Raw genomic sequence first — 115,164 nt, 5'->3', positions numbered from 1 at the left:
TGATATTTAATTATAATAAAATAAGATGCTTTCTTCAAATATAAAACGCTGGAAACTCCCAGCAGGTCTGACAACATCTGTGGAGAGAGAAACAGAGTTAACGCTTCAAGTCCGTATGACCTTTCATCAGAGCTAAAGAGAAGTAGAAATGTGACGAAATTTATACTGTTTAAGTTGGGGGGATGGTGGTGGAGCAGGTGAAGCTAGATATAAGACCAGCGATAGATGGGGGCTAAGGAGAGATTGACAATGTTAATGTCAATGTTAAATAGTATAAATTTTGTCACATTTCTACTTCTCTTCGGCTCTGAAGAAGAGTCACACAGACTTGAAACCTTAACTCTGTTTCTCTCTCCACAGATGCTGTCTGACCTGCTGAGTTTTTCCAGCATTTTATATTTTATCAGGTTTCCAGCATCTGCAATATTTTGCTTTTATGCTTTCTTCAAATCTGTGTGTTGGGGGGGAGGATAAGAGATGCTGTTTTGTTTGCCAATTAGTTTTTGGTTCTGTCCCGTACACAATTCTGAGTGAGATTAAGCAACCTGAGGGTAATTTTTGTCTGTGTGTAAATATGTATGCCTCCATGGCAGCAGACTTCAGATTAGCCTAACTTTTAGTAACTCGTAATCAATTATTTTAATCTGCATTTGGTACTGTTTCATTTAGATTTGGCCCTCCACACAACTTCCTATATTTATTGTATTTTTGTAACACCTCCATCCTTATGGAAAAATGAACCATCATAATTTTAAAAGACGGCTTCATTTTCTCAACCTACCTTACACTACTTACTATACTTATCTATATACCCAAACCATTACATTACTAGGCGCATGCATTAACATAACAGTATATATACAAATTCTTTGTATCAACAGAGCTCATTTCAGTCCAATGTCCATGTTTTATATGTCCAATTTCCTTTGAGCTTTAAACTCTCAATAATTTATCTGCAATTAGATTTTCTCATCCGGCCACATGTATAATCTGTAAATTAAATGGTTGCAGTAATAAACTCCATCTGAAATGTCTTGCACTTTTGTCTCAAAATTTGTCCATAAATTTTAAAAGATTGGTCTGTATAAACAATACATGTCCACCTAGAAGGACAAGGGCAACAGATAGATGGAAACACCACCACATGCAAGTTCCACTCCAAGTCACTCAGATCCTGACTTGGAAATATATCGCCGTTCCTTCACTGTTGCTGGGTCAAAATCCTGGAACTCCCTACCTAACAGCACTGTCCGTGTACCTACACCGCATGGACTGCAGTTGTTCAAGAAGACAGCTCAACACCATCTTCTCAGTTAAAAACAAAAAACTACTGTGGATGCTGGAAATCCAAAACAAAAACAGAATTACCTGGAAAAACTCAGCAGGTCTGGCAGCATCGGCGGAGAAGAAAAGAATTGACGTTTCGAGTCCTTATGACCCTTCGGCAGAACTGAGTAAAGTTAGGAGAGGGGTGAAATACAAGCTGGTTTAAGGTTGGGTGGGGGGCGTGGTTGTAGGGACAAGCAAGCAGTGATAGGAGCAGATAATCAAAAGATATCACAGACATAAGGAACAAAGGGGTGTTAAAGGTGGTGATATTATCTAAGAAAATGTGCTAATTAAGAATGGATGGCAGGACACTCAAGGTACAGCTCTAGTGGGGGTGGGGTGGAAAGACTGACGACAGGGTATTACAGTTATAGATTTAAAAATAATGGAAATAGGTGGGAAAAAAATCTATATAAATTATTGGAAAAAACAAAAGGGAGGGGGAAGAAACGGGAAGGGGGTGGGGATGGGGGAGGGAGTTTAAGATCTAAAGTTGTTGAATTCAATATATTCAGCCCAGAAGGCTGTAAAGTGCCTAGTCGGAAGATGAGGTGCTGTTCCTCCAGTTTGCATTGGGCTTCACTGTAACAATGCAGCAAGCCAAGGACAGACATGTGGGCAAGAGAGCAGGGTGGCGTGTTAAAATGGCAAACGACAGGGAGGTTTGGGTCTTTCTTGCGGACAGACCGCAGGTGTTCTGCAAAGCGGTCGCCCAGTTTGCGTTTGGTCTCTCCAATGTAGAGGAGACCGCATTGGGAGCAACGAATGCAGTAAACTAAAGTTAGGGGAAATGCAAGTGAAATGCTGCTTCACTTGAAAGGAGTGTTTGAGCCCTTGGACGGTGAGGAAAGAGGAAGTGATGGGGCAGGTGTTGCATCTTTTGCGTGGGCATGGGGAGGTGCCATAGGTGGGGGTTGAGGAGTAGGGGGTGATGGAGGAGTGGACCAGGGTGTGCCGGAGGGAACGATCCCTACGGAATGCCGCCAAGGGGGGTGAAGGGAAGATGTGTTTGGTGGTGGCATCATGCTGGAGTTGGCGGAAATGGCAGAGGATGATCCTTTGAATGCGGAGGCTGGTGGGGTGATAAGTGAGGACAAGGGGGACCCTATCATGTTTCTGGGAGGGAGGAGAAGGCGTGAGGGCGGATGCGCGGGAGATGGGCCGGACACGGTTGAGGGCCCTGTCAACGACCGTGGGTGGAAAACCTCGGTTAAGAAAGAAGGAGGACATGTCAGAGGAACTGTTTTTGAAGGTAGCGTCATCAGAACAGATGCGACGGAGGCGAAGGAAATGAGAGAATGGGATGGAGTCCTTACAGGAAGCGGGGTGTGAGGAGCTGTAGTCGAGGTAGCTGTGGGAGTCGGTAGGCTTGTAATGGATATTGGTGGACAGTCTATCATCAGAAATTGAGACAGAGAGGTCAAGGAAGGGAAGGGAAGTGTCAGAGATGGACCATGTGAAAATGATAGAGGGGTGGAGATTGGAAGCAAAATTAATAAATTTTTCCAGGTCCTGACGAGAGCATGAAGCCGCACCGAAGTAATCATCGATGTACCGGAGAAAGAGTTGTGGGAGGGGGCCGGAGTAGGACTGGAACAAGGAATGTTCCACATACCCCATAAAGAGACAGGCATAGCTGGGGCCCATGCGGGTACCCATAGCCACACCTTTTATTTGGAGGAATTGAGAGGAATTAAAGGAGAAATTGTTCAGTGTGAGAACAAGTTCAGCCAGATGGAGGAGAGTAGTGGTGGATGGGGATTGTTTGGGCCTCTGTTCAAGGAAGAAGCTAAGGGCCCTCAGACCATCCTGGTGGGGGATGGAGGTGTAGAGCGATTGGATGTCCATGGTGAATAGGAAGCGGTTGGGGCCAGGGAACTGGAAATTGTTGATGTTACGTAAGATGTCAGAGGAATCACGGATGTAGGTGGGAAGGGACTGGACAAGGGGAGAGAGAAGGGAGTCAAGATAACAAGAAATGAGTTCCGTGGGGCAGGAACAGGCTGACACGATCGGTCTGCCGGGACAGTTCTGTTTGTGGATTTTGGGTAGGAGGTAGAAGCGGGCCGTCCGAGGTTGGGCGACTATCAGGTTGGAAGCTGTGGGAGGAAGATCTCAGAGGATGATCTGAGGGCCCTTAGCTTCTTCCCCCCCAACCTTAAACCAGCTTATATTTCACTCCTCTCCTAACTTTACTCAGTTCTGCCGAAGGGTCATGAGGACTCGAAACGTCAACTCTTTTCTTCTCCGCCGATGCTGCCAGACCTGCTGAGTTTTTCCAGGTAATTCTGTTTTTGTTTTACCATCTTCTCAATGTTTGAAATGTTGCTGGTGCATTTTTCATACCAATGTATATAACTTTAAACTGGTATACTCCATCTGGCACAAAAAAGCCAATGTCTCCTTTGCTTTCTTTGATAACGGTACTTGCCAATATCCTCTCAGCAAGTCAATCTTTGTAATAAACTTTGATTGTCCCACTTTCTAATGTAATCTTCCAACCATGGTATAGGATATGAATCCGCTTTTGTCACTGCATTCACCTTCCAATAATCCACACACACTCTTTGTGTTCCATCTGGTTTTGGTACCATCATGATAGGCGAACTCCAGTTACTGCAACTAGACTCAATGATGTCATTTTGGAGCATGAATTCAATTTCTTTCTGTACTTGTGATAATTTTGCTGGACTTAATCGATATGTTACCTCATCGAAACTAAATCCTCCACATTTACATCATGTGCAGCTAAGTTTGTCCTCTCCCAAATAGCTTTGTGTGGCTGCAATAGCTTCTCCAAATCACTTTGACACTTGTCTGGAAGGTAACTCAATATTACACTTAAATGTTTAAGTACCCCCTCATTATCTGATTTGATTAGAGGAAATCAGTTTCAGAATCCTTCATTTCTACCTCTTTCTCCTTATCTACCACCTCTAATATCTCCTTTTGTTATCTTTCCTGTCAAAGTACTTTTTAAGCATGTTTACATGACAGACCCTCTGCTTCTTTCTTTTACCTGGAGTATTTATTAAATAATTTACTCTACTTAGTTTCTTTTCAATCTGGTAAGGCCCACTAAACCTTGCCTTTAATGATTCACCCAGTATTGGTAACAAAACTAACACATTTCCCCCAGCAACAAAACTATGAGCTTTGGATCTCCTATCTGCCTTTACTTTCATCACCTGCTGTGATATCTTTAAATGCTCCTTAGCTAACTCATATGCTCTGTTCAATCTTTCTCTGAAGTTTGTTCCATGATCCAGGAAAGTATTTTCAGAATTTTGACCCACTAATTTCTCATGAATCAACCTCAGTTGTCCCCTTACTTCATGACAATAGACTAGCTCAGAAAGACTAAATCTGGTCAATGCATTAGGAGCATCCCTAATAGCAAATAACAAGAATGAAATTCCCCTGGCCCAATCTTGTGGATGGTCTTGACTATAAGCCCTCATCATGGTTTTTAAAGTTTGATGCCACCTTTCCAAAGCACCTTGTGATTCAAGATGGTAAGCTGTTAACTTAAGCTGTTTTAACCCCAAGCTTGAGAGTGTGCAGAGGAGATTTACCAGGATGCTGCCTGGGCTGGAGGGTCTGAACCACGAGGAAAGATTGGATAGGCTGAGGTTGTTTTCATTGAGCAGCGAAATTTGAGAGGAGACCTGATAGAGGTGTATAAGATTATGAGGGCCATAGATAGGGTGAATAGGAAGGCTCTTTTTCCATTAGTAGAGGGGTCAATAACCAGGGGGCATAGATTTAAGGTAAGAGCTAGAAGGCTAAAAGGGGAGTTGAGAATCTTTTCACCCAGGGGCTGGTGGGAGACTGGAACTTACTGCCTGAAAGAGTGGTTGAGTCAGAAACTCTCATAACATTTAAGAATTATTTAGATATTCACTTGCCTTGCCATAGCCTCCAAGGCGATGGGCCAAGTGCTGGAAAATGGGTTTAGTGTAGTCAGATCTTTGTTGACCAGCATGGACACGATGGGCCAATGCTCTCCTTCTGTGATGTAAACGTCTATGAGTCTGTTCATTACCTCCTTAAACAGCTGCAACATGAAATTTGAACCCTTATGTGATTATATTTCTCTTGGCAAACCATATCTTGTAAAAAAATTAGTCAGCTCTTCCAGAATTCTCTTTGCTGTAATATTTCACAAAGGTATCACTTCCGGAAACCTTGTAGACACATCCATTATTGTCAGCAAGTACTGATTTCCACTTTTAGTCTTAGGGAGGGTTCCTATTCAATCAATCAGGACCCTAGTAAAAGGCTCCTCAAATGCTTGATTTGGAATTAAAGGTGCCGGTTTAATCACTGCTTGTTGTTTCCCTGTCAACTGACATGTGTGACACGTTATACAGAATTTGACTACATCTTTATGCAATCCAGGTCAATGGAAATGTTTTTGTATTTTCGCCTAAGTCTTCCTAATTCCTAAATGTCTCCCCATTAGAATTTCATGAGCTATTCTCAATATCTCATTTCTGTATCCAGATGATATAACAACCTGTTGCACTTCCATCCATTTTTCATCTGCTGAAATCTGATACGGCCTCCACTTCCTCATTAACACATTGCCTTTAAGGTAATAACATTCTGGAATGCAGTCTGCCTCTGTTTCTGAGTAAGCTGTCTGGTATAGCTGCTTTATTTGTGGATCCTTTTGTTGTAATTCTACCAACTTCCTTGAGCTAAACACTTCAGCTTCATTCTCCTCCATTCTCTATCCCTGAACAATCTTATCAAAGATAGTGTCAGCTAATTGAACTTCAACAACCTTCTCCGGCCTCTAACTTCCTCCTCTTCCTGTTTCAACCTGTAAGTTTATGGTCTCATTACTACACAACCTGGAAACAATCCAGGATGCTCTTTCTGCAAAACCTTTCTTAAATGCACCTCCAGTGGCTCCTCGACTACCGTAGGCATCATCCACATCTGTGTCCCAGCTGCATCATTACCAAAAATAAATTGAACGCCTGCAATGGGAAATTTTCCACTACTCCAACAATCACCTTACCTGTTTTCCACTTACTCTTTAAATTCACTTTCCACAATGGTTTAGCATGTCCATGAACCCCACGTATTATCAACTTTTCCTGAAATACTCCCTCTGAACAACAAATATCACTATCCCATAACATTAAGGATTGACTAGCCTCTGTGTATCTTAAAATTTTAATATATTTACCTGCTCCACCCTGTATGCATGGAAAGATGCGTACTCCCACTCTGCATACAAAATCTTGAAACTTTTTTGCAAACTGCTCTTCAGAACTCCCTTGGGTAAATTGTGAACACATTCCCACTTCTTTACCTATTACTAATTCTTCCTGCTTTATGTCTATACAAACCATTGTTTTTTTTTCCTGTGTCTGGACTTCAGAACCCAGAGTATTCTTACTTCCAGAACTTTTCAGCATTCCAACTACTGCAACACATTTTCCCTTCACTTCCAACACATTGACTTCATGTGCCCAACTTTATTACAATGAAACATCTTAATTTTCAAGTGTCAATTCTACCCTCAGCACCTTCCTTTTTAGTCTGAGAAAAAAACTTCCTGAGAATTTCCAACTACTCCTTCTCTTCCCTGACTGCCTACCTTCCTTGCGCCTTCCCAATTTCTATCTTTCTCTGATTTAAAAGGCTGATGAAAAAAAGGGTTAGATCTATGAACTAACTCATAATCACCAGCCATCTCTGCTGCTTGGCTTGATGTTTTAACCCTCTGTTCGTCCACATGAATTCTCACCACTGAAGGAACTGGATCTTAAAATTCTTACAAAAGAATTGCTTCTCTAAGAGCTGCATATGTTGTCTCTACCTTCAAAGTCCATATCAACTGGTCAAAATTACTTTGTTTTACTCTCTCAAACTCAATACAAGTTTGCCCAGGCTTTTTCCTTATATTCCTAAACTTCTGCCTGTATGCCTCAGGAACCAACTCATATACACTCAAAATAGCCTTTTTTACTGCATCATAATCCACCAATACTTCTTCTGACAGTGGAGCATAAACCTCATGAGCTCTACCTACTAACTTAGACTAAGCCATGTCCATATTTCTTGTGGCCACTTCTTCTGCTTAGCCACCTTCTCAAAATGAAATAAAGAATGCCTCTATATCCCTTTCTTCAAACTTTGGAGGAGCTTGTACAAACCTAAACATCTCCCCACTGGGCTTTAGACTAGAAGCGTTTGTTTCCACATCAGAACCTTTCTCAGCATCTGAGATCTCTTTTTTAACTTCCAGCTTTCTAAGTTGATAATCTTTCTCTCTCTTCTTTTCTCTTTCCTCCCTTGCTAATTTCTCCAGTTCCAATTCCCTCCCCTGTTTCCTTCCCCTCTCTCCTTCCTTTCTGCTTGCTCCCTTTGAAATGTCCTTTCTCTTTCTTTTTCCTCTGCCTCCAATTCCAGTTTTTTTTCATTCCATTATTTGTTCACTACCTCCAGCTATGAATCACTAGTGTCAGCTATCCCTTTCAACTTCAAATGCTGTGCTATCACTTCAACTATGTAACCTCAACTGCAACTTATCCATCAATTCTGTTAACTGACACTTAGATACTTTTTGTAACCCAACTGGAGTTAAATCTTCTACTTCCAAAAAAGTTTTAGCTATGGATAAAGCCATTTTTGGAGTCTCACCATTATAAAATCCCTCCCACCAACTTGTAAGTTCAATGTGTTTCTCGTACTCATAGCCTTCCGATTCACCAACTCCAAACCAATCAAGGAATTTCAAAATCCCTGCAAAAAGCCCCCAGTTTTACAATAACATGGCAGATGATATGTGCCGGCCAGATTAAATCCACAAGGGAAACTTGGCTACGCTATCACAATGATTTTGCAATTTACATTTATTACAAGAAGATGTGTTCACTGAATTCAAAAGCAATGAGTCCACTAAGTCCTTTAGAGATTTTAAAAATTAAATTAAAATATTTATTAACAGAAGAAAAGATTTCAAGTGCATACATAAGACTACAATTACTTACTACTATATTAATCTTACAACTACCACTAAACTTACTACTATACTAATCTGAAAATTCCTGATTAACTCGACTCCCAGTTTCACACCCCCTTTTAGGCAACAGTCCAAAATAGATTTTAGATTAAAAAAACAGCAAGTTAACACATTACTCACTTGACAGTGGAATTCCAAATGGCTTTCTCCAACTTTAGTTGCTGGACACAACAAACTTATGCACAAATGGCTGGAGGCTTCTTCAAGGCTGTTTCACACATTCCTGTTAGATCTTACATGGCTCCCACCACAAAGCCTTTCATTCTCCTTTATATATGTTTCTCTCTCTTTAATATGTACATTCCATTGTTCCATATATCTTTGGAACTGTACCTTTCCCATAACATAAAAACTTTCATGTTCCCAATATTGTCAGTAACCTTTGGGAAAAATAAACACACTGCTTAGCCTTACTTATCTGGCTAGTTGTAAACAGACTAACATCCCTTTGAAATCCAAGAAAAAACCCTTCACTTAACTAAAAATGCATATTTCCTTCATTCCTTACTTGCTAAGATGGCATCCATGTTTACTCATTAGCATTTCAACATTTCTACACATAGCTTCTTTTGATAATTTCATGCTTGCAGTCTACTTGACTCCAAAAGTAATTAACTCACACAGACAGAACCATCTACACTCACACCCATAACCCTACTTTACAACAAACCAGAATAATATTATGAAAATTATTACATTTTTGTAACAAAGGAGGCATTGGGCATTCCCAATGTCAACAATCCAAATAAAAGAAATCTAATAAAAGTACCCCTTTTAAAAATGAGAAAAACAAATAAAATCCAAGTCTTAAAAAGGCTAACTATGGAAACTTAGCAAATTAAATAATCTTATTCTCTTTATCCACTACACATTTCAGTCCTTGCAGAGCCCACTGAAGGAAGATCATAGAAGTCCTCAAGCATACCTTGTGCTCCTTCTCAAAGGTGTGGACAAAGCTGGCAAAGAAATGCACGCAACAAGTGTGACCACCCCCATAGGCTGTGTCCAGGCTGGGTCTGGTTGGCCACCAGTATCCTGATTTATCAGGTAAATGCATTTAAAATGTATCTATGGCTTTTCAGGTTTATCATGGGTGCCCTTTCTACATACAAAACAAAACTTGATTACTTCACTTACTGAAGAGATTCTCCTTTAAGTGCACTTGGAAGCAATGGACGTTGCTTGAAATTGCTAATGCTGTCCAGACTGGTTCATATTCAAGAAAGAAAAGTGTGATATGGTTTTTAATCGCAACTACTTGATATAATTTTAAAGAATAAGACTGACAGAGCTGTATGTCTCTTTAGTTTGACCATAGGAAGGAGCAACAGAAGTTGACTGTTCAGCCCCTCAAGCATCTTCCATCATTCGGTTAGATCATGGCTGATTTGTATTTTGGGTTTGTCTACCCGACTTAATTCTGAAACTCTGAATATCCTTACCTAACAAAAACATATCAATCTCTGTTTTGAAATTTTCAATTCATCTAGCCTCAGCAGATTTTTGGAGGAGAAAGTTCCAAATTTCCACTACATATTGTGTGAAGAGGTCCTTCTTGATCTCATACCTAAATGGCCTAGTTTTAAGGTTATGCCCCCTTGTTCTGGTGTCTCACCAGAGGAAATAATTTATCTCTGTCTACCCTATGAAATCCTTTAAACATATTAAACACTTCAATTAGATGACCCCTTAATAATCAAGGAAATGCAAGCCTGGTCTATGCAACCTGTCCCTATAACTTAACCGTTTTATAATTGTGGTGAATTTGTGCTGCACCCCTTCCATGGCCAACATATCCTACTGAATGCGGTATTCCAGATGGGGTCAGAACTCCGTATAGTAAGAATAACTTTCAACCCTTTGTATTCCAGCCTTTTTGAGGTAAAGTCCAATATTTTGTTAGTCATTTTAATATTTTTTTGTCCATGGCTGTTTGTGATTTTGCACTTGAACCTTAAATCTTTCTGTTTAGCAACAACTACTTTTGCCAAAAAATCCCTTTTGTCATTTAATCTCTCCTGTTTTCCACCCGATCACAGACCTTCCCTTTCGTTTGTTCCTCCCCCCTTGCTTTCCGTGTCTGTGTTTGCTCAAAACTTGTTATATCTCTAAATGTTTCCAGTTCCAACTGAAGGTCATCTCCCCAAAATGTTAGCTCGATTTCTCTCTCCACAGCTGGGTCTGAGTATTTCCAACATTTCCTGTTTTTATTTTAGATGTCCAGCATCTGCAGTATTTTGATTTTCAACAGTTTGTGGCTATATAGTGTCTTTAATGTAGTAAAGTGGCAGGCCAAGGCACTTTACAGGAGTGTTATCAAATAAAATTTGACCACGGGCCACATAGGAAATATTAGGACAATGGTCAAAAGCTTGGTCAGATAGGTAGGTGGTTAAGGCATGCCTTTTCTCTGGTCTAACTCATTCGAGGTTATCATTACCAGTGTGATGAGGGCAATGACTGCAGGTGGATGAGCAATTGACCATGACACCAAGGTAACAGATAACAAGAGGCCATTCAAGTTGAGGGAGTAAAACAGAATGTGGTAAGGGACGGTATAACAAGGCTAGATACTGTTCTCTGTAGTCATGACTGAGAGTTCCAAAAGCTGTGTTGCCTCCTGCCAGGGTTAAAGATATCTCCTTGCGGCTGAAGAATAATTTGGAATAGATGGGGAAGGATCTAGTTGTCGTGTTTCATGTAGGAACAAAGTCATAGGTAGAACTAGGACTGAGGTTATGCTAAGAGGGCTTGAGGAGCTAGGGTCAAAGTTAAAATGCAGAACCTCACAGTTAATAATCTCTGGATTGTTATGTGAGCCACATGCAAATTAGCCCAGGAACAACAGCTACAATTTGGATTAATATAGTGCATTTAATGTAATAAAACACCCCAAGGTGCTTCACAGGAGCATTTTGGAGCAAAATTGGACACCAAGCCACATCATAGGCAGAATTTTGAGTTCAACAGGCCTGGGAGTGGCTGGGGAAACCAGAAATCGACCCTCAACCGCAATTTCACACTGGCGGGCCAATTAAGGCTGGCCAAGCATGAAATGCTGCTCCTCACAGGTCTGGAAGGGCAGAGTGGAGGCGGGGGCCTGTTGGCCAGCTGAGTCCAATGGCGACCCAGCGGCCAGTTTAAAAAAGACCCAGGCAGCCGCTGGAAGGCTGCCAGTGAAGAAGACATCTACGGTGTTGTCAACAGTAAATTAAGGCTTCCAGTGCAGGAGGGCAGGTCGGGTGGGCACACGGCCCCCCACCCCCGGTTTTCTGATGAGTGCCTCGTAGTCCTCCTGGAGAAGGTGGCTGCCAGGAGGGACACCCCAGGGATGGAAGGAGGAGCACCGCACCTTACAAAAAGAACTTGGGAGGAGGTGACAGCGCTGGTCAGCAGCCATGATGTTGTGTGCTGCACCTGGGTCCAGTGCCACAAGAGCTTTAATTACTTGCTGTCCTCAGGAGGGTTGTGTACCATGTTGGCATGGATCAGTGTGTTGAAGTGTTAAGGTCTTGCCATCCCCCCTTGGAGCTCAGGGGTTTTAGAGTCTGTGTGCCAACCGACAATGACGCCAGAGCTGGCCAAGGGGCTGAGCCCTGGCTGCTTGGACTGAGTGGCTTGAGGGCCACAATTCGGATGTGCCCTGTGTGGTGCTCCTCAGGTCAGGCTGCAATGGCGCTGCAGGTAGAGAGTGGACTAATCAATGCGCCTCTGTCCCTTCAGGAGAAGGCGGCCCATTACAACATTGAAAGGTCACGGACCAGCAGAGACCCCCAAAACCTCCTAATCCTCATGAGGTATGAGCGGGATGCCTTGGAAATGGAGAGCCGGCACGCACCTCGGTCAACCAGCCGCGGAGAGGCTGGGGTGTCAGACGAAGGTAAGAGCGCGGTGCACAGAGGTGAGAGTTTCGAATAGTGCAAACATTCTTGTGTAGTCCCATCATTGATGGGAGCCTCAAAACTGGATTCCTCTTTGATCATTAAATGATGATGTACTATGATGCAGACCTCCATTGTCTCACCAGGATGCCTGGCATGCACAGTGACAGTGTGATGACTTAAATTAATGACATGTTGTTGTTCTCCCCTAGATTTGCCACCATGCACCCAATTGCAGGACCCGAAGATCCACCCTGGACACCAGAAGACCGCCAGGCTCTAGCTGCACCTAGATGCTCTCTGAACCAGGCTCCAGCACAAATAACAGCACCTCGGTGGGCATTAGATTGACGGCTAGAATGTTGGTGCACAGCAGCAGGGGCACCACACTAGCTTGAGGTGCAAGCAAAGGCAGAGAGTTCCCAGGGCACCGGCAGTCAGAGGGCTGCAGGAGACCAGGACAATGCTGAGTCAAAGGCAGATGATGAGCCTCTGGAGTCATCCATTAGGCAGCAGATGCTGGATGTCCAGCAAGATGTGCGGGAGGATCTGGTGGAAATCCATGAGTGTATGTGTGCCATGGTCTCAGTTATGGAGGAGTTGATGTGGACCATCAGCACTCCGTTGACACTCATGGCCAAGCGCACTGCCTCCTCTGTTGAGACAGTGGCGACTCTCATAGAGAGGCAGCTCCAGGAACAGAATCAGGGGTTCTTGGATTTGTGCTCAGACCTGCAAGTCCTCACACAGGTACTGACCTCAGGTGGTCAGTGTCAGTGTGGGAGATGGATGAGTCACCCAGTATCCCAGCTAGGTGCCCGTTCATCAATGTGAGCAGGGAGGTCCAGAGCGACCTCACGTTGGCGCATTAACTGCCTGCCATCTCTGCGGGCTCCTTTCAGGGCACTCTGGATGATGATAGCATCTCCTCCGCCCCTCTGCCAGTGACCGTGGCATCTGATGAGGCTGCGCCGACTGGGGCGATGCCAGCCATGGCACTGGCCGCTCCCTCCAAGATGGGGCCAGCACTGGCTCCACTGGCCAGAGGACAATGGCCAAGGTCATCAAGGCCAACAGGACAGCGAGCTGTCTCCAATGCTGGTGCCAGCGAGATGGGGAATACCAAGACGTCGCACTCGCAAATGTAAGTTTAAGGCACCATGAGCACAAGAGAGACTGGTCAAGGGTGATCTTCTATTGTGCAATGTTTTGTTTATGTGTACTGGTCTGGGGTTGAAGACCAGAGAAGGTTCTGTTAATTTGTTTGGACTGTCAAAATGAGATAAATTTTCTTTTGCCGTAATGATCTGAGTATGCTTCACCTTTTTTATTTAATGTGGTGCAGGGTATGCTGGTATGTAATGCTGGACATGGGTGGCTCTAAACTTTATTGTACAGGCATTGAGTGGATTTTGGGGTCAAAGGAAAGGGTCATTTCAGAGATCCGGGATGGAGGAGGCAGCCTTGGCATGAGATGGTAGCACTTATTTGGCAGCCTAACCAAGGCGTCCCGAGTGTCTCTGCCTCCCTGGATGTTACAGAGGTCTGCCTCCATGCCCTCAGCATTCTCCTCACTGTGTTCCTCTTTGGACTCACTACTGGATTCATCATCTGTGGCCTGTGGAGCTGCGTAAAGATCCTCTTCCTCCAGTGGGTCCCCCCCTTGCCAGTGTCAGATTGTGAAGAATACTGCTTGCAACCACGATCAGTGACACCCGCTCTGGGGAGCGTAATGTAGTGCTCCCCCTGGACGGTCTAGGCATCGGAAGCGAATCTTAAGAAGACCTATGGTTCTCTCTATCACTGCCCTTATGGAGGCATGGCTCCTGTTATACTGCTGCTCTGCCTCTGTTCTGGGGGGAAAGAAAGACGCCATGAGCCACCTTTTCAAGGGATAGCCCTTGTCACTCAGCAGCCATCCATCCAGTTGGAGCACTGAAAAGCCTCAATACCTGGGAGTGTCTCAGGATGTAAGCATCTTGGGAGCTGCCAGGGTACCTTGCACAGACTTGCAGAATCTGCATCCCATGGTCATACACTATCTGCACGTTCATGGAGTGGAATCCCTTATTGTTAATGAAGGCACCCGGTTGACCTTCTGGTGCCTTTATGGCCACGTCTGTGCAGTCGATTGCACCTTGGATGCGGGGGAACCCAGCAAAGCCTCTGGCTCGCTCAGCCTGGCTGGCCTCGTCCATACGGAAATGAATGAAAGTCAATACCCACCTGAACAGAGCTTCTGTCACCGGCTTGATGCAACTGTGGACAGCTGATTGGGAGACTCCACACAGATCCCTCACTGACTCCTGGAAAGAGCCGGAGGCATAGAAGTTGAGGGCTACTGTGACCTTCAGAGCCGCTGGCATGGGCGTCCACCCACACAGTTGGAGGTGGTTTCAGGCCCAATCATCTGCCGAATGGAGGTCACTGTCTCCCTTGAGAGGCAGAGCCTCCTTTGGCATTGCACCTCTGACATATTGAAGGTAGCTGCATCGCCGCCTGTAAACCCTGGCAGCAGGGTAGCGGCATCATCTGTGGCTCCTAATGCCTTGGACTACCTGCTGGCCCTGTGCCCCTTGTGCCTGCACCTCTCCTCCCACAGATCACTCCCCTGCAAGCTGCATTGGGACACCTGGCCTCCTCCCCCTTCTGCCCCTGTCTTCCTCCTCAGAGGAGGTGCCATAATCCCCATTACCCGGGTTACAGAAGGCTGTCTGATACCTGGGAGGGGCCACACAGTCTGAATCCTCCGGGGGTACCTGGAGACACCAAGGAGACCTGAAATGAAGCCCGGAAATGCTAGGAATGAAGCCCCGAACAGAGATGAAGCTGCCAAATACTAATAAGTCACCAGCAGCAAACTATCTACCAAACTCCTCACTACTGGCACTGGGAATGATGCTGACCCTTTTTATTCTGCCTGTGGACTGGCTGCCTGCCCTTTTGCCCATGCGACAAATGCGCAATTGCGCTGGCAATGTAAAATCGGCATCAATTGCCTTTTTAATGGCCTGTACTGGCCTCTTAAATAATGGCAGGCGTGTCTCTGACTCCTGCTCATGCCTGCCGACCAAAATATTGTGCGAGTGCGCGATAACGTCAGAACACTCACCCGATGTTATGATGTGCTATTTTACTCTCAACTGAGTTGGGCTCATACCTGCCCGGTCAGCGAAAAATTCTGCCCTATGAGATATTAAGCCAGATGACCAAAATCTTACAAAAAGAGGTAGGCTTTAAGGAGCAACTTAAAGAAGGCAGAGAGGTTTAGGGAGAGAATTACACAGTGTCAGGCCTATCAGGCCTAGCAACTGAAGTCATTCATGCCAATGGTGGTATGATTAAAATTAGGAATGCTGAATAGACCAGAATTTGTGGAGCACAAAGATCCAGGAAGGTGGGGTGCGTAGGGTTGAAAGAGATTACAGAGATAAGGAGAGGATGAGGCCACAAATCAACTTGAAAACAAGATAAGAATTTTGACATTGAAATGCTGCTTGACCTGGCGTCAGTGCAGGTGTAGGGGTGGAGTCGGGAGATATTACAGAGGTGGGAATAGGTAGTCTTCGTGATGACGCAGATATGTGGTCGAAAGGCCATCTTGGATTCAGATATGATATCAAAGTTGAAACAGTTTTTAGCTTCTCATTTTTTATAAAATACTCTGATCTATTTTTCTTTGGTCCAAAATGGATTACCTCTCACTGTCCCACATTGAACTCAATCTGCCATTGTTCTTCCCATTCACTTCACCTGTCAATGAACCTGATCTCTGAATGATTTGCAAGATTAAATTTACTATTAGTGTTTATTGTGTCTACTCCAAATACTGTGACTAATTTGAATAGCATCTCCTGGAACTAGAGCGTACAGTTATGCATTGTGAACTTGGTAAGCATAAGATCAATTACATATGCAAATTAGTTATCTGCATATATTGATGACTGCATGCTTCTCAATTATTTGAGCCTCAATCAGTCTAGACCTGTTCCCGTGTTCTTTTGCATCGAAGGTCATTGTGTTTAATTCTTGTGAATGTTTTAACATTGACCCATTAAAAGAACATTATTCAGTAGGGATCCTTTCAAAGGTGTTCTATAATTGAATTTTAGATTTGCATTTTAAGTTTTTAATCTTAGCTGGTAGATGTTGTAGATTTATGCTTCTCCTGCTGGGGTTTGATGTTCGACCTATCAACAGGAAACAGTTCCAATGTTGTGGAATGGGACAGTGTATGGTCTGCTTGTGATTAGAGGCAGAGGTTATGATTATGAAGTGTTGGTGGAGAAAATTGGGTGGTGCACTGGGTTAGAGCACTGGACTTTCATCTCTGGGACCTAATTTTGAATCCAACCTATACTGATAGAAGGGAAAAGCCTTTCTAACAGCTGTAAGGAATTCTCATTCCAGTTCTCAGTATCTCAGTAGGTTTACAACATTCAAAGGCTGTAAATTGGCAGTATCATTTGGGAAAATGAATGGCACTGATGCATTAGAGAATTCCTTCTGAAGTTGGGTTAAGCAGAATAATTTAGGGTGAATTTAGGTAGAATGTCTCATCCCTGCTATACTGGACATAGAGATACTAGACCCAACATGGGATCTGAAAAGTGGAAAATGAACGAATGAACCCAGAACTGACTTGTGTCAATGAGTACAAAGCGTCTCAGAAGTTAATGAATAAAGATGGGCCTCTCCACAGTACTAAAATAGCTGAATTATAATTTGATTGGAACATGAACAATTAACACCCTGTTTGCTCTAGTGTAACTATAGCATGTAAAATAGTTGATACATTTGTTTTAAATATAATTTTGACTTTTTTTGTTATAGCATATTACATTTAATTGTTGTGTTGTTGAACTTCAGATGATGGTTTGTTTGATGATAAAATGCAATTGCTGTCTGTGTCAAGGTGACCTTTTGGAATTTTATTTGAGTCATTTTACTTTATGATTTTATGACTTCTGATGAAGCGTATTTATGTATATTTGCGTAGTTAAGTACAATGACTGAAGCTTAATGTCAATGTACTCTCATTGTTCCATGTGACATGCATGGATCCTGCTTCAGAGACTCCTACAGATAGATGTCCCCAGCTTCCATTTAATTTACAGCTGCTTGTCTTCAGGTGAGTAGAATAGTTAAAATTAATTACACTCTCTTCCGAAAGCTACTACTTTTTCAAAATGTTATTGCACAGCACAATGGTTACAGTGTGATTCAGACACTAATAATTGATCATGACAACAAACACCCATTTCAGATTAGTTTCTGTATTATGCTAAATTTTGCTAGCAATTAACTCAACATGATGATGTCTGTAACGCATGTACCAAAATCTTTGGCTGGTCCGAGGAATTAACAGAAGACCCAGTATTTTAAAAACTGCGATAGTGGTTATAACATTACAGTGGAATTTTGATATTAGACACAAAGGAAATCCGTTAGTTCAGAATAATAATGCTTTTAGTATTAGCATTCTAAAATACAGTTATTTTACATGTTAATTTGCTGGATCTGATTGTGAGGAAAATTGAAGCTTTGTCCTACCAGACATGTTTGTATCATAGTACTTTCAATAAAATATGTACAAATATATTCTATTAAAAACCTGGTCTTACTTCCTATTGTCACATTTTTGTCACCTTTTTTTTGCCATTAGAGATTCCTATGCCCACTTTCATAATGAAATTGCCTCACCTATTCCAATGTTTTCCTGCAGCCAGGCTCTAACCCCCTCTGTACGCTTGAGCTCAAACAAAACCCTGCTGCTCGCATCCTAACTGATACCAAGTCCCTTTCACCCATTACTCCTGTGTTCACTGACCTTCAATGGCTCTCAGTCCAGCCCAGCAATGGCACCATTAAAATTCTCATCCTTGTTTTCAAATTCCTTTATCATCAGTTTTTTGTATGTAATTTTGTATACAGTCAAGTCTGTGTTGTCTCAACCTTACCAAAAAAAATTGGTAATATAACGTGAACTAGCATGTGCTGTAAGCGTAGTTTTATATTTAGTGGTATCTTCATATGCTTCTACGGATGCCCGTCTCCACTCAAAGTGGCCTCTGATTGACTGACATATTGAACACACCGTAGATTGCGGTCCTTCCAAAAATAGGGGTCGATGCATATGCTGAATATAAAATGTGAACCATAGGTGTTGGGGCAGGAGGTCGCCATTTTGAAATATGGAAAAAACATAACGCTAGTAATTCAAACTAAATCAATGTGACACATTTATTGACTGAATTCATTATAAAACCAAAAGTTTACCCACAATCAAAACATTTTTAAAACCATCAAATTCATTACTTTCAGCATCCAACGCAATGTGTTTGTCAAATTCACTCTGAGTCACTTTGGCTATGGCATCATCGTAACGATTCCACACTGCATCAAATTTGGCGCTTTCGGTTTCCAGAATCATCCCTCCGCAACAAATCATCTTTCTCTCCATCCATTGAATTTGATTTCCTCATTTTTTTGAATGATCTGATGATAGTTTGTGCACTAACAACATCCCATGATTTGATGACAAAACCACACAAAACATCAAATGGGTGGTGGTTTCTTTTCTCCATCAACCATCCATGTATTCCATTTGGCATGACAACAATCCTGGAATGGCTTTTTGAGACACAAATCGAAACGTTGAACTGTGGATGTTAACCCCCCTGGTACAACTGCAATTTGGAAGTTATTTCTTCACAGGCACCTTGTGATCTGAACATGTCCCACACTAACAAGCTGCCTTATTTGCATAGGCTAATGGGATGCCTCTTCCACATATTATCAATAATCCATAACTTCACTCCATGCATCTCTACACAATCTGGCGCTGGAAAGGAGCGACGCAGTGGATGAAGAAGACATAGATGCAGTTGCTCCGGATGCACACGATGAGTCCAGCGGTGAGTCCAAGGATGAGCACGCACAGGAGAACGCTGAGGGGGTAGAAGCTGACCCGGGCATACTCCAGGAAGGCAGGGACACCAGGGAGGCTTTAATCCAAAGAACCTTTAGCTAGCCCACCACAGATGGACCTTCAACACACGCCACGGCTGCAGGCTCCATACTCAATACCTGAGTGCAAAATAAGCTTGGATACTAACATTAACTAAGGCCCTTGTCAATAAAGCTCAATGTCAAACAACTCACTCATAACATCATGGCTTCCTGTACACATGCAGAAGTAAGGAATCACTCTGAGGCATGGCAACATGTCAAAATTTATTGAGTGAACAAATGTAACTTCATAAAGCAAAACAAAAACGGTGTTGGACATCACACCAAGTCTTCCACAAAGTAATATGGGCCAACATAAAAGCACCAGTGAGAAACCCGTGGTGTGCCTAAGGTGTCTTAAATTTACACTTATGGGTGCTACGTCTAGGTGCTGTCCCCTCACTGGCACTGGCATCTGAGACAGCCTGCTCACTGTGCTGTCCTGTTGGCCTCAATGACCTTGGTGGACGTCCTCTGGCCCGTGGAGCATTTGATGGCCCCGCCTGGGAGGTAGTGGCCAGTTCCACAGTTGACTTCTCCCCAGTCAGCATGGCTTCATCGGATGCCACAGTCACTGGCAGAGGGGCAGAGGAGCTGCGGCCCTCATCCGCAGTGCCCTGAGAGGAGCCCACAGAGTCGACAGGCAGCTGCTGCACCGATGTGAGGTCGCTTTGGACTTCTCTGCTCACCATAGATGGATGGGCACCGAGTTGGGATACTTGATGCCCAAACCATCTCCCACAGCGGCACTGACCAGCTGAGGTCAATGCCGCTGTGAGGGCTTGCAGGTCCGAGCGCAACCCCAGGAGGCCCTGATTGTTCTCCTGGAGGTGCCTCTCCACGAGAGTCGCCACTCTCTCCATGGAGGAAGCATGGCACTCAGCCATGAGGTTCATTGCAACGGTGATGCTCCACGTGGATTTGTCCAGTACAGGTACCATGCCACGCATTGCCTCATGTATCTCCGCCAGATCATCCCGCATACCCTGCTGCACTTCCAGCGTTCGCTGCCTCACGGACGACTCCAGAGGCACATCATAAGCTATTGACTGAGCATGTACCTGGTCCCCAGCAGTCTTCCGACTGCCGGCGCCATGAGCACTCTCTGTCTCTGCCTGCACCTCAAGTGAGTGTGAAGTGCCCTCACCGCCATGCCCCAGGACACTAGCTGAAGATCTAATTCCCGCTGAGGTGCTAGTATCTGCGCTGGTGCCTGCCTGGCAGAGATGGTGTGACACTGGCGAATGCATCTGCTCGGGGGCTTTAGGAGTGAGAGGTGGCCCCTCTACCTCCTTCCCCCAGCTCTGCTCAGGTGATGCTGAAAGGAAGAAAAAGGACATTTGATTAGTTACAGTGCAGACAATGTCAATTTGCATGCCACTCCCCCAGATCACTATGAGCTCATCCTTCCATAATCAACGGTAAACCCATGTTGCTAACTTCAATCACTGAGCATTCAGCAGTGCCATGGCTTCTGTGACACATATGGTGACCTGAGTGCTCGCCAAACATACCACCCCGTGGCACCCCAGCCTCACTGCCACCGGTGGACCTGGGGGCATGGCACCTCTCCAGATATATGGCTTGCTGCTCAAAAGCCGTTAGGGTGGACAACTGGGCCTGCCCTCTGCCAGTCCACATTCGTTCCGACGCATTGTGCGCAGCCTTTTCCTGAAAAGGAGAGAAGAGCATCGATTAATCCAGCCTGCACCTGAATTCCCATCGCACCCCTGCCACCCCAGCCAGAGTGGGACATTGCAGGACTCCAGTTCTTCGTCACCCCGCAGCTGCTGCACACTTACCCAAACAAGCCAGGGCTGACCACCCCCCCCCTCCCCCACCGCCCATTGCCCAAATGCTGTCTCCTTCACGTGGCATCACAAGGTGTCACTTTGCTAGGAGACACAAGCACGTGTAGCGTAAAGACCAGCAGATGGATTTGTGCCCCGCCAACTGGAAGCTCCCCTCCCAGCATGTTAGCACCCTGACTTGGACATACTTTGCAGTTCCAGCACTCTGCCTAGGTGCAGATCCTTCACTTTCAAACCCATTCTATACTCTGGGTGCCAGTGTCACACATGCTGCGGATGCAGAACACATCCGAGCTCAACCCACTTAGGGTCAACTGGGCATGTGCAATCTCTGCTGTCACACCCAGCGAGGGATACATGCCGTGAGGGATTTAATGACGTTACTGTACTCAAGGTTGCCGAGGGTTGGGGGGTGGGGTGGCATTGGTTTGGGGGAAAGGGTGACGGCTGCATTAAGTGACTTGAGGCAACATGGTACACACCCTTCCTGAGCACAGGAGTTCATTGAACCTTTTGCGGCACTGGACCCTTGTGCGCTGCACCACATCATGGGAGCTCACACTGTCAGCCACCTCCTCCCACGCACGTTTGGTCAGGTAGAGAGGCCTCTGCCTCCCGTCCTTCAGAAGAAGGACCTCCCACTGTGGTGCCACCTCCTCCAGGAGGGCAGCTAGGCACTCGTTGGAAAAACGAGGGGCACACTGTCCCAATGGCCTACCTTCCGGACTTGCGTCACCAACATTGCCCCTCTGCTGAGCCCTTCTCCCAGCCATTGTGAGCAGCCTTTCCAAGGCTGCCAGACCTTCATTTATACAGGCCGCTGGATTGCCATTGGACCCAGTGGTCTGAGCCCGCCCGCTGGCACCTGTCCACTCCCACTATCCACGGGAGTCGTGAACTACGCTGGGTGGTACAGGAATCCATTCAAGTGGGAGGAACAAAAAGGAATATTGTGGTAATAGGGGACAGTAGGGGGATTGACACTATGCTCTGCAGCAAAGAGCGAGAGTCCAGACAACTGTGTTGCCTGCCTGGTGTTAGGGTTTGGGACATCTGCTCAGGGCTGGAGAGGAACTTTCAGTGGGAGGGGGAGGATCTAGTTGTCATGGTCCATTTAGGTACCAATGACACATGTAGAACTAGGAAAAAGGTTCTGCATAGAGAGTATGAGGAACTAGGCACTAAATTATAAAGCAGAATCTCAAAGGTAATAATCTCTGGATTATTACCTGAGCCACGTGCACATAGGCAGAAGGTACGTACAGTTAAAGAGATGAATATGTGGCTCAAAGACTGCTGTGGGAGAAGTGGATTCTGGTTTGTGGGGTACAGACACCAGGACTGGGGAAAGTGAGGGCTGTACCTTTGGGATGGTCTACACCTGTACCATGCTGGGACCAGTGTTCTAGCAAGCTGCGTAACTAGGGAAGTAGAGAGGGTTTTAAACTAAATAGGTGGGAGCAAGTGATAAAATTTGTGAAGATATGATAAATCGAAGAATACAGGAAAGGCAAGAGAGAAAGGTATTAATGTGGGAAATGATAAACAGACCATTACAGGAAGGGACAGAGAGTATAAATCAAAGAGTAAATCAGCAGATAAGGCTAGAGGTTGCAAAAATAATACAAGGACAAAACTAAAAGCTCTGTATCTGAATGCATGTGGCATTCAAAACAAAACAGATGAACTGATAGTGCAAATAGAAATAAATAAGTTTGATCTGCTGGTCATTACAGAGACATGGTTGCAGGATGACATAGATTGGGACCTGAATATTGAAGGATACGTGACATTTAGGAAGGACAGAAAGTTGGGAAAAAGTGGAGGGGTGGCTCTATTAGTTAATGATGGCATTAGCACATTGGAGAGAGATGATCTAAGTTCAGGAAACCAGAATGTAGAAACAGTTTGGATAGAGATGAGAAATGATAAAGGCAAGAAGTCACTTGTGGGAGTGGTGTACAGGCCCCCTTACAGTAACCATACAGTAGAAAGGTGTATAAAAGAAGAAATAATGGAAGCTTGTCAGAAAGGTACGGCAATAATCAAGGGGGATTTTAATCTGCATGTAGACCGGGAAAATCAGATGGGCAAAGGTAGCCTAGATGAGGAATTTATAGAATACTTTTGGGATAGTTTCTTAGAACAGCATGTTCTGGCACCAACCAGAGAGTAGGATTAGATACTAGACCTGGTATTGTGCAACAAGATAGGATTAATTAATGACCTCATAGTGAAGGCACCCCTAGGCAGCAGTGATCATAATATGATTGAATTTTACATTCAGTTTGAGGGAGAGGAGTGGATCCAAGACTAATATTTTAAACTTAAATACGGGCAATTATGAGGACATGAAAGCACAGCTAGCTGGACCGGCAAATTAAGTTGAGGGATAGGTCAATAAAGATGCAGTGGCGGACATTTAAGGGGATCTTTCAGAATTCACAGAGTAGATACGTTCTAGTGAGAAAGAAAAACTCCAAAGGCAGGACCCACCATCCGTGGTTAACTAAAAAAAAAGTATCAAACTTAAAGAAAAAGTATATAATTGCACAAGAATGGGTGGCAGGTCAGAAGATTGGACAGAATACAAAAAACAGCAAAGAATTACCAAAAAATTGATAAGGAAGGAAAAATTAGAGTACGAGAAAGCTCGCTAGAAATATAAAGACAGATAGTAAGAGTTTCTATATATATTTTAAAAAGAAAAGAAGTAACAAAGTGAGTGTTGGTCCTATAGAAAGTGAGTCTGGGGCATTAATAATGGAAAATAAGGAGATGGCAGTTGAATTAAACAGATATTTTGCATCAGTCTTCATCATAGAGGATACAATTAACATCACAGAAATAGTTGTAAATCAGGAAATGGAAGGGAGGGCAGAACTCGGGAAGGTTACAATCACCAGGGAAGTGGCACTGAGAAAATAGTTGGAGCTGCAGGCTGACAAGTCGCCAGGTGTGACGGACTTCATCCTAAAGTCTTGAAAGAAGTGGCTAGTGAGATAGTTGGTGCGTTGGTTTTCATTGTACAAAATTCCCTAGATTCGGGGAGGGTTCAAATAGATTGGAAAATAGTGAATGTAACTCCTTTATTCAAAAAGAGAGGGAGACAGAAAGCAGGAAACTAAGGCCAGTTAGCTTAACATCTGTCATAGGGAAAATGTTACAAGTTATTATTAAAGATGTTATAACAGGGCATGTGGAAAAATTCAGGGTAATCAGGCAGAGTCAACATGGTTTTGTGAAAGGGAAATCATGCTCAACCAATTTATTGGAGTTCTTTGAAGAAGTAACATATGCTGTTGATAAAAGGGAACCGGTAGATGTGCAGGAATTTCATAAGGTGCCACATCAAAGTTTATTGCAAAAAGTAAAAGCTCATAGTGTAGGGGGTATCATATTGGCATGGATGGAAGATTGACGCAGTAACAGAAACCAGAGAGTAGGCATAAATGGGTCTTTTTCTGGTTGGCAAGATGTAATGAGTGGTGTGCCATAGGGATCAGCGCTGGGGCCTCAACTTTTTACAATTTATATAATTGATTTGGATGAAGGGACCGAAGGTATGGTTGCTAAATTTGCTGATGACACAAAGATAGTTAGGATAGTAATGTGTAGAGGATACATGGAGGCTACAAAGGGATATAGATAGATTAAATGAGTGGGAAAAGATCTGGCAAATGGAGAATAATGTGGGAAAGTGTGAAATTGTCCATTTTGACTGGAAAAATAAAAAAGAAGCATATTATCTAAATGATGAGAGATTGCAGAGCTCTGAGATGCAGGTGTCCTGATGCATGAATCACAAAAGGTACAGTGAGCAATTAGGAAAGCTTCTTAAGTCTTTTGAGGGCATAGATTACTTTGGGTGGGTGGTTGACCAGCCTGAGACGGATCTGTCCCTTCTCCTGTCATGTCCCAAGTGCTGGCTGATCCTGTAGAATATGGATTGGAAGGTTGTAAGAAATATAAAAACAGATACTAAGATCTCTTATAAGTATTTTAAAAGGAACAGATTAGCAGAAGTAAATGTGGGTCCCTTACAGGTAGAGACAGGAGAAATTTTAATGGGAATAAGGAAATAGCAGAGATGTTAATTTTTTTACCTGTGTTCACAGTAGAAGACAAAAAGAACATACTGGAAATTGTGTCTAATGAATATGAGGAACTTGAGCTGAAAGCTAACAAATCCCCTGGACCCGATGGCCTACATCTCAGGGTTGCAGAAATAGTGGACGCATTGGTTTCGAACCTCTAGAATTCCTTAGATCCTGTGAATTTTAAGGCAGCAAAGGTAATGCTGCTGTTCAAGAAAGGAGGAAGAGAAAGCAGGGAACTATAAGCCGGTTAACCTGACATCAATATACCTATCATGGAAACTGAACAGACTTGGGGCTGTTTTCTCTAGAAAAGAGAACACTGAGGAATGCCCTGACAGAGGTTTTTAAGATTATGAAAGGGTTTGATAGGATAGATGTAAAGAAGATGTTTCCACTTGCAGATGCGACCAGAACAAGGGACCATAAATAGAAGATAGTCACTAATACATCCGATGAAGAATTCAGGAGAAACTTCTTTTCCCAGTGAGTAGATAGACTGTGAAACTCACTACCACAAGGAGTAATTGAGATGAAAAGCATAGATGCATTTAAAGGAAAGCTAGATGAAACACATGAAAAAGATACAAATAATAGGATAAGTTGATGGGGTCAAATGAAAAAGGATAAGAGGAGGCTGGTGTGGGGCACAAACACTAGCAAGGACCTATCGGGCCAAATAGCCCATTCCTGTGCTACAAATTTATAATACTATGTATGTTAAATCACGTGCCTATCTTGCTGATGCCTCCTTTTCACATGGAAAGTAATGTGCATCCCCCTTTGTAAATATTGGATCTGTCATTTTATACGTTGAAGCACTGCAAACTGTCTGATTTGGAAAATGTGCCCTGCAGTGGCTTGGAAGAATCAAATTGCATAAAAGCTTAGTGTTTTGGCAGCCTTTGCTCCTATCGGAACAGTTGGAAATGTAGCTCTAACTGGCAGGATTCAGGAATACTGATTGGTGCAGGAATAATGCCTTGGGTGTCATTGCAGCTAAATTTGATATCTCCTCATGACCTCATCTTTGTCATCTAAATAACCCAATGTTACAGGAACCCCCAAAGCAATTCCCATTCCCTGCACTGTGCTGCAAGTTGAACTACAACATAAGCCAACAATCCTGCAGTTAAGTATAGTAAAATTGGTGCACAACACAGCAACAAGAATAAAATCAAAGGAGAAAAGTACAGCCAAATAGCAATGCTCAGTGAAGATAAAAGCACCCTTGCAATAGTAACCTAGCTTTAAGAATCCAACTTCAGTTTGCCTGATCAAGCTATGCCAGTATCGATTTAAGGTAGTGTAAGAGCTGGTTCAGACCTTGGCAAAAGAATGTGAAATTTGTCAAGGGACCTTATTTGCTTGTGCTAGCCACCCATCCATCTCCTCTATTTAGCTTCCCATTTTGGAACAAAATGAGTAATGACAGCTGTAACACTGGATCTAGTCATTGCTTCCACCACATGCTCTGACTGCATTGCCAGTGGTGGTAAGTGTCACCATTGCCATCAATTTCTTTACTAGAAGGTTATGTCAGCATATCTTTGGGAATATTTCTAATATTAGTCCATAACGATGCACAGATCAAGCAAGTCAAGTTTGCTGAAACTCTTAATTACATTTGCTCCCCCATGATCTTCCACCACAGAATGACACATCTCCATGCTTTGAGTGTATGACAGCATTCCCCCAATGTCTAAGGTGTCATAGGCTGCAGCACATGGCTAACATACATGCAGATTTTCATAATACCATTAACTACCCCCAACAGGAAAGGGTACAATTTGTGCAATTTTCAGTTTATTTCAGATCTTGGAGGTTAATACTTTCTTTCCTGGCAGCTACCATGATCCCTTCATTTTGTGACAGAACAACCCACCACTCTTTGTTTCCTCAATGGCAGGAGGGTATTAACTGCCTGGCTGCAGCATTTCTCCAGGAGTCACTCCAGCAACCAAGACATTGATGGCAACAGCCATAATTCCATGTCAAAAGGTTCAACTTCTCAACTTCTTTGCTGGGGAGGCTTCTTGTGCATATCATTCTAGAATTGGCACATACTCTAGTTGAATGCAGTGCTGCACACATTCATCATGGTATTGCTCGTATAGGTCGTGGACTCCTCCAAATGAGCCACCATCTGCAAAACATTTGGAGCACTTTCTCCAGTCTCTAAATGTTTGATGCTCTACAAGTATCCTTTTTTAAAAATCGGGACCCATAAGGTGTGAATACTAAGGCTTTTCAATTGAGGGTGAACCTTCCTGACAGCAAAGTCTGTTGCCTCATCTTCCATCCCCATTTCCTCTTGTCCACTTTAACCTGTGTGTCACCCTTGGCAATTCCTCAGGCTCACTAACTCTCTGTGTAGCTGTCTCTCAGCTGATGCTTACAGACAAAAATATTAAACAGAATGTTAAAATAATCCATTAATCTATGTCCAAATCATTTGCATTTTGCTTGCTCTCCATTACAAATTACTTTTAAGATTTACTCCTTTTCTAATATTTGGCTTGCTGTTTACTTTTTAACTCAAACTAGTTCTTTGTTCTTGGCTCATTGTATTTTAAAATGTTTATTTGTGCAAAATTAGTTTGCATTTGGCTGTATTTATTTTTAAATTATGTATCTTGCTAATATGAATTGTGACTGTCTTAAATTTTTGTTATTAAGCATTTGTTATTATGTCCAATCTGTATATAGAAAAAAGACAGAAAAGGTGAGCAGGAAAATTGAAGCACACAGAGGAACAGGAAGAAGAGAAAGGAAATGAGAGCATGGCAAAGTTCAGGAAAGGCGTGGGGCCATAGACTGAGGTGGCAGCAATGCTTAGGAATTGTGAGAGGTTTGTAGTCGAGGATGGAACAATGCCTTGAAGGAAAGATGAGAGCACAGTTCATTTAGAGGTGAGAAGGGAACAAACAAGGCCTGTAAATTGAGGGAGCAGGCTTAGGAGTAGGTTGGGTTGAGACTGGGTACTATTTTGGTTGTAGTGAGGTGGGAGAGAGTCGAGAAGTCTAGGGCCTGGGATGTCAAAATTGTTATCTGGTTGCTTGGTTGTGTCACATCAATCTTGTGTTCATTACATTAGCATGGGGATAGGCTTGAGACATTTGGCCTCAATTTACTGGGGTGTAAATTTACCTGAGACCAAGTGTTCCAGGGAACTGATGAGGTGTGATCGGCATGTGCATTGAGAAGAGGGTGAATTTGTTAGTGAAACTAGAAGATTGATGGGTATGTTTGTGGTTTTATTTTGAGTTGCTAAATTTTGTTGCAAAGCCATAAACGTTGGTTTTCGCAAGAGAATTAGAATGGAATTTCCATAATGGCTGTATCTCTGTGAAGTTTATTTTGTTGGAATATAATAGATTTTTTGATTGTATAGATGGGGAGAAATTGAAATCGGGAAGAACTATTTTGTGTCATATATGAATTTTAAAAAAGTATAGGTTCTTCCTGAAAATACATCTTTTGGTGTAATTCACCCAAAATCAGAGTAACCCATGTGAAAGATTGCACATTTTAAGTGCAAAATTGGTTTAGCGCAAGTTACCGTGATTTTTTGCACATGATAAAAAAAATTTTGCTTGAGAACCTGGCTACACCCCTGGAACTGATTAATCAGCATTGGGAGTTTCTAAGAATTATGCCCATTTGCTTCAAGGTCTTCAAGGATCCTTGAAGAAACAGTGTTTAAAAATGTAATCATTCCTCTGCCTCAATATGTTACTAAGAGTCACAGCCCTCAGCTCCTTCACCCACACAAACACTGGAAGCACCTTTGTGCACTTTTAATTAAATATAACCATCTTAATTATGATATATTCACAACATTAAAATATAAGTAAACATAAATATAAATTTATAAATGGAATTATAAAGCAATAAATAATACGGGCACCATTAGATCTATACAGTAGGGAACTGGGAAATAACCTGTTCTGACCAGTTCGTAGCTGGTATTAGTGGCAGTGGCCCAGCCTACCATGCCAGCTGTACTGGTGACATGACCAGTAATACTGGTGCCATGCCCATAGACTCCCTCCGATCAGTACTTCTGGGCCACAGCCATCTAAGACCAGTCCCACTGGTTTGCACCCCCTCTTCCACCAGCTGGGAACTGGTGGCCAAATCCTATGGTATACTGGTCAAACCTGGTACCAGTCTTACTGGTTTCTCCCTTTGCATCAAGTCTGCCTCTGGCTCATTCGCTTGCTCTTCAGCACAGCCACGTCCCCAGCATCCCCCATCCCCACTTCTTCTCCTAAGGATCCAAAGGCCCCAGTTTCAGAACCACTGGTTTAAGTACATAAGTTATATACGTGGAGTTTCTACTTTAGACACAATTAGCAAGCTGAACCCAAATTACAGCCAAAATTGTGCCCATTTTGAGAAATATATTTTCCTTGAGTTTCTGCTCACTTATCTGCATTCTGCTGAAAGCAAAATCAGCCATGAACCAACACAATCAGGTGGTGTTTAAAATGTCCTTCCGCTTCAAAAAACATTTCTTTAGGAGTGGCATCTTGGTGCCTTTGATTCATACAGCTGAAAATAAGCTCAACAAAAAGAATTCATCACGTGTAATCCATCACCTGTGTGTAATCCGATTTTAAATTACTGAAATAAAACAGAAAATGTTAGAAATCCTCAGCAGATCAGGCAGTATCTTTGGAGACAGAAAGGAAGTTGACACATTTCAAGTTGATGACCTTTATTTTGTTTCAGATTTCCAACATCGCAGTTGTTTAAATTATGAAAAAGCCTTAAAAAATATATAGAAGCCTTTCTTGGTTATACTGGAGTACAGTAATCAGTTACTTGTTAAATTAAAAATAAATACACTCAAAAGCTTTTAAAACTTGCCTTGCACCCACAAGAACTAACTTACTTTTAAGAGCCACTGTCTCACAGCAGTCCTAGAAAAGGATTCGTAAAAATCTACTGGCTTTTCTTTCTGTGCACAATCCTGCATTAGCTGAAACTTCCCTGACCAATGATGGATTATGAAACTTGCATAACTTCTGCCATTTTTAACCTGCTAAGTACACTGAGTCCATCAATACAAGGGGGCAATACAACCGTACTTGAAGTGAGTGACAAGATTGCAACATTGAGGAAGAAAATTGAGGTTTGGAAAATTAGACTGAGCAATGGAGTTTGATAGTTTCTGGACGCAAACACAATAACAGTTGAGTGTGTGAAAGAGGAGATCATTATTCATCTTGCAATGTTGGCAGAGCACTTCAGTGTTTATTTTGAAAATATAGCACAGATAAATACGATTGGGTTGGAGATTCATTTTCAACGTTTGCTGCGTCATCTTGCCTCAGTGGAAAAGTACTGTCTGAGGCCAAACAAGACTGTTCACAATCTTGCCGTCCTATTTGACCCTGAGTTGAGCTTCCGACTACATATCCTCTCCAACAACAAGGCCGCCTACTACCACCACCGTAACGTCACTCATCACCGCCTCTACCTCAGCTCATTCTCTGCAAAAACCCTCATTCATGCCTTTATTACCTCTGGATTCGACTATCCCAATGTTCTCCTGGGGCAGGATTTTTCAGTTGGCGTGCAGGGGCGGGCCTGACATGCTGACGCATAAAATGATGAGCGATAATGCTGGGCATGCGTCCCGACATCATCACGCTGTCTCGCGATGTTTCGTTCAGCGGGCACGCTCCGGAGTCGGCTGCACGCCTGCTGATATGTAAATGGCCTATTAAGGTTGGCAGGCAGGCGAAAAGACCAAGCAGCCTTCATGTTCTTTAGGAAACCTCATCCACGAGCAGGATGAGGTTTCCTAAAGCTTTTATTAATTAAATAAAACATGTTTCCTAAATATAAAACATGTCCCGTCTCATGTGACACAATCACATGAGGGGACATGTTTAAGTAAATTTTTAATCCATTTATTCATTAAATACAATAGTGATTCAATACAAATAGCTCTGTGCCTCAGGGAGATTGAAGTGTTCTTTTGCACGCATGTGTGAAACAGTGCTAGCCCCTACTCTCTCTCCTCCTCCCGCCCGCACAGGTAGCACTGAGCGCTACCGCTCATGTATGACGCTGGGCAGTCCTTAATTGGCCTGGCCTGCGTAAAATGGCAGGGCGGAGCTGATCGCCGCCACCTAGCCCACCTGCCATAGGAAAAGTTCAGGCCCTAGTTGATTTCCAACTTCGCACCCTCTGTAAACTTGAACTTATTCAAATCTCTGCTGCCACTTGCATTCCGTCCTGTTCACACATCGTGCCTGTGCTCATTCACTTACATTGATTCCTGGCCCAGCAGCACCTCAATTTTAAAATTCTTATCCTTGTTTCCAAATCCTTCCAAGGCTTTGCAGCTTCCTTTTGGGAGGGGAGGTGAGGATGACATGGAAAAGTTTGGATAGGACAGGCTTGACAGAGAAGCCGACCTTTACCTCTCCTGTTTAATAGGTTTGTATGTATGTCATAATAGTAGCAGTATATGTGTAAATAGAGGCTACGGAGTTTCTGTTTGGAAGTAGGAAGATATTTGGCTGTACCTCTTTTCAGGAGTTGAAATATATGAGTTGAACTGATGACCTACAGAACGATTGGACTTCCATGTCCCTTATAAGTTAGAGGTTCAAACCTATGTCCCCATGATCCATTTTGGTTAATTTGTCAAATCTTCAGTCCAAGGTTTTGAATATTTTAAATTTGTACTGAATCTCTCTCAACTTGGATAGAAGGATTTCTTATCTGCTGTGTTTAGGTCGGTATCATTTAACATGCTTCTCAGAACTGGATCAGGGAAACCTGATCAAAACACCTCAGGGTAGCTCTGTGCCGGGTTGTATTAACACCCTGCTAACTGCTTTCTAGTTTTCCTCCATGTGCTTAGATGGAATATATTTTTATCTAGGCACATTTATTCAACTTAGATCTCAAAGCCAAAAGCAAAAGGAGAAGTGAAGTTCAGATCCCAAGGAGAAGGTACGTTCAAAATCAACATGTTGTCATGAGAAAGTATGCAGCCAACCAAGACCTGTGAAAGTTTCCTCCAAGAAGGTTATAGAAATAGGCTCAACACCAATGTACATTCAGCCCAATCTCCACATATCAATTAATCTGTGTTGTTCCACAGTTTGAACAAATGACAGTTATACTGACTCCTAGTACTAATTTTTCGAACTTGCTCTCCTTCTGTTGACACCTGTGTATTTTTCTCAGGGCTCTTCCTTTATCTGTGTGCCTGAACGGTTGGTATTGGCTGACAATTCAACTGTAATCACAGAATCTTTACAGTGCAGAAGGAGGCCATTCGGCCCATTCAAGTCTGCACTGGCTCTCTGAAAGAGCATTCTATCTGGTCCCACTCCCCTGCCTTATCCACGTAACCTAGCACATTCTCTCTTTTCAGGTAGCAATCCAATTCCTTTCTGAATATACTTTGACTGAACCTGCCTCCAGCACGCTCTTAGGAAGTTCATTCCAGACTCCAACCACCCACTGGGTGAAGAAGAAAATCCTCGGATCAATTTTACTCTTTTTGCCGATTATTTTGAATCTGTGCCCTCTAGTTCTTGATGCTCTCTTGAGTGGGAACAGTTTCTCACTATTTCCCCTGTCCATACCCCTCAGGACCTTGAATACCTCTATCAAGTCTCCTCTCAGCCTTCTTTTCTCCAAGGAAAACAGTCCAAACCGCTTTGGAAGCAGCGAATGCAGTAGACTAAATTGAGGGAAGTGCAAGTGAAATGATGATGCCACTTTCAAAAACAGTTCCTCTGACATGTCTTCCTTCTTCCTTAACAGAGGTTTGCCACCCACGGTGGTTGACAGGGCCCTCAACCGTGTCTGGCCCATCTTCCGCACATCCGCCCTCACACCTTCCTCTTCCTCTCAGAACCATGATAGGGTCCCCCTTGTCCTTACTTATCATCCCACCAGCCTCCGCATTCAAAGGATCATCCTCCACCATTTCCGCCAACTCCAGCATGATGCCACCACCAAACACATCTTCCCTTCACCCCCCCAGCGGCAGGGATCATTCCCTCCGGGATACCCTGGTCCATGCCTCCATTACCCCCAACAACTCAACCCCCTCCCACGGCACCTTCCCATGCAACCACAGAAGGTGCAACACCTGCCCCTTTAATTCCCCTCTCCTCACCGTCCAAGGGCCCAAACACTCTTTTCAAGTGAAGCAGCATTTCACTTGCACTTCCCTCAATTTAGTCTACTGCATTCGCTGCTCCCAATGTGGTTTCCTCTACATTGGAGAGACCAAACGCAGACTGCGTGACCACTTTGCGGAACACCTTCGTTCTGTCCGCAAGCATGACCCAGACCTCCCTGTCGCTTGCCATTTCAACACCCCACCCTGCTCTCATGCCCACATGTCCGTCCTTGGCCTGCTGCAATGTTTCAGTGAAGCTCAGCGCATACTGGAGGAACATCACCTCATCTTCCGACTAGGCACTTTACAGCCTTCCGGACTGAATATTGAGTTCAACAACTTTAGATTATGAGCTCTCTCCTCCATCCCCACCCCCTTTCCGATCCCCCTTTTTTCCAATAATTTATATATATATTTCTTTTCCCACCTATTTCCATTATTTCTAAGTGTATTTCCATCCATTGTTTTATCTCTACCTTTTTGTCTATTTCGATCCCTTCCCCCAACCACCCCCACTAGGGCTATCTGTACCTTGCTTGTCCTGCTTTCTACCCTTAATGTCACCTATAAGCACATTTCTTAGCTAATGTCACCACCATCAACACCTCTTTGTCCTTTTGTCTATGACATCTTTTGACAATCTCCACCTATCACCTATCACTGGCCCTCTATCCAGCTCTACTTGTTCCCGCCCACCCCCGCTTAAACCAGCTTATATTTCACCTCTCTTCTATTTTTCCTTAGTTCTGTTGAAGAGACATATGGACTCAAAACGTTAACTGTATTCCTCTCCGCCGATGCTGTCAGACCTGCTGAGTTTTTCCATGTATTTTTATTTTTGTTTTTGTTTAATATAGCAAATGCATTGTGTCAGTGAGAACTACACACATTTAAAACCAGAGATACATGTTTGTACTGTTTGAATAGATTGAAAATATGAAATGCCGTATTGTGTTAAGATTAAGATTTCACTAAAATATGACAAAAAGTAGAGACGGTGTCCTAGTGTATTTTTATTATAAATATAGACCATAGATCAAATGTCACTAATAATTTGAAGAAGCTAATTTAACAATTAAACCTACTACTAATAATGAAGTGGAAAGAGAGTATGGATTTCGGTAATTTAACTCACATCCTTACTTTACACATACAAGAAATTATTAATGACAGGATTAATTTAGTTTCAATTAAGTCAATGGGATACCACCAGCTGCCCACAGTGTCTATCAAATAAATCAGTTGTATTAAATAAAAGTTATGATTTTTAAAATTTACAACATTTGGGATTACATTTCTTCTATATTTATTCCATGCCCATTTATTCTGTAAGTTATTTCGTGTTAATTTGTACTGTAAAAAGAATGATCGCCCTGAACATCAAGGCAGCATTTAACTGAGTGTGGCAGTAAGGAACCCTAGTAAAATTCAAGTCCATAAGGATTGGGGGAAAAGTCTCCACTGGCTGGAGTCATACCAAGCACGAAGAGAAATGGTTGTAACTGTTGGAGCCTAATCACCTGTCTCAGGATGTTGCTGCACGAGTTTCTTAGGGAACTTGTCCTATACCCATATTCAGGCTCTTTTCAATGTCCTTTCCTTCATCATAAGGTCAGAAGTGGGGCTGATGAGTGACAAGCAATATTTATGCCCCAAAAATTCCAGGCAATGACCATCTTCATTAAGTAAGAGTTTAACCACCACCCCTCGATTTTCAATGGTGCGACCATCATCAAATCCACACCATCAACATCCTGGGGTAATCATTGACCAAAAACTTAACTGAATCAGCCACCTAAATGCTGTGGCTACAAGAGCAGGCCAGAAGCTGGTTATTCTGCAGCGAGTGACTCCTCTCCTAACTCCCGAAGCCTTTCCATCATCTACAAGGCACAAGTCAGGATTATGATGGAATACTCTCCACTTGCCTATATGTGCAGCTCTGACAACACTAAAGAAGCTCAACAAATTCCTGGATAAAGCAGCCCACTCATTTAGCACACTTTCCACCACCTTAAACATTTCCTCTGTCCACCACCATGTATTGTGACTGCAGAATGTAATTCCTACATGATGCATTGGAGCAACTTGCCAATGTTTCTTTGATGGCACCTCGCAAACCCACTTACTACTTAAAAGGACAAGGGCAGCAACTGCATGAGGACACCATCATCTGCAAGTTCTTCTCCAAGTCACACACTACCCTGACTTGGAAATATATTGCCTTTCCTTAATTATCGCTGTGTCTAAGTTCTGGAACACCCTACCGGACACGGACTGCAGTGTTTCAAGAAGGCAGCTCACCATCACCTTCTTAAGGGCCACTAGGGATAAGCAGTAAATGCTGACTTTGCCAGCGATGTTCACATCCCGTGAATGAACAAAAAAAATTACAAAAACACAATGTTGAACAAAGGTAGCAGACAGGTCCCCCCCTAGTGGCCCTTGTGCATGAGAGCGAAAATGTGGCACTACATTCAGTAACATCATATCAATGTTCCATTTGATATTTGGCGAATAAATACTATATTTATTATGCTATATAGTATCCCTATCACTATGGTTCTTATCCACGGCCTTTTCTCTGCCTCATTTCTATTTGGAAGAATTATGAGATGGATATTTGAATTGTCAAATCCTCAGCACAAATAAATTGGACACTTTTTCCATTAGTAAAATTCAAACAGACAGAACAGAACTTAAATTGATGTATACACAAGATAAATTAATAATGTTAATAGAAAATCCAGTTAACCTAATTTCCAGTGTGGCAATAGAAACTAGGACCATGATGCGGCTACAAAATGGATGGCTGTGAAGTGGAATAGATATTTATTAATAATGTACGAGGCAGTTTATTAATCTTCTGCCCCAATGTATGTGGTGGTTAGTGATGAAGGAAAACTTAACAAAATCCAAATAGATCATGAAAATGAACATGCAGGATATATTGGACAGAGAAAGCAGAATCCATGGGCTTCAATGCACAATATTAGTAGTTAGTTTCAGTTTAGCAGTGATCCTTCTAATTGCATAATAAAGTTTATTTTGTTACTTACTCAAGATCTACTTTGAAACAAATTGAAAATCTTATGATAATAAAGATTAGTTGTAGATTTGGGATACCAACTTTAGATATTATTTAACATTCTAAGACAAAACAGGGAACGGTAACATTGTGGTTATGCGACTGTTTGTGTAGTGGTTATGTTGTTAGGACTGGCCTAATGTTCCAGAATTTATCAGAACAAAGTTGGTGAGCTGCCTCTAGGATGCCTATTTCGACAGGCAGCTGGCCAACTGACCGACTGAATGTTAGTGAGGTCCAGCTGTTAAAGTGGACCGTTGCTCTTGCTGTGCTTCCTAGGCAGGCAGCCTGCACTTCCAAGTGTTGTCCTGCCCAAGGGTTCAAATTTCCCTTCATGTTTTTGTTCATTTTGTATAACAATGTGTAACTGACGTGGCAAAGATGATATAACACAGCTGAAAGTGTATTAAAGAACACAGAGTCCTTGACAATAAAGACTGTATTATCAGGACATAAGTAATAACCTATAAAGGGTAATGCACAATGAGAATTGAAATCCTAATTTTTATTTAATGAGTTAATATAGATACAGACGGTGCTATTTCCTGTGATATGCAACGAACAAATGGCTGCTATCAGTGTAGTTTAAGACATTAGGTACTGATTCAAAATCACTTAAGATCCAGTTGTGATACAGTATCACTGTAGTTCAATTCACATTAGGTATTGCCTTAGCAAATCTGTATTCTACCAAATATCACTGCAGTTCAAGTCACATGATTTGACTGCGAAATGTCCATTGGTACTTGTCTGAAGAGTATTACTGAAGACAGAATAAACTTTTTCGTATGTCCATTATATGGATTAACATATGCTGGATGATGTAGCGCATTATTCGCATCTGTCAGCATAACAACGTTGATTACATTTTTTAACGTTATTTATTGACTGCGATACATGCTGTTCTGAAGAACTGAAAACAAGCTGTTTCAGTGGTTTATTATGCTGATTCTCCCACCTTGACTTGTTACTGCCTCGCAACACACTCCAATCCAAGCATTATATTTTTAATAGATGTACCAGAGCCACTTATAGTCATTGGGGTAGACACATAACTTTTTAAATACATTTTCTTTATTATTCTTTGCTCTGGGAGGTTCCAACAGCATTCTGAGAATGTGACAGTGCAGCTCACCAGTGCCACAATGGAGCAGTATTTTCACAAGCATAACCTCCCCATATACATAGACTGAAGTGCTGTATTTGATAAAGGTCTTGCCTATAGGCACTAACCTTTACTTACCTGGAATAACTACATTCATGTCAAAGTTCGCAATGTGACATCCTGCATCAAGAGTTAAACAACACAATCCTTTCATTGTCCCTTTAATTCTTTACATTTCCTGGGTCATTTGTGGTCTTTGTACTTATATTTAAATAAAATTCATCAAATTATCCAATGCACTGATACCCTAGAAGAATAACGTAAATCATTACCCAGTTCCAACTTGTTGCTCAGTAAAGGCTGCCATTAGCCATTTCTAATTGAGTTGAAGTTGTTGATATGAAATTTATTTATTCGCTATTTTAGTGAACACATTAACCAGTTCCTTGTAAATGAGTTAACATCTTCATTATTGTAATGAACAGGGGTACATTAATAACATGGCTTCATCTCTAATATTTGCAAATAGTGATTTGTTTTACTTTATCTTGATGTAACACAAGTATTTAGAGCCAAGTTCTTACAGAGTTTTATATTACAGAAGGGGGCCATTTGTCCCATTACACATGTACTGAAAATACTATATACCTAATTCCATTTCTCCATCCTTAATCCATACTCCTAAATATTTCCTCTTCAAATACTTATTCAACACCTGTTAAACGCTGTTAGAGCTTCTGTTTCTGTTAGGGAAAGCCATGCCCTAACCTGTAACATTAAAAAAAATCCTAATCTCTTCCTTCATTCTGTCAGTGATTATCTTAAATTTATGCACTCTAGATGACTAGTGGAAATAGTTCTCCCTATTTACTGTACCAGAGTCCTTTGTAATTGTGAACATCTCTACTAGATATCCTTTTAACTTATTCTGTTTGTGTGAAAAGAGCCTTAGTCTCTCTAGGATCTCCTCATAACTAAACCTTGTCCCTGGTATCGCCTTAGTAAGTCTGTATTCTCATAGCTTTGATCTGCTTCCTAAATTAGACCACTTAAAACATGTCAGAATACTGCATTCTAACTGCTGCCTAACCAATAATTTGAATATGTTTGACATTATTTCTTTGTCCTTATAAACCATGGATCCCATACAGTGATTTTCTAATATAGTTTTATTAACTCGTTGTCTTACATTTAAAGATTTGTGTATCTCAACCGTCATGTATCTCTGTTTTTCTACTCCTTCTAACATTTTACTATTTAGTCTTCTTCATATTCTTCCCAAAATGTATTACCTCACAGTCCTTCACATTAAATCATTGAATGGTTAAGGCACAGAAGAAGGACCTTCGGACCTTTGTGTTTGTGCTGGTTCTCTGCAACAGCAACTCCCCTTCCCTTTCGTGTATCCTTGCAACATTTTTCTCTCTGGTGCTTATCCAATTCCCTTTTGAAAACCACAACTGAGTCTGTCTCCATAACCCTCCTAGGCAGTGCCTTCCAGATCCTAACTACTTGCTGTATGAAAAACGTTTTTCCTCATTCAGCATTGGTTCTTTTGCCATTCACCTTAAATCAATGTCTTCTGCTCCTTGACCCTTCCATCAGTGGGAACAATTTTTCTCTATCTACTTTGTGGAGACCCATCATGATTTTTAACACTTTTATCAAATCTCCTCTCAACCTTCTCTTCTCTAGGGAGAACAGCCCCAGCTTCTCCAATCTATCTACCTAACTGAAATTCCTCATCCCTGGAACCATTCTTGTAAATCTTTTCTGCACCCTCTCTATAGCCTTCACACCCTACCTGAATTGTGGTGCCCAGATTTGGACAAAATACACCAGTTGAGGCCAAACCAGTGTTTTGTAAAGGATCATAATAGCCCCCTTCTTCTTGTACAACATGCCCCTATTGATAAAGCCCAGGATCCCATAAGCCTTTTTAACCATTTTGTCAACCTGCTCTGCCCAAGTCTCTCTGTGCCTGCACCCTCTTTAGAATTGTATCTTTTATTCTATGATGCATCTCCTCATACTTTCTACCAAAATGTATAAATTTACACTTCTCTGCATTAAATTTCATCTACCATGTGTCTGCCCAGTTCACCGGCCTTTGTATGTCTTCTCGAAGTCTATGTCCTCTTGGAGTTTATCACTCTCCTCTTCACAGTTCACAATACTTCTAAGTGTGTCATCTGGACGTTTTGCAATTGTGCTCTGTACACCCAAATCCTGGCCATTAATATAGATCAAGAAAAGCAATGGTCCTATTACCATTCCCTGGGAACTCAACTGTATACGTTTCTCGAATCCAAGAACCAAACTTTCACTGCTTCTCTTTCTTTCCTGTCACTCAGCCAACTCCTTAACAATGCTGCCTCTGTCCCTTCTATTCCATGGACTTCAACTTTGCTGGCAAGCATACTATGTGACACTTTATCAAATCCTTTTAGAACATCCATGTACATTACATCTACTCCAATTACCCTCATCAACCTTCTCAGTTACCCAATCAAAAAACTCAATCAAGTTAAGTAAATATGACAAAAACAAAATACCGTGGATGCTGGAAATCTGAAATAAAAACAGAAAATGCTGGAAAAACTCAGCAAGTCTGGCAGCATCTGTGGAGAGAGAAACAGAGTTAATGTTGCGAGTCCATATGACTTTTTCACAGCTAAAGAGAAGAAGAAATTAGATGGATTTTATACTGTTTAAGAGGGGTGGAGCAGGTGGAGCAAAATAGAAAGTCAGGGATAAGTGGGAGCTAAGGAGAAATTTGACAAAGATATCATGGACACAAGATAAAGGGAGTGTTAATGGTAGTCCTAAAGACTAAAAGACTAAAGACTATGCTGATAGTGGCATAAAGGTAAGATAGCAGAATGTGTTAATAGCAGAACAAGGGTCATTACTCTGTGAAAGCAAAACATAAGAACAAGTGACAGATGGCCTTGTTGGGAGGGTGGGAGGGGTACAGGTTGGGGAAAATAATAATAAAAAAAAGAAAAAAGAAATTTAAAAAATTATTTTAAAAAATAATTGGATTAAAAAAGGGGTAAAGATGGTGGAGACAGCTTATGGTCTGAAGTTGTTGAATTCAATGTTAAGTCCGGAAGGCTGTAGGGTGCCTAATCTGAAGATGAGGTGCTGTTCCTCCAGTTTGCGTTGTGCTTCACTGGAACATTGCAGCAGGCCAAGGACGGACATGTGGGCATGAGAGCAAGATGGTGAGTTGAAATGGCAAGCAAAAGGAAGGTCTGTGTCATGATTGCGGACTGAGTGAAGGTGTTCAATTAGGTGGTCACCCTGTTAGCTTTTAGTCTCCCCAACGTAGAGGAGACCACACTGGGAGCAGCAAATACAGTAGACCAAATTGAAGGAGATACAAGTGAAGCGCTGCTTCAACTGAAAGGAGTGTTTGGGGCCTTGGACAGAGAGGAGGGAGCTGGCTCCACAGATGCTGCCAGACCTGTTGGGTTTTTCCAGCACTCTCTGTTTTTATTATTTCAAAAAGTTTTCCCAAAAATGAGGTTAAATTTACTGGTTTGTTGTTGCTGGGTTTATCCTCACACCCTTTGTAGAACAAGGGTGTAATATTTGCATTCTCCAGGCCTCTAGCCCCAGGATTGGATGGTTTTGGCCAGTGCCTCTGCAATTTTCACCCTTACTTTCCTCAGCATCTTCAGATGCACTCCATCCAGTCCTGGTGACTTATCAACTTTAAGTATGGTCAGCCTTTCTAATCCTTTGTTTTAGCTCATGCAGTGTCTCAACTACTCCAACTTTGTAGGAAATGTGAATTCTTTTTGTACTTTTTTATACCTTTTAGTCAGAAGCTTCTGTAGCCACTTGAGTCAGTGGGAAGCAAGAACCACCTGATATCGACTGCCTTCTTTTGTTAAGTACAACTTTTGTTGCTTAGTACATTTTCATAAAACCACTACATCAAGTGTCTCCTCATCTGAAATTTATTGTCTGGTCTCTGAACCTCTTACAACTTCAAGTGGTTCATCCTGTTTCATTCTTATTACTTAGTGATTTGGTACAACCAAGTGGCTTGCTGGGCCATTTCAGAGGACAGTTAAGAGTCAATCATGTTGCTGTGGGTCTGGAGTCAAATATAAAACCAGACCAGATAAGGATACAGATTTTCCTCCCTAAAGGACATTAGTGAACCAGATATTTTTATATGACAGTCCAGAGCATTTTCCTTTGTAATGCCAGATGTAAAGTACTCATTTAGTACCTCAGCCAATTCAGCTTCCATGTGACGATCCCTTTCTTTAGTTCCTAATCGGCTTCACCCCTCTTACTACACAAATGCCAGGCAATTACTATTTTTAACAAGAGTCTAACTACATCCTCTTAATGTTCAACAGCACTGCCATCGTCAGTTCCCCAACCATCAACATCCTGTGGGGTCACCATTGACCAGAAACTTAAATGAACCAGCCACATAAATACTATGGCTAAAAAAGCAGGTCAGAAGCTGGATATTCTGCAGTGTGTGACTCACCTTCTGACCCCCCCCCCCCCTCCCCCCTCCCCTCCACCCCCTCCAAAGCATTTCCTCTACCTACAGGGCACAAGTCAAGAGTGTGATCAGATACTCTCCACTTGCGTGGATGAGTGCAGCTCTAACAACACTCAAGTAGCTCAACAAACTCATGACCAAAGCAGCCCATTTGATTAGCACCCCATCCACCTTCTGAAACATCCACTTCCTCCACCATGGGCACACAGTAGATGTGATGTTTAATACCTACAAGATGCCTGCAGCAACTTGCCAAGGCTGCTTTGCAGCACTGTCCAAACCCACAAACTCTACCACCTAGAAGGACAAGCACATGGAAACATGTTTGAAAGCAGGGAAGAGAATTTTTAAATTGAGGTGTTACTGGATGGGGAGCCAATCCTCCTCAGTGAACACAGTGGTGCTGGGTGAATGGGACTAGGTGCAAGTTAGGACATGAGCAACAGAGTTTTATCTGATCTCAAGTGTATGTGGTGAAAGAGGGGAGTTTGATGAGGAGTGCATTGGAATAATCAAATCTCGGGGTAACAAAGACAAGTTGAAGGAGGCAGGGGCAATGTTGCAGAGGTGAAAGTAAGTGGTCTTGGTGATGGAGTGGGTATTAGGTTGGAAACTCACCTGAAGGTCAAACACTATGTTATGGTTGTGAATGGTGAGGGATCTAGAACAAGGGGGTCACAGTCTCAGGATATGGGGTAGGCCATTTAGGACTGAGATGAGGAGAAACTTCTTCACTCAGAGGATGTTGAACCTATAGAATTCTCTACCACAGAAGGCTCTGGAGGCCAAGTCACTGAATATATTTAAGAAGAAAATAGATAGATTTCTGGACTCAAAAGGTGTCAAGGGGTATGGGGAGAGTGCAGGAGCATGGCGTTGAGATAGAGGATCAGCCATGGTCATATTGAATGGCGGAGCAGGCTCGAAGGGCTGAATGACCTACTCCTGCTCCTATTTCTATGTTTCTATGGTGGAATAAATAACCATAATATGCTGAAAAAAATGACACTTATGGAAGGGTTCCAAAAGATGGATATGGGAAAAAAACTTTGCAAGATCATGGGGAAAAGGGCGGGAAATGGGACTAGGTGAGTTGCTCTTGCACAGAGCTGGCATGTACATGCTGTAACCATACTATGAATCTTTAATTCTATGAATGAGTCCAGGCTACAATAGGCTAATTGTAAATATGCTGTCAGCTCTGTGAGCTTTCTATAAAACTAAAAGCCTGTTTCCTATTACTGAGATGGTAAAAAGGGTGTTGTGTAGACTTGAGATCATAAAACCAGGCTATTCGGCCTAACTGACCTGTGAGCCTCCTTTCACCCAGCTTCATCTAATCCTATCTGCATGTCCTTTTTATTCCTTTCTTTTTCATGTATTGATCTAGGTTCCCCTTAAAGGCATTAATGCTATTTGTCTCAATTACTCCATGGGCAGGATTTTCAGCTCGGCATGCAGGCGTGCACCCGACACTCCCAAGCGTGAAATAGCACGCGATGACATCGGGTGAGTGTCTCAACATCATTACGCATTCACTCGATATTTTGGTCGGCAGGCGCGCGAGCGAGAGTCAGCAGCACGCCCGCAACCAATTAAGAGGCCTATTGAGGCCTTGAGTCAATTAATTAAACGGTATTTTCCACTGCCCGTCCAACCTTATGGTTGGCGGGCTGGCGAATAGACCAGGTGGCCTCTGCATTATTGTGAAACCTCATCCATAGGCGGGATGAGATTTCCGACAGTGAATAAAAAAAAATTTTTTAAATTTTAAACTCATTTTTAACATGTCCCTCTTCATGTGACTGAGCCACATGTGTGGCCATGTTTCCCTTATTTTTCAAATCTTTATTTTTCATTTTGAAATCCTTCAGTTCCCTGAGGCAGCTCTGTGCCTCCAGGGAGTTTTCAGTGCATGCTCCCCTGCACATGCGCAATATTCAGCGCTCGCGCTCCTCTCATCCCTACCCCAGCAGCACTGAGGCTCTCAGCGCGCGTTTCATGCTGTTTGGCCAGCCAGCGTGAAATCACAGTCGGGGCCTGATCACGGGCTACAAACCATTTCGCAGCTGCCCCCAGGTCTGCCTGCCGGGCACACCCGACGAGGGGAAAATCCTTTCCCATCTGTACGTTCCACATTCAAACCATGCTCTGGTTAAACAAGTTTCTCTTGAATTCCTTATAGGGTTTATTAGTAACTATTGTATGTTTAGCCCCTAGTTTTGATCTTCCTCACATGTGGAAACATTGCTTCATGGGAGAATAACTTGCATTGATGCAGCTCATTTCAAAACCTCAGGACCTCTCAATGCACTTTACAACAGTTATCTTGTATTTTCAGTTTTTCCAAGTTCAGTGATAGGAAACAGGCCTGAAGTTTGAAAACTTGGGGGAGGAAGGTGCAGGGATTAACAGTGGAAAGTCATGTCCAGTTAAGAATTAAAAACGGGAAGGGGTTGGGAGAATTTTCAGGTGAGTGTGGAGTGAATCGTGAGTAGTGATTCAAGAGAGGGGATGAGATTAAGTTTTCTTGGGGGAGAATTTTCTCCCTGTCGGGGGGGGGTTGGGCGGGAGCATGCGTGGGTGAGTGCGCAGCCGATCGCCACCCACAATTGGCCAGCCCACAAAACCATTTTATGTGGGCTGGCCAATTAAGGCCCGCCCAGCGTGACATGCACCCGGAAGCGCTGAGCGCTCCCAGTGCGGGCGGGGGGAGGAGGGAGAGTCAGGGCCTGCGCTCTTTCACGCATGCGCGCCAAAGAGAGCAGAAATCTCCTTGAGGCGCAGAGCTGCCTCAGAGAGATTAGTGTGATTTTAAAAAATTTTAATAAAGAAAAAATTTTTTTAAGACATGTCCCCTCATGTGACAGTGTCACATGAGCTGGGACATGTCAATGAACTTTAATTTAAAAATTTATTTAATTTATAAACCCTTCATGAAACCTCATCCCATCCGTGGATGAGGTTTCATGATAAATGCGAAGGCCGCCTGGGCTCTTCGCCTGCCCGGCAACCTTAAGGTTGGGTGGGCAACTCAATTAACTACTTTAATTAGTTTTTAAATGATCTTAATAGGCCTTTGTTCGGTGTCTGCTGCGGGCCCGCCGAACTGAGGATCAGGATGACATGCGGTGACATTGGGACGGACGCCCGACGTCACCGCGCGTCATTATACGCCCTTGGGATTCTGCCCTTGGGGTTTGGGCTGACCTCTACCAAAAGCTTTTCTTTTAAGTATATGTTTCTTAAACATCCTCTCCTTATATATTTTTAATTGGTTTTCACATGTACTCTGACTCCACACGCCGCGGCCGCCTCTCTCAGCTCCTCCACTGTTGTTAAATGATCAGACTCCTTATCTGACACCTAGTACTGGATGAACAAAAATTTCCTCCAATAAAATACTGGGAAGACTGAAGCCACTGTTTTCAGTCCCCGCTCCAAACTACATTCCCTAACTACTGACTCCATTCCTCTCCCTGGCAACAGTGAGAGCCAAACCGGATTGTTCACAACCTTGGTGTCATATTCGACCCTGAGATGAGCTCCTGACCACATGCCCATGCAATCCCTAAAACTGCCTATTTCCACCTCTGCAACATTGCCCAGCTTTGCGCTTGCCTCAGCTCATCTTCTGCTGAAATACTCATTCATGCCTTTGTTACCTCTCGACTTGACTTTTCCAAAGCGCTTCCCAAATCCTACCCTCTATAAACATGAGGTCATCCAAAATTCTGCTGCCTGTGTCGTAACTAGCATCAAATCTTATTCCCGTGTCATCCCTTTGCTTACTGACCTACCAGTCAAGTAAGGCCTTGATTTTATAATTCTCATTCTTTTCAAATTCCTCCATGGTCTCATCCCTCCCTATTTCTGTAATCTCCTCCAACCCCATAACCCTCTGAGACACCAAAGTGCTGTAATTCTGGTCTTTTGAGCACCCAATTTTAATTGCTCCACCATTGGCTGCTATGCCTACAGAAGCCTAGGCCCTAAGCTCTGGAATTCCCTCCCAACACCTTTCTAGCTCTTCCACGCACTTTTCTCCTTTAAGACACTCCTTAAAACCTACCCCTTTGACCAAGCTTTTGTCATCTGACCTAATATCTCATGGTTCTGAGTCTTATTTTGTTTTATAATACTCCCGTGAAGCATCATGAGATGTTTATTATGTTAAAGGCACTGTATAAATATAACCTGGGGGTTATTAATCTTATAGTTTAGTTGTGGCATTTTCTGGGCCATTCCTGGTGTTTGTGCTTCTGTTGTCCTGCGCTCGCAGTGTTTGCAATTTTTGTTTAGTCCTGATTCCAAATTTTTTTTGGTACATTTCATAAGTGATTTTGTATGTTTTAGATCCACTGCCAGTGTACATTAATTTAGTTCTTCTCCTGGCATAAACAGTGTAGAATGTAAGATTTACAGCAAGACTTACTGGTAGTTTTAAAAAATGTCCTCATGGGATGTGGGCATCATTGGCTCAGCCAGCATTTATTGCCCATCCTTGATTGCCCTTGTTCAGAGGGCAGTTGAGAGTCAACCACATTGCTGTGGGTTTGGATTCACATGTAGGCCAAACAAGGACAGAAGATTTCCTTCCAGATAGGCTTTTACAACAAGGGTTTTGTGGTCATCATCAGACTTTTAATTCCAGATTTTTATTGAACTGAAATTTTATAATCTGGCATAGTGGAATTCGAACCCTAATCTACAGAGCATTACACTGGGTCTCTAGGATATTAGTTCAATGCTAACACCACTATGCCACCACATCCCCTACCATGAATACCATGTGGTGATGGGTAATTTCTTTCTCTTTTAACTTTTCTCCACCATGACTGCAACTCAAATCCTAATCTAATTGATTCAGGAACCAGGTGATGTGGGAATTTATAGATTGTAACTGAGCTACAGCAAGTGATCGATCCTGAAGATGTGAAATTTGAATGGGGCAGCTCCATAGCCGTGTTGTATTCTCAGGTCACGTGTGTCTTTACATCACACTATGGGCAGTTCGGTTTCCCAATCCCACGTTAACCCTTATTATGCCAGATACCCTTATACTACAAGTCTATTCTCATTTTCATCTGCAAACACCGGCTGTCCTGATAAGCTGTGAATGGCTGTCATCTGTGTTGCTGACCACTGAGAAAATGTCCAAGCACTTTCCCCAATGTTTGAAAGCTGCTGTCAACATAATGTGGAAAAACTTCAGCAGTTGAGGACATTCCCCCTCAGCAAGAGGAAGGTTATAACAACGACCTACTTCTAAATGCATGTATTTTTTTCCAGAGATCCACGCTGGTAGTAAGAGTGGCTAAGAAATGACTACAACCACCACTCACTTTGTATTGCATTGCAATCTGAATCAAAAAACGCCCCAGGAGAGACAAGACCTAGAGTCGCACATGCGCACGAGACAAGCCGCTGATAGCGGAAGCCGGCACTGCGCAGGCGCGTGGGTCTCCGCTGAAAGACGACCCGGGAGCGGGCCGGCGCGTAAAGCCAGAGTTTACCGACCAAACGTGAGACTGCGCAGGCGTCTGAGGCTCAGCTGACCGACCGACCCCGGGACTGCGCAGGCGCGTGGGGCTCAGCTGACTGACCGACCCGGGGACTCGGCCTCTCGAGCGATGTGAGGAGGAGGGAAGCGGGGAACAGTTACAGGAGCACCGGCAATCAGGAGCGGAGCCACCCTGTCTCCCTTTTAATCCGGCCTTTCAATCGGTACGTTCCTGCGGGTCTTCCCGCGGATCTGGGGCATATGAAAGGTGGCGGCTGCCTTGTGTTGTCATGGTTGGGTTTAGTCTGGGAGGTGGTTGTTGTCAGTTAAATGGGAAGAATGATGGAGGAACAAGGCCCCGGGCCCCGCTGGATACTGACCGATCCTCTTCCCCCCCTTTCCCTAGTTGAGGGGCCGGCTGCAATCTGAGGCTGTCCGCTTCACTGCCATTGAAGCGCCCCCCCCCCCCCCCGCCGCCAAGGAGCTGGGTGCCCAGTTGAGGCTGTCAGTGTGCAATGGTCCTCCTTCCTAAATTTGTCGAGGGTGTAAGGTTTGGGGAAGTGTAAGCGTCAGTTGAGCAATCACTGAAATAGTCCACTCTCCTCAAGCTGGGAAAATGTTCAACTGCTATCGTCGGGCATTGGGTGTTTTCTTAAATGCACCCAGGTTGGTGCATGTCTGCTCCACTGTTGTTGAGCTTTGTAGGAGCCGCACTGCGCGTGTGCATGCAACACACTGAGCTTGCAATGTGGTGGCAATATTGTACATTTGCTGGGAGCTGTGACTGACCGAGGTGCTCACATGATCAGTGATTTTTAAGAAGTGCTGGCTCCTCAGAAATGTGACTAAGCGATATGCAAAGCAAATCTTACCAGGAAATTAACTTGGACCTAACTTTCATTATTACGGTGTTAATGTATTGATTAGGGACACATTTTGTACTGTTTGTGTATATGTGAACATACTGCCATCTTACTGTTTATTATTGATAATCATATTGCTTTCTTGGTTGTAAAGCTATCATGAAATCCTTTAACCTTGACTGATTCAGAAAAGATTCCTTTTTTGTTGTTGCTTTCAATCAAAAGAGAACTTAAGTTGTGAAGCACAGGTCTGTGCAGCAAGCCTGTTGTCAAAATAGAGGATGCCAGTAAGATTAATCAAATCACTAAACTTGTACTTGGTATAAACTTTTGGACCCAACTTAACATTTCTTAATAATTAACTAACTGTACAGTAAATTTCAACAACTTAAGTATGGATAAAACTTGTTTCCCCACCATTTCAGACACTGACATTGACTATTCATTTGGTATTGGTGAAGTATGCGGAAAGATTGGTGATGAGATGAAGCAATAATTATTAGATTCATTGTCAGATTATGAATCTTAATAATGAACTGATGTCTAAAAAATAAGACTGTTGTGATGATCACTACTAATCGACATAATGATGCTACAATATCCCATATTCCTGTAACCATTTTGTGATTAAAAGGTGTATCCATTTTCCCCTTTATTGAAAAAGCAATGCTCTTCTACTATTCACTGAGGCCAATTATTACATCCTGCAACAAACTGCTTTGTAACTGAATATCTCCTAACCCTTTGCATTTCTTAGAGACAAAGTGCCACATCAAAGGTTATTGCAGAAAATAAAAGCTCATGGTTTAGGGGGTAACATATTGGCATTGATAGAAGATTGACTGGCTAACAGGTAGCAGAGAGTAGGCATAAATGGGTCTTTTCAGGTTGGTAGGATGTAACGAGTGGTGTGCCACAGGGATCAGTGCTGAGACCTCAACTGTTTACAATTTATATAAATAACTGGATGGTTTCCAAATTTGCTGATCGCCCAAAGATAGGTAGGAAAGTAAGTTGTGAAGAGGACATAAGGAGGCTGCAAAAAAAATACATAGGTTAAGTGAGTGGGCAAATGGAGTATAATGTTGGAAAATGTAACATTAAAGGATGGTTACTCAGACTGACTGAGGTTGAAAAGTGATGAGCACTGATAGGATCACTGTTGTTCACAATTGATATTAATGATTTGGACTTTGGAATTAAAACCACAATTTCTAAATTTGTGGATGACTTAAAATTGGGGGGCTAGTCAATACTGAGGAAGACTGAAACAAATTACAAGAAAATGTTGAACTTGCGGAGTGAACACATAATTGGCAAATTAGTAGATTAATAGATCTTGCATTTTGGGAAGAAAAATAAGAAGGGTGCATATCACTTGGGACAACAAATATGCAAGTCACGAAAGTGGTGACACAGGTTAACCAGGCCAGAATAAAAGCAAATTGAACACTATGGATTATTTCTAGAAGGATAGAATTGAAAAGTAAAGTTATGCTAAACTTGTAACAAACCTTGGTTAAACCACATTGAGTGTACTGGATACAGTTCTAGTCACCATATTATAAAAAGGAAATGGAGGCACCGGCGAGGGTGCAAAATACATTTACAAAAATTATACCAGAAATGCGGAGTGTCTACCAATCTGGAGAGGGTAAACGGGCTTGAAAAGAGAGGTTGAAGGGTGACCGAACAGAGTTCTTTAAAATTATGAAAGGTTTTGATAGAATAGATGCAGAGAGAATGTTTCCACTTGTGGGGAAGAGTAAATCTGGAGGCCATCGATATAAGGTAGCTATTAAGAAATCAAATTATAAGATAGCTATTAAGACTCGGAATCAGAAGATAGTTCTTTACTCAGAAATTGGTGAGAATGTGAAACTCCCTACCACGGAGTGGTTAAGGTGAATAGTATTCTTACATTTAAAAGGAGGTCAGATAAGCATATGAGGGAGGGGTTATGCTGATAAAGTTATGTAAAGAAAGACTGGAGGAGGCTCGAGTGGAGCATAAACATTGGCATGAACTAGTTGGGCCAAGTGACTTGTTCTGTGCTGTATATTCTATGTATTCCTATCTAATAATATGTTTCAAACCCCTTGTGAGCTACCTTATTGAATGACTTCTGAAAATCCTTGCACGTTTCATCTGCATTTCTTTAATGCAGTTCACCATCTTTTCAAAAAACTTGCTTTAACGAATTCTAGTTGTATTTATTATGGATAGAGTGGTTGGCACCAGTAGAGTTTTCATGTCCAAATGCAGCAAGATCTGGACAATATCCAGGCTTGGGCTGACAAGTGGCAAGTAACATTTGTGCCACATGAGTGCCAGGCAATGACCATCTCCATCAAGAGAGAATCTAACCATTGCCCCATGGCATTCAATGGCATTACCATCGCTGAATCACCCACTCTCAATGGGGGTTACCATTGATCAGAAACTGAACTGGACTAGCCATATAAATACAGTGGCTACAAGAGCAGGTCAGAGGCTAGGAATCTTGTGACGAGTAACTCACTTCCTGACTCCTCAAAGCCTGTGCACCATCTACAGGGCCCAAGTCAGAAGTGTGATGGATTACCCTCCACTTGCCTGGATGAGTGCAGCTCCAACAACACTGAAGAAGCTTGACACAATCCAGGACAAAGCAGCCTGCTTGACTGACACCTCATGCACAAACATTCACTCCCACAGCACTGACGCAGTGGCAGCAGTGTGTACCATCTACAAAATGTACTGAAGGAACTCACCAAGCCTCCTTAGACAGCACCTTCCAAACCCATGACTGCTACCATCTAGAAGGACAAGGGCAGCAGATGTTTGGGAACACCACCTGCAAGTTCCCCTCCAAACCACACACCATCCTGACTTGGAAATATATCGCCCGCTGTTCCTTTAATGTCGCTGGGTCAAAATCCTGGAACTCCCTCCCTAACAGCACTGTGGGTGTACCTACACCACATGGATTGCAGCGGTTCAAGAAGGCAGCTCACCACCACCTTCTCAAGGACAATTAGGGATGGGTAATAAATGCTGGCCCAGTGAGTGACGCCCACTTCCCATGAATGAATAAAAGAACGTTTTCCTGAAAGGCATCATCAGAGGCCTGGGAGCAGGTCACCTGTAATTGTACATTTGGTGTTAGGTCAAGACTGTCAATTCAACACTTTTGCTCGAAAGAATTTAAATTAAGCAATTCTGATAAGCTATACAGCGAAACACTGAGGAATGCAGTAGGGTTCGAGTGTAGGTGATTGAACTTGGATAGCTCAGCAATGCAAAGTTCAGTCATTTCACAAAATAGTGATTGTAGTTAGCTTCCAGATAACAGCATATTCATCCACAAAATATTTAGCACAAAGAAAACTTCCACTGGGACATTTGGCTCAGTTGTCAGCCAATTGACCAAAAGGGGATTTGCAAAAATGTTACACCCTTGTTCAAAAAAGGGTGTGAGGATAAACCCAGCAACTGCAGGCCAGTTAGTTTATCAGTTTAACCTTGATGGGAAAGCTTTTAGAAATGATCATCTCAGGACATATTTAACAGCCATTTAGACAAATGTGAATGAATTAAGGAAAACCAGCACAGATTTGTTGACAAATTGTGTTTAAGTTGATTGAGTTTTTTGATGAGGTTAATACAGTTAATGTGGCAATGACTTCAGAAAGGGAGTTGATGATCTCGGGTAACCAACTTGCCATCAAAAAGCCCATGGAATAAAAGGTGAAGTGGCAACATTGATGTGAAGTTCACTGAGTGGCAGGAAACAATCTTGGTGAATGGTTGTTTCTTGGACTAGAGGTAGGTATGGAGAAAGTTAAACAGTAGGATTTCCCAGAGATTGGTACTAGGACCTCTGACTTTCTTGATCTGTATTAATGACCCAGACTTGAATGTGCAGGGCATTATTTCAAAATTTGTGAATGACACAAAACTTGGAAGTATTGTGAACTGAGAGGAGGATATGAGGACTCTGAGGACAAGCAGGTTGGTGGAATGTGTGGACAAGTGGCAGATGACGTTTAATGCAGACAAGTGTGAAGTGCTACATTTTGTTAGGAAAACCAAGTAGAGGTAATGTAAAGTAAAGGATACAATTCTAATGGGGGTGCAGGAACAGTATGTGCACAAATCATTGTAGATGGCAGGACAGGCTGAGAAAGTGGTTAATAAGGCATGTGGGACCCTGAGCTTTATAAATCGAGGCATAGAGTACAAAAGCAAGGAAGTTATGGTGAACCTCTACAGAACACTGGTTCGTCCTCAACTGAAGTATTGTGTAGATTATAGGCACCACGGCATATAAAGGCATTAGAGAAGGTGCAGGAAAGATTTAGAGAATGGTTCCAGGAATGAGGGGTCTCAGTTACATGAATAAATTAGAGAAGTTGGGATTGTTCTCCTGAGAGAAGAGATGGTTAGAGGAGTTTTGTAGAGTGTTTAAAGTCATGAGGGTCTACACAGAATAGGTGAGAGAAACTGTTCCCATTGGTACAGCAGTCAAGAACCAGAGGACACTGTTTTAAGGTGAATGACAAAAAAAAATCTCCTCCAAAGAAACCTGTCGTCCACATCTTTTTATTTTTGTGGGTTATTGGCAGAGTTTTAACACCTGGAAAACATTGATATTTGGGATTACTAGTCAACAGCTGTGTTTTCTCAACAGGCTTGTTGGTGTAAACCACAATGGAAATTCCCTGCTTCACTTCTTTCTTCCCCCTCCATCTGCTCCCGTGCATTTAAAGTAAGTCCAACATTCAGCTTGGGTGCAGCCTATTTAGGTCAGTTTTATCAGCATTAAAGATGTATTTGGGCTTATAATGGGATAAACCAGTAATTTTCTTATTCATTCGTGGGATGTGGGCAACGCTCTCTGGGCCAGCAATTATTGCCCATCCCTAATTTCCTTGAGAAGGTGGTGGTGAGCTGCCTCCTTGAACCACTGCAGTCCATATGGTGTAGGGGCACCCACAGTGATGTTAGAGAGGGAGTTCCAGGGTTTTGGACCTAGCAACAGTGTAGGAACGGCGATATATTTCCAAGTAAGGATGATGTGTGGCTTGGAGGGGAACTTGCATGTGGTGGTGTTCCCATGCATCTGCTGCTCTTGTCCTTCTAGCCGGTAGCGGTTGTGGGCTGCTGTTGAAGGAGCCTTGGTAAGTTCCTGCAGTGCATCTTGTAGATGGTATGCACTGCTGTTACTGTGCATTGGTGGTGGAGGGAGTGAATGTTTTTTGATGGGGAGTCAATCAAGCGGGCTGCTTTGTCTTGCATGGTGTCGAGCTTCTTGAGTGTTGTTGGAACTTCACTCATCCAGACAAGTGGAGAGTATTCCATCACACTCTCGTCTTGTGCCTTGTAGATGGTGGACAGGCTTTGGGGAGTCAGAAGGTGAGTTACTCGCCACAGGATTCCCAGCCTCTGACTTGCTCTTGTAGTCACAGTATTTATATGGCTAGACCAGTTCAGTTTCTGGTCAGTGGTACCCCTCAGGATGTTGATAGTATGTACTTGTCAACAATTTCTATGGGAACCTTCCAAAATCTAGACTTGGTGGCACAATGGTTCTTGAGGCATTGCCCCATCATATAAAAATAGGGTCAGTTCAAAATGCTCCAATGAATTAATTTGCTCTTTTCCAGCAAGACTTGTATGGAAAGATCAGGAAATTTATCTGCTGTAGGCCCTTTGAACCAAGTTGAATATAAATTAAGTGGTAAATTTCACTCTTCAGTGTGTGTCTTCGACGGAAATCAGAATTAAAATGTTTTAACTATTTTTATTGGGAGATTTTTTCATTTTGTATTTGCATGAAGTTAATTTTAATTGAGCAATTTCAGATTAAGGAAACTAGACTAGAATGCATAAGTATGAGGAGGAGAAGTTAAATTTACACACACAATTTGTTCACTTCCCCTGTGAGCAAGAGGGGAAAAGGCAGCAAAATCAGCACAGGACTTTGGTAGACTCATGGTCAGGAAGTTGCTCTAAGTCTTGGGTATTTTAAAGAAGTGAAAATTTGGAGATTTTGAGCCTGGTATCACTGTAACATACACGTGATTTGTTAATCCTCATTTGAAGTTGTCATTGACTTACTTTCCTTTGAGCGAATATTTTACTATGATTCATTACTGGAATTGAGCACAAAAGTTTTCTTAACAAAAATCATCAACATGTGAAATATAAGTGGATGCCCTCTTTCCTTCAGGGGAGAGGAAGAAGTATATGTCATCACCAGGGACTAATTAGCTGTCAGCCCAGGATGACCTAGCCACATTGGGAATAGTATATAGTTGTCATGCTTTCTTTTCACCCTCCTATTTTCTTTGCATTCTTTTTGAAGGAATTGATTCTAACTGCACCATGATTCCAAACATGCTGGCAGCCCTACACTACCATGCCTGTTTGTTATGTGAACAGCTGATCCCAGTCTTAACTTCATCCAACAGCAACACATGTACACTTCATAGCAGGCTTGGAAATCTTCGCTGATTCTTCCCATGCTTGCCTGGACATTAAGGCCAATTTGAAGACTTGTGTTGCCAGTCGAACTGATAACAGCTAACTCGCACTAATTGGTAATTGAACCCCAAACCTTTTGCCCGGTATTGCTTTGTTATATGCTGGCTTTACCAGCTGAATCATTAGTGTATTATAAGGGTGTTCGGCATAGCAAGGGTTAATGTCGGATAAATTGATTCCTTTGAGGTTAGGCCCATGATCCCTGTGGGAGCCTGCCAAAACCTGATAAGCACAGGAAGAAGCATTGACAAAACGGTTACTGCAGTGCCATCTTTAAAAGTGAAACACCATTTTATGCTATACTTCCCTGAGCTGAAAAGCAACCATTGATAATAAATCAGCCCAATAGTCAGTTTGTTCTTATGCAAGGGCCAAATCGGATGCAAAATTGAGCATCATGGAGAAGAATTTTTTTAAGTTGCTGGAGTTCATCAGGATTAAATAGGAAATCAGAGGAAATCCAAGTTAATATGTTGTTGTACTTATTTCATGAAATCTGATGAAATAAGCCTAATGAAAGGCATTGATGAATTCTCAGCTCGCTTTGATGAAGTATTAAAAGCCTTTGACAAGCATATTATTCAAGTGTTGGAGAGCGTAGAGCTTAAAAAGAGGGATAGAACACCCCCAGTAAAGCAACGAAAGGGCAAAAGACAATACCAAGCAAATCACACGAGACCATGTCAACACAACGAAATGCACAAGTCGAAGAATTTAATGCAGAGGAAAGAAAGAGAAAGTAAGAGGGGCAAAACTGAACTCGTTTATTCTCTTGTCTGTCGATAAGCGGAGGTTTTTAAAAATAGGCTGTGGCACTTATTCCAGAAACCCTTTGTTTGTGTAATTAATTTTTAAAGTAAGTCGCAGCAAATTCTCTTAGGTTGAAATCAAAAGTGTAGTTTATTCACAAGTTTCACCCTGGGGATGATTGTAACTTCTCTCTCACACTCCCTCGCCCTCCCTCGCCCGTTCTCTCACAAGGGGGATAGAAAATATGGGGTTTTACAACTGTGCACACCTTAACAGTAAAAAGAACCACAGAAATAGATATGAGTTCATGTGATTTCCAGAGTCCAAATCTGGAGGGCGTTCCCTCGTGGAGAAGTTACAATTCAGACGGGTTCCTGAGTGAAGGCAGAAGTGCAGAATTCCTTTAAAAGATGATGGTGGCACATAAGATGAGGTTGCTATTTAGAGACTTGGTCTCCTAGGCAGGCAATTACAAATGGCTTCCAGATAAACAAGCTTCGAAGAGGCTTAGATGTAGCATGCTGCTTTTTGATATTTGTAGGTTGGAATTAAATCATCAGACCTCCTTGTGAGTCTAGAAATGTAATATTAAAAGCTGCCCAAAGGCTAGAAGCTTGGATTATTGGATGTTGCTCATTAATGAGCTAATTGTAGCTTAACAAGCAGGTTCTGTGCTTCTGGCCAAAATCTATTGTTTACCTTGAGAGAGAGAGAGATGGTGGCCTTTAGTGCCTCTGCAGGTATGATGAATTTCAATGGCTCCCCCTTTGTTACAGTCCAGGCTGGAGAGACAAGTTGTCTGCTGGTCCTCTGGTATTGTGGATTTTAATGTGTTCTTACAATGAGGTGTGAGATTCCACAAGGTTGAGGGTGGAACTCTTTTGTACTTGTAACTGCTGTTGGAAATTTCCAGAAACTGTGACCTATCTAGTGAATCATGTGACCTGTAGCAGCCATCTTTTGGTTCAGCAAAGTTCATTTTTTAAAAGCAAAAAAAGTTTTATTCACACGGTTAATGGTCCCATGTGTTACAGACATGTCAAGAGGCTGAGAAGCAGCCAGAAGGCTTAAGAATAGAACTTCTTGAAAATGCTAACACAATGCCCAAACTGCAACAGCAGTTGGCAGTGCTGAGCGATCAGATGGCTGTGAATGAAGGAAAGCTATCTGATGTAACCCTAAAGTAACAAAGCCTATGAAAGTAATACAAACATTTCCCTGTGGAATTTATTCATATCAAAGCTGAATTGGAAGATTTGAAACACCAGATTCAAGCAGAGTAGGCACCTTTGAAAATCCATGATAAACTAATGTCTTCAATGAAGCAAACTGTTCAAGATCTGCACGAACAAAATTTCTGTGACGTCACAAAGGTACAAGGAGGCTTTGAAAGAAACAGTAAGGTTGAATGTGGACAAGAATGCAATGAGCAAAGCTCTGATTCATGTGCAGACTCAGTGCATATCTTCAGAAAAGCACAAGGAGGAATTAACAACTCTGAATTCCATTGTGGGCATATTGATGAGGGAGTTGGAAGAACTCAGCCAGAAGCCTAGCCAGGCACAACAGCAGGCAGAAAATGTACTCGAAATTGTTGTCTTGAAAGACTCTTTAAAGAATCAAAATGTGTCCCTGCAAAAACATGAGTTAAGAAAGATGTTGAATATGACATCAGAAAAAGCTGTGTTGGAACTATCAGTATCGATACAGCAATGCACTAAAGCACAGAGTGAGATGGCAAGAGCTGAACAAAAAAATAATGGTTGAAACAACTGCTAATTGTCCTTCAAAAACAAAAGGAGTACATAACACTTCAGCAGCATGAAGAAATGAAAACTGCCTTGAACAGCAGAATGAATGAACAGAGTGCACATTCTTCCAGAACAAACAGGATAGGCAAATGGTATCCGACCATAGAAGGCCGATGGTTGATAAAGAGAAATTTAACATGAAGGAGCACAAAAAATGAATCAGGTGGAGACACCCAAGTACTGGAAACACCGAATGCTACGATTTCAACTCTGAATCAACTAAGTTGGCCAAACGCAACTGAGCCTACCATTCTTCCAGGTGTGACCAGAATGAGATTTGGAGGAATTCGCAAGCCTCCAGGCCGTCAGAATTTATAAAATTAGAGCCTTGGGGTGCGGAGGTGGGGTTGTCGCGGGGAAGGGGTAGCATGTAAAGAAAGATTGTACTGTAAATATGTTGGGTAAAGACTTAGGGGAGGTGCAGTATAAGGGTGTTCTGCATCGTAAGGGAATAACATTACTGCCCACGGTATAATGTAGAGAGACAGATGACAGAGTAGACAGGAGACAGAGTTGTGTTGAGAGACAGTCTGAGAGAAGTTGGCACGAAGATAGCACTAGACAGAGCTGTACCCTGGGGATATGTGTATAGTTGTGTTACCAATAAACACTATAATTGGACCTTACAAGCCTCTAAACCTCTTTGTGAGACCTACTGAAACAGCCAGGGATTAATGTGCAGTTTAATGTAGATTATGACACATGTCTGTGACTATCTATCTTTCCCTGTAATTAGATACATTAGTTAGCTAATGTTCTTTTAAAGAAAAATCTCCTGGTAATACAGTAGAATTATAATTTTAAACAAAAGTGGCAGTTTTGAATATAAATCTCAAAAGGCCAAATTGTGTAATTGAAGTGCAATAAAAACTGCTCATGAGTCACATCTCTAGCAGGGTGCAAAAGCCATGTGAAAACCAACTCTTTCACTGGATCTTTTGAAGCTGTTTTCTGCTCACTTGTTTCCTAATTTAGGCGTTGGGGTTTTATATCTTAAATTTTGATATAGTTTTAGTACAGAAGTAAGAACAACATTTGGCATCAACAGTAAATTTGTAGCTTGTTTCATGGCAATTTTTAGCTTTTCTGAATGGAACATGTTAAATACCATATTTAAACGCAGATGCACTGATTTTATTTTTCAAACTGCAGGCTGAAGTATTGGGCACTAATCAAGGCCTCAGCCTTTACTGCAAGTACCTGCTTTCTTCTGTACTACCTTCAGTTTCTTCATTCATTGGATTATGGTTCAGCATCTGATGAGTTTGGTTAAGTGGGAAGTTTAATTATGCTTGTAAAAACTGCTTCTGTGGTTAAAAAATAGTGTTCCACGATAGTTGTTTTGCTAGTTATTGTATCTGATGAATAGAACGTTCGAACCTTCATCAGGTGTTGCCATGATTCTGTGCAACATTCTGGCCTCTCGATTAGATCAAATTCAAGCTCCACTCCAGAGGACATGAGCACATAATCTAGGCTGACATAATCTGGACTGACACTTGATACTGCACAGTAACTATTTTAAAATAAAAATTTCAAACAAATTACCCTGTCAGTACATCACACATTTTGGTGTGGTGGTTCAAATGTAACAATTATTTGATAGCTGAGGTTAGGCGAAGAATAATACTGAAATAGATTTTTAAAAGAGGTGGTACCAAACAGGAGATTCAAGGTTAGAGCTTCTGAATAGTGGCTTCTATTCCCTACAAACCTTTTGGCATCATAAAGTTGTTTTATGCAAGCAATTCTCGATATCCTTTGGATTGAAACTTGTAAGGAGTTATTTAATTGAATAATTGCGCAAGTGCTGAGCTATCAGAGATGTTCTCCTTTGGATGAGACATTAAACAGCAGCCTGTCTATCCTCTTGTGGATATGAAAGGTCCCATAGCACCATTCAAAGAACAGCAAGGGGAGTTCTCAGTGTGGTGATCAACATTTGCCTCTCAACCAATATCACTAAAACAGGTTGGCCGGTTATTTATCTCATTACTATTTGTGGGACCTTGCTGTGTGCTAATTGGCTGCTGCATTTCTTAATGTTACAAAAATGATCATTCGTTGGTTGGGAAGTCTTTGGGATGTCCTGAGGCCAATTGGTTGGGAAGTCTTTGGGATGTCCTGAGGCCAATTAGATGGGAAGTCTTTGGGATGTCCTGAGGCCATGAAAGGCACTACATAAATGCAGGTTTGTAAATGTTGGCATAAACACTCCAGGTAAATATATTGTAGTATTAAATGCCTGTATTATCTTTCATAATATGCTTGGGCCTATACTTATTGGAGTTTAGAAGAATGAGAAGTGACCTTACTGAAACATATGATTCTGAGGGGCCTTGACAGGGTGGATGCTGAGAGGATTTTCTCCCACATGGGGGAATCTAGAACTAGGGGACACAGTTTCAAAATAAAGGGCATCCCATTTAAGACTCTGACGAGGAGGAATTTCTTCTCTGAGGAATGTTAATCTTTGGAATTCACCCACCCCAGAGAGCAGTGGAGGCTAGATCATTGAATATATTCAAGGCTGCATTTGACAGACCTTTGATTGAGTCAAGGATTGAAGTGGGTAGGCAGGAAAGTGGAATTAAAGTCACAATTAGATCAGCCATCATCATATTGAATGGTGGAACAGGATAGAGTGGTTAAATGGCCTATTTATCCTATTTCTTATGTTCTCAACCACAATTGTTAGAGGAATGTACCCTATATTGGTGATAGAGCATGCCCCTTTAAGCTTGCAATGAGCAATGTGGTTAAAGCCTGATGCTTTGTGAACTGTGTGCATTTGACATTATGCTTTAACAATTGATTGTATATTCTTAAACACACTTACTTTCTTTAGGGTCCTCAATTTGAGGGACAAAGGGTCATGTTCAACGTTGATTCCTGCAGGTGTGAATGCATAATCTATGCAATGTTGTCCAGGTGTTATGAATTGTATTTAACTTTGCACAGATGATCCGAAGTGATTAAGCAAAGTAGAGCTTATTCTAACAGCAAGGCAAAGCATTGAGGCACTATTGCATTAACTGGGTTTTATTGTCTTATTTCAGTATATCAGTTTACTTCAAGAGATTACTTACTGAGGATGACAGAATTTTGGTTAATATCTGCTCCTGGGGAAAAAACATGTCAACAGACATGGGACAAATTAAATGTTACAACCACAAGGAACAACCATCTCTCTACCAACTTCAAGTTTGCAATTCCAGATTTAAAGGTCAGTAACAAAATGTGTAATTTTTGTTGAATTTGTGAATTTTCAAATGAGGCTGGCTTGAAATGTCCCCCAAAAAAGAATTGTATCTGCTCATAGTCCATTTGCTGCTTGGCACACGATTGACATATTGTTTGGTCTTAACTAGCAATTGTTGTAAATTCCAGAATGGAAGTTGAAGTATAGCAATATACATTAATACTGAAAAGATAAAAATCCAATTGGGTAGATAAAATTTCTTCTCTATAACAATATGAAAATTATTTGTTTTTATTACTGTGATCCAGGGTGAATGTGAATATGGCGAAAGAAATGGTGAAACTTCTTACTCTTCAGTCCACATGCATGAAATTTTACTTTGTTGTATCCTGTTTATTACATTCTTACATAGAAGCATACATAGAAAATAGGAGCAGGAGTAGGCCATTCGGCCCTTCGAGCCTGTTCCACCATTCATTATGATCATGGCTGATCATCCAACTCAATAGTCTGCTCCCACTTTCTCCCCATATCCTTTGATCCCTTTCGCTCCAAGAGCTATATCTTACTCCTTCTTGAAAACATACAATGTTTTGGGCTTAACTACTTTCTGTGGTAGCGAATTCCACAGGCTCACCACTCTCTGGGTGAAGAATTTTCTCCTCATCTCAGTCCTGAGTGGTCTACCCGTATCCTCAGACTGTCATCCCTGGTTCTGGACTCCCCCACCATCGGGAACATCAAGAACAAAGAAAAGTACAGCACAGGAACAGGCCCTTCGGCCCTCCAAGCCTGCACCGATCATATTGCCCGTCAACTAAAATATTTTGCACTTCCAGGGTCCGTATCCCTCTATTCCCATCCTAGTCATGTATTTATCAAGCTGCCTCTTAAACACCACAACGTACCTGCTTCCACCACCTCCTCTGGCAGCGAATTCCAGACACACACTCTACCCTCTGCGTAAAAAAACTTACCCCGCACATCTCCTCTATAGTTTTCTCCTCTCACCTTAAATCTATGTCCCCTAGTAATTGACTCTTCCACCCTGGGAAAAAGCTTCTGACTATCTACTCTGTCCATGCCACTCATAATTTTGTAAACTTCTATCAAGTCCTTCCTGCATCTACCCTGCCGAGCCCTGTTAGAATTTTATAGGTTTCTATGAGATCCCCCCATATTCTTCTGAACTCCAGTGAATATAATCCTAACCGACTCAATCTCTCCTCATATGTCAGTCCCCTCATTCCAGGAATCAGCCCGGTAAACCTTCGCTGCACTCCCTCTTTAGCAAGTACATCCTTCCTCAGATAATGAGACCAAAACTGCGCACACTATTCCAGGTGCGGTCTCACCAAGGCCCTGTATAATTGCAGCAAGACATCCTTGCTCCTATACTCGAATCCTCTGGCTATGAAGGCCAACATACCATCTGCCTCCTTTACTGTCTGCTGCACCTGCATGCTTACCTTCAGCAGCTGGTGTACGAGAACACCCAGGTCTCGTTGCACGTTCCCCTCTCTCAACTTATAGCCATTCAGATAATAATCTGCCTTCCGGTTTTTGCTACCAAAGTGGATAACTTCACATTTATCCACATTATACTGCATCTGCCATGCATTTTCCCACTCACTCAGCTTGTCCAAATCACACTGAAGCATCTCTGCATCTTCCTCACAGCTCACCCTCCCACCCAGCTTTGTGTCATCTGCAAATTTTGAGATATTACATTTAGTTCCCTCATCTAAATCATTAATATATATTGTGAATAGCTGGGGTCCCAGCACCGATCCCTGCAGTACCCCACTAGTCACTGCCTGCCATTCGGAAAAAGATCCGTTTATTCCTACTCTTTGTTTCCTGTCTGCCAACCAGTTTTCTATCCATCTCAATACACTACCCCCAATCCCATGTGCTTTAATTTTACATGCAAATCTCTTATGTGGGACTTTGTCGAAAGCCTTCTGAAAGCCCAAATAATCCACATCCACTGGCTCCCCCTCATCAACTCTACTAGTTACATCCTCAAAAAATTCCAGTAGATTTGTCAAGCATAATTTCCCTTTCGTAAATCCATGCTGACTCTCTCCGATTCTGCCACTGTTTTCCAAGTGTTCAACTATTAAAGCTTTTATAATGGGCCCTAGAATTTTCCCCACTATTGACGTCAGGCTGACTGGTCTATAATTCCCTGTTTTCTCTCTACCTCCCTTTTTAAATAGTGGGGTTACATTAGCTACCCTCCAATCTGTAGGAACTGTTCCAGAGTCTATAGAATCTCGGAAGATGACCACCAATGCATCCACTATTTCTAGGGCCGCTTCCTTAAGTACTCTGGGATGTAGATTATCAGGCCCTGGGGATTTAACTGCCTTCAATCCCATCAATTTCCCCAACACCGTTTCCCTACTAATACTGATTTCTTTCAGTTCCTCCCTCTCACTAAACCCTGTGTTCCCCAACATTTTTGGTATGTTATTTGTGTCCTCCTTTGTGAAGACAGGACCAAAGTATGTATTCAGTTGGTCAGCCATTTCTTTGTTCCCCATTATAAATTCCCCTGTTTCTGACTGTAAGGAACCTACATTTGTCTTCACCAATCTTTTTCTCTTCACATACCTATAGAAACTTTTACAGTCAGTTTTTATGTTCCCTGCAAGCTTACTCTCGTTCTCTATTTTCCCCTTCTTAATCAATCCCTTGGTCCTCCTTTGCTGAATTCTAAAGTGCTCCCAATCCTCAGGTCTGTTGTTTTTTCTGGCCAATTTGTATGCCTCTTCCTTGGATCTAATACTATCTCTAATTTCCCTTGTCTGCAAAGAATGAATGGAAAGACCATGCAGCATGTTTATTTTATGCATGAGCAATTTTCAACACAATCTTGAATATTTATTGATAAATAAACTGCAGAATTTCATTATTTTAGCTCCATTTCAACTGTTACTATTTGTCTGCAATAATGCGTGGTAAACAACTTGTATGGTGTGTTCGGATTAAACCTAAGATGCATCCTGACCAGAGACTTTCACATCTTTAGCTAGGTGTGGCAATTTTACAACACTGGCATACATGAAAAGATATCTGACTTTCTAGAAGAATTTATATGCAGGAACCTTGGATGTCTTATCTAAACTGTACTTGTATCTTTAGCTTCAGTGAGGTTGAGTAGCAATGTACAAAATTGATTCCACCCCCCCGCCAAACTCTTCTGACAGTATAGAGCAAAAAATTGTAGAAATTTGTGGGGTCATATGCTGCATGTAGTAATTTGAAGTACTACTAATTACAGGTATTTAGTTAATATTTGCAGAGTTCAGAGAGGACCTCAACTAGTATGGTACAGTTGTAGGGCTTAGAGGATGCTTCTGACAGTTACGACACTATAGTTCAACAAGAATATATGTCTATATATTTTGCACTTCCTGCTTAAGTTTTTCAGACAAGGTTATAGTTACAGTAACATTTGGGGTTGTGTAAAAGATTTTATACTGATGAATGAATCTCCTGTTATACTAGCAGGGGATGAGGGTGGTGGGGTGGTGGAGAGCAGATGGTGTATTTGAGGCTGGCCTGCTTGAGCAGAGGAGAGTGAAGTTTGAAGTGGCTGCCAAGTGCCATCAGGTGGGAGGCGGAATGGGATGGAGATAGCTGGGTGGCCAGAAGTATAGTGCAGAACAAAAGCAGATGTAATTCCCATTCTTTTGTAGCTTACATTGGATGATTGGAGCTGAAGGTCGTCTTCTACATTTTCAATAAGATAAATATCGTACAGGGAGCTATGGGATTGCGCCTTAAGTCCTTAAAGGTGTCTCTGTGGTTTAAGCTGATGATAAAGATAGAAGCATGACCTGGATGAGGAAAATGCTATTGCTGGAAGGAAAGAAATCCAACAATTTTTGTGCATAGCCAGTCAAATGGTTGCCTTGTACTGCTTGGATCAATAGAGCACAAATGTGGGTCAAGTAACTCTATTAGAATTACAGTCAGATTGCTAGAAGTCCTGGACTCGACAGGCCAATGAGAAAGCCAAAGAGGGCCCAAACTTAACATTCTAAATACTAAGTAAATAGATTTAATAGAATGATTCTACAGTTCCTCCTTTTAGTTGCTTACAATGGGTGGGGCTATGTCATACATTTAAACTGTTAAATATTGCTACACCTCAAATATTTTTCTTTGTTGTGGGGGAAAATATAGAAACGCTTATTCAAAGTTAGGATTGTTTTTTGAAAAAAGCCAAAGTGCATTCTAGTTTGTCATGGATAAAAATGCTTTCACTTATTTTTGTATTGCATTCAATATTCGATTTTCCCCTTAGGTTGGAACTTTAGATGTCTTAGTGGGGTTATCTGATGAGCTGGCCAAGTTGGACTCATTTGTGGAGGGGTAAGTTTGTTAAATACCTTTAACGATTTCTGAAATCAAATTTACATTTCTAAAGTACTCTGTAAAAGATGAATACAAAAATTAAATTAAATGGGTGCTCTGAGGCTACAGTGCAGAGCTATATGATTTTCACAGCATGTATAGGTGAATAATTAGAGCTCTCCCCTTTAAGAATTAATGCCATCATATAAGTCATGTGGGTTATCCGGTTAGTCAGTCTTCAGAAGCATTTAGTTTGTAGTTTATGTAAACAAGCTAGCTTAGAAACATTGTCCTTAAGTGACTCTTTGACCATGCATCAGGTTTGTCATGATATAGCATAGAAATGTGACAACACAAATGTGGAGGGAACTTTTCAAACACTCAGAGATGATATTTCTCTAATGTGAGTTTTGTTTTAAAAACAATTTGGTATACCTTACATCCTGATAAATAATTTTTGCTTCAAGGTGAAATATAATACAAACCAATAGATATGGTTGCAGAGTTTAAATGATATATTTCTGATTATGCAGTTCTGTCACAAAATGTGTGGAAGATGGCTTTTTCGCCAACACTGTTGCAGTTCTTAGAGAAATGTTCAGTGAATTTTTCTTTGTGATATATTGCATTATGTAGTTGGTTAAGTGGTACAGACCATTAGAATGCATCTTGAGATGACGTTAAAAAAAAATGTAGCAGAGGCTGGCAAGGGTAATAGTTGTGAAATTTTAAGCAATGCTCATGCACTTCTGGTTTATGTTTAACTTTGCTATCCAGAATCCTCCTTTGTTATTGAAGTAGCTATCGACGCCTCACGGAAGAAATATTTTGGCAGTGTTAGATGTGACTCAGTTGGTGCCTGTCAGAAGCCTATGGATTCAAGTCCCAATCTAGAGATTTGAGGACAAAAATCTAGTCTGACACTCTTGTGCAGTGCTTAGGGAGTACTATTGGAAGTGCTGCCTTCCAGACGAGACATTAAACCAAGGCTCTGTCTACAGTCAAGTGAACGTGAAAGATGCACTGGCACTATTTTGAAGAAGAGCGGGGGAGTTATCCCTTATTTCCTGGCCAATATTTATCCCTCAATCAGCATCACTTAAAAACGGATTATCTGAGCATTATCAAATTGCTGTTTTGGAGCTTGCTGTGTACAAATTGACTACTGCATTCCCTGCATTAAAGCTAATTAAGTACATTTGAAGTGTAATCAGTGTTGTAAAGTTCTTTGTGATATCCTGAAGTCATGACAGGCACCATATAAAAGCAAGTCTTTGAGTAAGGGCGTGCAAGGAGACAGGTGACTACACCAGAGTGAGACAGAGACTGAGCAGCAAATTAGGTTCATGTGGTGAATTCTGGTAAGTCCTTTTCAGATATTAACTATAGAGCAGGAATCAAAATCTGACATAGTACTAACCTTCAAGTAAGTTAGGTTAGCTTGTTAAACAGAGAACCTCATGGAGTAGCAGTTACTGTCAATCACCTGAAAGCAGTTGGTTCAAGTGGTGTTAATTACTGTAGCAGGAAGCTAAACTAGCTAGTGACTCATTAGAGGGTCTATAAAAGAGATGGGCTTTTCAAACCGCAGGATCGGAAAGGGATGCGCGAGGAGACAGGCAACTACGCCGAATTGAGACAGGGACTGAGTGAGTTGGTTCACGTGGGAATTTGGTGCATGGGGGGAATGAGGTTTGGTATACATAAGAATTATTTTATGTTAATTAAATAATTAAAGTAAATTAACTAAAAAAACATAAGTAACAATGACAGGACATGTGTTATGTTGCAGCTATGGAATGTAGGGGCTTTTGGATGCCAAGGCGATCCATGGTAAACATGTCTGCTGAAAGTGTAAGCAGCTAGAAGAATTCTGGATCAGAATTATTGATCTGGAAGCTTAACTGCAGACACTCTGCAACATAGGGGAGGGGGGGAAATACCTGGACACTTTGTTCAGGAAGATGGTCACGCCTCTTAGAATAGGCTTGTTTTGGTCAGCAGTGAGGGACAGGAGGATGTGACGGTGAGTGAGGCAGGTAATGGGATTGAGCAGACAGTAGTGGAAGAGCCTTAGACTTTGCAATTGTCAAACAGATTTGAAGTGCAAGATGGATGAGCAGGCTGGCCATGGTACCATGGTACAGGAAGCCGTTCAGGCCGGGGGGTGTAGTTGGTTGGAAATGGAAATGTAGCGGTAGTAAGGGGTAGTAAAATGAGGAGGATTGCCACTGTTCTCTGCAGCAAAGAGCGTGAGTTGCCTGCCTGTTGCCAGGATTTGGGACATCTGCTCGGGGCTGGAGAGGAGCTTGCATGCGGAGGGGGAGGATCCAGTCGTCCTGGTCCATGTAGGTACCAACGGCATAGACAATACAAGGAAGGAAGTTCTGCATGGTGAGTATGAGAAGCTAGACACCAAATTAAGAAGCAGAACCTCAAAGGTAATAATCTCTGGATTATTACCTGAGCCATGTGCAAATTGGCATAGGACAAATAAGATGAGAGAGATGAATGCATGGCTCAAAGACTGGCGTTGGAGAAGTGGGTTCCGATTCGCGGGACACTGGCACCAGTACTGGGGAAAGTGGGGGCTGTGCCGTCGGGAGGTCTACACCTGAACCGTGCTGGGATATTTGTTCTTGCGAATCGTATAACTAGGGAAGTAGAGAAGACTTTAAACTAAAAAAGAGGGGTGAGGGATCAAATTTGGGTATATGTGGCAAATCAAGGGGTAGATTCAAGGTAGGATACCATAATAGTAATATGAGAACTGAGGGCCATAGAATAGCAGGAACGGACAGACAGATAAAACCTAAGTATACACCAGTATTTAAGACTAGATGTTACGAAGATAACCAAAAGACAAAACTAAAGGCTCAGTACCTGAATACGCGTAGCATTCATAAAAAGGTAAATGAATTGATAGCATACATTGATGTAAATTAATATAGAGACGTGGCTGCAGGATGATGAGGATTGGGCCCTGAATATTGAGGGGTAAATGATATTCAAGAAGAATAGGAAGCTAAGTAAAGGTAGAGTGGTAGCACTGTTGATCAAGGGTAGCATTGGTGCAATAATTACAGATGACCTTGGTTCAAGAGATCTGGATGTAGAATCGGTTTGGTTGGAGATGAGGAATAGTAGGGGAAAGAAGTCACTAGTGGGAGTGGTCTACAGGCCCCCTAACTGTAACCACAATGTAGGACAAAGTGTACGAGAAGAAATATTGGGTGCTTGAGATAAAGAAATGGCAATAATGGGTGATTTTAACCTATATATAAACTAGAAAAATCAAATTGGCAGTAGCAGCCTGGATCAGGAGTTCATAGAATGCTTTCGAGATCGTTGGTTCCAAAAATGCTGCTCTAAAAAAGTGAGAGCAGGTTATATTAGACTTGGTATTGTGTAATGCGACAGGATTAATTAATGACCTCAGAGTGAAGGCACCCCAAGGTAGCAGCAACCACAATGTGATTGAATTTTACATCCATTTTGAAGGGGAGAAGAGGGGGCCTAAGACTAGTATTTTTAAACTAAAATAAGGGCAACTATGTGGGCATGAAAGCTGAGTTAGTTGAAGTGAACTTGGATACTAGGCTAGGTGATAGATACATAGAGAAGCAGTGGCAGACATTTAAGGGGATATTTCAGAATACTCAGAATAAGTATATTCCTACAATGATGAAAAATTCTAAGGGGAGGACCCACCATCCATGGTTAACTAAAGAAGTTAAAGAAAGCATCAAATTTAAGGAAAAAGCATAAAACTGTGCAAAAATAAGTGCAGGTCAGATGATTGGTCAGAATATAAAGAACAGCAGAGGATGACTAGATGGTTAATCAGGAGAAAGAAAGTTGAGTGTGGGAGGGATCTAGCTAGAGATGTAAAAATGGATAGCAAGAGCTTCTACAGGTATTTAAAAAGGAAAAGAATAAGCAAATTGAGTGTTGGTCCTCTAGAGAGTGACAGTGGGGAGTCAATAGTAGATGTTTGGTGTTAATTTTGCAAAATTCGCTATATTCTGGAAAGGTCCCGTCAGACGATATTAGCAAATATAACTCCTCTATTCAGGAAGGGAGGGAGGTGGAAAGCTATAGGCCAGTTAGCTTGATGCCTGTCGTAGGCAAGGTGTTAGAGTTGATCATTATGGAGGTTATAAGTCGGCAATTAGAAAAACTCAAGGTAATCGGGAAGAGTCAGCATGGTTTTGTGAAAGGGAAATCGTGTTTAACCAACTTATTGTAGTTCTTTGAAGGAGTGACATGTGCAGTGGACAAAGGGGAGCCTGTTAACGTGCTGTACTAGGATTTCCAGAAGGCATTTGATAAGGTGCCACATCAAAGGTTATTGCGGAAATAAAAAGCTCATGGTGTAGGGGGTAACATATTAGTCTGGATAGAAGATTGGCTGGCTGGTAGAAAACAGAATATGCATAAATCGGTCTTTGTCTCATTGGCAGGATGTGATGAGTGGAGTCCTGCAGGAGTCTCTGCTGAGGCCTCAACTTTTTACAATTGATGTCAATGACTTAGATGAGGGTAGTGAAGGCATGGTAGCTAAATTTGCAGATGACACAAAGGTAGGAAAGTATGTTGTGAGGAGGGCATAAGGAGGTTGCAGACGGATATGGAGAGGTTGAGTGAGTGGGCAAAAATCTGGCAGATGGTGTATAATGTAGGAAAATGTGAAGTTCACTTTGGCAGGAAGAAGAGAAAAGCAGAGTATTAGTTAAATGGAGAACGGGTGCAGAATTCCGAGGTGCAGAGGGATCTAGGTGTTTTCGCGCATGAGTCACAAAAAGTTAGTATGCAGGTACAGCAAGTAGTTAAGAAGGCTAATGGAATGGAATTGAACGTAAAATTAGGGATGTTATGCTTCAGTTATGCAGGGCATTGATGAGACCACATCTCGATTATTGTGTGCATTTTGGCCTCCTTGTTTAAGGAAGGTTGTAAATACGCTGGAGGTGGTTTGGAGGAGGTTTACTAGATTGATGCCTGGAATGAGTGGGCTGTCTTATGAGGAAAGGTTAGACAGACTGGGCTTATTTCCACTGGAGTTTAGAAGAGTGAGGGGTGACTTGATTGAAGTATATAAGATCCTGAACAGTGTTGACAAGGTGGATGTGGAAAGGATGTTTCCTCTTGTGCATGAGTCCAGAACTATGGGGCACTGTTTTAAAATTAGGGTTCACCCTTATAGGACAGAGATGTGGAGAAATCTTTTCTAAGGGTTGTGTGACTTTGGAACTCTACCTCCAAAAGCAATGGAAGCAGGGTAATTGAATATTTTAAAGGCAGAGGTAGTTTCTTGTTTGGCAAGGGAGTCAAAGGTTATCAGGGGTAGATGGGAACGTGGAATTCAAAACACGAACAGATCAGCTATGATCTTATTGATTAGTGGAGCATGCTCAAGGGGCCGAATGGGCTACTTTTGCTCCTATTTCATATGTTCTTTTTAGAAGAACAGAAAAAGAGCCCAAAAATCTATTCTTTAGTCAAGAAGAGATTTTTTTCCCCCAGTGAGTGCAACCCAACTTCTTTTGATGTCATTTTTAATGCTGGAATTTCATACTGAGTTCTGAGAAAATGATGCTTTATGTCTGTCACTGTGTTAAGAATTGCTTCACTTTTGGCACGTTTATTGTAGCGTGGATAGGATGCCTCAGACTTTGGCTCTCGTTGGGAGTGCCAAATGTCAAAGTGGATATTAAAAGCCTAATATATTTCTGGTAACTCTCCTAAGGTGACTGCACTGAGAGATTCCTACCCAAAATAATCCCTTTCAAATCAGCCCGAGGGATTTCAAAGTTTGCGATTCATCGGTCACACTTTGTGGTCAAACTTGTTGAATTAATACTTTAACTTTGTATTTGGATCAAATACTGAATTCTCAAAACTTATTTTACTTTTTGTGATTGATTTTGCCACCTGGTGAAATAAAGAAGCTGTCGTGCAACAAGACAAAAATGGATAATGCTGAAAATGCAAGTTTACCTATCTGCGTATGAAAAGCGTAAATGCTTTTGTCTAACGGTTTAGAAACTAGAAAAGGAGCGGTAGGAAATCCCTTTGAGGATTGATTGAGGTTGAGTGTCAAATGTGGTAAATATGAATTCAAATAGAAATAATAACAATTGAAATAATGTGAATGGATTAAAACAAACTAGAAAGAAGTGAAAAATGAACGTTTACAATGATCACCTCAAAGACTTGAAGGCAAAAACTAAGTAAAATACTCCCAAAGAAGAAGAAAGCAAACATTAAACTTGCTGGATGATGGAAGATCTTGGTTCACCTACTTCATCTTCAACTACCCCGTTATAGAATGTATATAGTACCAATAATGGAGTTGTTGCCGAACCATTTCAATCAATTAATTTACTACAGACCAGAGATGAGGCAGGGAAGCTTCAGTGGTGGTAAGCTTTGGGAACGAAAGTCACCTGATTCTCCCAAGGATATTACATTTATCATGTGTCATCCCAAATAAGCCGAGATAATATCTCCCGAAATATTATCTTCTGAGGTGTCTATATAAGTTGCGTTTGAATGAATCAACACTTTGCTTCCACTGTCTCCTTAGCGACCCTGTTACTTAGATTTATCTTTCACTCTCTGTAATAGTTAATTAGTTTTGAATTTACCCTCTTTAAAGTGAAAATGTAAGTGCGACAAATTCAGTGGGATATCACCCTTTATAGATTCATGTAGTGTTGGTGACAATATTTAACTTACTATTGACACAATCTTTCTTTATCTCTCGCGCACTCATTCTTTCTCTCTCTCATGTTTTCTCCCTCCCGCCGGCTCTCCCTCCCCCTCCCGCCTGCACTCCCCCTCCCCCTCCCGCCTGCACTCCCCCTCCCCCTCCCGCCTGCACTCCCCCTCCCCCTCCCGCCTGCACTCCCCCTCCCCCTCCCGCCTGCACTCCCCCTCCCCCTCCCGCCTGCACTCCCCCTCCCCCTCCCGCCTGCACTCCCCCTCCCCCTCCCGCCTGCACTCCCCCTCCCCCTCCCGCCTGCACTCCCCCTCCCCCTCCCGCCTGCACTCCCCCTCCCCCTCCCGCCTGCACTCCCCCTCCCGCCTGCACTCCCCCTCCCGCCTGCACTCCCCCTCCCGCCTGCACTCCCCCTCCCGCCTGCACTCCCCCTCCCGCCTGCACTCCCCCTCCCGCCTGCACTCCCCCTCCCGCCTGCACTCCCCCTCCCGCCTGCACTCCCCCTCCCGCCTGCACTCCCCCTCCCGCCTGCACTCCCCCTCCCGCCTGCACTCCCCCTCCCGCCTGCACTCCCCCTCCCGCCTGCACTCCCCCTCCCGCCTGCACTCCCCCTCCCGCCTGCGCTCCCCCTCCCGCCTGCGCTCCCCCTCCCGCCTGCGCTCCCCCTCCCGCCTGCGCTCCCCCTCCCGCCTGCGCTCCCCCTCCCCCTCCCGCCTGCGCTCCCCCTCCCCCTCCCGCCTGCGCTCCCCCTCCCCCTCCCGCCTGCGCTCCCCCTCCCCCTCCCGCCTGCGCTCCCCCTCCCCCTCCCGCCTGCGCTCCCCCTCCCCCTCCCGCCTGCGCTCCCCCTCCCCCTCCCGCCTGCGCTCCCCCTCCCCCTCCCGCCTGCGCTCCCCCTCCCCCTCCCCCTCCCGCCTGCGCTCCCCCTCCCCCTCCCCCTCCCGCCTGCGCTCCCCCTCCCCCTCCCCCTCCCGCCTGCGCTCCCCCTCCCCCTCCCGCCTGCGCTCCCCCTCCCCCTCCCGCCTGCGCTCCCCCTCCCCCTCCCGCCTGCGCTCCCCCTCCCCCTCCCGCCTGCGCTCCCCCTCCCCCTCCCGCCTGCGCTCCCCCTCCCCCTCCCGCCTGCGCTCCCCCTCCCCCTCCCCCTCCCGCCTGCGCTCCCCCTCCCCCTCCCCCTCCCGCCTGCGCTCCCCCTCCCCCTCCCCCTCCCGCCTGCGCTCCCCCTCCCCCTCCCCCTCCCGCCTGCGCTCCCCCTCCCCCTCCCCCTCCCGCCTGCGCTCCCCCTCCCCCTCCCCCTCCCGCCTGCGCTCCCCCTCCCCCTCCCCCTCCCGCCTGCGCTCCCCCTCCCCCTCCCCCTCCCGCCTGCGCTCCCCCTCCCCCTCCCCCTCCCGCCTGCGCTCCCCCTCCCCCTCCCGCCTGCGCTCCCCCTCCCCCTCCCCCTCCCGCCTGCGCTCCCCCTCCCCCTCCCCCTCCCGCCTGCGCTCCCCCTCCCCCTCCCGCCTGCGCTCCCCCTCCCCCTCCCCCTCCCGCCTGCGCTCCCCCTCCCCCTCCCGCCTGCGCTCCCCCTCCCCCTCCCGCCTGCGCTCCCCCTCCCCCTCCCGCCTGCCCTCCCCCTCCCCCTCCCGCCTGCCCTCCCCCTCCCCCTCCCGCCTGCCCTCCCCCTCCCCCTCCCGCCTGCCCTCCCCCTCCCCCTCCCGCCTGCCCTCCCCCTCCCCCTCCCGCCTGCCCTCCCCCTCCCCCTCCCGCCTGCCCTCCCCCTCCCCCTCCCGCCTGCCCCCTGCTGTCCCCGCTCTTGTGCACGTGTTCTGCCAATTGGTTGTTATAGTGAAATCAAAACTTACCTTTTCCCTTGGTTTGTATTAGTTGCCTGTTAATTCACGTTTGATAGAAACTGAGAGTTGCATTTGCCCCTGTGAGGCTGCAATTTCCAGAGCGATGAGACCTCAGTACTGTGTACAGCATTGGGCTGCTTAATATCGAAAGAATTTTGAGGCTTGAGGATACAACATTTATTTCCTCATAATAGGCAGCATCCTTATGTGTAAAAGTATGAGAGGGGATTTGAATAATTGGTACCACACTTGCTGAGTCAGAAAGTTGTGGGTTCAAGTCATCATCCAGGGCATGAGCACAAAACTCGAGGCTGACACTCAAGTGCACTACTACAGTGTGCTGTCTTTTGAGTGCAACTACAGGGCCCTCAACCATGTCCGGCCCATCTCCCGCGCATCCGCCTTCACACCTTCCTCTCCCTCCCAGAACCATGATATGGTCCCCCTCGTCCTCACTTATCACCCCACCAGCCTCTGCGTTCAAAGGATCATCCTCCGCCAAATCCGCCAACTCCAGCATGATGCCACCACCAAACACATCTTCCCTTCACCCTCCCTGGCGGCATTCCGCAGGGATCATTCCCTCCGGAACACCCTGGTTCACTCCTTCATTCCCCCCTACACCTGAACCCCCTCTCACGGCACCTTCCCATGCAACCGCAGAAGGTGCAACACCTGCCCCTTTACTTCCCCTCTCCTCACTGTCCAAGGGCCCAAACACTCCTTTCAAGTGAAGCAGCATTTCACTTGCACTTCCCTCAATTTAGTCTACTGCATTCGCTGCTCCCAATGCGGTTTCCTCTACATTGGAGAGACCAAACACAGACTGGGTGACCGCTTTGCGGAACACCTTCTGTCTGTCCGCAAGCATTTGGGCAATTACACAACTCCTCTCAGTAACAGTTTTACTGCAATTCATATGACAGTACTGTACTATGACCATTTTTGTCCTGTGATCAGTAAACTATCTTTTTTATCCCTACCTTTTATAGCGACCTCCCTGTCGCTTGCCATTTCAACACTCCACCCTGCTCTCATGACCACATGTCCGTCCTTGGCTTGCTGCATTGTTCCAGTGAAGCTCAACGCAAACTGGAGGAACAGCACCTCATCTTCCGACTAGGCACTTTACAGCCTTCCGGACTGAATATTGAGTTCAACAACTTTAGATCATGAACTCTCTCCTCCATCCCCACCCCCTTTCCGATCCCCCTTTTTTCCAATAATTTATATAGATTTTTCTTTTCCCACCTATTTCCATTATTTCTAAATGTATTTCCATCCATTGTTTTATCTCTACCTTTTAGCCTATTTCGATCCCTTTCCCCCCACCCCCACTAGGGCTTTCTGTATCTTGCTCGTCCTACTTTCTACCCTTAATGTCACCTATTAGCACATTTCTTAGCTAATATCACCACCGTCAACACCTCTTTGTCCTTATGTCAATGACATCTTTTGACAATCTCCACCTATCACTGGCCCTCTATCCAGCTCTACCTGTCTCCCCCCCCCCCCCCCCCCCCAAACCAGCTTATATTTCACCTCTCTTTTATTTTTCCTTAGTTCTGTTGAAGAGTCATACGGACTCGAAACGTTAACTGTATTCCTTTCCGCAGACGCTGTCAGATCTGCTGAGTTTTTCCAGGTATTTTTATTTTTGTTTTTGTTTTAAACTAAGGCCCCATGTGCCCCTTCATGTGGACATTGAAGATCACAGGGTACTATTTCAAAGAAGAGCTGGGAGGCTATTCCAGGTATCCTGCCAATATTTATTCCTCAATCAACATGACAAAAACAGATTATCTGGTCATTATCACTACTGTTTGTGGGTCATTATCGCTGCTGCTTGTGGAAGCTTGCTGTGGACAAACTGTCTGCTGCATTACAACAATGACTGCAGTTCAAAGGTACACTATTGTTTCTCGAGCACTTTGGGATGACCAGTGATCATGAAAGGTGCTGAATAAATGCAAGTTTTTCTCGTGAGAACAATGGAAATTGTGTGGTGATATGATCCTGTTTAATGTTGTGAAATGATGGTGCTTACCTGTTAATGATGGTGCTTCCTATTAAGAATGATTTTAGGCAAGAATTATGAACACCATTTGGACCAGATTTGGAAATTCAGTAGCCTGTGAATTTTGAGTTGGCTTGTATTTTTGATTTTCTGCTGGAACTAGTGACTTTGTAAGCAATTTATGGAGTGTCCAGCCGTATTTTGCTGCATTATGGCGTTGCTATTTAACCAATCTTAATTTGTAGTTCAATTGTTTTTGGTGTATTTGTTACTGAAGTAATAATGTAGATTGAAAAGTTGAATATGTTTGCTAATCACAATAGTTAAAAGCCTATCCTTTCCTTCAGAGCAGTGTCAGTGAGTTTGTTGAATCTCAACATTTAGATGTGAAGCCAAATCTTTTTTTAAAGAGATAGCTGTGGAATCTGACAGAGAGGTGACCTTTTTTTATTTTGGGATTAAATTAAATTGTTTTCATCTGAGCATGATTTTCTAACTTTGAAATTAAGTACATTATGTATATTGTTAAAACACTTCATTTTAACTTGAAAAAATATGGCAGGCTTGAAGAGTATTGAATAAATTGGGATGAGCAAAATTCAGACTGTGGAATGCTCTTACAGATGAAAATGTTTTTGATTTGAGCTGTATGCTGACCTATGTTTAGAATCAATCTGCGTTAAATTTCAGGCAACTAGAATTGTTCTGTGACTTTTGTATGATTGGGGTTGAGTGGGAATCCTTTTTAATATAGGATTGTAAGCTTGCCATTTTGAAAACTTGTGTGCTGTTCTTTGATTCCTAACTTTAGATTCAAGCCCACTCAAACTGATTAAATTGCATTTCCTCATGTTGAGTGACTGGACAATTTCAGTCCACAGTGAAAAACTGCATTTAATTTCACAGTACCTGTAGTAAATTTGCAAGCCAAAATTTCGATGTGGGTGACATTAGCAAGGCCACAATTTTACCCATCACTAGTTATCCAGGAAAGGTAGTAAGCCTTATTTGTAGAACTGATTGATTTTCTAAGCCTTTTAAGATAACATTAAGAGCCAACTATGTTGTGTGGACCAGAGGCACATATGGGTCAGACCAGCTATGTCTCTGAAGGTCATTAATGAACTGGTTGGTGTTTTGCAACAATCCTGCAGCTTTCATAAACCAAAAATAAAAAATCACCAGATTTAATTAATTCAATTTTGGTGAAATTTGTACACTCAGCCTCTCGGTGCTAGTCTAGTGCGCTACTTACATTATCGTACCGAAAATGAAACAATATTTTGATATGTGGCATACTGGAAAAAGTGCTATATTTTCCCCGGTTTAGATGTATTGGTTAAGTGTGTAACCCTTGTTCTGGTCTTATTTTTCAGTGTTGTGAAGAAGGTGGCCCAGTACATGGCTGATGTGTTGGAAGACAGTAGGGACAAAGTACAAGAGAACCTTTTGGCCAGTGGAGGTAAATGAGAAAATCACTGTATTAGAGCTGATTGTTGTATTTGGTATATTTGGTATTTGCTGCAGTGCTTTGTAAAAGTTATAGGAACTGAATTATTTCCTGCGCTTCATGAATCAATGAATGTTGTATCTGTAACTGAGACTGCTGAATCAGTTGTCGTGTCATTGTGATGGAATTCATTGATCAGTGCTCTGGTTTAAGTTTCAGAAAATTCAGAAACCTGGGAACAAAAACACTAGTTTTAGATGTGCAGGTTGTCCTGTAAACATGTATCCTAAAATAGTCATTAACAGCTTGGGGCAGACCATAGATCAGGGAATGCTATTCATCTGTTTGCCCACTTTGGAGCCTAAGTAGGCCATTCAACCTCGTTCTGCGATTCAGATCATGAATGAATTTTAGCTCCATCTATCTGCCTTGGCTCCATACTCCTTAATACTCTTGCCTGTTAATTTTACACCTGAGACCAATAAGTTTTATTAATTGAGCTATCCTCTAGTGAGAGCACACTTTTACCATTCTTTGTATGAAATGTTTCCTAACTTATTTCATAAGTGGCCTAGTTCTAAGTCCCCTTGCCCCCACCAGCAGACAGCTTTTCTCTATCTATCCTATTAGTTCCTTTGAAAACCCTAAAACCTCAATGAAATAATGCCTTAACTCTTGATGTTCCAGGGATACAAACCTAGCTTATGTAATCACTGCTTATAATTAAACTCTTGGATCTCTGCTAGCATTCTGGTGAATCTCTGCTGCATTCCTTCTATGGTTAATATATCCTTTCTCAGGTGCAATACCTAGATTTGCCTTCAGTTCAATGAGCTTTACCTTTAGATAACTATCTCCCATATGGAACTTTACGGAATGCCTTCTGGAAATTCAGAACTATGTTAGTAGATGTTCACCTCTCTTTTACTTTGACAAACAAATCAATTAGATTTGTTAGAAATGACATATCTTTTAAAAATCCATGTTGGCAGTCTCTAATCAATTCAATTTTTAAGTGTTTGGTAACCCTATCCTTAGTAATAGATTCCAATAACTTCCCTACAGCAAATTATAGACTAATGTGTCTCTAATTTCCTGGTTTCTCTCTTTCCCATCTCTTAAATAATGGAGTTACACTAGCAGTTTTTGAATTTAAAGAGACAGTACCTGAATCAAGATAAACAAAAGAGATAGAGAAGTAAGATGAAGCAAAAAAAAAGTGACATACAACAGATGTCAGGTTGATAATACAAGTGAGAAATGGACTGAACATAGAAAGTTCAGGGGGGAGTGAAACAGGAAATAAGAGAAACAAAGAGAGAGTCTTGGCAGCTAACATAGAAATATATATATAGTAAAATGGTAATAATAGGAGGAGCCAATCGTGGACCAAACCATGGATCTATCCATGAAGGCAGAGGTACTAAATGAGTACTTTGCATCTGTCTTGACTAAAGAAGGAGATGCTGCCAAAGTCAGTGAAAGAGGAGGTAGTTGAGGAACTGGATGGGCAAACAAAGAGGAGGTATTAGAGAGGCTAGCTTTATTTAAAGTTGATAAGCCACCAGGCCTAGTTAGGATGCATCAGGGAATGCTCAGAGATGTTTAGGTGGAAATTGTGGAGGGAATGCTCAGATGTTTAGGTGGAAATTGTGGAGGCACTGGCCATAATCTTCCAATCTAATCCTCCTTCAGATACAGTGGTGGTACCAGAGGATTAGAGAATTGTAAATGCTATACCCTTGTTCAAAAAGCGTCTTAAGGATAAATCCAGCAAACTACAGGCTAGTCAGTTTAACCTCCGTGGTGGGAAAGCTTTTAGAAACAATAACCCAGACAAAATTGACAGTCACTTGGCCAAGTGCAGATTAATTAAGGAAAGCCAGCACGAATTTGTTAAAGGCAAATTGTGTTTAACTCAACTGAGTTTTTTGATTAGATAACAAATGTTCATGAGGATAAGGTGAGAGATTTGGTGCATGAACTTCCAAAAAGTGTTTTATAAAGTGCCACATAAATGGGCATGCCAGCAAAGTTGAAGCCCCTAGAATAAAAGGGACCGCGGGAGCATGGATATGAGGTCAGATGAGTGACAGGAAACAGGATAGTGGTGAATGGTTATTTTATGGACTAGAGGCATGCAGTGGTGTTGCCCAGGGGCTGGCATTAGGGCCACTTTTTTTTTGATATATATTAATCATCAGACTTAAGCACAATTTCAAAATTTGCAGGTGAGGCAAACTTGGAAGTATTATGAACTGTGAGGAGGATAATGATCGACTTCAAGAGGACTTAGACAGACTAGTGAGACAGGCGGACATGTGGCAGATGTAGTATGCGCAGAATGTGAAGTGATGTACCTTGGCAGAAAGAACATGAAGTAATATAAAATAGTGTACAGCAACAACTTGTATTCAAATAGCACATTTAATGTAATAAAACATCCCAGGGTGTTTCATAGGAATATTATAAAGCAGAACATGACATTGAACCACCTAAGGAGACTTTAGGTCACGTGGTCAAAAGTGTGGTCAAAGAGGTAGGTTTTAACCAGTGTCTTAAAGGAGGAAAGTGAGGTGGAGAACTGTAGCAAAGGCATTCCAGCGCTTGAGCCGAGGCAACTGAAGGTACTGCCACCAATGATGGAGCGATTAACATTGGATTTGCACAAAATCCAGAATCAGGAGTGTAGGTATCTTGGAGGGTTGTGGGACTGGAAATTACAAAGATAGGGAGGGGTGAGGGCATGGTGGGATTTGAAAACAAGGATGAGAATTTTAAAATCAGGACGTTGCTTTCCCGGGAGCCAATGTAGGCCAGTGTGCACAGGGGCGATAGAGGAACAGGACTTGATGTGAGTTAAGACACAGCCAGAAGGCAATATTGCCCCTTTTTGTTTTTTTTTTTCCATAAAGGAACCTCATTACTACCTTACCTACCCATTTTCTTCTGTTCTATTATTGTAAAACTTTGTTCGTCTTTATCTCGTTTCTTTTCGTTTTACTTGTAGCTCTTACCATCATGTTTTGTCTCTTGATGTTCTTTACACCTCTCTCAGCCCCCTGGATCTACCCTATCTTTGCATTTTCCTGTGCCCTTTCCTTTGGTTATCAGACCTCTTTTGCCAACGAGGACTGTTTTATTTGTAACTAGACCTCTTGTGCCTTCCAAGTTGGTTCTATAACTAAATTCTTCTTTGCATGTTTCCCACTGCTCACCTGATACAAGCAAGGAGGCTTGGTGAGCAATTGCAATTAATCCTTCAGTTCGAAGAGAACAGTCCTTGTAACTCAAACACAAACTACAGGAATAATTCCTTTTCACACTGACACTGTCACCGCAACTTTAATTTTGTTCAGAAAGTCAATGTCCTTCTTTGGGATTGAAGCTTGTAGTTAGAAATTTAATGGATCCCCTGCTTTTAATAGCCTTGGCATTAACTTGCTACTATTGCAAAATGAATTAAGAAATGGCTGCAGTTAGATTAAATCAAAAATTAATAATGATCTGTAACTCCAAAATTTGTTACAAAATGGATCTTTACAACTTTTTTCATGAGGCCAAATTTATCAATTCCATTACAATCACACTGATTTTCTGAACATTTCATCTATAATGTTTTTAACTTTTAAACTTGAACTTGTTTTTAATGACTATATTTTCTTGCATCTCTGGCCTTCACTTCTTTCTGGTTTGATTTTAGAGGATTATAATCTAAATTCTTGGAACCTGATATACAATATTTATTTTTTGGTGTCCTTCTGCCCTTGATCCATTTATTTCCACGCTATTCATAAATGATTACCTTTTAATGTTTGTTTCAAAGCTGAAACCTTTTATGTAGACTGACCTGTTTTATTATTCATTGCCTGCTTTTTGTTTGACTTTCATGCTTGTAATAACCTATGTTCCTAGCTTATTGTTCTTGTGGGAGAAAAATAAGCTACAGGTGTGTTTACTTTTTGCGATTGGTCTGGAATTTTTTTGGATGAGCAGTACCTACACTACTTTTTACGTCCCATTTCTCTAGGTACACTAAACTCAACTCCGCAATATAGAGCCCAGGACCAATTCCCCACATATTTACATATATTATCCCCACATTCGAGTACGTTGAAATGCTGTTTGATAGAATTATTGTGCACTTGTAAGAATTTGACTTTGTTTAAAGCAAAGTTTGGATGTTTTGACATGTCCAATTTGTTTCATAATTGTAAGTGAAGGTCCAGAAACCAGAATTCAATCTCGCCACCGTCATTTTTTTAAACCTGCATTTGCTGAATCAGTGCTAGCTTAACTCTGATCTCTCTCAGAATTGGCTGTATCAATGTTAGCAGATAATAGACTTGTGCATATATCCAGTGTGTACCTCCAGGAAAAAAACCTTTTTGTGTTCGCAGTTGCACATTGTGCATGAGCATGTGTATCAATGTTTAGAAACACTGTTGTGAATAGCCAGTGGGTCAGCCTGACCACAGCGATTTTAATGTTCCCTGATGATGACACTAGGTCTCACCATATGATTAGGTAACACAGCTTCTGTAATCTTGAGCTTATTTGTATTATTAAATAATCAATGTGAAATGTTCTGTGTGGATATAGTACAGAAGTAATATGACTACAAGGTAAACCATTGCCACAAGTTAAACTGACTGTGATAGAGAAATTATCCAATTTTCAATTACTTTCATAGCCTCATACTGGATTGCTATGGAAAGCTTGTTATTAAAGGCAGATCATTTTATGGTAAAACAACCTTTGCTTTTTCTGCTACCAACTTGTAGCAAACAATCTTAGCACCTCCACTACCTTTGGCCCGACAGTAATCTCCTTACACTGACCCCATCACCCTTTTTGGCCATAGTGCAGTGCCAAGTTCTATTTAATCACGAGCTGAGCTTCCAACCACATGTTCCAAATTCGCACAACCCTCTGAGAGAGAAATTTCTCCTCACCTCTGCCCTAAAAGGGTGTACTGTAATTTTAAAACAGTGCCCCTGAGTTCTGGACTCACCCACAAGAGGAAACATTCTTTCCACGTCCACCTTGTCAAGACCATTCGGGACCTTATATAATTCAATCAAGTCACCCCTCACTCTTCTAAACTCCAGTGGAAACAAGTCCAGCCTGTCCAACCTATCCTCATAAGATAACCCGCTCATTCCAGCTATCAATCTGGTAAACCTCTGAACTGCCTCCGATGCATTTACATTCTTCCTTAAATAAGGAGATCAAAACTGTTCACAGTATTCGAGATGCGATCTCACCAATGCCCTGTATAACTGAAGCATGGCATCCTTACTTTTATGTTCAATTTCTCCCGTAATAAAGGATAGCATTCGGTTAGCTGCCTTGATTACATGCTGTACCTGCATACTAACTTTTTGTGACTCCTGCACAAGAACACTTAGATCCCTCTGTGCCTTGGAATTCAGCAGTCAATCTCTATTTAAGTAATACTCTCCTTGTTTATTCTTCCTGCCAAAGTGAACAACTTCATGTTTTCCCACATTATACTCCATCTGCCAAATCTTTGCCCACTCACTCAACTTATCTATATCTGTCTCCAAACCCCGTATGTTGTCTTCACAATATACTTTCCTCACTGTCGTTGTGTCGTCTGCAGATTTAGTTACCATGCCTTCGCTCTGCTCATCTAGGTCATTGATATTAATTGTAAAAAGTTGAGGCCTTAACATAGACCCCTGCAGGACTCCACTTGTCACATTCTGCTGATGAGACAAAGACCCATTTATGCATACTTTGTTTTCTGCCAGCCAGCCAATCTTCTATCTAGATTAATATGTTATCCCCTACACCATGAACTTTTATTTTCCGCAATGACCTTTGATTTGGCACCTTATCAAATGCCTTCTGGAAATCCAAGTACAGTACGTCTGCAGGCCTCCCTTTATCCACTACGTATGTTACTCTTTCAAAGAACTCCAATAAATTGGTTAAACACAATTCCCCTTTCACAAAACCAAGCTGACTCTTCCCGATTACTTTGAGTTTTTCTAAGTGCCCATCTATAACCTCTTTAATGATCAACTCTTCCCCATGACAGACGTCAAGCTAACTGACCTATAGTTTCCTGTTTTCTGCCTCCCTCCCTTCTTGAATAGAGGGGTTATCATTGCTGCCTTTCCAGTCTGATCGAACCTTTCTAGAATCTAGGGAATTTTGGAAAATTAACACCGATGCATCTACTACCTCATTAGCCACCTCTTCTCAGACCCTAGGATGAAGCTCACCTGGACCCGGAGTCTAATCAGCCCACAGCTCTGTCAGTTTGCTCAGTATCGCTTCCCTAGTGATTGTAATTTCACCAAGCTCCTCTCTCCCCTCCACCTCCTGAGCTAACCGGCTGCAGTTTAAATTCCGTCAGTGGCCTTCAGTTCTTTGTTTGTTTTCAAACAATTGATTGTGTCCATTGCCTTTCTAATATTAAGAGCTCACTGTAAATTGTTTCATGCTGAATTTAAACTTTCAAATGTAGCATTGCACATAGCAATGACATGGTTACCTTTGATCTTTTTGTATGAAATTGAGTGTGTTTTTCATATGGTTGAATTCTTGTGCTATGACTTGGCTACTTATCAAATACAGTACTTTTTATCTGTGCTCCTATTTTTGATATTTTTCCATCTTACTGCAATGTAAAGTTTGCTTTTCAAGGTCAACTCTAAGATTCTATATACTTAAGACGGTATAATTTTATTCCTATACATTTTTATTTGATTAATAGATGAACAAAGTCTTCCTGGCTGTAGGTCAAGCACAGTAGAGATGGAAAAAGAAAGCCATTAATATATCCTAACTCTTCCACTCATAGAGAAGCTGCAGTCTGAGCAACAATGTTCAGCTGTTAAATGATTCGAGTTCTTGCCTCTACTCCTTTCCCTGGAACTCCATTTCATCTCTTAATCATTTTGTTTGAAAAACTTCCTGACATCAGTCCTAAATTGCTCTTTCACCACTTTGACATTGTGCTCCTTAGACATGCTGTTATGGTTTAATCTGAAACAGTAGCAGAGGAAACAGCAGCCTGGATTTACTTGTAGTCTTTTTTTCATTCATTCACTAGATGTGGGATTTGCTGGCTGGGCCAGCATTTGTTGCCCATCTCTAGTTGCCCTTTGGAACATGGTGGTGAGCTTAATTCTTGAACCACTGCAGTCCATGTGGTGTAGGTACACCCATAGTGCTGTTAGGAAGGGAGTTCCAGGATTTTGACTCCAGCGACAGTGAAGGAATGGCAATATATTTCCAAGTCAGGATGGTGAGTGACTTGGAGGGGAACTTCCAGGTAGTGGTGTTCCCATCTATCTGCTGCCCTTGTCCTTCTAGATGGCAGTGGTCGTGGGTTTGGAAGGTGCTGTCCAAGGAACCTTGGTGAATTTCTGCAGTGCATCTTGTAGATAGTACACACTGCTGCTTGTGTGTCTGTGGTGGAGGGAGTGAATGTTTGTGGATGTGGTGCCTGTCAAGTAGGCTCCTTCGTCCTGGATGGTGTCGAGCTTCTTGAGTGTTGTTGGAGCTGCACTCATCCAGGCAAGTGAAGAACATTCCATTACACTCCTGACTTGTGCCTTGTAAATGGTGGACAGTCTTAAGGGAGTCAGGAGGTGAGTTACTGGTCACAGGATTCCTAGGCTTTGACCTGCTCTTGTAGCCACAGTATTTATATGGCTAGTCAAGCTCAGTTTCTGGTCAATGGTAACCCTCAGGGTGTTGATAGTGGGGGATTCAGTGATGGTGATGCCATTGAATGCCAAGGGGCGATGGTTAGATTCTCTCTCGTTGGAGATGGCCATTGCCTGGCACTTGTGTGACTTAAATGTTACTTGCCACTTGTCAGCCCAAGCCTGGACATTGTCCAGGTCTTGCTGCATTTGGATATGGACTGCTTCAGTATCTGAGGAGTCATGAATGGTGTTGAGCATTGTGCAATCATTAGCAAACATCCCCAGTTCTGACCTTATGATGGACAGAAGGCCATTGATGAAGCAGCTGAAGATGGTTGGGCCTAGATACTACCCTGAGGAATTCCTGCAGTGATGTCCTGGTGCTGAGATGACTGACCTCCAACAACCACAACCATCTTCCTTTGTGCTAGGTATGGCTCCAACCAGTGGAGAAGTTTCCCCTTGATTCCCATTGGCTCCACTTGTTAGTGCTCCTTGATGCTACACTCAGTCAAATGCGGCCTTGATGTCAAGGGCAGTCCCTCTCACCTCACCTCTAGAGTTCAGCTCTTCTGTCCATGTTTGAACCAAGGCTGTAATGAGGTCAGGAGCTCAGTGACCCTGGAGGAATCCAAACTGGGCTTCAGTGAGCAGGTTTTTGCTAAGCAAGTGCTGTTTGATAGGACTGTTGATGACCCCTTCCATTCACTGATGATTGAGAGTAGACTGATGGGGTGGTAATTGGCTGGGCTGGATTAGTCCTGTTTTTTGTGTACAGGACACACCTGGGCAATTTTCCACATATCCAGGTAGATGATGTGACTGAAACAAAAACAGAAAATGCTGGAAAAACTCAACAGGTCTAGCAGCAACTGTGAAGAGAGAAAAACAGAGTTAACAGAGCCCTGAAGGGGCATACGGACTCGATATATTAACTCTGTTTCTCTCTCCACAGATGCTGCTAGACCTGCTGAGTTTTTCCAGCATTTTCTGTTTTTGCTTCAGATTTCCAGTATCGCAGTATTTTGCTTTTATCTGGATATTGTAGCTGTACTGGAACAGCTTGGCGAGTGATGCAGCAAGTTCTGGAGCACAAGCCTTCAGTACTATTGCTGGAGTGTTGTCAGGGCCCGTAGCCTTCGCAGCATCCGTTTCCTTCAGCCGTTTTTTGACATCACGTGGAGTGAATCGAATTGAATGAAGACTAGCACCTGTAATGCTGGGGACCTCTGGAGGAGGCCAAGATGGATCATCCACTCGGCACTTCTGGCTGAAGATTGTAGCAACTGTTTCAGCCTTATCTTTTGCACTGATGTGCTGGGCTCCCCCATCATTGAGGATGGGGATATTTGTAGAGCCTCTTCCTCCAGTGAGTTGTTTGATTGTCCACCACCATTCATGATTGGATGTGGCAGAGATTTAGGCTCCTGGGACATTGGGGCCAGTTCTGTGAGAGATGAGAGCTGTAAAGACCAGACAGGTTGTACCTCAACAGAGCAAGAACAAATGTCCTCGCAGAAAGGTTCATGAGTGCTGGTCTGTTGCTTGTAGGGTTGCTTAGTTCTGTCTATTACTTGCTCCTTACGTTGTTTGGCACACAAGTAGTTCTGTGTTATAGCTTCACCAAGTTGACACCCCATTCTTAGGTATGCCTGGTGCTGCTCCTGGCATGCCCTCCTGCATTCTTCATTGAACCAGGGTTGATTCCCTGGCTTGATGGCAATGGTAGAGTGGGGGATATGCCAGGCCATGATGTTGCAGATTGTGGTTGAGTACAATTCCGCTGCTGCTGGTGGCCCACAGGGTCACATGGATGCCCAGTCTTGAGCTGGTAGGTCTGTTCGAAATCTATCCCATTTAGCACTCTGGTAGTGCCACACAAACACGATGGAGGATATCATCAGTGTGAAGGCGGGACTTCGTCTCCACAAGGACTGTGCGGTGGTCACCCTTACTGATACTGCATGGACAGATGCATCTGCAGCAGGCAGGTTGGTGAGGATGAGGTCAAGTATGTTTTTCCCTCTTGTTGGTTCCCTCTCCACTGGCCACAGACCCAGTCTAGCAGCTATGTCCTTTAGGACTCGGCCAGCTCAGTCAGTAGTGGTGCTACTGAGCCACTCTTGGTGATGGACATTGAAATCCCCCAATCAGAGTACATTCTCTGCCCTCTGTGTTTCCTCCAAGTGGTGTTCAACATGGAGGAGTACTGATTCATCAGCTGAGGGAGGTCAGTATGTGGTAATTAGCAGGAGGTTTCCTTGCCCATGTTTGACCTGATGCCATGAGACTTCATGGGGCCCGGAGTTGATGTTGAGAACTCCCAGGGCAACTACCTCTCGACTGTATACCACTGTGCTGCCACCTTTGCTGGGACTGTCCTGCCGGTGGGACAGGACATACCCAGGGATCGTGATGGTGGTGTCTGGGACATTATCTGTAAGATATGATTATGTGAGGATGACTGTGTCAGGCTGTTGCTTGACTAGTCTGAGACAGCTCTCCCAATTTTGGCACTGGCCCCCAGATGTTAGTAAGGAGGACTTTGCAGGGTCGACAGAGCTGAGTTTGTTGTTGTAGCGGTTTGATACAGCTGAGTGCCTTCAGAGGGCATTTAAGAGTTAACCACATTGCTGTGGGTCTGAAGTCACATGTAGGCCAGAACAGGCAAGGATGGCAGATTTCCTTCCCTAAAGGACATTAGCGAATCAGATGGGTTTTTACAACAATAGACAATGGTTCCTTGGTCATCATTAGACTTTTAATTCAAATTCCACCATCTGCCATGGTGGTATTAAAACCCAGCTACCCAGAGCATTATCCTGGGTCTCTTACAATACCCCTTCGCCATTGCCTCCCCTCCAGCAAAATCCAGTCTGGCTATAAAGATCATGAATTGTTCTGTTTTTCGCTGTATAATTCAAAATGCATATTTGCTTTGTTGATTGTTGCTGCAAAGTGAGTTAGATTTGTTAAGTACAAAATCTAATTTCCTGTTTGTTTCTCACTAAGCTGTTTTGACACCATAACATGGGTGAAGTCCTGATGCCCATGTTTGCTTTCTTCACTTGTGCAATAGTTTGTACTTCTATATTTTTATGGCATTTAATGGGCTGGAGTTTGCAGTCAGTGGCAAAGGACTGTGTTCGTTGCTGACCTGAAGCTGCCCACAAATATCGAGCGATCTCTGGTGCGGTTTCTCCCTTTCCCGGTGGCAGTTTAAATCTGCTGCCAAGTCGGGGGGTCTCTTGGCGTGCAGCAGCAGACAGGCTAGCGGCCAATCGCATTCAGGTGTTCACACTGCAAACCAGGAAATTCAAATTACTTTGTATCCTCCACTTTTAATTTAAAGCTTCAGTTCAGGAAATAAATAATTGGATTAAGATGGATGCTAAGATAATGTTAAGCAATCTTTTTTAAAAGAAAAATTCAAAATTATCTGGAATTTTTTATCATGTGGAGAAATTTGAAAGTCAACAAAGAAAAAATAAACTTTCCCGAGCCAGTTAGGGTGTTTGGAATTAATTATGAAATTAGTAACCGGTTTAAAAGCCGAGTTGCAATTATTTCATAAAGGTGTTACGTTTTATAACCAGTGTGGCTAACAGTGTCAGAGTGGAAGTTCTCATCAATTCATAGATTTCCTATTGATTGCAGTCTGGGGGTCCTCAGCAGCCCACCATCTGGAAAAGAGTAGAATAATTGACAGCAACTTTTGGATTTCCGTGTCATTCTGCGCATGTACAGACTCCAGAAGTTGCTGTCTGTTTCAGTGGAGTAATGACCCATGCCATTACCACCTCAAAATCTGGGCCATTATTTTACCTAGCTACCTGGGTAAGTCTATATTAGTTACTCCAGATTCACTTGCTTCCTCTAATTTGGTATTGTTTGCGTTGATTTCTTAAATCCAAGTTTGAAAAGGTAGTGCTTAAGACAGTGTCCTTTCTCATTTTCCACCCCCCCCCCCCCCCCCCCAAAAAAATGGCCATTATGCTCCTAACAAGTATCAACTGCTTCCTGTCTTTCAACCAATTTATACTCCTTCCCAGGTTTTACATTAAATTTCTATTCTTAAGTAGCAATCTTATTGTGTAGAACAGTAACAAAGGCTTTTTGAGATGCTGACTCGACCATACAGCGTAGCTTTCTACCATCATCTTAGGATGTTGCTTTGTTAAACTTCCAGGCAGGGCTTTCTCTTCTAAATAGCTGATTGCTATTTACTAGATGATTGTCATATACATAACCCTTTGGTTAATTCACAATGAATTTGATTATTTACCTTAGAATGACACGTGTTTGCTGAGTCCATTTTGGCACATTTTTTGAAAATTGGTAGCATATTGGCTTGTTTCCACTCTAATGGGAATCTGCCCAGTAATTGATTGTCTTTATGATAGCCAAATATCATCCCATGTCAGCTTCAATATCCAGTGAGAAACACCTTCTATCTTGGGAATTTACTTATGTATTTTAACCCTGTTAGCCTGTGTAGGACCTTGCATCTCATTTATGTAGTAGTAATTAATTATAGTTGATCTAGAATTACATTTTAGTTTATCTTGTATCAGCCATGGCCCACTCTAGGACATGAGCATAAAAAACGAAGACTGACACTCAAATGCAGCACTGAGGGAGTGTTGCGCTGCTGGAGGTGCCATCCTTTGGATGAGACTTTAAGCCAAACCCTGTCTGCCTCTCACGTGGATGTAAAAGATCCCATGGCACTATTTCAAAGAAGAGCAGGCGAGTTATACCTGGTATCCTGGCCAATATTTAACACTCACTCAACATCACAAAAATTGATTATCTGATAATTATCACATTGCTGTTTGTGGGAGCTTGCTTTGTGTAAATTGGCTGTCGCTGCATTACTGCAGTGATTGCGTGGCCAAAGTAGTTCATGGCTGTAAAGTGCTTTGAGATGTCTGGTAGTCATGAGAGGCATTATATAAATGCAAGCCTTTTCTTAAGTGGCATAAATAGCTTGATTATGTCACTTGTGGTCCAGTGGTAGCATTCTAGCCTCTGAATCAGGAGGTTGAAGATTTTGGTTCCACTCCAGACATTGAACACGTAATCTCGGCTGACAAATACCTATGGCGGTACTAAGGGAATGCTTAGCAGCCAGACCCATGGTCCTTCAGATGAGATCTCACAGGCCCTGTCTGTCATTTCAATTAAAACAGACTTGCATTTATATAGCACCACACCTGACTTCGGGGAATCCCAAATGCTTTACAGCAATTAAATACTTTTGAAGCGTGGTTGCTGTTGTAATGTAGCAAAGTTGGGTGTAAAAGATCCTACAGCAGTATTTTGAAGAAAAGCAAGGGAGTCCTTCTGTTGTCCTGGCCAAGCTTCAACTCTTGAACCAACACCAGTAAAGAAACAGGTTATCTGGTCATTATCACTGAGTTTTTTGTGGAATCATGTATTTCAATTGGCTGCCATGTTTCCTGCATCACAATAGTGATCACGCTTCAGAAGTACTTCATTGGCTGAAAAGCACTTTGTGATGCCCTGATATTATGCAAGATGCTGCAAAACTACAAATCTTTCTTTCAATTGTATACGTGAAACCTTTTACAGTATTAAGTCAGTCCTGTTACTTATAAATTAAAATTTGTGACATCACTGGGTGGGAAAGAAAATGGGTCCAAGCACTAGCAATCTCTTCATGGTATGATATTTTTGATTTAAATAGTCTTGATTTAAAAATATAAAACTAAATGTTTTTTAAAAAAAATCTGAAGTCTTGACTGCTTCATGTGTGTATTAACATTTATATGTGTGAAATGTTGTATGTGTGCTTTCAAAATATTTCAGATGAGTGTGTAGAATTTATTGAACTATTTTTGTTCTCTGTTTTTGACTCTTAAATTGTTATGAAGCTGGAATTGCATGCATTTAAATTAGTTACTGGCCATAAACTTGGCTCATTTGTTTGTTTTGATTAACCATTGCTGTTTTTGGAACAAAAACTGGAAATCTTTGTTTATTACCTTTTTGAAACAAAAGTTCTGTTTTTTTTAGTTGACTTGGTCACCTATATCACAAGGTTTCAGTGGGACATGGCAAAATATCCAATCAAACAGTCACTGAAAAATATTTCTGAGATCATTACAAAGGTTGGTGTTGTTTAAATTCATTTTTTGAATGTAATAATATGGCTTTGACACAAATTCTGCAATCAGCCCAAATTCCCAGCCATATTCTGTGTTAATGGCTTGCTAAAGATATTTCAAATGGTTTTGAGTTTTTTCTAATTTTGTAATTGTTAGAATCACTCTGGAAACTTGTGGGCAGAATTTAACATTAATGTTTTAGATTTTACTCTCTCTACATTATCTAATTGTGGAGGGAATTGTTTTTCTGTAGCATGACCAAAAAACATGCGTAACGATAATGTCCATAATTGAGATATGGGGTACTTTGTTAATACTTTGCTTTGTTGAGGTTAAGTGCAGAGTAGCAGTGACATGAAGGAAACACGTGTTTTATATACTGTTAACTTGTTGGTTACTTTAAATTTTAATGATGATTTAAAAATGGCACACAGCTACTGTTTAGAGCTTGCTGCATGTTTTCTTAGCATGCCCACACTCCCAACTGTGATAGAGTTGAAGTTTAGTGGGGTATGGATAGAGTTTTTATTCATATTTTTCAAGCAACCATTGCTAGCAGTGGCTGATGTTGATGCAGATGTAATGTTCTTAAAAGCACAGAATGACACAAGCTAGTGGAATGGTGATGAACAGTGATTCTCAAACTGAGGTCCGTGGACCCCTGTCCATGGCGACTTTACAGGGGGTGCTCGAAATAATGTGGAAGTGCTCGCCAAGCTATTGCTCACGGCGCCATAGTGCAAGTAAGTGAATGAGTGGCAGTGGGAGCAGAGTTTGGTTGCCACATGTGTAGTCCAGAATGGACTGACCATTTCAGCTAGGAAGGGAGAAGCATGCAGGTCACCAGTTAGCCCTGCAGTTACCAAGTCCAGTGGCCATTACCAGGAGTTCATCCTTGTCAAGAGAGGGGAGTTTTTAAGAAGATATTTACAAACTCTGTCTTTAAATTCAAAAAAGGCACCAAAAGACAAGTTTGCCCAGGTCATCTCTCTTTACCTGCAACATTTCTTTATTATTGTGAATAAGAGAACCCTGATCATGACAATTGGGCACAGTACTGTTTTGTAACATAAAATTTAGCATCAACTACTTGTACCCTTTCAAGCAGGAATGGGAGCATGAATTCTTTACCTGAAACTTCAGGAACAATTGCAGGTCAGTCTTAGCAGCAGTAACAGCTTCTGAACCCATGTTGAGGGTGTGAAATGGAGGGTGGGAGGGGGTGGTAATGTTTCTGAGCCCTCTGCTATGATCCTACACTTGATGGTACTTATTTTCTTGAATTAATATGTTTTATTAAGCGATTAAGGTTGAGTTGAAGGCGGTTATGTCATCTCTGTCTTGGTCAGTTAATGAATTCAGGCTGATCAACGCAAGGCTAGTATTCCTAAGTTCTGTTTTTTTTTTGAATCCTCCAAGTTGTGAATGCTCATTACTAAATAGAAACCATTACATGCTGTGGTTCTAAACTTTAGGGTCTTGAATTCTTTTCATTATATTTCAATCCATCCTAAATATAAAGCTCTAGAAGAGTATCAAAATAGTTGTGGAACCTACTTTTTTCCACAAGACAAGACTTATCAAATTTTTAGCGTGCTTTGCTATTCAAGATTTTATTGTTCAACAGTTATGCAATATTAGGCATGACTAACCACTTCTGCAAAGCCCTTTGAGAACCCCTCATGTTTTACAGTTGCAGGTATGTTCATTGCGGAAAGGATTTGTCTAAAAATGCTTTAATAATTATTCATTACATATATAAAAAAATGTTTCATCATTTTGATCCTGCTCAGTTCATATTTTAATTTTATTCAAGAAAGATGTCAGGTTAAAGGGCATTAATACAATTTCACAACTTGTGATTTTATGCATCAGATGCATTAACTGAGTTCTGTAATGGCTTTGTTTTCATCAATTTGGTCTCTGTTCAATTTAGATTGCATTTGAATTTGTCTAATTATTATGGTAGTTTAAATCAATTGCTAACTTTTTCCTTCAATCCAAACTGAACTATTTTTAATTAATAGGATCTAATATGTTATCAAATGTTTAAAGAGTTCCTAACCTGAGTACCATTCTCAAATCCCCAGTGTTTGCACAGCACCAAGTTCAACTGGTTTCTCTAATAGAAAACCAGCAGATCAATAATTAGAAGTTCCAACTTTAAGGTTGCATTTCATGGTAGCATGTACATGTATAGGATGTAACCTAAAATGGTGTTGGTCACACAAGTTTTCCATGAAATCTTGATATCTCTTTCCTGTTTTGTCAGCATTAGGGAGTGACCTGAATAGGAATAAGCTCTTGATTCCTTTTTCAGATTTACTATTGAAAAGCTCTGTAAATATTCCTTAATGTATTCTGTAGAAGTATCCACATTAAATTGTTGATTAAAAAGAATTTTTACTGCTTTGCATGGAAAAATGGCAAGCTCTTGACTGGATACGTCTGATCGGCATCCATTTAGATTGGCTCATGTTGGTAAGACATATCTTTTTGAGGCAAGATACATCTTCCTTGCCTTCTGGCTGCCAGCACAATTCCCTCTGTGGAATGAACCAGGGAATGACTTATGCATGCTAGAAGCCACATATATTCACACCCTGGGCCCTGTCCTGTGCAGACAAAAGAAGCATGTCCACATATTGCACCTTTCTCAACTAAACAGAAGCTTAGGGAACAGTCATTCCCTGGTTCATTGCCCAAGGCAACGCATTGACTCGAGTCGACCTGAATGATTTGAATTTGAACAAGGCTGGGCAGTTAACTCTTCCATGCTGCATTCTCCATGGCACATGTCTCCACCAATCAGAGTCCACTTGCCAACCAGTCAGCACTCTCTTCTCAACAGTATAAATTGATCCCCCCGTTAAGATTGGAAAATTCTTCCGAGTTATCCTGAGTACAAGACGAAAAGCTTTGATAACGGGTCTCTTTATTTTCACCAATACTTCAAAATTCAATTTTGATTTAAATTGTGAGTTCCTTCATACGTGCTTCTATTTAAAAAGATTGCATTTTCTTAGCAACAGGCAGTCTCTCGGAAAACCTCAATTTTTAGTGGAATCTTCAATTTATCCCACAAAGTTTTGATATTCTACCAAGACTAGAATATACTTTGTTTATGGGGAAATCATATGCTTAAAATTTGCATTGTTCTGATAACTTGTAGCCTCAGTGTAGATGATTAAAAGTAATTTTTGTATCTAATTAATATTTTTTTCTAAATTTATATTCCTGGGAAAAAGATACCTACTTTTATTAATAGTTCCCTTCCCACTCCACTATCATCCATAGAAACTCAACAGGTTGTAACACCGATGCTCACAGAAGGCTGATTAGTGTGGTATTCAAGGAGGTGTTTAAAAGAAGGAAGGTAGTAAACCAGAGGATATTAGGGCAGAGATGACTACAGACTCCGGTCTAAAGCAGGGGCAGAGTGTGGATTGCAAAGGAGGTGAGTGTCAGAATGGTGAGAAGGTGAAATGGAGTGCAAAGCCAGAATGGAGGTCATGTGGTGGCACAGTGCTGATGGAGGGACTTCAGGACAGATTTTGAAATTACATTGGGAACTGAAGGAATATTGAAAGTAGGGTGGGATGCACATAGCAGATGTGAGCATATGGTAGAGACAAAGAGAAAGGCATTCACAAAGCAGTTGGATGTTAATATGCAAGCTGGCACTAGAAGAATTGGTGCTGTTGGGCTAAATGGCTTCTTCTAGTCCCTTTTATGTATGCTCAAACCATAATCCTTGCTGATTTAGAATTTCATCTTTAGCTAATTTCCTGAGTAGGCCTGAATTCATTTGAGTTTTGGAGAGAGGTTTAAATAAAATAATAGACTCATGGAATCCTGGTTGTGTCTGTGAAAAGGGGATAGCTTCAGTTTGCACAGTGAATCTTAGCATAATTAATTTCCAGATGCTCCAGAAGATTTTCACTTATTTTTACTTGTGCACTGTTCTGGGGTAACTTGAACAGAAGCATCCATTAACTTGACTCACATTGTTTGCAAATTTGCAGCAAGTATCACAGATTGACAATGATCTTAAAGCAAGAGCATCAGCATACAACAATCTGAAAGGAAATTTACAGAATTTAGAAAGGAAGAATGTGTAAGTTATATTTTCATATTGTAATTAAATTGAATTGCTTGCATTTACTTTTCACTTGATATAAAGTTATAATTGCAAATATTTGTCCTCTGCTCTTTTGTTCTCCCTCTTTCTCTCACCCCCCAGACTGAGACCTTCAATATCTCAAATACTCATTTTACTGCCATGGGTTGAGAGTTGATTCAGCAAAAGGACTGTTAGAAGTTATGGTGGGATCACTTTGGGATTAAGCCATTACAACATCAACAACTTTTTTTATAGCCTTTTTAATGTCATAATGCCCCAAGGCACTTCACAGGAGCATTATAAAACAAAGTATGACACTGAGCCACATAAGGAGACATTAGGTCAGGCGACCAAAAGCTTGGTCAAAGAGATAAGTGTTAAGTGTCTTAAAGGAGGGAAGCAAGGTAGAGAAGCAGAACGTATTCCAGAGCTTTGGGAATTGGGCAAGTAAAGACACTGTCACCAATGATGGAGCAATTAAAATTAGGGCTGCACAAGAGACCAGAATTAGAGGAGCGCCGTTATCTCAGAGGGTTCCAGGGATGGAGGAGATTAGAGATGGGGATGGGCAAGGCCATGGAGGGATTTGAAAACGAATGAGAACTTTAAAATCAATTTATTATTTGATTGGGAGCTAATTTAGGTCAGTGAGCACAGGAGTGATAGGGGAATGGGATTTGCTGTGAGTTAAGACATGGGCAACAGAGTTTTAGAGTACCTCAAGTTTATGGAGGGTAGACTGTGGGAGGCCAGCCTAGAGCGTAGTGGAACAGTCGAGTCTGGAGGTAATGAAGGCATGAATGAGAGTTTCAGCAGCAAATGAGCTGAGATAGGGGCTAAGTCCGGTGATGTTAAGAGGTGCAATAGACGGTCTTAGTAATGGCTCAAATGTGAGATCAGAAGCTCATTGCGGGATCCAATGTGACACCATGGGCAGAATTTTGCCCTTGGTGGGCTTGGCGGGGGTGGTTGGGAAACTGAACACTGCTCACAATCGGTACCGCACCGTGATTTCGCGCTGGTGGGTCAATTAAGGCCCGCCCAGCGTGAATCGCGAGCGGCAGCGCTAAGCGTTATCTGTATGTGGGGAGAGGGGAGGAGGGCGGCGAGCAGGCCGAGCACGAACTTCACACATGCACGCGAGTGATTGCTGCATAATCTCCCTGAGGCACAGGGATATGACAAAAAATAATTTAAAAAATAAAAATGTAATAAAACATCCCGCCCATGGATGAGGTTTCCAAAAAATGCAAAGGCTGCTTGGCCTTTTCATCTGCCCGCCAACCGTCAGCGAAAAATTTAGCTTAATTGATTATTTAATGGTCTTAGCAGGCCTTTTAATTGTCGGCCGGTGCGCTACTGACGTGGGCGCGCGCTGGCCGACCAAACTAACGCGTGACTGCGTGTTGACTTCGGCACGCTCGGCTGACGTCAACACGTGTCATTTCACGCTCAAGCAGGTCAGGCGCGCGCCCACCTGCCGAACGAAAATTTCTGCCCCAAGATTACAAACAGACTGACTTAATCTGACTGCTGCCAGAGAGAAGAATTGAGTCGGTAGCTAGGGAATGTAGTTTAGAATGGAGACAGAAAACAATGGCTTCAGTCTTCCCAATATTTAACTGGGGGTTATGTCCATTTGTTGCCTATTTCTGCCAATTTGAATTAGGAATGTAATTTAACCTTTGTGATGTTCTGAGAAAAAATTCTTCATCCTTGGCCTCAAACGTTATTGTGTCCTTTTTAGAAGTGTCTGCAAGTATTAATTTATTTACTTTCCCCAGCAGAACTGCAGTATTTAACTTTTGCTAATAATTTATCATTGTGGCCATTTGTAGGGGAAGTTTGATGACAAGAAGTCTAGCTGATATTGTGAAGAAGGAGGACTTTGTAATGGACTCTGAATATCTTACTACTTTGTTGGTAGTTGTGCCGAAGTAAGAATCTTTTAAATTTTTTTCATAAAAGTGAGAAAATTTTAAATTGTGTGCTTGTTCAACGTGGCTGGTTGATTTGAGGGGAAAAAACATTGGTAATAGCTGAAAGTTCTTAGTAAAACCAGATGAAATTTGAGGTGATACATTTTGCAAGGGAAAATGGGAAACTAAATGGTGATGTTTTCAAAGGGGGTACAGGAACTGAGACTTAGGGGTCCACATACAAAAACTTTGAAGGTGGCAGGACAAGTCAATAAAGCTGTTACTATTAAGTGTTTTATTTTAAGTTTAATTTTGCTCTATTATAAGCATGTCAGGGTCTTGGAGTGGGTGTGGAGGAGATTTACTGGAATGGTTCCAGGATGAGGGAATTCAGTTATGTAAAGAAATCAGAGGAACTGGCATTTTTCTCCTTACAGCAAAGAAGGTTAAGGAGAGATTTAATAGAGGTGTGGAAAATTGAGGGGTTTTGACAGTTTAGATAGGGAAAATCTTTTTCCATTGGAAGAAGGGTTGGTAATCAGAGGAGGGCACAGATTTAAGATAATTGGCAAAAAAGCCAAGTGGAAATGATGACCATTAAGTAGTAATCTGGAATGTATTGCCTGAAAGGGTGGTGGAAGCTGACTGCACCAGCCCTAATTTTTTTCTGTTGTTTAGTGGGCAAATACAGCAAGTTCACATCCATACTTGGATTTCAATGCCAACTCTTGTTGGCAAGGTACTGTTAAAGTGTAGCCTGTAGAGGAGCAGGGTAACCTAGACAGCATCTTCTGAATTTCTTTGTTTAACTTGCGTATGTACTGTCCTGCTTACATCATCCACAATAATGATGAGCGATATTACCCTCACCATTATTTGGAATAAAAAATCTGGGTTAATTTGTTCTTTCAGGCACATCCCAGTACTATAGTAAAACTGCAGGTTAGCTTTTTTTTATTTATCCTTTCATGGGTTGTGGATGCTGCTGGCAAGGCCAGCATTTGTTGCTAATTGCCCTTGAACTGAGTGGTTCGCTAGGCCATTTTCACTGTCAAGCACATTGCTATGAGTCTGGAGTCACATGTAGGCTGGATGAAGTAAGGATGGCAGATTTCCTTCCCTAAAGGACATTAGTAAACCAAATGGGTTTTTACAGCTGTCATGGTCACCATCACTGATGACTAGTTTTATATAACAGATTTATTAAATGAATTCAAACTCCATGGTGGGATTTGAACCCATGCCCTCTGGATTGCTAGTCCAGTGACATTACCATTATGCCACTGTCTCCTTCGGTGCAAGCTTTCAAGCTATTTCTTGTACTCAATGCTTTGTTGGAAAAGCATTTTCTCTCAACGATTCAAGAATATATCAACAGGAAAGTAAAGACTTGTTCTGTACTCATATAATTATGTTTTAGTGTTTTTTTTCCTCTTTAGGCCATCTAGTGTTGGTGTCCAGCAATTTTGAATTAAGTACAGGATGGCCTGATGAGTAAGATGTTTTTGTATTTTAGTACAATTTAGAAAACAGTGAAAGCAGTCATCTGATTGCAATTTAAAGTCGTTATGAAGAGGGAGTTAATTTTTTTTTCATGGATTGAGTACTTTAAAATATCACAAGTTGGTCTCAGCAAGTAGTAATTGACTGCCAAACTATAAAGGGTTACATTGCTAAGGGCTACTTAGAATTCACAATCTGAGTAACTTTATGACATATATCACTGCATTGAACTAAAATTGATTCCAGTTAAATGACCAGTTGAACCTGAAAATATCAGCCTGGTCCCTGAACCATTGTATAATTATTCACCACTGTTTCCTCCTTTAGAACTAATTATCTTGAATGGGAAAAGACTTATGAAACTCTGGCAGATATGGTGGTTCCACGGTCAAGCAAGTAAGGGAGCTTTTTGATCTATTTCCTGTGACCTTTTGACCCAGTATAAGCGGAAGACTTATGCAGTGTCATTCTAACCTCTGTTTTTGGTTTTGGTGTGGAGCAGCTTAAACTATTTGGCAACAATGGAATTTTTGGGTTTAAAGCTTAATTTAAATATGAACTAACTTGTATCGTTTTAATTTTGGGATGTTGGAAATTCTTGGTATGCTTGGCTTAGGAGCCGAATAGTGCACTGTTTTAATAGATAAGCCATGGCAGGGCACTGCATTAACTGTCATATGTGCATATACTATCTGACAGTTTCATTCTGATGGTCAGCGTTTACTGATGACATTCAGCACTAATTGGACTGGATGAGTCATTGCTGCCCCTTTGAGACTCCTGCTAACGGAAGGGATCTTTGCCAATACGTATTGTAGGCAGGAATTCTCATCCACTGTATGGAAAAGTTGAATTCCTTCAATTAGCAACAGCACTCTATCGGTGTGGTGCTAAAGGGGCAGGAGAGAAGGAAATGAATGTTAATCCAAGGGAGGGGGAAAGGAAAGGTGGATAGGGGAAGAACCTGGGAGTGGCACATGGCTGCGGGTAAGATGGGAGAACTGCAGAACAGTGTTTTGGGAAGGAGGAAGATTGTTAGCTTGAACCAGCAAAAGCATGCCAGCTTCAGTGGGAGAAAAAGAGCACTAGTATGAACTGGAAGGATCGGAGGAGAGTAAAGTGCCTCTTTGAAAGGATGGAGAGTTAATTAGGGCTGTTTTTGTGATATCAGATTTTTTGGTCACCTTTTGTTAATTGTTGAGATTGGTGTATATGCTTACAATTCCTCACATAGAGATTTAAAACTTGGCTGGTCCATCCAAGAGGGGAAAACTTGGCAGAAGCTGGTTTTTCCTTACAGGGAGAGTATTGGATGAGGTGCAGTATCTTGGTGAATTGGAGCAGGAGTTAGCTGTGTTATTCTGGTATACTTGCATACTTTTTCTCTTTCAAAAGTGAGGTACCCTGCTCACCTGTAATGTACATCTTGAGGTGATGCATTTTGATAGAATGAAGAGAGGCAATAACAAGTTAAATGGTAGAGTGTAAAAGGCAGTTCAAGAAACAGAGAGGAGGTATTTATGCACCAATATGAAGTGGCAGGACAGGTTAGCACAATAGTAAAAGTGTATGGGATCCTTGGCTTTATACATAGAAGCGTGGAGTACAAAAGACAGGAAGTTATGCTAAACCCATATGAAACACTAATTCAGCCCCAGCTGGAGTATTGTGTCCGATTCTGGGCACCATACTTTCTAAAGGACGTTATGGCTTTCGAGAGGATGCAGAATAAGATTACTATAATGTTCAAGGGATGAGGAATTGCAGTTACATGGTTAGACTGGAGAAGCCAGGAATGTTCTCCTTGGAGCAGAGAAGGCTAAGAGACAATTTGATAGGTGTTTAAAATCATGAAGAGTTTAGGTAGAGTGAATAAAGAGAAACTGTTTCCAATGGCTGAAGTGTTGCTAACCAGAGCACATCGGTTTGAGGTGATTGGCTAAAGAGCTGGAGGCAATATGAAGAATATTTTTTTAATGTAATGAGTGATTAGGGCTTGCAGTGCACTGCCTCATAGGGTGGTGGAGACAAATTCAGTATTAGTTTTCGAAAGGGAACTGGAGAAATACTTGAAGAGAGAAAAAAAAGTGTAGGGACAGAGAAAGAGCAGGTGAATGGGACCAACTGGATTTCTCTTTGAAAGAGCTGGCACAAACTCGATGGGTTGAATGGTTCTTTGTGTTATATTATTCTATGGTTCAATCTTAGCAAAATGGGAGGAGAAAAGATTTTGGCAACTTTTATAGTAAATATCTTGTACGTTAGTAAGACATGTAATATGGGTTGAATCGCTATGCTTTATAGCATTTATTAAAAAATAACTGATTTTTATTTTAAAAATTTGTCACTTGTGCTATATTATATATGGTTAACATGCTAGCCGTGAACATGGAGTCAATTCTAGCCACAACATTGCTAGTGAGGTGCTGTACCTACAACCAGAGCCAGAGTGGGGTTCACTTGAGAACAGGACAACAATCTTGTACTTTTAACTGCCCCAGGAATCCAAGCAATGATATAATAATTTTAGATTTATACCTTTTTTTTAAAAAGGAGCTTTTCCCTCCTTTCCTATAAGGTTGATATGTGATGATGTCGATAGTGGCTTGTACACTGTAACGTTGTTCAGGAAGGCGGTTGATGACTTCCGACTAAAGGCAAGGGAGAACAAGTAAGAACTTCTTTCTGGATAATTTCTGTTACAGTTCTGCATTTCCAAAATAGATGCACTCAGTTTTCTTCCCTTCACTTCAGGTTTATTGTTCGGGATTTCCAGTATAACGAGGAAGAGCTGAAAGCAGATAAAGAAGAGATGACTCGACTTTCAACTGACAAAAAGAAACAGTTTGTACGTATTCAAATCAAAACTTCAATACAAGCCACAGCCTATGCAGCTGTAAAAATCATGTGCCATGTACTCCTGGAATGTGCATATTGCTGTCATTCAGTACATGACAGCTCCACCCAACCCAGTATCCTCGACAGACACAAGCTCCTGGCATCACCTGAGCCTGAAGGAAGTGGCATGTGATTAAAGTTTCCACTTTTGTTTAGAGTATTATTCTTTTTAGTGTACAATCTGAGCTGTAGGTTGACCATTAAGAAACTTCCCCAAAAAATTATGGCGTGACGTTTTTACTTGCAGTGGGTGAAGAAATTTGAAGATCAATGTGTCTTAATTAAAATTTCCAGGACATTGCTAATAAACATTTACAATAGAATCTTACCCTTTCCATAGAACCATGGAATCATAGAATGGTGACAGCACAGATAGAGGTCTTTTGGCTAATCGTGTATGTGCTGACTCTCTGTAAGAGCAATTCGGCTAGTCTCATTCCCCCGCCGTTTCATCTTAGCCCTGCAATTTTTTTTTTCTGTTAAGGTGCTTATCCAATTCCTTTTTAAAAGCCAAGATTGAATCTGCCTCCACCACACTCAGGTAGTGCATTCTAGATCTTAACCACTTACTTAATAAAAAAGGTTTTCCTTGTGTCGCCATTGATTCTTTTGCCATTCATCTTAAATTAGTGTCCTTGGATTCTTGACCCTTCCACCAATGGCAACAATTTCTCCCTGTCTGCTTTGACGAGACCCCTCATGGCTTTGAACACTTCTAGCAAAACTCTCAACCTTCTCTTCTCTAAGGAAGACAACCTCAGCTTCTCCAATTTATCCATGTAACTGAAATCCCTCATCCCCAGAACCATTCTCATAAATCCTTCCATTCTTCCAGAATTGGACATGATACTCCAGCTGTGGTAGAATTAATATTTTAGAAAGGTTCATAATAACTTACTTGCGTAAATGCTTTATGCCTTTATTTTTAAAGCCATGGATCCAGTAATCCTTCTTAACTACTTTCTCAACCCTGCTGTACCATTATCAATGATCTGTGCACATTTCTCCCTAGGTCTCTCTGTTCTTACCATCTCTTTAGAATTGAGCCATAGAGTCATTTAAGGAATAGGAGGAGGCCATTCGGCCCATTGTACCTTTTATTTTTATATTGCCTTTCCTCATTCTTCCTACCAAAATGCGTCACTTCACATTTCTCTGCAGTAAATGTTGAATGGTTACTTTTAGATTTGCGTAGTGGTAATTGCTATTTGCTTTTTCTACCTTTCTATTGAATGGAACTTTGTTTTTGATTGACATTTAGTCAATGGGATATTTGAGGCAAATAATGTGGATAACTGACCAAGTATTAGTTATGTGGGCTGTTGCCAATTTTTCTCCTGTTGACATGTGGTATGAGACTTGTACAGCCTAAATATATGGATAGATGAAGAAAATAAGCTTTTCAAAGCTCTAAGAACTTAAATTTTACATTTATTTCTGTGAACTTTTTCTTCCCAGAATGATAGCTGTTTGAGTCTACTGTTTGCAGTCTGTAACTCTTTCCACTTAAACATGATCTCATCTGAAATCTGTCCCTCATCACTAGGTTCTTGCTGTTCCATTATCTATTGACCTCCTTCCTTGTTAGCATAACAGCTCTGTATTTAGAAGTAAGCAGGTTGAGTGATTAATGTTCATTTGTTCAACATGATTCTAAGCAAATGTCTATTTAAATTTGATTTGAGCATATTGATGTACTGGAGAGAAGCAAACAAACACTATCTAAACACTATGTACTATTTCCATATCTCCATGCTCTCACACAACCTGCTGCTGCTTCTCTTGCCCATCAAGCCACATCGCCTCTTAAACTTTCCCTGCCATAGTCTTGCATAGCCATCATGCTCTAGTTACTCTGCTATCTCCCTTCATTCCATCTGAGGTCACCATATTCCCTTGACCCCATTCCTATTAAACTCCTGATCACTTAACGTTTCTCCTGTCCTCTATGCTAGCTGACATTGTAAATGATTCCCTTTCCTTGGAACTTCCATTCCCTTTCAAAATCATCATCATCACCCCTCCATTTTTCACAAAATAAAACTCACCCTTGACCCCATCATCAACCTTGCTTCCCAAAGTCTTCAAATGCATTGCCTCCCAAATTTAACCTCACATTTCCTGCAACTCCATAGTTGAATCTCTCTCAGTTTGGTCTGCCATACCACTGAACTGATTCCAAAGTCGTATGGATGTTATCTTTGTTGTCTTGGACCTCCCTGCAACCAATGATACGGTTGACCACGCCAACATTCTCCAACTCGATATCTTTAATGTCCAGCGCTGAGAAATTGTCCTCACCAGGTTCTGCTCTACTGCTGCTGGGAAGGACAAGAGCAGCAAAATTATTGGAACACCATGTTCATGTTCCCCTAACTTGAATACATATCACCGTTCTTTCATCAATGTTGGGTTTCTGAAGTTCTGGTGGAAGACTGTAAACCTGAAACATTAACTGTTTCTTTCTCCTGAGAACCTGCCAGACCTGCTGAGTATTTTCTGTTTTTATGTCATATTGCCAGCATGCACAGTATTTTACTTTTGTATTTTAAATGGTTGGTTGATCTAAGGTGTTTGGGCTAATTGCAAAGTGCCATAGCAATAGTTAGCCGCCTAGTGGGGCATAGGCAATGTGCACTGTTGAGTTGTCTAATCTGTGTCTTGATGAAACGGGTTCATTGATCGATTCTTGAACTTTAAGAGGACTTGAGAGAAATTTAATAAAAATTTTAGTATTGTAAATCACAGTTCATCCAAAATTTCACTGTTATCAACCAGCATAGTTTCCCCTTTGTTTTGCTTGATTTTGGTTCTACTTGCCTTTCGACTGCACCTGTGTGGTCTGTATTATTGCTGTATAGTATGTAATAACAATAGTGGTTATAAGCTAAATAATATAAATACAATTTTGAGCCTGTATATGTAGAAGACACTAATAGTGCATGCTGGTTTAATGACATTGCATTGAATCCCACTTGTAATTCCTCACTTCTCCCTAATTTTCTCTTTTTTCCTACCTGAAGAATATTAAAAGCTGACAGAATTTTTTTTATAAGTCAGGAACTGTAGAAATGGTATATATTGCCCTGATTGTATTTACCACAATATTATAAAGAGAACAGCTGTATCTTTGAGCTGTTAGTTTTTGCTAATCAGTTAAACTTTCCCCATGTGTCTCCACAACTGCAATAATTTAAACGTTAAAGGGAAGCTAATTTGACAAATGGTTTTGAACACTTGCCCACAAATCCTTTCTTGAAAAAAGTTCAGTAAACTATTAATTGCATTTGTTAGCAGCAAATGCTGTCTTAGCAAGTCGAGAAAAAAATCCTTTTTTTGTAAAGCCCTGTTTGAGATCAATTAAAAGTAATGGTAGCATCCAATTACTTCGCTCTTTCAAGATACAGAAAATATTGTTAACAAGTTACAAAGTAAGTTGTATACAATAGAAGTACGCTAGACAGAGCTGAACACTGATCAGATGACGCCTTTTATTTTGCCAATAAGCATGGCCCGGCTGTAATGGCGCTGCAGCTGTCCGGGTTTGCTGTCATTACAGTGTAAAATCGACAGCAACCATTGGCTTCCACACATGCACGGTTGAACGACACCCCGGTCCTCTGCAGCATGTGCTATTGCAATCTTCACAGATGCATTCAGCACAGAATTAGCGATTTGATGAGAGCTTCAACTTTTTTAATGCACTACTTTTGGTGTTGAAACCATTGAAAAAGTTAAACCTTGTTGAATGAGGTGTAACTGAGTTTTTAACGGCATGCTACTGCTGAACAATTTCTGTGCCCTGGAAAAACTAATTTTGAAATCTAGAGTGTCAAACCTTCCACTCTATAATTCCAGAACTTTTCTTAAAATTAAAGGTAATTTTTTTTTTAAGTATATGATTTTTCAGCTTCTCTATTCAACACATACTTTATTTTTTTCTCTGTAAAATGATTGCAAAGTGAATGATAATTGGTCCTTTTTATTTCCTGGTTTGAAAATTCTTCAGCCTGATTGGCTGCTCAGCCTGCTTGATGACTTCATTGTTTTGGTTGCAAGAGATCTCCTCCAGATGATGCCAGAATGAAATTGACATCATAGTTGGTGAAATTGACCGTACAGAGCCTGCTAAATCTTTGTGGACAGCATTCTGCGCTCTGGGCCCATAGGTTTCAACAGATGTTACTTTCTTTGGATTTGAATTCTAGTTGTAAATTGGATCTTGAGAAGATTAGTGAAATAACTATGATTCAAAACTTGAAACAGTAACGATATCAAAGTAATTACCGTTGCAGTTTGGTTTGTTTTGGGAACCAGTTGACTTTCTGTAGTATTGCACCGTTGAGTTAAGAGCAAGTGTAATGTTCAGGTTGGGTGGGATTAGATGGCAGGAACCAGGTCAAAGGACTTTGCTGCTGACTGGAAGAGGTGTAATGAAATGGCAAAGTGGGGTTGGGGATGAAAGAAAGGAAAAAGCATGGTTGGGAGGGAGAAGGTCAACTTGGGTTGAAGGCAGGGAATAAAATAGAATTATACTGCAGCACACAGGAATTTGCTACGCTTTTGAGACCATTGATGCCACAAGTAAAACCAGGGGAGGAGGAACATACAAGTGACCTGATTGAGGTTCGATCTTTCAACATCCTTGGAGGGAGAGGAGCAATCCCCCTGCCCTCCCATTAAAGCGGATTCCTTGCTGTGATTCCTCAGTGAGATGCTGCTTGTCACCATCTGGATATAATTAATTATAAATGGTTCTATGGAACCTAACGGTTTTTGAAGAGTTAAGGTACAAGCTGGGGTGGGAGCATGATGCAGGCAGCAGTCTGGATGGCAAGGATTAACAATCACGGCAGGCTGTGATGAGATAAATGTGAAATCAGTCAGAAGTAAAGGTTCAAGCAGGTCCACAGAGTATTTTCTCTTGTGTTTTCAAGCAAAAACAATCTTGAAGTAAGGAAGGAACTGGCGCAGAATGTGAGTAGTTATGGCAGACAGACATTGGAAGGTGGGAGAGATGGAGGGTGAAAGGTGTGATCAGCTGAAGACAGTGTGAAGCAGAAAGAAACCCACCGAGGGAACCTTGCTAGCATTTATATTTTGAGAGCTAGGAAATATCTACATTTAGAGTGGGATATAAGTTTCTAGAACTCTGTATCTTCACATAAAAATGTAAAGTAAAACACATTTATGAAGGGTACCCCAGAGGCAAAAGATACAGGTGAGGAGGAAGCAAACTGAAACAGGATTCGAATTAAATTTAAAACATGAGGCAGAAAGATGGCAAGATCTTAAAAAAAAAAGAGGAAATGTTACAATTCAAATTGAAGTATTTTAAAGTGCCATCTAAAGGTTTGATTCATAGATGAATATTGTTTGCAGTGTATATAGAAAATTTAATACAGATAGGTTGAGTTAAATGGGAGCTTAATTTTTGGATGAGGGAAGGTGAATTTAAAAAATTAAAAAATGTACCTGGCAGTAATTAGCACCATGCCTTGTTATGCCCTTCTGCTGTCATACAGCCCCTCTGTTTTAGAATTTTAAATATTTATATGAAAACTGCTATTGTGGATGACCTTTGATGGAAAATTTAAAAATGCTGGAAACACATGGGTCTGGAAGCATCTGCGGAGAAAGAAACAGAGCCAACATGTCAGGACTGTAACCTTTCATCACAATCCACTTCATATGGACGGTCATAGACCTGAAATATTAATTCTGTTTTTCTCTCCGCAGATGCTGCCGCACCTGCTCAGCATTTCCAGCATTTTCTGTTTTTATTTCCGATGTTGCTTTTGACAGAAAAATGTCCGCTTGTAATCAGCGCTTGATACTCGAGAAGGCTATAAAGTGTTGAAGTAATTAGTATAAAATGAAAGCAGATAATCCAGTTTGGTTGGTAAATTTGTTAATGCAGCATTGGAATAAGTGTTAAAAATAGTATTCCTCATATTTTGCATTATTTTTATTTTTAAAAAAAAAAGTAAATATTGATGACCAAGTGCACAGATTTTATTTTATACATCCCAGTTGAAAAATAAATACCTGGATAGTTTTGTAAATTATTATCTTGAGACTGAGCAAGTGATATTGTGGGAAAAATGCAAAAGGCTGTAACAGCATTGCAATGAATTAGGCTTAGCTTAAAGTGCGAAACTGTTTTGTTTACAGGGTCCCTTGGTGCGATGGTTGAAAGTTAACTTCAGTGAAGCTTTCATTGCATGGATTCATGTGAAAGCATTACGGGTTTTTGTAGAGTCTGTTCTAAGGTATGGCACATTAGTAAATTCACTAATTTGAAATCTTGCAATGTAATTGCAAATGTGGCTGCACAATCTCCTTTTCTCATTTTTCTTCATTTTCGACTCTTACTTAATTCGTAATCATTGTAAATTAGTGTATAATGTTTAAGGTTAGTTATTTTACTATTGATCAGAAGCCTCTTCACTCATACTTGGTTTCTCACTCGAGGTAAATCACTTCTCCAGCCAGAAATTCAACTTTGGAAATGAAATTCTGATTTTCCACATTTTTCATTATTTCATATTATCCCTGGGCAGTGATCAACTTTTGTTTTTCTATTTTTGTTGTATCACATGCACTGTGATTTTTCACTCTTTGGTCTGAATGGTGATATAAAAAAGTTAAATATGGGATAAGGAGAGGTAGTATCTTTAAAAATGATGTTGCAAGCAGGTAATTCAGAGTTACAAGTAATGACCAACTTCAGCCACAAATTATTATGTACTGAATAACAACTTAATTGAGCATTTGTTTATACACAAATAATAATAATGGCATTTTATTCAAGAAACATGTTTGCAGCCCAAAGGCTAAATTGTGATATAGCTTACATTGGAAAATTAATATAAAGACTAAGTAATTGGATTACAAATGTGTAACAATCATATAGTAACAAAAATGGACAGACAAATTCAGGTAACAGGGAAGTGGTGGATGGGGTAAGAAGGGTAAAACTGAAATAAAATGATATGGAAATTACAAACCAATACACCATTCCTACATTACAGAGATTGCATCATTTAAGTACTTCATTGAGGATCGGAACCATCTAAGGAATAGAGCTATGTTGGTACTTTTCTGTCCTAAAATCTACTCAGTCCTGAGGAACTGCTCAAATCTGAAACCTAAAATAACTCCAGTTTTCTGATTGATATTGCCTGACCTGCTAAGTATCTCCAGGATCATTTTAAATTTCCAACATTCTGGTATTTTTCTTTTTGTTAGATGGTGTCGTTCCACCTACATGTAATCTTTGAGGATTCAAAAACTCATCGATTACGGGAAATGTTTAACTAAAATGTTAGTTCTAAGATTTTCCAGTAACTTGAATTATGATTTTAAAGAATGAAGGAAATATGAACATTAGCTATATCATTCTCCAGCCATGTTTAATTCATAAGATAGTCATTCACCCCCTTTTTTCAGAATATTTAAAGTTGTTTATAATGGAGTTAAAATCCTGTATTGAGTAGGAAGTCTTATCTTCACTATTGATAGCCATGCAGAATAGATTTTATTCCCTTAATTACAGTTTGTTCACATGAAACTTGTGCAGATCATTTGAAGAAAGTATTGGACAAGAAACTTCAATTATTATTGCTCTTCATCTGGGTGGAGTGTTGCGAGTACATTGGGCTGCTAAGCTTACACCAAATTCTTCAACCACTTTTAATCAAAACTGCATCAGTGTTCAGAACCAATATCAAGTATAGTTGGTCACGGAAATTCTCCATGTTCATAGGTAGCCCAGAAGTATTTTTCTCTGCCTTTGTCACTTTAGTTCTGCTTCGAGATGTCTTAGCTGCAGCAGTTTCCATTACTATTGATGCTTCTTGCCTTGGCAGTATGCACATCTGTGTTGTTGGAGGCCCAGTAGACCAACCTGTTCAGACAGAGCTAACTAAGTACTTAGGGATATGGTCCCCAGCCACGAGAATTAGCACTTCTAAATAATGTGTGCTCACTGCATTTCCTGATTAATAGTCCTTCCAAGTTAAATCACCCAGGCCACATAATTGAGTGCACTCTATCAGGCAATCAACATCATGGGCTTTTGGTCACCTTAACTGAAGTTTGATCTATTAAAGCAATGGGGCTGTGTGGGTCATCTGGACATGTAATTGCAAGTTGACAGAAATATGCATTATTTGGGCCCAAATATCAAATAACCTTAGCAAATAACTGTGTAAATGCTTATAATAACTTCAGGTTTTAACAGGAAATTGCATACCAAATGTCCCTTGCTCTTTTTGGACTGATTTTTGGTCTTTTTTGGGTTGATTGATTAGATAGTCGAATGTTTTATTTTTTGTTTAAAGTAGATACTTCTTTCCCCTCCATTAAATGTTTAGGGTTTCATTGAGTTACTTGCTGAAATCTGTTAATGGTCACAATGAGCACCATTAAAAATTCGTAAAAGGGCACTTGAGTGTAAAACACTCAAAAGAACAAAGGATATAAGGGCCTTCTTATCTTGGTGGATGACTGATCCTGCTACTAAAAAGATGTGCACACAACAACTGAACAAACAGCAATATTTTAATTAGTGCGCAAGTTCATTTGTTGTGTACTGCAAACGGCCAGCAGCTGCAGTGGCAACTGCCAGTTTATCGGTAGCATGGAAAATTTAAGGAAATGCGTGTAGTGCAAACAGGGCAAAACCCCTTTCTGATCTGATGCTCAAAACTCCTTCCGTACTGATTTTATACACAACCAGCCATTACAGTTGAAAGGTTGTCATTTATTTATCAATAGAATTAAAGTAACTTTGGGAAAATCTTAAATTTGAGACATCAAAATATTAAACCTGAGCATGATGTTATAGCCATTATTTACAGCCTGTTAGTGTTAACTTTGTTACAATGAGGTAAGAAGCTCAAGTAGACTCAGGGCAATGAACAGCGATAGTAGATTGAAAGAAAGGTAGCAGTGTTACCTATTGTAGCAAGACTGAAAGTAAGTATATTTAAAGAGGTGCTATGTCATACCCAGTAAAAAAAAACTAATGTAAATCACCGTTGTGACAAAATTGTGGACACAGCAAGTGAAAAGTATGACAAGGTATGTGCAATTGTAAAAAAAAAAATCTGTATTATATAGCTTGTACGTAGGATTTTCAAATATAGAGTAGACTGCAATGCTGTATATAGAAAATGTTAATTCTTTGTGAGCAACTGATCTCTGTTCAAATGCACACCTTATTTAAGTTTTCTTCAGCTTTTCAACAGTTTTAAATTTTTTTGAAGAACTTGAATCTTCAAATAAAGGATTGATTAAATTTTAGTTTAATGTACAAGTTATAAAGCATCTCCATATGTGTGGCACAGTGCTTTGCCCATGAAATGAGCAGGAAATACTCCTAATATCTTTGTACCGTTCTTTGTCACTTTGTAATGTTGTCCTGCCCCTTGTATCCAGGTATGGTTTGCCAGTCAACTTCCAAGCAATGCTTTTACAACCTAACAAAAAGATGATGAAAAAGCTTCGAGAAGTACTTAATGATCTGTACAAACACCTGGACAGCAGTGCAGCTGCCATCATTGATGTAGGTATCTGTATGGCACCATTTTATTATGACCTACTTGTGGTATTAGTGGATGCTACCGATAAAACAGAAAAATTAGCCTTTCTACTTGCTCACTTGGTTAAGGTGAATAATGGAGGTATACAGGCTGGAATGTCTCTGGTTTGATCCTTGGGCTGTGCTAACTTAACTGACACACCCAGGGTGTCAGTTGGATACAACAGTTAATATCAGATACCTTTTGCTCAGAGTTGTCCGGGATTCCAGCTCTCGACTGGTATCCAAGAGTGGATGTGTGTGGATGCCGATGTTATCAAGATCAGACCTTGCCGATAGGTTTGTATACTAGGTGTTAACATTTTAAAGAACTGAACAGAACAAGGGGTGGAAGGGTTAGATGAAGAAATAAAGAATTATTCAGAACATCACATCTGCCTGCAATTCCGTCCATTCACAAATTTAGTACTGTATCCTAAGGTAATTGTTGAACTAAGGATTTACCAGTATAACGACTGACTCATGTATTAACTCCTCTCATGGTTTTGTCTTAAAGTTCTGATCCAGTGTGTTTGATTTAAAGTAAAATGATTATAGTTAAAGCTATCATAATTGTTTAATTTGATAAACACTTCTCGAAAATTCACAATTGCCCACGTGCCAAAGTGCTGCTTATGACCTGATTTGTGTTTCCTCCAAATGTCAAGTCTGCTTGAGATGCCTATCTAATTGACTCCTATTGTAAAGTATGTTCCTTTTCACGATTTTGCCATTTCTGAGTGTCACATGAACGTAACCCCTGCCAACTTCACTGTATTTGACAGCAAATACTGTTGGAGCGGTATCTCATGCAGATAGTTGAAATGGAATAAAATACTCAAAACGCATGGTGACTTCCTAAAATCGTTTATTTTGTATAAATCCTTGTAAATTCTAAGATCTGTACATTTTGGCAGCTACAACATCATCAGAAATTGAGCAGAGGTTTTTAAGTAAAGAATTGGTGAACAGTTTGCTGGAATAACATAAATATAATTTGTTTTCAACTCCTTTTGCAGGCTGCCATGGACATACCAGGCCTAAGTCTAAGCCAGCAAGAATACTACCCCTATGTGTATTACAAGATTGACTGCAACCTGCTTGAATTCAAATAGATGCTAACACAGTTTTCTCCAGCCACCTTGGCTTTTAGAGTATGGGTTACAGTAGTATTGGACAGATGCCTGCTTGTCCCTTAATTTCCTTTAAGTCTGGGTTAACTGGTGTTTGCTTACTCAGTCCTACAATTAGGTACAGTCCTGTGATCTGTCTGCTGCTGTTTCCTTTGAAAACATGTGTTGACGTACTTTTTTTTTTACCAATCAGGTATTGAATTATGTGCTGCAATAATCTGGATCTATATTTATGAATAAATTCATTATTTAAAAACAAAAAAAAAAACTCATTTGTGAAGTGCTGTGTGGTAAGCTGCATTGGTTGTCAATATTCCTGAAAGACCTTGTTTACAACTGTATATTAATAGTGCAAAAGAGTTTGTATCATTTCACCTATCTACCTGTGTTTGATACTTAGAATTTTAAATAGTCACTGGTCGTAACCAATCATGTTTATTGAAAAAGTGTATGTGATGTACAGGGTCTGTACTGATGTTTTAAACGTGACTCCAATGTGCAAAAACTGTATACATTCATGACCTATCACGCTGACAAAATATGGAATAAATGTAAAAGCCATGGGAACCAAGCCTTTTTCAGTGTTGAACCTTTGTCATAGAATTACTGGATTTCAAAATTTCTAACTTTAAACAAACATTATTGCTGTGGAAACGTTTAAAAAAAATCAGCTAAGTTTTTAGCTTTGCATATAAATGTATAATTTATGATCACTGATTTAAGTGGCAGGACTCAAGTGCAAACAGAGCTTGAGTATTACTGCTTTATCGTTAGCAAATGCGTGTCAGCTGAACAATTAAAACCCTACTTGGGTAAAGGAGAGAAATGCATGTAATGACAATTCAACTCCTTCGTTAAGAGGTCAAATTTTATTTTGGTGCTTCACTTATGGACCTAAAGCTATTTGTATTTCTGTAGGCCTAGTCTTTGTGCTCCATGTATTGGCAGGCCAGTTAATTTCAGTCCTGAAGGTTCACTAGAATGGTTCCTGGGTTAAGAGAGTTGTCCTGTGTTGAGAGGCTGAGTAAATGGGGCCTATACTCCCGAGTTTAGCAGAATAAGAGGTCCCCTCATTGAAACATAAAAGATTCTGAAGTGGCCTGATGGTATGTATAGAAAGGTCGTTTCCCATGGCTGGGGAATCTAGAATAACGGGCCCACTGTCTCAGGATCAGCGGCGGGGGGTGATAATTTCTCATCTCTGACCTAAATATCATCACTGGAAAGGTTGTGAATCTTGGAATTATCTGCCCCAAAGGGCTGTGGATACTCCACTGTTTTGTATATTTAAGGCTGGAATAGACATATTTTTGGTGTCTCAGAATCGCGGAATAAGGGAAACAGCCCAGAAAGTGGAATTGAGGCAGAAGATCAGCCATGATTGTGTTGAATGGCAAAGCAGGCTTGAGGGGTCATGAGTATTCCTCCTGTTTCATATGTTCTTGAGTTCACATTGTTGAGAGATAGGAATAGATTATTCTTGCCAGAAATGTTAAAAATAAATATTCCCCTACACTAAATTGTCTTGTGAATTATAGTGAGTCCTCACTTTAAGTTTCCCCATTTAACGTCATTTTGTTTTAACATGGTTTATTCTTTAGGGCCTGTTTTTCTGATTTGTGTCCCCATTTTTGGTTTTACCTTATCTGCACTCTGGGTCCCCTCCCCTGGCATGCTGCACTCTGGGCCAGCTGCCACCATGTTCTGATGCTGGCGCCAACGCTGATGCCACTGACACCAGAGGCTGAGGCTGTGGAGAGAGAGTGAGGCCCAAGATCTGGGAGGAGGAGCACAGGGCAGGGATGTGAAGCTGCCAGCTGCCATTCAGGTAGTGAAGTTGAGTAATGTGGTTGTGGGTGGTGGGGGGAATAGCTCCATCTGAGGCCTAGGACAGGGGCTCAACCCCCTGCATACTGTCAGGAAGAGGTCCAGGCTCTGGGCCCAGGAGCAGCCTTGAACTGGGAGTTGGCCAGTGCCTTGGGTTCTTGAGTCACTGCCCTGGGCTGGTGTGCGGGTGAGGATTAGAGGGATGGGGGAGAGACAAGAGTGGGTAAGGGGAGAAAGAGCGAGAGAGGCAGTGAAAAAGGAGAGCGAGAGAGGCAGTGACGGAGGAGAGCGAGAGAGGCAGTGACGGAGGAGAGCGAGAGAGGCAATGTGACGGAGGAGAGCGAGAGAGGGAGTGTGACGGAGGAGAGCGAGAGAGGGAGTGTGACGGAGGAGAGCGAGAGAGGGAGTGTGACGGAGGAGAGCGAGAGGGGGAATGTGACGGAGGAGAGCGAGAGGGGGAATGTGACGGAGGAGAGCGAGAGGGGGAATGTGACGGAGGAGAGCGAGAGGGGGAATGTGACGGAGGAGAGCGAGAGGGGGAATGTGACGGAGGAGAGCGAGAGGGGGAATGTGACGGAGGAGAGCGAGAGGGGGAATGTGACGGAGGAGAGCGAGAGGGGGAATGTGACGGAGGAGAGCGAGAGGGGGAATGTGACGGAGGAGAGCGAGAGGGGGAATGTGACGGAGGAGAGCGAGAGGGGGAATGTGACGGAGGAGAGCGAGAGGGGGAATGTGACGGAGGAGAGCGAGAGGGGGAATGTGACGGAGGAGAGCGAGAGGGGGAATGTGACGGAGGAGAGCGAGAGGGGGAATGTGACGGAGGAGAGCGAGAGGGGGAATGTGACGGAGGAGAGCGAGAGGGGGAATGTGACGGAGGAGAGCGAGAGGGGGAATGTGACGGAGGAGAGCGAGAGGGGGAATGTGACGGAGGAGAGCGAGAGGGGGAATGTGACGGAGGAGAGCGAGAGGGGGAATGTGACGGAGGAGAGCGAGAGGGGGAATGTGACGGAGGAGAGCGAGAGGGGGAATGTGACGGAGGAGAGCGAGAGGGGGAATGTGACGGAGGAGAGCGAGAGGGGGAATGTGACGGAGGAGAGCGAGAGGGGGAATGTGACGGAGGAGAGCGAGAGGGGGAAAGATAGAGAGATAGAGACAGTGGAAATGTTGCCCAGAGAGCATTATTGTATTATTTGAGGGTTAGGTTGCCAGTAGTATCTTTCACAGTCTTTTGTAGTGATGAGCAAAAAGATCA

At 42.0% G+C, this 115,164-nt stretch overlaps 1 protein-coding gene across 1 annotated transcript; it reads left to right on the top strand.

Annotated features, from left to right (window-relative positions):
• The first annotated feature begins 47,526 nt into the window (after positions 1-47,526).
• atp6v1c1a (ATPase H+ transporting V1 subunit C1a) lies at positions 47,527-112,656 on the top strand. The gene is made up of 13 exons (XM_078540003.1): positions 47,527-47,789; positions 60,577-60,743; positions 65,038-65,105; positions 77,031-77,116; positions 90,832-90,926; positions 94,949-95,040; positions 96,885-96,983; positions 98,796-98,864; positions 101,047-101,139; positions 101,223-101,316; positions 107,541-107,638; positions 110,811-110,937; positions 111,972-112,656. The coding sequence occupies exons 2-13, from the start codon at positions 60,612-60,614 to the stop codon at positions 112,065-112,067; spliced, it is 1,149 nt and encodes a 382-aa protein (XP_078396129.1). The 5' UTR covers positions 47,527-47,789; positions 60,577-60,611; the 3' UTR covers positions 112,068-112,656.
• The last annotated feature ends 2,508 nt before the right edge of the window (positions 112,657-115,164 follow it).

Source organism: Cetorhinus maximus, chromosome 4 (genome assembly GCF_964194155.1).
Source record: "Cetorhinus maximus chromosome 4, sCetMax3.hap1.1, whole genome shotgun sequence".
Lineage (NCBI taxonomy): Eukaryota > Metazoa > Chordata > Chondrichthyes > Lamniformes > Cetorhinidae > Cetorhinus > Cetorhinus maximus.
This window is presented reverse-complemented; position numbering and strand designations above follow the sequence as displayed.

Bases quoted from the DNA above. Each gene is read 5' to 3' on its own strand.
- atp6v1c1a (XM_078540003.1), top strand. From the start codon at position 60,612: ATGACAGAATTTTGGTTAATATCTGCTCCTGGGGAAAAAACATGTCAA. The intron at 101,317-107,540 runs GTACGTATTCAA...TTTTGTTTACAG, and splicing joins CTGACAAAAAGAAACAGTTT to GGTCCCTTGGTGCGATGGTT. The intron at 107,639-110,810 runs GTATGGCACATT...CCTTGTATCCAG, and splicing joins TTTGTAGAGTCTGTTCTAAG to GTATGGTTTGCCAGTCAACT.